Genomic DNA, 128,742 nt, shown 5'->3' with positions numbered 1-128,742 from the left:
GCAGGAGGCAGCTGATCAATGTTTCTCTCTCATCGATGTTTCTGACTCTCTATCCCTCTCCCTTCCTCTCTGTAAAAAATCAATAAAAAAAAGACAATGTATGTAGAACCCCCGTGGAAGTGCCTGGCGCATAGTAGGTGCTCAACCTGAGTACTACCTTCCCTTTCCCCTCCCCCTTACACCAAATGAGGGAGAAATATAAGGGAGCAACTGCAGGAGCCAGCCAGGAGCCCCTCAAAATGAGAGAAACCCACCCAATTCCGGAGACACGGAAATAACATTGATTAAAGCAACACTGTCCTTTCTTATTTTTATGGAACTCAGTGGTTAACATCACTTTTCCCCTGAGCTCCTCCTGGCTCTCTCCTCCCCGCTTCACCCCAACACTCCTGGGGGCTGAGCCACAGGGAAGCTAATTAAGGTTCCCTCCCACACTGAGGCAGGGAAGGAACGAGGAGCTGTTTCTGTCTGTGAATGAAGCTGTGAAACGCATCAGCCCTGTCTCCATCTGCTCACGGCCGCTTCCCAGAGAAGGGAGAACGGAGTTTTTCCCACCACGGCAGAGAGCACAGCAGAGAGAACGCGGGCAACGTCTGTGCTTCCAAACTGCTAAGCAAGAAGGAAGTGCTTTCCGTATCCAAACCTCACAATGTTTGTCCCGGCCGATGTGGCTCAGTGGTCACAGTGTCAGCCCGCGCACGGAAGGGTCGCAGGTTCAGTTCAGGGTAAAGGGCGTGGACCTGGGTTGCAGGTTCATTCCTAGGTCAGGGTGTGTATGGGAGGCAAGTAATCGATTGCCTCTCTCACATCCATGTTTCTCTGTCTCTCTCCCCACCTCCCTCCCTTCCTTCCACTCTTTCTAAAAAGCAATGGGAAAAAGATCTTCGGGTGAGGATTAAAAAACAAACAACAAAAAACCTCACAGGTTTAACCAGCCCTTCCCCCATCCAAGGAGCCTTTTGCTTTGGGGTTTCCCCTTCAAAAGAGAACTGAGCTCTGGTTCCCCGTGCAGTCATGTGGGTTCTGTTCACAGGCGTGCGTGAGAGAAGCCGTAGGCCGAAGGAATACAGACCGCGATTCCATTCTCCTGCAGTTCCAGAAGAGGCAGCGCTAACCCCTGGTGATAAAAGTCTCCGGGGAGGGAGCCTGCCTGGGCGGGCAGTGGGGCCTTCTGGAGAGGTGGGACTGTTCTAAGTCTTGATCCGGGGTGTCGGTAGCACATTGCTGCATGTGATGTAGACACTGCATCTCAATTGAAAAACAAACAAAAAATGGAGCAAAACTCTCCCTGGTCGTCTTGCCACCTGGGATGCTGGGGGTTGGGTGGCTAGGCCTCCTGCTGAGTGGGGTGGGGACGAAGTGGTTTTAAACCTAGAAATGGGGCCAACTCCTCCTGGGTGTCTCCCAGTCTCCACTGTCCAAGCTGGGCCCCAGACACCTGAGGGTGGGCCTCCGGCTGCCACGCTAGGAAACAAGCCGGATTTGCTCCCCGCACGATGGACAGGACAGGGCTGGGCATCTGTCCACGCCCCCCCCCCCCCCACACACTCCTGGGATGTAGCCTGTGCCCCACAGCTCCTTTCCAGCGGGTCGGAGACATGGAACTAGGGAGCCCAGGAGGGCAGTTTGCTGATGTGCTGATGAGGAAAAGGAGAAAGCTGGTTAGCAGAGGGAAGGAAGCACGGAGTGGCCCAAGCATGTCAAACTCACGGCCCGAGCTCTGCATGCGGCCCACAACGAATATTTTTGAGGCCCAGCCAATATAACGGTCTGTAAGAAACGTTTCAATAAAAATTTCGTAACTTAATTTTTACAATATCCTGTTACACATAATTATTAATAACAAACTACAATGTTCGCTAATGACTGATTACTATAATCATGTTGTATTCATTTCCCTTAGAGCCTTACCTGCAGGCACACCATTTCTCTCCACTAATACTAGCAGCAAATATTTTAGCAGCCGATGGCCATGTCATTAATCTTGGACTGACTTGTTTGGTGTGCACAACAGGAAATATTTCGCTTTCAGAGAACAAGAAAAGTAGGTTAATTTGCCTTACACTTATTAATTTGTGCAGTTATTCAGTGTCTGGTAAGTTAATGTTCAAGAAAAAATATTAATTTTTATTAAAATGTTCTATTATTTTATGTTAATGATGATTCACTTATTTCATCCCTTTGTATTCAGCATGTCTCTATCGAAATAAACCCACATTTCTATGAAGAGTGAAGCTTTTGTTTTTTGGCGGCCACATAAGCTTACACCTTGTTCATTTGGCCCGGGTCAGCCTTTGAGTCTGACATGCTTGGCTTAGCCGTTCAGAAAGAGGCAGTGGCAGCCATACCCTGACTTCTTGATGGAGTTCCGGGTCCTGGTTACACACGTGCACACATGTGCACGCACACACACACACACACACACACACACCCTTCCCATGGGGACTGCCTTTCTGCCCCTGTGGGGCCGGAAACTCCCCTGTGTTTGCTGAGGCCACCAGCACAGACATCTCAGTTCTGGGAAAGCGCTCATGATTCTGGGTCAAGGTCGGATGTGTGACAACCGAGGAGTCAGAGCGGGGAGAGACAGGGGTTCCCCTCAAGATTCAGGTTCCCCACCAAGAGACTCAGGTTGGCCCAGCTTGTATCGCCCAAACCCCTCCCCGTGGCAGGCCCTGGGCAGAGCCCTGAGGTGGGGAGGGATTCCGGGCAAACAAATGCCTCCTCCATTCCGCTGTAGGCTGCCCAGTCCGCAGACAACCTTTCTTCCCCACGAAGTAGCTCAGATCACAGTTGGGCTGCACCAGAATGGTAACTTCCCGTTTCCTCTGATTATCGGCCCGTCTTGTTGTGAGGGCGGCAGTGAGGCTCAGCCTGCAGCGCTCTTCTCACCACCTGCTCTCCTGACCAAGCCTGGACGGAGGGGAGGGAGCAGGGAGGGGCCTGGATGGTCTTCGGTGGCTGCTGTGACCATGTCCCTCGTTCTACCTCCCCCTTCTGGGCCCTGAAATTGTGGCTCTGTTCTCTCGTGTGGTCCCTCCCTGCAGCTGGTGAAAAGCCTCAGGGACCCGCTTTCCACGTTCAAAGGCCCACTCCCTGTCAGTGCCCCCCTCACACACACTGCCTGCCCTCTGTGAGACCAGGCCTCCCGGTCACTGCCCGGGCTGCCCAGGCTGTCTTTGTGAGGTCACCCCCTTCTAGTTTGGTCACGACCACATCTCAGTATTCTGTAGCTTGGAGGCTAAATTGTAAAGTTAGCCGCCACCAAGAAACAAGAGTTATAAGATACATAAATACAGGGTGTCCCAAAAAATGTGTGCACACGTTAACAGCTGATAACTCACTCCATTCTCACTCCTTTTCAGATTGAACTGATTTGAAATAATGGGTGAAGCCAGACTAAGCTTTGAACAAAGAACATTTATCCACTGGCCCTTTTATGGGGACACAGAAGTTCACGCTACAAACTGGCAACAGCTGAGGGCTCACAAATACCGAACGAAATGATCCTTGATGTTTGCGATTCCATTGCTTCGTGTTATCAGCAGCGCCAGGAACAGGATGGTCATCAGTTTAAAAACAGAAGTTGACAAAGAAAATTATTCATTTCTGTAGATTCTTTTAAATTTTGAAAGTGAACTGTATGTTAGTAAACACTGACTTTATACTCATTCAAAGTGTGTATACATTTTGGGGGACACCCTATATATGCATGAGACAGCAAGAAGAAAACCAGGTGGATGCTCGAGTCCTTTCTGCAGATGCTACTGCCTGCGGGTAGTTCTTAGACTTTCATCCGCCACCCCCACCCCGGGTGCCTGCTCTCGGCCTGCATCTCTGCCGCCCAGGGGTCCTTATGACCCAGACCTTCTGTTCCTGAGACAGCTGGGCTCTTGATGGGCCTGCCCTGTGTGGGTGACGAAGTCTTCGTTAATGTTTCTGCCGTTAATTTTTACACTGGACTTGGCAGTAACAGGGGCAGGCCAGGCATGATGAGTTCAACACACACTCCTCTCCCTCGGTGTGCAGCACCCTTCCCCTCTGGGCACCCTCCAATGTTAGTTGCTCCCCCTCCCCCCTTTAAAAATTAAAGTATAATTGACTCCGTAAAAGTCACCCTTTGTAGTTTTAACAAGTGCAGACACCATGTAACTACCACCACATCCAATGGACAGAGCATTTCCATACCCCAAAACATTCCCTGGTACTGCCCCTTTGTAGCCACCCTACCACCAGATCCTGGCGCCTACCAACCTGTTTTATTTCCCTACAGGCCTGCCTTTCCCATAATGTGATATGATGAACTCACACATACTGTTGGGGGTCTGACTCCTTTTTTATTTTTTATAATATATTTTTATTTATTTCAGAGAAGAAGGGAGAGAGAGATAGAAATATCAATGATGAGAGAGGATCATTGATCGGCTGCCTCCCGCACACCCCCTAATGGGGATCGAGCCAGCAACCCGGCATGTGTCCTTGACTGGAATCGAACCTGGGACCCTTCAGTCCCCAGGCTGAGACTCTATCCACTGAGCCAAACCAGCGAGGGCGGGGCCTGGCTCCTTTCACTTAGCACAGGTGTCTAAGATCTGCGCACGCTGTCACAGGGTCCGTAGATCCTTAGTTTATGTCTCCGGACCCGTTGTCACAGTGGAACCGCAGCATGCCTATCCATTCCCCTGCTGAAGGACATTTGGGCTAGTTCTGAAAAGTTTGGGACAGTTATGAACCAAGATGCTACACATTCATGCACAGGTCTTGGTGTGAATACACGTTTTCACTTCTCTGGGACGAATACCCACAAATGAGATGGGCCAGTCTCATGCCAAATGTTTGCTTCAATTTCTAAGAGATGTCAAACTGCTTTCCAAAGTGGCTGAACCAGCGTGGGTTCCCATCAGCAGGACTCAGCATCGTCAGGCGATCTGTTTAATTCCGCCTTTCTACTGGGTGTGCAGTGCCATGTCACCGTGGTTCAATGTGCATTTCCCTGCCAACTAATGATGGCTAGCATTTCCTCATGTGCTAACTGCCATCCATATATCTTCCCTGGGGAGGTGTTGGTGAGAGTCTTTTGCCAGCCAGTCTTTAATTGGCTTGTTTGTTTTCTTATTGATGAGTTTTGAGAGTTATAGATGTCGCATCAGGGACTCAAAGTTTGTTGAGATTCTTGGGAGCCATAGCGACAGGGGGCAGATCTGTTCACTGTGTCCATCTGCCCCCGATGGACACCTTGTTAAGAGTCTGAGCGAGTGTGGTGGGGGTGAACTTGAACCAGAAACTGCCAAAACATCCCCAACAGGGGCAATGATTAAACAATTATTACACAAGCATTAAAATAATGTTTTTGAAAAAAATAGTAATATGAGAAAATATTAATGGTGTAATGCAAAGTGAAAAAATTGGATACCAAATTGTACATACATTATCATCCGACTGTGTAATGCAGTATGTGCAGAAGGAGGGAAATACACCGAAATGTTAAGGGAGGTAATGATAATAATATACAAATAATAATAAAAACATTTTTGAGCACTTTGCATGTTAGGCCCTGGGCTAAGCAGTTTACACATATTATTTTACCTGACATTTATATGATAGAAACTATTATCACCCCCATTTTATATATGATGAAACTGAGGCTCATGGATGGTCCCTTAGCCAAGTGCTGATTCAAATCCAGACTGCCTAAAAGCCCAAAGTCCAATTTTAAAAAAAATCTTCATGCGAGAATATGTTTTCATTCATTAAAAAAAATTTTTTTTTATTGATTTGAGAGAAAGAACTCACAATCCAGGTATGTATGTGCCCTAATGGGGAATCGAACCTACCACCCTTTGGGGTACAGGACAAAGCTCCAATCACTGATCACACCAGCAAGGGCCAAAGCCCATCTTTCTTTCTTCCTTTTTTTTTTTTTTTTTGTAAATATATTTTTATTGATTTTAGAGAGGGAGAGAGAGAGAGAAACATCAATGTTGAGAGAATCATTGATCAGCTGCCTCCTGCATAACCCCTACTTGGGACTGAGCCCACAACCTGGGCATGTGCCCTTGACCAGAATCAAACCTGGGACTCTTCAGTCCGCAGGCCGATGCTCTATCCACTGAGCCAAACCGGCTAGGGCTGTCCATTTTTTTTTAATGTTTATTATTTTTTATTATTTTTAAAATATGTTTTTATTGATTTCAGCGAGGGGAAGGAAGAGGGAGAGAGAGAAAAACATCAGTGAGAGCCCAGCCGGTGTGCTCAGTGGTTGAGCACCCATCCATGAACCAAGAGGTCACTGGTTTGATTCCCCGTTGTGGACTCGTGCAGGAGGCAGCCGATAGATGATGTTTCCCTCTCATCGATGTTTTTTATACTTTATATATAATGTATTTATAAATAATTATAAGATATGTTATTTATAAATAATATATTTAAATACCATGCATATATGTAAATATCTCACTGTTTTTGAGGGCAGGGGCCCTGCCCTTTTTATTTCTGTGGTTCTTGCTCAGGGAAGATACCCTCCAGCATAGGGCTTCGTAACTGCAGGTTGCAGGATGGGAACTAGAAGCCAGTGACCAGAAGATGACATCAGAACAGGCTCTGCTGGCCTGGGGGTTGGAGGGCCTAGGAGGGCGACCAGGGAGCCCGGGAGGGTGGGATGGGCTGGGGGCCGCGCTCAGGAAGCGGTTTTGCGGCAGGAACTGAGCGGGAGGAGTGTGACAGCCGCAGTCCCACCCTCCCAGCTCTCGTCCTCGCTCTGAAGAGGAACCAAGGGCCTCGGTTCCCGACCAGGGCGTGTGGGTCGGCGGCTCCGCGCTTACCCTGGGCGGCGCGGCCCCACCCGCCCTCCGGGGCCCCTCCTCCCGGGCCCGGGCGCTGTCCGCGGTGCTGAAGCGGAGCTGTCCGAGGCGGGAGGAGGGCCCGGCCAAGGGGCGGAGCCTCCGGAGCCCCGAGCAGAAAACCGGGAGGGGCAGGGCGGCGCCGGCGGCCCGAGACCCCCGCGGGCGCGAGAGGAGGCCGGAGGCCCGAGGCGGCCGGCTGAAGCGGACACAGGCACCTGGACAAGCTCCTGAGGGCGCCAAGGTCGTCCTCCTCGTCCGAGGAACCCTCTCCTCCACCTTGGAGGAACCCTCACCTCGAGCCCCGACCTCAGCCTGCTCCCCAAACCCGGCTGAGGAGTGGCCCGCTCTGGGCCTCCTTCCGCGGACACCGACGCCCAGCCCAGGCCCGCCCAGGCCCGCGCCCGCGCCCTCGCCATGGTGAAGCTGCTGCCCGCCCAGGAGGCGGCCAAGATCTACCACACCAACTACGTGCGCAACGCCAGGGCGATTGGCGTGATGTGGGGCACGCTGACCATCTGCTTCTCCGTGCTGGTCATGGCCCTCTTCATCCAGCCCTACTGGATCGGGGACAGCGTCAACACCCCGCAGGCCGGCTACTTCGGCCTTTTCTCCTACTGCGTGGGCAACGTGCTGTCCTCCGAGCTCATCTGCAAGGGTGGCCCTCTGGACTTCTCCTCCATCCCCTCCAGGGCCTTCAAGACCGCCATGTTCTTTGTGGCCTTGGCCATGTTCCTCATCATTGGCTCCATCATCTGCTTCAGCCTGTTCTTCGTCTGCAACACGGCCACCGTCTACAAGATCTGCGCGTGGATGCAGCTGGCTGCTGGTGAGCAGGGCTCGCGGGCGGGCGGGGCAGGGGCCCACCCCAGGCCACAGGTGCAGCTGCACATCCCATCCTCTGTGGAGGCTCTGCGTCCCCCACTCAGCTCGCCTCCTTCAGCCCCTCCCTACTCGCTGCTCTATAGAAGCTTCTCAGAAGTAGAGGCTTGGCTGAAATGGAAAGGACCTTGGAGACCAAATTGTTCAACGGCCTTATCTTGCAAATGAGGGACTGAGGCCCAGAGAAGGCAAGTGACTCGCCCAGGAGCACAGAGCTAGTTGGTAGAAGAAATCAGGTGTCCTGACTCCCAGGCCATTACACCAGAGACTGCAGCTGCCTTGGGAGGGAGGAAAAAAAGAAAGCTTCCATTGTCAGCTGTGTGGGAAGGCAACCCAACTGCCAGGCAGAATAGTGATGCCAGTCAAGCCCACTCTAAATGCCCACGTCACCCACTTCTGTGTATTTGTTCCTTCTCCTCCAAGGATCCCCAGATCCCTGCCCTCACTCCTTCCCTCCCACCCAGACTGCTCTCAGGGGAGACTCTACGGCCAGCCCTGGATTTAAAATGTTATGTGCATGTGGCCTTTCCCATAGAAACTTGCATTTAACTTCTCTCTTTCATTGTGGAGTGGAAGTCTCTGTTCCCTCATTATAGGGTTCCGGGCTTGAGGAAGTAAGTGGAAGACATTGTGTGATGTGGAGGGGTGCTGTCTAGGGTCTCTAAGACTATGTAGGGCAGGTGGTTACTATCGGTGCTCAGAGGCAAGACCTTCCAAGCCCCCTTCCCCTGCTCCTAGCTCTGGCAGGACTCAGTGGGCCAGCTGGTCCTACTCTCATCCAGAGCTCAAGAAAAGATGGCCTAAGACATTGTCCAAAGCCCATAGTCCCTCCCCACCCCAAGGACTTCACTCAGCCTGTCCGTACTGGGGAGATGTCCAGGACACTGGGGACTGTGGACAAGAGTGAAGCAGCTTTGACATGGTTGGCTAGAATGAGAAGCAGTGTTATCCTTAACAGAGGGAATGAAACGGGTCAGAATCCCAGACAACTAAACACACAGACTCAAGACTGTCAGGGTTGGAGTGGACCCCAGAGAGCTGCAGCCCTCTGCCCCCCAATAATAGATGAGAAGTTGGGGCTGAGAGAGATGATAAGAGCTGGCCAAACTGTAGCAGGTCAGCTGGCAGCCAAGAGCTTAGGAGAACGAAGGCAGAGTTGCACATTTACGCAGTACAATGATTTGCAGAGTCCCATCACGTGTATCACGTGGAGGACCCTCATCACGATGCAATGGGGAGGGTATTCCTCCCATTTTACAGGCAAGGCTCCTGCGGTAACTTGTCTTTGAGCACACAGGTGGTGAGGGACAGAGCCTTTGGTTTCAGATCTTGTACCCAGGCCTTTCACCAGGCTTCAGAGCTGTCCCCCCCTCCCCACCCTCCCCCATCTCCCCTTCCTCTGTATCTCTCTATAAGATGAGGAAAAGGCCGGTGGGCAGTGGGGAGGAAGAAGGGAGAGTGAAGGTTTAGCAGTTTTGTGACAAAGAGGAGTAGAATGGACCTTGACATGCTTGCCAACTGGCCTTGCATATTAGAGTTATGGGATGCTAGAATCACAGGCACCCCTCTCATTCTCTGCACTGCCCCTCCCCCAGCCTCCCACAACAGGTGTCACTTGCTGAACAGGCCGTGCTGGGAGGGCCTGGGTGCGGGAGGGGCCATCGGGCCATCTGAGCCAGGCGGGTCATGGAACTGGAGACACTGTTGGCAGAGTGGCCGGTGCCGTCCCATGAAACATTTATGCTGGGGGAGAGCAAAGGTGGTGTCCTGTTCCTTTCCTCAGTGCTGGGGAAGGGAAGATGAGCAAAGGGAGGGATGGGGGAGTGGGATCCCACAACCAGCAGCTGGGAGATGCATCTATTTGACGAGGCCTTAGCTGGTTAGCTTGACCTTGCCAAGAAGCCTGGGACCAAGAAAGGGAGCAGGAGAAGGGAAACCGTAACAAGGTTAAATGAGCTCTGGATGCCAGGTGTAGACTGTGTGATCCCAGCTCCTAGCAACGCAGGCAGGGCAAGCTACTTGTCTCTCTGAATCTTGGTAACCTCATCGGTATAATGTAGTTACAGTACCTCTAGCACGGCTCTTGCAAGGGTGGGATGATGTAATGCATGCAAACATGGCTCACGCTCAGTGAGGGTCAGGTGGGGGCTCTGCCCTCACTGTTCTCTCCGGAACCCAGGCTGATCGAGTATCACCTGTCACTGGAGAAGGAGAGGGGCCTCTGGAAGGTCTCTCCAAGCTGTTAAATGCTCTAGCCTAGAAATGCGCACATTTTATTGGCCAAAGCAAATCAGATGGCCTTGTCTAACTAACTTCAGGGGAGGAAGGTGGTCAAGGGTGTATAATTCTACTGTGCACCTGGAATATTGTGAACAGCTTTAATGACATCTACATCCATCAAGGATGCGTCCGTCTGACTTCAATGCCAATAATAAGAGCAACAACTGATATTAGTTGGCCACTGAGCATGTACTAGATACTGCAGTAAAGTTTCTATACATATCACACTTAATCCTCATAACTCTGCTACGAGTCAGACATCACTATCCCTGTTTTACAGATGAGAGAATGGGAGTCAGAAAGGGTAACTAAACTTGCCTACTACCTCGTACCATGCTGGCCACAAATGGGGCTGACCCCGCAGTGCCTAGCACCCCAGGTGGGTGGGTGGGGTGCATACAGAGGGCTATGGTGCCCACAAGACCAACCTGTTTTCAAGTCAGAGCCCTGGGCTCTTTTCTGGAGCCCCACAGGGCGATACTGTGAAGGGGGAGGAGTGATGGGGAGAAGCCCAGGAGGGCAGCGCCTTTCCTCGTTCACCTGCGCATGAACATCTGTGTGAGCCGCACCAGGCACCAAGGGCTGATCTCGTACCAACAGGGGAGCCCACAGGTTTTACCAGAGAGCTCGGGAGGGCCCCCCAACCCTAAATATCTTCCTGAAACACTTCTCAGTTTGTCGCCAAGTGTGAAATGTCACCACTAGACACATTCCGCCCTTTGGAGATGTCACAACTGGGAGTAGAGGGAATGAACGTTGAAGTTGAGAAAGTCAGGAGCCGTGAGTTCAGGTCTTGGCTCTGCCGTAGCTGGATGACCCGGCAAGTCACTTGGCTTCTCTGAGACCTCAGTTTTCTAACCTTAAAAATGGGACATTACTGTATGGCCTTCTTCACAGAACTATTTTCAGGTCAAGAGAAACCTGCAAGATGAAGGATTTTGTGATCTGGAAAAGGACTACATATATGACTTCCTCCTATAAACAAACCAAAGGAAGGTGGATAGACTTGGGTGAGAGGTGGACCACGTTCCTGTGCACTCGTTTGATCTGCTGGCCTTCCCCTCGGAGCTCGCTGAGCCCACGTTAGGTAACGCCGGGTGCTGTGAGGTGCTGTGAGGGGCGCCTGGGTAGGCACAGCCTTGAGCCCAGAGAGCCTCAGGCCTGTGGAGCAGCGCCAGAGTCTGAAAGGGCCCCCTGCTGGCATGGCGGCTGTGCTCGGGGTACCTCAGTCACATCCCAGGACTGTGTCACCTGTCTGTGCCGTGTGGGGAGGCACACAGAAGTGGGGGCAGGTGGGGGAGTGGGCTCTTTGGCTGTGAATGCTGTCACCGATGGGATAATAGTAGAAACACTCAGTGCCAAGTATGTGCCGGCCCTGTTCTGAGCACCTTTCCAGCGCTAACTCACTGGAATCTCACTGCAATCCAAACAGTTGGGTATTGTTATCATCCCTTTTTTACAAATGAGGAAACTGAGGCAAAAAAGCGTAAGTGGCTGGCGGGAGTCACACAGCTGGTTAGCCAAGAGCTGGGCTTGCGGTGAGCTGTTCCTACTGAGACAGCCCCCACCCCGAGGAGCGCTTTCCGAGCAGGGTCCGAGCCCACCTGGCCTGGAACCAGCGCTTTAACCGAATATCCCAGGGGTTCTCAAACTCAGGAAGTGTGGGCAGCTGCGTGGTGCTGCCCCGGAGGGTGAGGAGATCTGATGGCTTGAACAGGAGGTTCATGAAGGAAGCAGGCAGAGCCGGGCTGGACTTCTATATTCAGTGAATCCAAGATCCCTGGGCTGAAGGACACACCACTACCCTTCGTGCTATAAAAGGAAAACACTCCTAATAAGTGATGGCCTGACCTTTCTCACCACGTGTTTCAGAGATGTTGAAATGTGAACAGAGGTGCATCTTAGGAGTGATGAGTTCTCTGGGCCGGGACGGGATTTTGGAGGGCTCTGAGGCTGGGTGAGCCAGCTGAGGGCCTGGGGGGACCCCCTGTCCTGTGCAGAACCTGCCCTGGGCTCGGAGCCTCTCCCTGCCGCTCCCGCGGCTCCTGGGTGAGCTGCCCGGTGTCCCAGGATGGTCGGAGCTGCCCATGTGCCTCTCCAGGCTGTTAGCACAAGAAGGGAGGCGGCAAGATGACAGCAGTGCGCATCTGGTGTGGGCTGAGCACACCCAGCCCACACACCTGCCCTCTGCCCCTTTAGCCACCGGCCTGATGATTGGCTGCCTGGTCTACCCAGACGGCTGGGACTCCAGTGAGGTGCGGCGCATGTGCGGGGAGCAGACGGGCAAGTACACGCTGGGCCACTGCACCATCCGCTGGGCCTTCATGCTGGCCATCCTCAGCATCGGAGATGCCCTCATTCTGTCCTTCTTGGCCTTCGTGCTGGGCTACCGGCAGGACAAGCTGCTCCCTGACGACTACAAGGCCGATGGACAAGGTAATGCGCTCCCCAGGGAGGCGGGGCTTCCTCCCAGCCAGTCACCCAGGCTGGGCCCTGGCCCAGAGTTGGGGGCACAGCCCTGATTTCAGAGGCAAAGGCTAGCGAGGGTTGCAATCAGGTCGGTCATGAGGGGGTGGCAGTGCTGTGGGGCAGAGGCTGTCCGATGTAAAAGGGTGTTCCCCGGCATTCCCAGGGAGTCCTGATCCAGTTGGGAGCCAGGCCTGCCTCCCCTAGAAAGCAGCCCTGAACTGCAGATGGGGGAGCCCGAGCTCCCGAGGTAGCCTGGGGGTTCTCCATATGCCCGTCCTGTTGGTTTCCTCACCCACAGCCTACCCCTCAGTCACAGAAGGCAGTTGAAGCGACCCTGGAGGCCGGGCGGACCGGGAAGCCTCCGGACTGCTTCCCAGTGGCCTCCGTCCTCCTGCGCTCCTGTCTCTCAGGAAGCCCTTCCTCCGTCTTGAGGGGCTAAGGCTGCCCCACACCCTGCGAGTCCTGAAGCGCCTACTCCCAGCAGGTGGCCACGGTCCGGGGCCTGTCCTACTTCAGAGACCTCTCTAGTCTCGTTCCCCATAGCCATCCTCCTATCACCCATTGACCTGAACTAGAGGACGCAAACTCCCTTCCCCTGGGACCAAAGACCTTCCCGGGGGGGGGGGGGAGACTGAAGCCCTCCAGGGAGACCACCTGGAAGTTCACAGAGTGGAGGAAGCAAAGGGGCACAGAGCTCAGGTCTTCTCTGGCTCAGCCCAGGGCCCACTTCTCTGGAGGGAAGTGATTGGGAACATCTCACCCTTCGAGAGACTCACAAACCTAAGTTATGTGGTTAAAGATGGAAACCAAATTCCTAGAAAGGGCTGGACCCAGGGGGAGAGAATGGGTCCTGGGGATGCTTAGGGCCTGGGTCCCTTGCAGACCCCATAAAGGGAAACGGAAGCAGTATTTACTGAGCCGCCTCTGTGTGCAGGAGTGAACAAGGTTCGTAGGGGCCGTTTTATTTAATCTTCACAGCAACCCCGTGAGGCAAGGTTGGAGGAGGGTCCCAGCATCTACAGAGCTCTCTGCACGGAGGGTTCTTCTAGGAAGGCCTCAGCAGGAGCTGCTGGCGGCAGGCTGCCTAGCTCTCAGCTTCGAGACACTGGCACTGAGCATTTTTATATTACTCACTTGTGTTATTTCTTTAAAATGTTTTTTATTGGTTTTTAGAGAGAAAGAAAGGGAGAGGGAGAGAAACACTGATGTGAGAGAGAAGCATTGATCCGTTTCCACCTGTACCCACCCTACCAGGGACGAATCCGAAACCTGGGCATGTGCCCTGACCAGGAATCAAACTGGTGACCCTTCAGTGCATGGGATGATGCTCAGTGAAGGGAGCCACACCAGCTGGGGTTCATTTGTTTGTTTGTTTTTCTCAGAAGAAAGAAATTTTATTCATACAATTCCTCTTTCAAGTGCTTTCTTATAAAGAGATGGTTTTGTCCCTTTGACACTTTAAAAAAAATATTTTGATTGATTTGAGAGAGGAAGGGAGAGGGAGAGATAGAAACATCAGTGATGAGAGAGAATCATTGATTGGCTGTCTTCTGCCCGCCCCTCACTGGGGATTGAGCCCACTGCCCAGGCAGTGCCCTTGACAGAAATTGAACCCAGGACCCTTCAGTCCGAGGTTGATGCTCTGTCCATTGAGCCAAACTGGCTAGGGCCCTCTGACACTTTATTAACTGAAACATCAATTCACTGTTCCCTCCTTCCTTCCCTCTCATTTTGACCCCATGAATCTTGTCTTCCATTTTCTCAGATTTTCTTCTCTGCATACTTCATTCTCCTCACTATCATACAGGATTTATTCCTTTTGCTTATTACCTGCTAGAAAACACCCACATGAACTTCTTGAATTCATCTAACTACTCAATGAAGTCATTATTGTTGCTGACAAAGCACAACATTGGGTCAGGAGAGCAGAGTTTGATTCCCAGTTCTTTTGAGCCACATTACCTCAGTGTCCTTTCCAGTAAAAAGGGGGTCATGAACCCCTGCTCTTGTTACCTCCATTATTGTGTGGCATAAATGAAACAATGAAAGCAGAAATGAAGACTTGCACCAGTTGCTAATCTACTCCTTAGAGGTTAAGGAAGCAAAGTAAATGAGTAAGGGCTTTAGAGTCATAACTGGGTTTAAAGTTTTGGCCACATTGTTAACTAGCTGTGTGACTTTGTAGAGGTTACTTAATTTCTCTGAGTCTCAATTTCCTCATCTGAGCCTCATTTCCATGGAGTTAAGTAACCTACTTCAAAAGATTGTGCTCAGAAACAAGATAAAAATATCTGCTCTTGTGACTTCATTAAAGATTGTACTGGAGTTTACAACCAGTGCAATTAGTCAAGAAAAAGAAATGAGAACTTGAATTTGGAGAGGAAGAAATAAAAATAACTTTTTAAGAGATGATATGACTTTGCATATAGAAAATTCTAAATAATCCACTAAAAAACTATTAAAGCTAATACGCAACTTTAGCAAGGTTGCTGGATATAAGAGAAATGTACAAAATTCTAATGGGTTTGTATAACTCAAAATGAACAATTTGAAAATGAAATTAAAAAAACAATTTCATTTACAATAGCATCAAAAAAGGATAAAATGGAAAAATTTAACAAAAGAAGTGCAAAGTATATACATGAAAAATTTTAAACATTGTTGAAAAAATGGCCTAAATACACTGAGTGGCCAGATTATTATGATCTCTGAACACATAATAATCTGGCCACTCAGTGTATATCCTATATAATAAAAGGCTAATATGCAAATTGTCCCCTCAACCAGGAGTTGGACCAGCAGGCAGGCCGGCCAACAGCCCATGTCCCCTCCCCCTGGCCAGGTTGGCTGGACCCCACCCATACACGAATTCATGCAACAGGCCTCTAATGTATATATACACTGAGTGGCCATATTATTATGCGTTCAGAGATCATAATAATCTGGCCACTCGGTGTAAATGAAAACATCCATGTTCATGGATCAGAAGACTTAATATTGTTAAGCTGGCAATATTACCCAAACTAATCTATAGATTAGATGTGATCATTATACAAATCTCACCTAGCTTTTTGCAGAAATTGACAAGCTGATCTTAAATTCATATGGAAATGCAAGAGACCAAGAATAGCCAAAACCATCTTCAAGAACAAAGTCAGAGGATGGACATATCTTGATTTCACCACTGACTAAAAAAGCTACAGTAATCAATATGGTGTGGTACCTGCCTAAGAATAGACACACAAGTCAATGGAATAATAAAACTGAGAGACCAGAAATAAGCCCAAACATCTAGTGCTGACTGATTTTCAACAAGGATGCCAACACCATTAAATGGGGGAAATAACAGTCTTTCAATAAATGGTGCTGGAACAACCAGATATCTACATGCTAAAAAAATTAAGTTGGATCATCCACCTTACATCATATAAAAAAATTAATTCAAAGTGGACCAAAGACCTAAATGTAAGATATAAAACGCTTAGAGGAAAATGTAGGTGTCAACCTTCATGACCTTGGATTAGGCAATGGTTTCTTAGATATGACATCTAACACACAAGCCACAAAAAAAAACCCCTAAAATAGACAAATTGGATTTTATCAAAATTGAAAACTTTTTGCTTTAAAGGACACCATCAAGATAATGAAGACAACTCACATATTGGGAGAAAATATTTGCAAATCATAATTATAATTCTATTATCCAGAATATGTTAAGAACTCTTACAACTCAACAATAAAAATACAAATAACCCAATTTTAATTTATTATTATTATTTTAAAATATATTTTTATTGATTTCAGAGAGGAAGGGAAAGGGAGTTAGAAACATCAATGATGAGAAAGAATCATTGATTGGCTGCCTCCTGCATGCCCCCTACTGGGAACCAAGCCCGCAACTTGACTGGAATCCAACCCGCGACCTTCAGCCGGCAGGCTGACGCTCTATCCACTGAGCCAAACTAGCTAGGGTCAAAGAACCCAATTTTTAAAATGGGCAAAAGATTTGAATAGACATTTCTCCAATGAAGATATACAAATGGCCATAAGCACATGGAGATACTCAACATCATTAGTCATTAGGAAAATGCAATTCAAAACCACAATGAGATGTCATTTCACACCTACTTGGATGGCTATAATTGAAAAGATGAACAAGTGTTGGTGAGCATGTGAGAACTTGGAACCCTCATACACTACTAGTGAAAATGTAAAATTTTGCAGTTGCTGTGGAAAACAGAATGGCAGTTCCTCAAACAGTTAAACATAGTTACCATGTGACTCAGCAATTCCACTCCTAGGTTTATATGCAAGAAAATTGAAAACATATGTTCACATAAAAACTTGTGCATAATAAAAAAGTGGAAAAATTCAAATGTGTATTAACTGATGAGTGGGTGAACAATATGTATATATCCATCCAATGGGATATTATTCAGTCATAAAAAGGAACTAAGTACTGAAAATGGCTACCATGTGAATCTTGAAAAAGTAACATTAGCCTGACTAGTGTGGCTCAGTGGTTGAGCGTCAACCTAGGAACCAAGAGGTCACGGTTCAATTCCTGGTCAAGGCCCGTGCCAGGGTTGTGGGCTTGATCCCCAGTGTGGGGTGTGCAGGAGGCAGCTGATCAATGGTTCTCATCATTGATGTTTCTCTCTCTCCCTCCCTCTCTGAAATCAATCAATCAATCAATCAATCAATCAAATTATATTGAGAAAGAAGCCAGACACAAAAGACCATATATTATATGACCCCATTTATAAAAAAATGTTCAGAATAGGCAAACCCATAGAGACAGAAAGTAGATTTTAGTAGTTGCCTAAGGTTAGGAAGAGGGGCAAGTTGGGAGTGATGGTTAATGGGCACAGTTTCTTGGATGAGAACATTCTAGAATTAGCAGTGATGGTTGCACAACCTAGTGAATATACTTAAAACCATCAAGCTATACACTTTAAATGAGTAAAAAATTATGTTTAAAAGATTGTGCTGAGGTTTAGATAGTGCATATAAAACACTAACACTGCCTGCACATTATAGCTGATTAATCAATATTAGTTCTCTCCCCCTTCTTTCTGGTAACCCCACATTTCACATCATCCATTTGCCCAACCAGTAAGGGCTCCTGTGCTCAGTTGCACAGACACCTGTGGTGCAGTGGTGAGGGGAGTGCAGTGGTGAGGGGAGAAGTCTAACTTGGACCTAAGGCCTGATGATGGAGACCTATCTAGCAATATGGAATTACAAGCTGATCAATGTTATGAACAGTAATGCAAAGCTTTCTTGAGAATGAATGAGGAATTATCCTGAAAACAAGCCTTGGTTGTAAGCTAGCACCGTTTTCTCTTTCTCCTTGCAGAGGAAGTCTGAAGCAGCTGAAGGCGGTGAGTATTCCACAGGAAGGTGGTCTGCGTGCCTTGGATGGGCTGTGGCTTCTGACCCACTGAATCCTCAGCCGGAATGACTCATGCGTCTGGGCTTTGGGGGCTGCGAGGTGGCCTGGGGACCACCCAGGTAGGACTTGGCTGGTATCTGAGTCCTTCACTGAGGGGTAAACAGCAACCTTTTAGTTTTGCTTTTGTCTTGAGAAGTGGAAAAAGAGCAGAGAATTCAAAATAGGCAGTTTCATAAACTCATCTTTTTGTGGAGCGTGGCAGACAAGAATGCCTTTTCAGAAGTCATGACTGTAATGTGGACTCTGACTTTCAGAAAGAATTGGAAGTGATTTTTAAGAATAGAAAAACCTAATAAAATAGGAAACATAAGAGGAAAACAAATATCGCAGGAAGCTAGGCGAACAGAATTACTGAACTGATATTATATTTACTTCCATGCTTCCCGATAGCTGAGGCAAAAAGGCACGAGTGAACAATTTTAATGTATGCCTGAAAAAAAGCACAGCACATCAATATCTTTATTGTCCTTTAAGTTTCCAAAATGTGATTGAGCAAGAACATTAAGGAACACATTCTAAAGAACGATAACGAAAGAAAAGCCCAGGACAGGGCCAGCTCCCTCACAGCTGCCCTATGGCGGGGCAGGCACTTTGTGTGGGTGGGAGGGAATATCTCCCTTCAAACTACGTTAATTTTTCCAAATTACCTCCCAATCTGTGACCATGTACATATACTTTTTCGAATAATTTAAAATTAGCATTGCACCTCCTTAGATGTTTCTCAGACTGCACCCAAATACCTGGGGATCTTGTTCAAGTGCAAGTTCTGACTCCGGGAGATCAGGCCACGGACACTGCCTTCTAACCAGCTCTCCGGTGGCGGGTGCGGGCATTGGGATCACTCTATTAGAAATAATTTCTCGTTTTCCCAATGTTCATTAAAGACTTTAAAAGTCGCCAATTGCTAAACTGGACCGTGGTTATCAGCCATTTTGGGTTGCCGTCATAGCTTTCCAATAGATTCTGGAGTGGGATTAGTCAAAGGTAGCTGCCTCTCTGTCTCCTCCCCCTTTTTTGCACTACCTTTTATTTACATTTTAACGGACATGTATTTTTTTGAGGGGCATTGAATACTCTCATACACTAATGAGGAGGATGCACGCCTGGGTAGAAATGAATCAAAATGTGAGCATCCATGGAGTTTTTTTTTCTCCCTTGGCTATAAAAGTGTCAAATTTCACAATCTCAAACTCTGTTGTTGTTTTAAAGATCACAGGTCATCTATTTCCATGACACTGGAAACGTAGGGAATAGAATTCTTCAGAGATGAACTTGTTCCTGCCCGCATTCTGTCCGAAGCCCTTTGCTGCAGGATTAGAACCTGGCAGGCTCCTGAGAAGGCCACCCACTCTCTACAGAACTTTCCAGAGAAGCAGAACTGCAGTGACCACACCAACGATATTCAGACTCAGTCCCTCTCTCCTGATGGGGACCCCAAGTTCTCTTCCGATCCCTTCAGACCTGCACATTATTTTCCCTCTTGAGACTCTCTGTGAAAGGAGGGGGTGAAGGAGTCCATGCCTAGGTGCCTCCAGGTTTGAGTGTCCCACAGCCAGTTACCTGAAGGTCTCCAGTGAAGGCACATGGGACACTGCCCCTGGCTCTCAAGGGCATCTGAACAGGAGGCGGCTAAGTGAGCTGGATCACTTCAGGTTGAAGTTTTGAGGGGCCTTTGTGTCTTCTCACATTTTGCTCCTTATTGATGCTCAGGGGTGGGTGAGGAAGAGGCCTCGGGAACCTGAGTCCGTTAGGAAGCCTAATAAAGACTGGGTGAACATAGGATCTAAAAACTTGAGACTGAATTGATTTTTTTCCCCTTTGGGACCCCAGATCACACCTTTTCACAGAACCCACACTGACCCAATCAGAACTGGACCCCAAATTCATAAATCTACTTGTGTTCTAGTAATCTCTCTCTATATAAAAGGCTAACATGCGAAGTGTCCCCTCAGGAATTCGACTGGGAGACCGGGAGTTCAATTGCTTGCTATGATGTGCACTGATCACCAGGGGCTGCGTGGAATGAAGGCAGGCCCCAGCTGGCAGCCAGAAGACTCTGATCAGCCCTGATCGCCGGCCAGGCCTAGGGACCCTACCCGTGCACAAACTTTGTGCACTGGGCCTCTAGTTTGTTATAATCATCAATGACACATCTTGTAAAACACGTTGGGTTTGGCACACTAAATGGTGAATGCTTTGCAGGACCCAGAGGGGCACTCGGTCTGGATAACACCTCACTGGAGCAGTGTCAACACAATGATAGGCCCTTCAGGCCGTTTCCTGCCTGGGGGATGATGCGGAGAAACAGGGTCTTGTTGATTATCCGCACTGAATGATGAGGTGTTTCAAGGAAGAGGTGTTTCCTGCGTGGGCTCTATTCCCTCACAGGCGAGGGTAAATGCTGAGCAGGCTGTCGTGGACCTTGTTCTAGCTCAGTCCAGCAGCAGTCAGGTGTCGTTCTCCTGGGCTGTAGCACATGACATCTGCACCAATGCACTCTGACCACCTGCCCAGGCAGGGCAGTGACCCTCTCCAGTGCAGATGGGCGAGGGGTGAGAGCCTCCCAGTACTGTCCCTATTGTTGCTGATGGAAAATTTTATTAAAAAATATTTTTACTCGTTTCTGAGAGGAAGAGGGAGAGATAGAAACATCAATGATGAGAATCACTGATTGGCTGTCTCCTGCAAGTCCCACACTGGGGATTGAGCCTGCAACCTGGGCATGTGCCCTGACTGGAAATTGAACCTGTGACTTCTGGTTCATAGGTCGACGCTCAACTACTGAGCCATGCCAACTGGGCTGATGGGAACTTTTAGAATGGGATTTAAGAAAGATCATATTCGTATTTTCTTGTGCTGAAAAATTATTTCAGGTAAGTTCTGTAGCTTAGTGAGTTTTTTAGCTGCATTTGTTTATTTCTTTAAAAGTTTTAATATTTTTATTGATTTTAGAGAGGGAAACATCCATTGACTGCCTCCTGCGCCCCTACCGGGGATCGAACCCACGACCTTTGGTGCATAGGACAATGTTCCAACCGAGCCACACTGGCCAGGGCTGTTATTTATTTTATACAAAACAAACCCAAAAAACAAACACAAGCATTTCTACCTTCAGAAGCCTCTCCACCTTCAAAATATTTCTCACTGAAATGGCAACTGTGGTTATTGACAGAAGCTTCTGGGGGCTTAAGGTGCACCTTCAACAGCTGGCACCTCGCACTGCCGGGCACAGCAAGCTTCAATGCTGGGAAGGAACTGCAAATGAGTCACCACCCAGCGTTCCCCTTCAGTTTTATCTTCAGGGAAACTCAGAATTCAGCCTCCCCACTATTAGTAATCAAAAATGATTACTAACTGCTTATCAGCATTCTAAAAGTGGCTTTACCTTTAATAAATTCTTAAAAGGCACCTCCAATCTCCTCTTTGAAAGTATATAGAAAAGCAATAAAACTAGACTCCTCTAACCAAGTTGCCTTACTCCTTGCTTGCCTGTCTTTGGCTAGGGCTAGGGATGGTTGTGATGCCCAAGTCTCACCAACGACTAACAGAAATGGCCAAGAGAGGAAGGACTAGTCATTTATACATGAAGTGTGGACTGGAAAGATACCCCAAATGTTTTCATTTTCTTACATCTCTGTATATTACCTTTGCTGCATAAAAAAATTACCCAGAACTCAGTGGCTTTAAAACACTTGTTTCACCCTGGCTGGTGTGGCTCAGTTGGTTGGGTATCGTCCTGTGCAGCAAAAGGTTGCCAGTTTGATTCTTGGTCAGGGCACATGCCCAGGTTGTAGGCTTGGTCCCAGGTGGGGTGTGTGCAGGAGGCAGCTGATCGATGTTTCTCCAAAAAACCAACCAACCCTTTCAGTTCCTGTGGGTCGGAACCGGCATGTCTCAGCCACGTGTCTCTGCTCAAGGTTTCTCAGTGCGGCAACGAAGGTGTTGGACGTGATTCCGAGCTCAGCGGTTGTCTGCAGGGCCGTTTCCCAGAGGCTGTTGTACTGAGGGCTCTCCACAGCAGTGTTCACATGGCACCTCAGAGCAAGGGTGCTGAGACGAGCAAGGTGCAGACAGAAGTCACAGCCCTTTTGTAACCCAATCTCAGAAATGACATGGTCATGTTTGCCTTAATGTTAGTCACAAAGTCCAGCCCACATTCAAGGCAAGGGGATTACAAGTGTGTGAATAACATGAAGGGGAGTCATTGGGGTTCTTTAAAATTGGTTCTCAGTTACCCTATTTTTTGGTGTCATAATTAAGTACTTTAATTTCCTGCTGGGTTAGGCATTTACCAGAATGCTTTACTGGAACAAAGATTAGATTCTAGTAACCTCATGTGCTGCTGACGGATACATGTTTGTTTTGTAATGAAGTTGCTCAAGATGAAAGAAGATCCTGAAAGCCCTCCCCCACATTGTTATCTAACCTCAAGAGGACTTAGAATAGGGTCCACTAATGCCCAGCATTCCTCTATATTTGGTAAAACCATAGCTACCAATGCAGTATTTTAGGGGCACAACTTATAAGAACATAGCTCCAACCGTCGGCAGCTGATGCACCTTCTGTAATACAATCCAGTTCTGCCAAGTGGAGGACAAGAAGTGTTATTGTGTTAAAATGGACAAAAGCTAGGTCTGCATTAAGGACAAAAGAGATTATGATAAAAAGTGAACTTGGGAGAATGTAAAATCAAATTGATTATCTACATATTAAAAACCCTCCCCCCATTAGAAGGAATGGTGCAGTGGGTAACAGAACTAGGTGCTAATGTAAACTTGCTTAATTACTTAGTTAAAACTTAACATGATCTCAAATTTTCTGGCTTTTAAACTGGGATATATGATTTCACAAGGACTTGGTGTGGATTAATATCTGTGCAAAGACTTAAAGACAAATGCATATCATACACTTAGTTTTTAACCCCTTTTAAAAACAAGACTTCAGTGACATAAAACAAATTCTGCCTTGGGCAGTTTTCTTAGTGGTTAGAGTGTCAGCCCACTCACTAAAGGGTTGTAGTTTGATTCTAGTCCGGGAATGCATGCAGGAGGCAACCAATCAATGTTTCTCTCTCCCCCTACCTTTTTCCTTTCCACTTTCTCTAAAAATCAATGGAAAAAATATCCTCAGGTGAGGATTAACACAAACAAATTCCTCAAGGTCTATATATTACCTTTATAATTTAGTTTATATTTTTATCTTTGAAAACAGAAAGAGCTGTTACCAATGCCTTGGCACGAAATTGGTGGGCAAAGTTCAGCTTCTATTGTCAATAAATCACAATTTTCTGTGATACAGAAGACTAAGAGCAAATCACGTTCCTTAGAAGGCCAAACTGGAAGACTCCACCCGGCTTCAAAAATAAAAGAATAGGCAGTAAGGAAGTCGATTTATAACCTGGCCCTTTCTGAAATAACTATAAACCACTTCTCTGTGGACACCTGGGGCAGATGGAAAGTTAAAGTGGGGTTATACTCCACCCGTTTGCTGGTTCCTTTGAGAGAGTTAGCTATAAGCTCTCCTAGGGCAGTACTTAATTTTCCACACTCCTGAGTTTTAGGTCTATTATTTAACACAAGGCTTAGAGTGAATGCCCAGAGTGGTCTGCTGAACATAATGGTTTGATGAATCCTGATTTAATATTTTTAGGTTGTTTTTAAAACAAGTTCCATTATGGTCAACATTATAATATGAATATACTATGTATGTCTTAATATGGCACAAAACAAATTAATTAGAGCAGTTTATGTAGTTCAGGGATTGGAAAGGACTTCCTATGAATAATACTAAAAATATCACAAATAAAAATGAAAAGCAAATTAAAACCTAGAAAAGAATGTGATGGAAAAAGTAAAACAATGCATTTCTAAGTCCTTACCAAGTCATCAGAAAGGAAGCACGCCAAAAGAAAGCTGAGTACATGGGCAAATAACCTAAAATTACAAATGGGCAATACGATCCATGAAAGAAGTTTCTGACTTCAGACATGCCCTTTTTTGGGCAATCAAACTGGCTACTAGGAACAAAATGAGTGAGATTATAACAGGCTCATTCAAATACATTTGGTCGGAGCAGAACAGCCCAACTGTTCTCCAAAGGAGTTAGGCGACATTTATTAAAACCTTAAAAATGTGCTTCCTCTCTGGCCCAGCCATTCCATTTCTAAGAATTTATCACAAGGAATGAATCAGACAAGTACACAAAACTTGTGTACGCGAGTTCACCATGCCAGTGCTTTAGCCAGAGTCCACAATCTTTAGCATTTCACACACATGGTGATTGCAATCGAAGGAAAAAACACACCACGAATATTCTGGGACAAATGCTGTCAGATGTAGGATTAACAATTTTCTTAGAACTTTCCAAAATGTACTGCTAGTCCATCCCAACCCCAACTTAAAGGCAGAAGCAAAGCTACAAACCTCACAGAATAGCATGTGTTCAGGCTGTAGTTTCGTTGTATATTTAAGTTAAAAAAGCACACAGAGCCAGCCGATCCCTTCCTCCACTCTGAAGCGTGGGTCAGACCAACCTGGGCAGTAAACGAACACGTTTTCTGGAAACATGTGGGTTATTAAACTGTTTATTGTATTGCATTTACAAAGAAAACAGAATGCATCCAGTAGAAAGAGTAAAAATGGATTCAGGGTTTTATTTTAACTGACAGCAAATAGAAATCCTTTCGTGAGATCGTGGTAATCTGACGTATTATGATTAAATTCAATAAGGTACACGGGGTACTTGGAAGATCAAATTCTACAGCTGCCTCTTTCTCCGGCTTCTAATTCATCTGGCTCCTTAAATGATGGGGGAAGCCCTTATTTCACGAGAAAGAGTTCCAAAATGAAGTTATAGGTTCTCCTACTAAGTTCTTTTCATGTCAACTGTTAAAATGGGGCTATTTGTGTTTTGGTTATTTCACCTTAATATCATAACCGGAATTCCTGTAATCCCACAGTTGTGATTTGACAGTGTAGAATTCAGTTCCAGTCTGCTATTGCTTTAGATGTAAATATATATATATAGTGAAAACCCAAAGTGGATTAGAATTGAAGGATTTTCCCTGCCGTTGTTTGATACAATCTATTCTCTTTATTCTTGATAGATGCATAGGCAGCCTTACTTAAAATTCTTTCTATAGGGCCCGGCCAGTGTGGCTCAGTGGTTGAGTGTCGACCTATGAACTAGGAGATCGAGGTTTGATTCCCGGCCAGGGCACATGCCCAGATTGTAGGCTCGGTCCCCAGTAGGAGGCATGCAAAAGGCGGCCAAATAGTGATTCTCTCTCATCATTGATATTTCTATCTCTCCCTCCCCCCTCCTCTCCGAAATCAATAAAAATATATTTTAAAAAATTAAAAAAAGATGCTTTCTATAGGAACATGTCTAATTTCAGGACTACCCAATCAAGGATCTGATGAATGGCTGGCCATAGTTATTCAGGGTAATGTGTTAACTGGATTGCATAATTGCACCACTTTTTCCTTTGCCATTGTTGGTGAATAAATGATAGAATCTATATTCCAATTCCCGTACAGAAAGCTGGCTACCCAAGTCTCCTTGGGAGCTTTGCTAGCAGAGCCTCACGCTGCACCTCCTTGGCTTCTGTGAGTCAGTCCTGTAGCGCTCTGGAGAGTGCTGCGATCCCAAGGCCCTCTTGGTCCATGTTCAACAAGCGGCTGTGGCCTCTGTCATGCCCTTTTTGCTTTTCAATATGAACCGAGAAATATGCAGTCTAGGGCAAGTCTGAAAGAGACCCACTCTAAAATAAAATTCATAAAGCCTTCTCTCATTTGAAAAAGAAAACACCTCAAATACATCCAATCATCTCAAAATTGCAGTTAAAAACTTACATTATACAAGGAAATAGCAGCAGAGAATGGTTAATCCTAAACCAACCACACACACACACAAAAGACCCAAACCCTCAAAATAATGAAACAAATGCCCCCCCCGCACCCCCCCGTGTTCTTTTATCCTGGGATTTTATTTAAGACCTGCAGCCTCTGAGAAAAAGAGAAAGGCAAAGCCACAGAGGGAAACTGCTCCAAAGCCACATTTTGGACAAGACGAAGAAAATGCTGTAAATAACATTTGGGGACCATTTGGAAAAGGATTAAGAACTCTAGGACATTTTCTTCTTAGATGGGAAATCTCTGAAGCCCAGATCTCCTTTCTAGAGTCAGCCTGAATTCTTTAGCCATGGGGAAATAAACTCAAGTGAAGTGAGTCAAGTGCCAGCCAGGGATTAACCTTTTGCACTAGGATGTCGAGTGTGACTCGACACGGTTAGCATTAGAATAAAGGAATCGAGAAAAAAGCAAGCGAGTGCAAAGGGTTAAAAAAAAACCCCAAGACCCTTCAAACAGCCAATCAAAATAACTCTGCTTTTAGGACAACAGAAGATACGTAGGAAAGGACAGTTTGCAGGACACATGTGGTTCTGAAGAAATAACTAGTCAATGGTTCTGTTTTTGTTTCCATCAAAAATCTGACTGAAGTTGCAAGGCTCTTAGAATTATTAAGAGAACATGACATTATTTTGATCAGTGATATAATGGTACCCAAATTTGGTGTTTATACATCGCATTTAAAAAGACAGTAAAGTCGCAGGAAAAATGTGAACATAGAGAACAACAGAAACAATCCAGGAAGATGGTGCAGCCTGGATACAGCAAGTTTAATGTCTCTGCTGTACAGAGAGTAACCCTTCCCCCCTTCTCATCCTTATGCTGGCAAGAGGATATGCACTAGAAAATTTGACTCTTAGAGTCAGTGAATAAAAGGATGAGCTCCTACATATTCATAGCTCTTTTCAAAAAGGCTGCTTATTATTTAAAGGATGTCCTAATGGAAAGACAAGGGCATAGGGCGAGAGGCTGTTCCACATTTTAGTCCATTAGTCTTTGGCAAAGCCAATCAAGGCCAAATTCACCTAGGATGCCCAATGGCTGTGGGGGAATCTCCACAGGGTCAAATAAGCAGACCCAAACGAACATGTTGGAATAATAAAAAAAGCCGCCCCAAATCTAGAAACCCTTGAGGAAGAGCTTCACCTGAAAAGGGAAGAGGGAAATGCTTGGAGGGAAGCGGAGGGGCGGCGTGTGGTCTCTGCTGCGGAGCTGGGCTGGGGCTTAGGAGTTGAGCCAAGGGTGCCGGAGACAGTCAGCGGCAGTGGCTCTCTTCTCGGGGATCAGCTCCAACATGGGCAGTAAGAAATCCGTGAAGCCAGCTGCCTCTTCCTGAGACCACTCATACTTCTCCACTAGAACCTCAAAAAGGCCCCAGGGTTTCAGCTTCGTGATGTGTTTCAGGTCACCTGTGGTAGAAGCAGTACAAAAGAAACTGACCGACACTGACAAATGATAAGATTTCATTGTGGAAACCCAGTAGCAAATCCAGGTAATCTATAAAGAATCAAATTTTACCACCAGAATCTAATTCTCCATCTATAAAGCACCCCCCTTCTCTACTTCAGTCCCTGGAAAGAAGTATCTCTATTTTTTCAAGAGGGCCTAAAAATGTAAGGAAACTTGTTTGTTCCACTGTTCCAGAATTTTAGCCTTGGTCAAATCTTCATTTAAGGAAATGAAGATTAAATGCCTGTATACTCCAGATGTACTCAATATGGTGTTCAAAGGCAGTTTACAACCATATACCAAAAACACTTTGATCGTACTCTCTTTTCTTGGCTTGATAGTCTAGTAAGTGTTGCTTAAAATATGGGCAGTCTTTAAAAAATAAGGAGTTAATAAAACAACAAAATAAATTAAAAATAAGGAGCTGAATGAACCCCATACAGCTTTCAGAGACGCTGTGCCACCCTCAATACTATTCTGGAACCTCAATCTAAGGTAAGTCAATTTGCCAGTGGCTTAAGGTAAATGCTGCTTTAATGTGTTTTCTCATGCAACACTCATCTGAAGCCTCTCATGTGGGCAGCGAGTGCCAATTTAATCACTTGCTTGGCGGAGGCACGTGTTACCCTGGCTTTGCACACAAGGAGGAACTCTTAGGAAGCACTTCACCATTTTCCTGCCCAAAAGAGGAACATTAAGAAACGTTTCTAAGTGTGCTTGCTGTCAGTGTTGGGAAAGTGACTTTTCTATGCACTAGTGTAGAGGTTGTGAGGAAAAAGGAACCATGGCAAAAAGGGAGAAAAAGGCAAAATAGTTTTCTAGTCCCTTCTAAGTCAGATTTTTACATTTTAGCTTTTAAACTTTATTTGAAATGCAGAAGAAATACATATTTAAATATGCCAATATACATTATCAAGTCAAAAATTTGAAGTGAGAGTTTTATCTGTTCCTTCACTAAGAAGTGATAACGAACTTATGAAACTACAAAGTATAAAAGTTAGTTCACATGATTGATGTGTTGAAGTGACTGTGATAGATATCAAAGGGCTACAATATGGGCGAGATGTAGTCCTGCCCTTAAGCTTAAGCTAAAATACTTGCTTGCCCTTTGATAGAGGCAGTTCTTAGGCCAAAGGCTAGCAAAAATTTGCTCATTTCTAGAAGTGCTGTATAGGAGTAACCAACCATGTGCCACGTACTATACACAGAGTAACTAACTTAAACTAATGTAAACACTTAGATCAGAAAACTGAGGCTGTGTCAATGGCCACATAACTAGTGGAGCAGCTGGGATTTGAACCCACATGGTCTGGCTCCAGTTTCTGCTCGTGAGCGCACTAATTTCATTTCTGCCAAGCAACAGCTCGCATTCAAAGTAGGACCATCCTTCTCTAGGTGCTGGGAACATGTACCCAGCTGTACTTACCTCTTAATTTTAAAGCACTTTTGCCCCCTGAATGTCTGGGAACAAACACACTTATTTTACCTTTTTTGGTGAAAAATTCCTTGGAATATTTTCCTGCCACAATGAGCTTGCGAGGCACCTTCCCCAGAAGTTCTATGATCAGTGCAATGTGATCTGTATGTTTCAAACATTTCAAGAAGGGGAAAAAAAAGACATACATAACAGGAGTAACAAATATAGTTCTAGACATTGGCAGAAAGAGTAGCATGCACACCTCTTCGTAAAGCATCTCAGGCTTGCTTTCTGTCCTAAATGGGAAGAGAAGGACTCCATCCATCTAATGGAGGATCCAGAAAACCATAAAAAATCAGGTGTCCACTCCAGTGGGACTTGAGTGGTAAGTTACAACAAGCTTGGTGTGAATGCTCTGCTTCCTGAAGGTGTATCCCTGGGGCCTAGATGAAAACTCATGTTAACAATACTACCTCTGCGATTGAAGAAGTCCTGTGAATATTTCCCACTGAGGGCAAAGCGTCTTGGAATTCTGCCTATCAGCTCTATAATGTGCGCAATGTGGTCTAAAATAGAAGGGTAAGAAGAACAGGATCAAGGACAGGCTGTAAAAGAGGTTTTTCCAAGAATAGCTTTTCAAGGACTAGCTGTTTAAAAGTAACTACAAATAAAACAAAGGCTACTCAAGAGGAGACTGGGAAAGTCAAGAATTATTTCAGGTGGTTGGTCACCTAGATAGTAGTTGGCATGCCCTTTCTGGAGTTTAGTGGCTTATTTACACCTTTATTTCTATTTTGTCTATATATTTAAGTTCAGATAGGGTTTTTAGGAAAGGTAAAACAATGTACCAATATGCTTTTAGACATCATAGAACTGTTATTTATTTATAAGAATGTTCGTGATGATTAAAGCACTAACATGATTACTTGAGTTTTCACAATCACCCTGTACAACAGGCCAAAGACTTACATACCAATTTAAAGACAAGAAATGAAACCTCACAGAGTATAAATGGACTACTTGAAGCTGTAGGGCTAATAAGAGCCAGAATGTGAATGAAAACCCACCTTTTAGTCTAGTACAGAGTTTGTGTGTGTGTTAAGTAAAACTGAGCACAAACATTTTAAAGCACAGCTACCTATTTGTAGGCCACCAAATGTCCAAGTTTTGTGGTGCCCAGTGAGTGTCATAGCATGAATGTGGACTATGGACACTGACAGTGACGTGTGCACTCTGTCATCAGGAAGTGAGCTTGGGACCAGCCCCCATCCACACTTACAGGCAGGGGACAGACAGTATGAAGAGGCTTTAAAGTGAAGGCTCCTGGACACAATAGCTTTATAAATGAATTTAATCCTGTAGTTACAGAATCATCGATGTAAAAAAAATCACTTAAAAAACTTCCAATAATATATCTTCTAGGGGAACAATATGCTAGGTAGCCACATAGCTGGGAACCTGTGAAGGTTTCAGGTCATATCTGTTTCTCATGTAAAGGACTCACTGGTGCTTTTTTAAAGGGGCTTTACATTCATGAATTCACTTTAACCTTTGGGCAGTTAACTGAATTTATGGCTTGGTAACAAGTACTTGGCTGCCAAGAAATTTCTACCAATTTTAGGCAGGACCTGCCAATAAATGTCTTTGTATAAATTAATTGTGAGACTAGTTTGTGAGACTATATATAGTTTATCTTATTATAAACTTCTAAGTGAAATATTTGCTCTTTTACTATTTTTTTCTATACCAAGGAATTATTTTTCTCTTGAAATTGTTATTTTACATTTAATTCCAACAACCTATCAATTAATAATTGGATTAACTGGCTTACCAACTAATCATTCGATTGATATATTTGATAGGCAAAATGATTATCAAGTATTATTCCAAGAGCCAGGGCTAAAAAAAAAAAAAAGAGCCAGGGCTGTGGAACGATAACAATAACAGGACATGCCACTTAGGCCCCAGTCCCAGAGTGACTTGTAACAAATTACATGTATATTCAGGGGTAATGGTTTGCTTTTTCTTGCTCTATGGGCCAAACTGTAGTAGTTTGAGGTTTCATCTAAGGACTGTTAGTACTAACTGGTATAGGAAGGAAAAGTCAGGATCTAAATATCTAGGGTAGACTGTTCTCCCTTGACCCTTACTTGAGACTTTTCTTATACATTTCAATTTTCAGGTTTGGTAGCATAAGGTCCTACACTATATAATTCTAGCCACTATATGTGCACTGTACCACACACTATTTATAGGGAGTCCACGGAAGTAAAGAGAAAAAATTATTTCCCTTCCAAATAGATATAGTAGGGCATTTGAAAAACAATGTAAATCTATAGCATATAGATTTATATGTGTAATTCAGAAAAAAAGCAAGCAGAGAACAGGGAAAAATCAAGTGTGGTGATTATAGCATTTTCTCACAGAGCTTATGTATAGAAAACATATCCAAATTATACCCACTAATATAAGCATTTGGCTGTAACATTTTCCAAATAGTACTTGTTAGGAATATCAGCAAGCCCTAATAACATTGCCCATTAATATCCCAGAGAACCAGTTTGAGAAAGAGAGAGCATTCTTGTTTCTATAGAGCATGAAACCTGACTTCACAAAGACTCCAGGGAAGCACAGAATGTAAAGAACTTATTTTCCACATTGAGAGGGCATATTGCTACTGCTCTCTCAAAGCTCAGTTGGTTGGACTGTTGTCCCATGCACCGGAAGGTTACAGGTTCGATTCCCGATTGGGACACACACCTAGGTCGTGGGGGGTGCATACGGGAGGCAACCCATCAGTGTTTCTCTCTCACATAGAAGCTTCTCTCTTTCTCGCTCTCCCTTTTCTTCTCTGCATTCAATCATAGCATGTTTGTATATTAAAATTATTAACTTCCAGATAAAGCTGAAGGTATAACTGAGCAACAAGTTGATCAACAGGTAGCTTCAAGCTGAGTAAAGAATGAATCACCACTGGTTTATATAGAAAGATAACTAGATGTTTTAGAAGAACGCAAATTTTAGTTTAACCAATTGTGGCCTCCTTTAATCCTCATCTGAGTTATTTAATATTTATTATAAAGTATCTAGTATATCTATTACCTAATATAAAACATATTTCCATATTTTCTGAAATTTATATATTCTTAGCACACTAAAAAGACGAAGCCTCTTCAGTACTAATAAATGATGTTAGCCACACGTGGAAAGTGTAACTACCACACACAAACAACACAGTTACAGGGACTCACCTTCATCTCGAGTGTACTCTTCCCCTGAATGAGGTTCAAACAAATAGTCACCAGTGGCCAGTTCAAAGGCCTAAGAAAAAGAGGACAGCGTATGAAAACATTAAGAAAAAAAAAAAAAAGACCTTTGGGAAGCTTATTTTTATTTGGCACAATATTAAGTAAACTGCAGATAATCATTTAAAAAACATCTAAGAGATTATTCCTCAAGAGCTTTCCTCCCACACCCATATCTTAATAAAATGGAGCAGGAAAATAGTGAAAACTCAGTTAATATCAACATGTAGATTATTCCACGTCCTCCCCACCTCCTGCCAAATCAGTAATTAAGCTCTCAAGTTTCTCTTTTTGCTCAGAGGGGGCACATCTGGACAGTAAGGTGATTTTTTATTATTAAATTTTTGTGAGAAGAGTAAGTCTTGCATTATAATTTTACATGGCTAGAAATTGAGATTCTGTATCCAAAACTGAAACCAAAAAATCCAGACATTTTTCTACCTATGACTCTTTAGTGTTTGGCAAAAAGTACATTTTAAAGTTTTGCTTTGGAAGGCACTCCCTAACCTATCCCAGACAGAGTTCCCAATTCTTAGTCCTATGAAAAAATCAGAAAAAGATTATGTGTAAATGGAATCAGGAGCAACTCATAATCTGTGTCACCAACCAGGAAAAGAAAGGCAGTCTCCTACTATAAGACAACCTCTTATAAATGGTGTTTAAGAGTATCTAAAAGAAAGTGATTTCCTATGGAATAAATGCCAAGCAGTATGAAGACAGCATCTGAGTGATGGGGCTATGTTAAATTTTCATTGATTAAAATGGATTAAAAACAATAGAACAGTTTTAAAAGAACCTTATTGATATAAAAGTGAAGTCAACCCAGCTGGCCTGGCTCAGTGGTTGAGCATTGACCTATGAAGCAGGAGGTCATGTGATTCTGGTCAGAGCACATTCCCGGGTTGTGGGCTTGATCCCCAGTGTGGAGTGTGCAGGAAGCAGCCAATGAATGATACTCTCTTATCATTGATGTTTCTATCACTCTCTCCCTTCCTCTGAAATCAATAAAAATATATATTAAAAATAATAAAAGTGAAGTAAAAAAAGTTAAGTGCTAGTCGTGGGTCAACTTTGATTGAATCAATGGCACTAAGTAGTTCAGACAATCTCAAAGACTGTGGGGTGGATTTAGTTGGGGCACATTCTCAGTTGAGACTCATGTTTAGTTCTTGGTGGTTTGCTAGTGTCAGATTTTGCAGTTTCAGGATAAGACAGTCTTTCTTAAAACAGTATTCTTGGGCTGTACTACTGCCCAGAGAAAGGCCACAAAACCAGAAGGTTTAGGATTTCCTCTAAAATGTCAGGGATGCTATGGCTTCTTGCCAGGTATAGCTTGTTTACCTTCCAGCAGCTCACTATGAAACTGAACCACACTGATAGAGCAGCTACTGGTGCTACCCTCTTATTGCCCTGAGGTGTATAGTCCCAAAGCAGAACAGAAACCAACTGTGATTCTTATTCACCAAAATTTGTCAATCTCATCTGAAACCAGTACTTTAATTTTTCAAATCTCATAGTGGGAGGTCAGTAAAGATACTGAAATTAAAGCTCCCCCCAAAAATATAAAAAATTCTAAAACTTAAATTTTCTTTTTTTTTAATCTAGATACTTTAAGAGTTTTATTTTCTAAATATAAGGTAGTTGTTAGTAGTTATAATTTTACAAAACAGCAAAAAACCTAACCAAATGATTACATTAGAACTGAAAGCTAGCAGGAGCTCTAGATAATAAAATATCTAGTTGAACACATTTCCTTTGTAGATGAGAAAACTGTGACCCAACGGAAAGCCAAAGCTCATCCCCCAATCCAGGGCTCCCAATTCTCACTCATGCCTGTCCCACACTAACCAGAGCCTGTTCAGCATCACTCAGGGTCACAGACACAGGCAAAATCAGTTATAAAATGAATATTACAAAGTGGAAAAAAAACCCAACTAAAAGGCTACGTACTGTAGGATTTCAAGTTGACACTCTGGAAAAGGCAAAACTATAGAGACAATAGAAAGATCAGTGGCCAGGGGTTGAGGGGAGGGAAGAAGGAAGGGGAAAAGGGATGAACAGGCAGAGCACAGAGGATTTTTAGGGCAGTGAAACTATTCTATCTGATACTATAATGGTTGACAGGTGTCACTATAAGGTTGTTAAGATCCACAGACTGTTTGGAGAATTAAAAACATCTATTCTTTATTGATTCTTAATGTTCTTCATGGAACATTAATATAACATTTATGTTACTGCCCATCTAAACTTTGTCATCTCAATCACTAATGGTATAGGCGATTTCATAACTTGTCTCTATCTCTCAGAAAGGGCCCCAATCTTTCTATCAATTAATTACACTGGACGCAAGATCCATCTCTCCAGGAACTTCTGATAATCTAGAATTTATTATTATTCTCTGATTATGGCCAAACTTTAGGCAACATTTCTATACCTACCAGCAAAATGAGAGAAGTTTGGGGCACAAGTTCTCATGATACTGTCTCATGTCAAATAAGTGCTTCCCTCCCCGATCAAGAAAATTCCTGCATGTGAGCTGGTCCAAACAGGAGGCAAGGTTAATTCCTCTTTTATCCTTTTACCCCTCATTTCTTAAGCTTGACATAGTAAATACTATGTTAAATAGCAAGCAGAATCCACTGCCCTCAAATAATTAGCACACTACTAAGAACCATTTATTATCATAATAAACAGATACCATCTAGCTATATTTTGTAGTTGGTGATATTGCTCACTTATTTTGTCTAACAATAAATTTAAAGCTTCAAGGCAGGGGTGGGAACCTTTTTTATGCCAACGGCCATTTGGATATTTATGACATCATTTGTGGGCCATACAAAATTATCAGCTTAAAAATTAGCCTGCTGCTTGTTGAGCATTGACCCATGAACCAAGAGGTCACCAGTTTGATTCCCGGTCAGGGCACATGCATGGGTTGTGGGCTCGATCCCCAGTGGGGGCGTGCAGGAGGCAGCTGCTCAATGATGTTTCTCTCTCATCGATGTTTCTCTCTCTATCCTTCTTTCTTTTCTCTCTAAAAATCAATAAATACATGTTTTAAAAAAGTTAGCCTGCTGTATTTGGTCAAACATTTAACTAATTCACCCCTAATGCCTTGGCAGGGCCAGACCAAATAATTTCACTGGCTTTCTACGGCCTGCAGGCTGGACATTCCCCACCCCTGCTTTAAGGTATGGCAAGAAAGAAGTCAGATTTTATGTGTAAAATCTTGTGTGTAAAATACCAAACCTTACTTTATTTCAGAGTCCTCCACTTCAAAAGTCAATGATATGTCCCAACAAAAGACTTATAAAGTCATGCCATATTAACAACATGGTTTTAACACTGTTACCTTTGGAAGACAGCTTTTCAGGGAGTAGGTGTCAAGAAATCTACGACTAAAACAGGTGGAGATTTATGCCCTGTCCTTTCTCTTTCAAGTTTTCTAGAGTTGACTGTGAATACTAAATGTTAATTAAAATGAGTTTAATGTATTTCTTGCTTAGTTCAACACATCTGAATGTCCACAAATATTTATTAAGTACTGTCGCATAATAAATAATTTGTTTGGTCTTTGTTCCTGTTTCCTGGGAGATAGCCTCTAAACTCTTGGAATTTCCAAGTGATCAGGGTGCTTTTTTGTTATTCATAATGGAACACTGGGCCACACTTAAATTTATACAAATGAGGTGACTTATGATGAGCCTGAGTTCTGTGAGTCATTCTAGTGAACTACCGAATCTGAAATGCTAGTGGAATCCCCCAATGTGTAGCCAGTTGGCCCGAAGTATAGGTAGCCTGTGGGCCTCAGAGGCAGCCTTGAGGGAAACTATGCCCTTAACTTGTGAAATCTGTGACAATTCTAGGTATTTAGCATCAGAAATGCATTGTAAACACACACTCAAAATGTGCCAGGGCCTTAACCAGACACTTGCTATACATAACACACATGACTCCTGCCAGCATGGCTCTTATAACCTAGTGGAAGAGAAACAAGCAAATAAACACACAATTACAAGTAAAGAGTATACTCCATTTCAGAAAACAATATAATACATTCCAATATGAGGCTGTTTGTGGGAAATCATTTAGTAGCAACTAAATCTAACCATTTGAATAGTTGCTTGCCTGGGACAAAGCAGTAACGTATGAATGATTGAGCTTCACATTTTATGAAGTGCAAAGATGTCAGAATAACTGTTGAACTTTACAGAATGAAACAGTTTCCAGGGGTTTCCTTAATCCGAAAATAAGATCAGAGTCAAAAGGGGAAGGGTACCTGTAACAGCCTAAACGAAAGTGACACTACCTCAGAGTAGGTGTTTACAATCCACCTGGACCCACCCCCAACTTTAGTAAGAAACATTTGGTTTCTTCACCTAACAGGAATTTGGTAGGAACCAAATGGAAAGCTAGATGTTTACATCCAGCTTTTGAATTCAGACCTCTCCAGACACAGGATTTAGAGTACTAGTGATAAGTCACACAAAAAAATACCTTTTCACTTTCTTAATTTGCTGGTCTACTGAAATGAGCAAACAGGGCAAGGCATGTTATTACCAAACAACAAGTGAAGGACAAAGGGAAAAAACATTACCATGCATGCCGTGCTCCAAATGTCGGCAGGGGTACTATAGCCCGATCCTATCAGAACTTCCAAGGAGCGATATTGCCTTGTTTGAATATCTTCAGTGAAATGTTTATGCTGAGTAAATGCAGAAGAAAAGAGTATTTTAAAATTCATTTATTCTAAAAAGTAACAAGTCATGATTGCTTAATAATGGAGATTAAAATAAATTGTCTAAATTTTTCCTAAACCAAAGTTTTTATTTAGTTAATGTGTTAAGTATCATTTTGATGCTATTACCTCCAAACAGCACTTTGCTTCACAGTCTACTCCGAATTATTTTGCAAACATATGAATCTAAACTTTATATACACAGATTAGAGAATAACAATTTATTTTTAAGATATAGGTTTCAAATGTCAAGAACCTTAAAACAGCACCTATGAAGAATTCCTGAGAGTGACATCAGCATCATGGCAGAGGGAGACATACCCTTGGTCTTCCCCCTTCCATCTACAATGACTGGAATACTGATCAGCACACTAGGATGTAGGGGAAAGAAAGAATGGCAGCATCAGTGGAGCAGGGGCTCATGACTACACCCACAACCCCCAGAAAAGGAAAAGGGCGGCAGCAACACTGGCACAAGCAACTCTGGCTCCCTCCCCTGGCTACAGCAGTGCCTGCGACCCTGGCTCCCCTGCCATGGTGGCGGCATCCGCGACTCAGACAACCCTGGACACAGTGAGGCACGTATCATCCTGGTGACTCCAGCGAAAACTGGGGCTGCAGCAACACTGGAAGGCACCAGTGACCCTGGAGGCACGAGCAGCTACAAAGAGAGCACCTGTGATATCTCTGGCAGCAGCTGTGGAGGGTAGAAAATACTAACTCTTGGGCTGGCCAGAAGGGGTCAGTGGGGGCTGGGAGGTGGGGAGGAGGCATATGTAATACTTTCAACAATAAAGATTAAAAAAGAAAGAAAGAAAATGGTAGCTGTCAAATATACCCAGAGTCCACTCAGGTAAGAGAAACCAAAAACTTGTGCTATAGTGCCACCTGTTGGAAAACAAAAGAGGCCTCTTAAATACCAACTGGTTGAATTGTTCAAATTAAACAAAGCTGTACCTAAGTAAGGAAAGTGTTCACTACTTCAAATGCGCCAGCAGAGGAATCAAGCACCATGGATAATCACGGTAACATAGTAGAACAAAAATAAAATGACATCTGTCCAGCAACCACTAAGAGTCATGGAAGACTAATCTAAATGACACAAAATTCAAAACAGCGGTCATAAAACAAAATTCAACAAGATACAAGAAAACTCAGAAAGGCAGTCCAATGAGTTCAAGAATAAAATTACTGAACAAAAGGAGTGCTGTACAAAAGATATTGAAACTCTTGATTCAGGGGGAAGAGCAGAGAGAACTAAGATTTTAAAAAGACACGCAACTCTATGAGAACTATCCCACTCCATCAGAAAGGGCAATATAAGAATAATGGGTATCCCAAAAAGGAGAAGTGATGGAGAAGGGGACAGAGAGCCTATTTAAAGAAGTAATAGATGAGAAGTTCCCAAACCTGGATGAGTTGGACATATAGGAAGGTCAAAGATGACCTAATTATCTCAATACAAAGAGACATTCTCTAGGACACATTATCTTAAACTGTCAAAGGAACCCTCATCAGGCTAGGAGTGGAAGGACATATTGAAAATACTAAAAGATTAAAACTGCCAGCCAAGCCCTGGCCAGGTGGCTCAAGTTGATTGTAGTGTTGTCCCAATACACCAAAAAGCTTGCAGGTTCCATACCTGCCTGGGGCCACCGATTGATGTTTCTCTCTCACATTGATGTTTCTGTCTCTTTCTCTCAAATCAATTAAAAACAAAACAAAACAAAACAAAACAAAACAAAACAAAACATATTTTATGGTGAGGATGAAAACAACAACAAACTGCCAGCCAAGAATAATTTATGGAGTAAAGTTATCCTTCAGATATGAAGGAGAAATGCTTTCCAAGACAAAAGCTGAGGGAGTGCATCACCATAAGACTTGTCTGACAATAAATGCTGAAAGGAGCCCTTTTGGAAACAAAATGGCAAAGGCACACAAAACATTAAGAAAGGTGACAGAAGCAAAAAAACTGCAACTCTATTACAGAATACAGTATTACGCACTTAGAGCAGTGGTTCCAACGCTTTTTTGGCCATGCCCCTCCTAAATATCTCTAAAACCTGATGCCCCCTCTGTGACACAGAATTCTTATCATTCAAAAAGTGAGCTCCTATTCACGTGGAGGAAGCCTAAAAGGCCATTAACTTGGTCTAAAAAAGCTTCCAAAGAACATGGCATCCATGAAAGAGAAAAAAGAACGAAAGGACAGCTGAAGTACTGAGGAAGAAATCACTAAGAAATTGTTAAAAAAATAATAATATGAAGTGATATGAGAAAATAGCAAGTAAAGTTTCAAAACATAATAGAGAACTGAAAAATGCATGAATGTCACAATATATATTTATATACTGTATATAAGGCCCCTAGAACCATAAGAAATGCAAAACATTCACTGTTAATAACTCATTCTCGCCTTAGCTGGTTTGGCTCAGTGGATAGAGCATTGGCCTGTGGATTGAAGGGTCTCGAGTTCGATTCCGGTCAAGGGCACATGCTTGGGTTGCGGGCTCGATCCCCAATAGGGGGTGGGGAATGCAGAAGGCAGCCAATCAATGATTCTTTCATCACTGATGTTTCTATCTCTCTCTCCCTTCCCTTCCTCTCTGAAATAAATAATATATATATATATATATATATATATATATATATATATATATATATATATATTAAAAACCCCCAACTTATCCTCTAATTGCCCCTCTGTGCGCCCCACGTTGGGAATACTGACTTAGAGCATAAAGGTTAAAGGGGAAAGAAAGCATTAAAATTAACAATAGCTACTTAAATTTGGTAATGAACACACAGCATAATAAATAATTTGTCAGTAAGTTCTCATATATCATTAATCACCTTAAATGTAAATAGACTGAACTCACCATTCAAAAGGCACACAGTAACTTGATAGATTAAAAATCAAGACCCAACTATAGGCTGCCTTTTCAGAAGACTCATCTCAGTTCCAAAGATAAAACAAAGGCTCAAAGCAAAGGGGTGAAAAGTGACATTACAAGCAAATGGCCACAATTATATCAAATTAGATTTCAAGCCACAAAAAAGTAATGAGATAAAAAATGGACATTACACAATGATAAAGGAGACAATCCAACAAAAAGACAACATTTACTTATATGCACCAAACTCAGGAACACTAAAATATATAAAGCAATTATTAACAGACCTAAAAAAGAGAAACTGACAGACACAATAGAGCAGTGGTCGCCAACCGGTGGTCCGCGAGGTCCGAAAGGTTGGTGACTGCTGCAATAGAGGTAGGAGACTTTAATACCCCACTTCCACCAATGGAGAGAGCATCAAGATAGCAAGTCAGTGAAGAAACATTGACCTTACTAGTAAATGACACATCAAATCAAATGGACATAACATACATACGGAACATTCCAAAACCAACAAAATACATATTCTTCAAGTGCACATAGAACATTCCCAAGGATAGACCATATGTCAGAACACAAACAAGTCTTAATAAATTTAAGACTGACATCAAGTATCTTTTCTGAATACAATGGTATGAAACTAAAATTAACAAGAAGCTAGAAAAATCACCAATATGTGGAGATTAAACAATATGCTATTCAACAACTTTGGGGCAACAAAAGAATCCAAGGAGAAATCACAAAAAAACATGGAGACAAATGAAAATATGATGAACTAAAATCTATGGAATATTCTGCGATAGAAATATGTTAAGAGGGAAGTTTACAGCAATACAGGCATACTGTGGATACAGTGTGGGTTTCATTCCAGACCACAATAAAGCAAGTTGTAACCTTTTTGCAGGTTGACATGTCTTGCCTTCAATTTGTAAAACACGCTAACATTTGTGAAGCTCAATAAAATGAAGTATACCTATACATACATGCCTAGCTTAAGAAATAAAAATCTCAAATAAATATTCTAACCTTAAACCTAAAGAAATAAAGTCAGTAGAAGAAAATAATGAAAATTATAGCAGAAATAAATCAAACAGAAACTAAAAAGACAATAGAAAATATAAATGAAATTAAGAGCTGGTTCTCTTAGCTAGACTCATTTTTAAAAAGATTCAAATAAAATAAAAAAATAAAAGAGAAGTTACAATGAATATGAGAGTAATACAAAGGATCATGAAAAACTATATTCCACTAAACTGAACAACCTAGAAGAAATGGATAAATTCTTAGATCATAAAAACTTCCTAGACTGAATTATGAATAGAAAATCTGAAAGACCAATCACTAATAAGGAATTTAAATAGCAATAAAAAAAATCTCCCAAAAAACTTAAGACAAGGACAACATGGCATATGGTGAATTCCACCAACATTCATAGGTTTAATATCTATCCTTCTCAAACTCTTCCACAAAACTGAAGGGGAGAGAAGGCTTCCTACCTCATGTTACAAGGCCAATACTACTTGATACCAAAACATGACAAGGGCAACACAAAAAAAGAAATTACAAGCCAATATCTCTGATGAACATAGATCCTCAACAAAATACAAGCAAATTGCATACATTAAGAGGATCTCTGGACGTATGGATGAAGGTGGGATTCAATACAGGAATACTCCTTTAAAACACCTTTTAAAGAAACAGAGCTCCAGAACACAGGGCTTGATAAAGTCTAACAGCCCTTAAGGCACATAGACCATCTGGAGGTTTTCTCTGGAATGGGTACAACAGGGTCTCCGGAGACACTACGTACAGTTGAGGAGAGAATACCATTTTGAAGACAGGGAAATTAAGTGACTGTAATTGTATGGCGAGCTCCAGTTTTTTTGCTTAACTCGGCATTTACTCTCTGGGTAGATCTAAGGAAGACTGTAAGTTTCTGTGGGAAATACGACCAATTTAAGAGGAAAGATCCAGAGATCCTGACATCTGAGGATGAAATGAAATGGGCTGACAGATGTACAAACTGCCAGTTATAAAAACACTCACAGGATGTAAAGTTCAGCATAGGGAATACAGTCAATAATATTGTAATAACTATGTATGGTGCCAGGTGGGTACTAGACTTATCAGAGTGACCACTTCGTAAGTTATATAAATGCCCAATCACTATGTTGTACACCTGAAACTAATATAATCTTGTATGTCAACTGTAATTGAAAATGAAAAAAAAAAAAAAAGATAGCCCAGACCAGTGGTCGGCAAACTGCGGCTCGCGAGCCACATGTGGCTCTTTGGCCCCTTGAGTTTTTAGCAAAGGCCAGCTTAGGAGTACCCTAATTAAGTTAATAACAATGTATCTACCTATATAGTTAAAAATTTAAAAAATTTGGCTCTCAAAAGAAATTTCAATCGTTGTACTGTTGATATTTGGCTCTGTTGACTAATGAGTTTGCCGACCACTGGCCCAGACAGATCATTCTATAGTGAATAACAGTCAACAAGATCCACCCAGGCAGAGCTTCCAAATGGCTTTCTAGTTACTCCATTCATATGGTCCATGCAGTACTTTGTTTAGTGATCCTGAACACAAAGAAGGTAACATTTTATAGGAAGAAAATGTTAAAATTGGGAAAATTATCAATATCCTCTGTAAGTTAATCAGAGAACCAAAAAACTTAGAGAGTAGAAATAAGGCTTCTTGAGAACAAGTTAAAAAATCTTCCAGAAGAGCTGCCGGCTCCTCCACGCTCCCCGAAGCCTTCTGGGTGCCGAGGGCCGCACTGGAACGGGCGGAGATTGCATCTGGGCACTAGGAATTCACTGACAGCCACTCCTGGAAGCCAAGCCTGGGCAGCTAACCCTGAATCAGCCCCTCGGGATCTCCAGCCTCGGCCCCACTGAGCCATCCCTGGCCTAGGCCGGGGTCTGGGCTAACACTGCTCTCCCCTGGGACCTGAAAAAAATGGCGTCCGGGCAAGGACCTGGCCCTCCCAGGCATGGGTGTGAAGGGCCTGCCCTGTCCTCCACTTCGGAGGAGCAGGTAGCCTGGGACACAGAGGAGGTTTTCCGCAGCTACGTTTTTTACCGCCATCAGCAGGAGCAGAGATGGTTACCTTGCCCCCAGAGCCTGCCAGCTCCTTGGGGCAGGTGGGTTAGCAGCTCACCATCATCGGAGATGACATCAACCAGTGCTATGACTCGGAGTTCCACACCATGCTGCAGCACCTGCAGCTGACACCAAGATTGCCTCCAGCCTATTTGAGAGCGGCATCAACTGGGGATGGGTGGTGGCTCTCCTGGGCTTTGGCTACTGCCTGGCCCTCTACATCTACCAGCGAGGCCTGACCAATTTCCTGGGCCAGGTGACCTGCTTCATGGCCGACTTCATTCTGCATCACTGCATTGCCCGGTGGATCGCGCAGCGGGGCGGCTGGGTGGCAGCCCTTGACCTGGGCAACGGCCCCATCCAGAATGTGCTGATAGTTCTGGCTGTGGTTCTGTTGGGCCAGTTTGTGGTACGAAGATTCTTCCAGTCATGACCTCAGGAGGGTCCTTTGGGGTCCCAGCTGAGACTCCCGCCTGGACTTTGGCCAAGCCTTCTTCCCTCATCCATCCCCTGCAGGGGTCCTCACTCAGGGGTACAGAAGCTTTAGCAAGTGGCACTCCAGCTTTGAAGGGCCCCTGCCCGGGGTTGGTCAGGCTGCAGGGGCACCCCAACATTGCATGTTGCTAATGGGCCCCCTCTCTGGGCTCAACTCTCTCTGCCGGGCTTTGGGGAGGTTGATAACTTGGGGAAGCAAGAAGCTAGGAGGCACTTTTCCCCAAGAAGTTTTTAATGGTTTTAGCTTTTTATAACGCCCTTAGGACACCCAACCCTCGTCCCCACCCCTCTGCCACAAGCCAGGACCTGGGATATGGGGGTTAGTAGGCCTCTCCCATATCCGATTCAGCTGTTCCGGAAGATCAGAGCTCGAGAGCTGGCCTGGAGCCCAGTCCTGGCCCTTCCAAAGCATCGTGTCCCCAACAGGGCTGGCCGGGGTTGGGGGACAAGGACCTACTTAACTTCCCCCACCCCAACTATATTGCCTTGGCCGGTGGACTCTCAGGGATTAGGGGCCCGGGGTGTGGGGTGAGGACGCAGACTGAGCTGTCTGACTTTATCCACCAGGTCCCTCCCACCCTGCCTCCTGAGGTCCTCAGTCCTCTCCCTTCCCCTTGCCACTTGCTCGAGGCGTCACTGCTTGAGAAGGCTGCCTGCCCCCATCACTCCATACCAGGGGTCAGAGGCCTCCTCGCAGACTTTAGGGTTGAGGACTGTGGTTTGTGATGGTCAGGGAAAGGGGGCAGGAGCTCATCTTGAGGTTTCTGAGAGAAGGGCTATTAACATCACCAGAAACCCCAAGGCTGGGACCCGCTCTCATGGCCTGGGCGCAGTGTAATCTGGGAGGGAGAACTGAATACTTGAACTTTACCCCAAGCCCATCCATCTGCCTAAGCCCCTCCTGGGGTGGAGGAGGGGCCTTGTCTATCTTATACAGCCTGGGGATTTGGGAAGAGAAGCTGTTGATTTAACCAAATGCAGGGAGGAGATGTAGACGGAGCGCCCCCTGGCCACCCCCCCTCTGAGAGTGTTGGACAATAAACTGCCACCCCACTCCCACTGGGAAAAAAAAATCTTCCAGAAAAGAAAATAATAGAAAATAGGAGAGAAACGTCCAAAATGAGAGCACCTGCATAGGAGGTCTAACATTTGAAAAATGCGACTTCAGAGATAGAGAACAGAGACCAAGGAGAAGAAAATTAAAAAAAAAAAAAAAATTAAGAAAATAAAACCAAGGAATTTGAATTTCACTATTGAGTCCACAGCATAATGGATGAAAACAGAGCTAGTGAGGCACACTGCTGCGAAGTGATATTCCACAGACTTCCCTGCGGAAAGGCTTCATACAAAGGGTCAGGAATAAGAATGGCATTGATCTTAGCAGCAACAAGACAGAAAACCAAAAGACAAGAATGCAGCAATTATAACCACACTGAGGGAAATGATTTTCAACCTAGAACTTGATGCCCAGCCAACTGACTGTAAAAGCAGAATAAAAACATTATCAGACACACAAGGCTCCCCTCTGCCTGCTCAATCTCACACATCCTTTCTTAGGAAGCTACTGAAGTTATATGGACTCCAAAAAACGAAACAGGAACAAAACCAAGAAAGATCAGAGACAGAAACAGGGGATATAAAGAGAGAGTAAACTATAATTCCCAGGATGACAGTAAAGGATCCCAAATGGCAGAAATGCAGCAGGCAGACAGGGCAAGCCAAAGGATGAACACAGACAGAAGACTCCAGGTTCCAGGATAGAGATTTTTAGGGGAAAAGGTGAAAGAATACCAAGGTATCTTTTTGTGTCAAAGTGTAAGTATTCACACCACTGGGCGAAAATGTGGGGCTGAATTAAGCGATAAGTGTACAAAGACGTCTACGCATGAAACAGTGCTAGGCAGGAAAGGAACCCTAACACAATACATGTTCAGTTCAGCTAAAGATAACAATAGTCCTAATAATGTAAAAACAGATTAATACCTAGCCAAAATCATATTAAATTAAGAAGACTGGGGATGGGTGCAGTGGTGGTAAATTAGTCCTACTTTTCAGGAGGAAGAAATAAAATTGAAAAAAAAAAATTGGGAGCAATATAGTCAAGTTACTTATTAGTGACATGAAGATAAGTACTGATGTGTGGAGATTAAAAAATTGGCAAAGGGCCGAGACCGGTTTGGCTCAATGGATAGAGCGTCAGCCTGCGGACTGAAAGGTCCCAGGTTCGATTCCGGTCAGGGCATGTACCTTGGTTGCGGGCACATCCCCAGTGGGGGGTGTGCAGGGGGCAGCTGGTTGATGTTTCTCTCTCATCGATGTTTCTAACTCTCTATCCCTCTCTCTTCCTCACTGTGATAAATCAATAAAATATATATTTTTTTAAAAAAATTGGCAAAGGGAGTAGAGAGACTCCTCCCTTAAAAATCAAGCTATTTGAAAACCTCATAAAGTGGATAAAAAGGGATTCCATACTAAACCTGACAAGTCCAGTGACTGAAAATAACCTCACATGGTGATCTGTTAATAAATGCCTAACTGGGCAGGATTGTTTCATTATATCATTCTCTCTACTTTAATAAATATATTTGCACTTTCCTATAAGAAGTGAAAAAATAGTCACTAAAATGTTAACTGGCAGTCTGGGTATAGAATTGAAGATGTTTTCTTCTGTTAGCAGAACTACGTTCAAATCTCATTCATTACTCGTTGCTTTGAAACAAAGCACTGAGACTAGTTTAACTTACCACCCAACAGGCATTTCCAAGATCAGCAATCTTCACTTGGAGCTTCTCTGCATTCTTTGGCTCGAGGGGATTAACAAGAAAATTTCCAGCAGTAGATTTTCCTATAGACAACAGGCATCATCAATAAGACTGTTCAATGAACAGAACTACCCAAAGTTAGTAAAACTCTGAGGTAATACACCCAGGCCCCCAATTGGCAACTTACAATAACCTTTATAAGACAAAAGGAGGATAGCAACACCTTGAGTTTCCAGACTTAAAACCTTTACCTTCTTGGCTGTGCACCCATTACACAACCAATGAAATTCAGTTACCTACAGACTTACACATTTAAGGTCACTTGGACACCTGCTGTAAAGCTTTATTAACAAAAACCATGGTACTTTTAGTTTAGAAATTCATGACTATGTATTGGGGAAATATGTCTGCATAGGTACCTTTGCTGTCCAGTGGTCCATTATGTTCTTGGTCTTGTTCATCTTCACAAGGTATCTCTGCCCGAATACTTTCTTGAAGTTGACTGATGTCCTGTTCACTGAGTGACTGGTCTACATTTGATAAAGACTGACACACCACAGTATCTGATACCTCAGAGGTTACAGGTGTACCAGAGTCTGTTTCTTGAGATGTGCTGCTATCTCCATTTTGGGAGCTTAGGAAACTAGTTTCCTGCTTCAAATTTTGAACATCAGAGTCATTAGCATTATGTAGGTCGTCTTTAAGCCTCAGTGTTTCTTTATTACTGTCCTCAGTATAATTAACGATTTCAATTACTCCATTGCAATTAATTTCTGCTGTACCACTCTCTACACCACGTTCCACAAGTGTTTGATCCTGGTCAACGGTACTTGACTCTTCTAAGGAACAAACAGACAAAAAGGATGTATGTGTATGCGTAGGAGTGAAAGAACAGAAAAAATTCTCCATGAGATTAAAATATTTACACATAGTTATGTAAAAACACAATTGAACAACTAAAACCTAATTATAGAAGGACAAAGATCTTCTTATCCTTACCCAACTGCTAAATGAAGTCTATGTTGCATTTTCTGAGAAAAGTTAGAAATTACATTCGAATATCACCTGCCTGACATTTATGACAAATTCTGTATTCTTATTCTGTCCTTACTGTATAAGGACACCCCCAAAGATGTGCTGTATGCATAAAACCATTACATATAACAATGATAATGTTAAACTTTGCTATAAAGTAATTTTTGTGATGCTCTATTTATACCAAGTTTTTCTTGGGTCATTTTATTAGGTGGGTTCTCTTTCAAGGGTCTTTCAACAGGACTCTCTGATTCTTCTTGCTTGTTTGGTCTTTTTTGCCCAGGGCCCGACTCTTTCTCCATTTCCTCAATTTCCTGCATTCGCTTCTCTAGTAATTCTGCCTGGCGCTTCTGCTTCTTCTTCAATTTCTTCTTCTTATTCTTTGACATTTTGTCAGCCTGGGCGGAGATTACAAACAGATAAAGCCTTCAGGTGGCTAATCCATTACCTCTAGTTGGAGATAACTGTTAACTTTAATTACTTCCTAATCAAATGTCACTCTTTCCCTGACATTTTTCATTAACTTCAAAAAAGTGTATACTCTTATCAAATCAAATAAAAACAAAATTAACAACAAATCTTGGTCCTCTGAGCAGTCTATGGGGCTGGTGTATTTTCAGACACACTCCAATTTATAGATACCACACTAGTATCAACTTGCCAAAGATGCATGGAATTTATTGGAGAAAATTATAGAAGCGCAGGAATATTTCTTCCTTTGTTTTTCAAATTCTAAACAAACTGTCATTGTCCACAACAGAAGAATCCCTGCCCCATAGATCAGAATTAAATATAGAAACACCTTATACTTACTGGTTTAGGCTGGGGCGCAGTACTGACTGAAAAGAAAAGAAAACCAAGTAAGAATCCTGGCATTCAGCAAAAATAAACTAATGCTCATATATGATACCATACCAGAATGAAAAATCTCTCTTGTACAGTTTGTACTGTAGAGACAACTACTTAAGCAACTTTGGTAGAAACTTAAAAAAAAAAAAAAAAAAAGAAATAATGCATATAAAAGTTGACTAACTTAAAATAAGTTTAAATAAATTCTTCAGATAGCATAAATGCAGAGCCAAGACCCCATTTCTGGTTTCCACGATTAAAGCTGCTAAAATCCCATTCACACATACTGATTAAAATAGAATATGATAGAAAACAACCCCCTCATCCCTAGCCAGGATTCACATCTAATTTTTCCCCTTATCACTTGTCAGTTTTAAATGAAGAGCCATACTAATTTGCTACATAGCATATCATGGATATTAGTTTAGCTTAGGTGAGAGGAAGAATCTTCCGTCTCCCTTTAAAATTTTTAAAAATTGTGGTAAAAATACAGAAAATTTCCCTTTTAATCAGTAGTATTAACTGTATTCACATTGTTGGGTAAAATTTCTATAACCTTTTCATTTTGGAAAAACACACACGTAACAAATGCTATGCTCATCAAACACTATCCACTTCCCCCTTCTTGAGTTTTCATTTTTAAAGGAAGCCTATGATACTTCCTTTCAAAGGAAGCCTAATAACTGATACTTTCAATTTGAAGATCAAGGAAGTTCCTCAGCTCTGGCCAGTGTGACTCAGTTGGCTGGGCATCATCCTGTGCAAGGAAAGGTTGCTGGTTCAGTTCACATGCCCAGGTTGAGGGCTCAATCCACAGTAGGGGGTGCACAGAAGGCAGCTGATCAATGTTTCACTCTTGCATTGATGTTTCTCTCTCTCTCTATCCCTTCTTCTTTATCTAAAACTCAATGAAAAAATCTTTTTAAAAAAGATCCTCAAATATAATTAAACAGGAGTGGTGAGAGTGGGCATCCCTGTCTTGTTCCTGTTCTTAGGGGAAATGTTTTTAGTTTTTGTCCATTGAGTATGATGTTTGCTGTGGGTTTATCATATATAGCTTTTATTATGTTGAGGTATGAGCCATCTATTCCCACCTTGTTGAGAGTTTTTATCAAGAAAGGGTGTTGGATTTTGTCAAATGCTTTTTCTGCATCAATTGATATGACTATGTGATTTTTATATAGAAAGAGGTGGGGGAGATAAGAGATCAATCAAAGGACTTGTATGCATGCATATAAGCATAACCAATGGATGCAAAACTCTGGGGGGTGGGGGCATATATGGGAGTGGGGTGTGTGTGTGGGGGCAATGGTAAGATATGTACACATATAATACCTTAATAAAAAAATTGAAAAAAATATATAATTAAACTATTAAAATTACAATCTGAACCTCAAATGGAAATAATTATTGTAATCACAATAGCCAATATTTTTTAGCACATAATGCTATATGGCACAATGCCAACTGCTTTAACATGAAATTTAATCCCAATAACTCCTGCATGAGAAAATAACAAAATCAAATGACTCGCCCAAGGTAACCCAGCTAATGATGAAGCCAGGATTCAAAGCCTGTTCGCACCAGTGCTTAAACTCAAGGTCTTAACCTTTTGTACTCGGATGTCGAGTGTGACTCGACACGGTTAGCATTAGAATAAAGGAATTGAGAAAAAAGCAAGTGAGTGCAAAGGGTTAATAGGTATTATCGTGATCCTGCACAAATCACTGATCCATAAATGAGCATGGTAAGAGGTAAACACATAAAAAATAGCCATCAAATCATAAGAGAAAATATTTTACCTGAACCAGCTTTTACATATACAGTTGCCATAGGTTTTAACTGTGTGGCTCCACTTACTTGAGGATTTTTTTCTCTTCCTAATGATTTTCTTAATAACATTTTCTTTTCTCTAGCTTACTTTTCTGTAAGAATATAGTACATAAAATATAACATACAAGATATGTGTTAATCAACTGTATGTTATTGGTAAGGCTTCTGGTCAACAGTAGACTATTAGTAGTTAAGTTTTGGGGGAGTCAAAAGTGGTAAGCTGACAAGAAAAAATTAAAAAAATATATTTTTATTGATTTCAGAGAGGAAGAGAGAGGGAGAGAGAGGTAGAAACATCCAAGTTGAGAGAGAATCATGGATCAGCTGCCTCTTGCACGCCTCCTACTGGGGATCGAGCCTGAAACCCAGGCATGTGGCCTGACCAGGAATCGAACCAGTGACCTCCTGGTTCATAGGTTGATGCTCAACCACCCAGCCACACCAGCTGGGCAAGAAAAAATTTTTTTGAGGTGTCCTAAATTAAATAGCAGGCTGGAGGGTGAAAAGAAGAGAGGTTAATCTCTTTAATGACTGCAGGACAAAACCAACAAAGTCTGATAACATTCCTGAATGTATGCTGAAACTTTCAATTAACCTCCAGGTGACTATTTCGGTGAGAACAGCCTAATAGCCGACCACCAAGTGTCACTGCATCCTGCTTATGCATGATCTTTCCAGACTGTTGCACACAACCAATCTTAAAGAATAAACACTTCTTCCTTTGCACCTATCCCAGAACTAGCCCTTTACCTATAACTAAATTCTTTCAAAACAAGTTACATCTTTCTTCCCCCTAAACTGTTTGCCTAAAAGAGCCACTGATCCCAAAAGGGTGGACATGTTGTCTTCTCCATGTAGCCCTGCTGCTGATGGTTTAGATAGCATGGTCCAGGACCCAGGCCTACTTCTGGCCAGCATGTGGCTCAATAAACCTTTCCTTTTAGAAAAGCTTTTGGCTATGATTTAACAAAGCAAACTTTTTAATGCATGGGGGTCCATGTGCTTAACTCCCTGTTGTTCAAGGGTCAACTGTACAACATATATATACTTAAAATATAGTCTCTAGTATTCTTCTTCTAATTATGGAAGCAACACCGAGAGTGAAAAAAGTCTTTGGAAAACTGGGACTATTTTGTACACATAAGCACTTATTGTACCTTATTGTTAAACTAGAGGCCCGGTGCATGAAATACGCAGTGTGTGTGTGTGTGTGTGTGTGTGTGTGTGTGCCTCTCCCCCAGCCCGGCCTGTGCCCTCTTGCAGTCCCGGAGCTCCGCAATCGATAGCCCCGCAGAGGGAGGCCCCGCCCACCCGCCACAGCGCCCTGGCCGGTGGCCTGGGCCTCCCTCTGCAGAATGATCGATCATGGAGCCCCCTAATCCATTGCCCTGCAGAGGGTGGCCTGGGCCTCCCTCTTTGGGGCGATCGTGGAGGCCTCCCCCCCTCCCCCCATGGATTGCCCGACTTGCTTGGGCCTCCCTTTGCAGGGCAATTGTGGGGCGATGCCCCCCCCCCCCCCAATAACTGCACCCGCCTTGGCTCGCCAATGCCTGTCATAGCGTGGTCATCCTGTTCAGCCAATAGGTCGATTTGCATATTATGCTTTTATTACTATAGATGAATGTGATTTACTTGACTGCCTAGTAATAAAATAAAAATAGAAACTTGACTTAACTGCTAATGAGAGCAAAGTCCCCAAAACAAATATACCTGCAGATCCGGAAGGTGGAGGAGCTCCAGACCGCTGCCATTCTGTGGCTTCTGCAGCCAGCCTCCGGATGTACTGTTCATTCACCGACAACAAGATGTTTTCTGGTTTAATGTCAGTGTGGATGATCCGGCACTTGCTGTGTAAGTAATCCAGACCCTGTAACACCTGCATGGGAACAGAGCAGGAGACTTGCAAACACAAAAGACAAGTCTTTCTGGAGAAGGAAGAAATCACAATAACTTAAAAAAAATAAAATAAAACTATAAAAATGATGTGGTAGCTTTCCACAGAGAATAAGGTATTTTTTTAAAGCACAAAGATTAACTGTGAATTATGAATGAAGGCAAGAGCTGAACTTATTTATAATAAAAAGTTCTTCCAAGTTTTACAAAGTGAATTCTACTTGGAGATATTTTTAAGTACATTATAGAAACTGAGAAAAAAACAGTACACATGCCCTTAAAATATTGAAATGTACTAGTAGGTGGTGAAAGGGATTTAGATATCTTGTAATTCAAATTTCATTGTTGATGAAGAACTTTTGCTTCCCAGTGTGGAGCTCTTTCCACCAAAACACAATGTCGAAACAAATTATTTGCCCTTTGATGTATTAATACTTTCCTGACAGGAAACTTCTTTACTGAACACTGAAAGGTATTTATAATACTAGGAAATGCCCATAGACCTGGTCAGTGTGGCTCAGTTGGTTGAGTGTCATCCCATGCACCAAAAGGTTACCAGTTTGATTTGCTGTCAGAACACATGCCCAAGGTTGTCGGGTCAATTCCTAGCAGGGGGTGTGCAGGAGGCAGCTGATACATGTTTCTCCCATGGATGTTTCTCTCTAAGAAAAACCACAAAAAATCAATAAAAACATTTTTTAAAAAAAGTGCCCACGAACAATGTTATATAAAGAGATTGTAATGATTTGACCTGGCAACTCCTTTTTTGTTAATACTCACCTAAGGATATTTTCCCATTGATTTTTAGAAAGAGTAGAAAGAAGGGAGAGACAGAGAGAGAGAAACATCAATGTGGAGAGACACATCGATCAGTTGCCTCCTGCACATGTCTGGACCAAGGCTGGAGATCAAACAGAGGTATGTGCCCTGAAATGGAATCGAACCCGGGACCTTTCAGTCTGTGGGCTGACATTCTGTCCACTGAGCCAAACTGGCTAGGGCAACATAGCAATTCTTTATTACCATAGAATTAGTATTTGTAACCAAAACTTCTGAATAAGGACTCCAAATTTCCAAAAACCAGGAACTGCACACAGATTCCCTTCTAATAATTATCATAGAAATTTTTTTTGTTGTTGTTAATCCTCACCCAAGGATATTTTTCCATTGATTTTAGAGAATGGAAGGGGATGGGAGAGACAGGGAGAGAAAAACATCGATTGGTTGTCTCCTGCAGGCACACCAACCAGGACTGGGGATTGAGCCTGCAACCAAGGTGCATGCCCTTGACTTGACTAGAACCCAGGACCCCTCAGTTTGTGGGCTGACGCTCTATCCACTGAGCCAAACTGGCCAGGGCTATAGAAAATGAACTGGGGGGAAATGGTTTTGATAAAATGTTTAACAACAGAATAAATACAGTGAACCCTATGGACTGAATAAAACAATGTTAGAAATTAAAAAAAACCTACTTTTTAAAATAAAACCTCTATTGGAAATAGGAAACTCCTGAGTATTTAAGAACATAAAAAAATAAAAATAAAAAAATCGCCACATAGAAAATACTAAGATACATACTTGCTGAATGATTTTTTTGACACAAGGCAGTGGAAGCCCTTGATAATTGGACTTGATGATCCACTTCAGCAGATGATGCCCCAAAACTTCAAACACCATGCAGATATCTAGAAGTTTATTAAGGAGGAAAAAGGGAGGCAAAAATGCGTTCCAAGCCAATGAAATGTTACTGTATCATTCTTGCAGTATAAAAGGTAATAGAGCTTGACAAAAAAAAGAAATATATATATATACCTAACCATCAATATTCTGAAACTCCAAAGGTTAATTAATGCTTTAGTTACTGAAAACATCCAAGAAATGGAAAATTCCGGTAGGTCCATTTATCAATAAAACAAAAATTTGTTTTTTGCTTAAGAAAAAAAAAAAAAAAGGAAATTTTGCTTTAACTAGAAGATAAAGTACCAAGACTTAACCCCCAAAATGCAAATGTCAATATTTTAAATAACATAGGAAACTGATTTGCTTTATGCTCTGTAGTTCACAAACCTAGTCTCGGTTCCAGTGCATCCTCATCACTGACACACAGAAGGAATACTGTCAGCCTGGTTGTATGCAGAGCACTGCAGGGATTTTAGTAGCAAGATGTTGTTATCTTTTATCTCTAGAAGTTTCTACATAAATTGGAAAATCAAAAACACACATATGGAATAATGACCTAGTTCCCAAACTTCGTTTTAAATTTTCCACTAAAGAAAACATTGGGAGAGAAACCAAGATGGTGGCATAGGTAAACACCTAAACTGCTGCCTCGTACAACAATTTCAAAACTACAACTAAAAGACAAAACGTCTATCACCCAGAACCACGGGAAAGCTGGGTGAGTGGAAGTTCTACAACTAGAAGGAAAGAGAAAAGAGCATCGAGAGTGCACAAGCGCTGAAAAGCTGAGGTACCAGGTGCGCAAATCAGGCTAGCGGCGGGTGACTGGGTGCGCTGCTTTTTTCAACTCGAAGGGAGACAAGCTCCCGATTACTCTGAACTCGTTTCTGGGGAGACGCTGGGGACCCAAACTCCTACGGGGAGAAGCTGGACTGTCTGCCATCGGGTCGGAAAGTGAGGGTGACTTTCTTGCAGAAGTGCGCCCAGCAATCATTGTTTACTGCGCTGGGGCAAGGGACGCGGGGACTTGGAAACGCGGAAACGCAGAGACAGCTGACAGGCAGCCATCGCTGTTTGCCACGCCCTAGCCTAGTGACTCCCTGAGACCCCACCCCACACAATCTACAAACCCAATCAAGCTCCACGCAGCGGTTTTTGCATATAAATGGCCTGCCCTATCGCAGCTTAACCTATCAAACTGCAGCTCTGGTCAGACAGCTCCAAAACCTCCAAACCCCAAGCAAAAAAGGAGAAAACTGTAGTTCTCGCTGTAGCTCCTGCTGAGTGGCCTTAGACAGTAGCTGACCTGCACCCCATTGGAGATCCAGAAGATAGTGTATATAGTGGTCAGTGTGAGACGACACCAGATTTCAATACTCACATCCATAAGTGACACATTCAAAAGGCAGACTCAGTGAGCACCAAAGCCCCACTGAAACAAGTCCTGCCCCATAAGTGTGTCTCCAGCACAGCAGTTCTTCCATTATAGACACAGCGGGTCCTCACAGCCAATTGGCCTAGAAGTCAATTCCTCCCAGTGACACCAACAACAATCAAGACTTAACTACAACAAGGCTGTACACACAGTCCACAAAGGGGTGCACCAAGAGTATCCACCTCAGGTAACTGGGAGGCCAACCCACTGGGCCATATAGGACACCTAGCACACAAAGCCACCGTACCAACTCAGGGAAGCAGCGAAAATGTGGAGACAAAGAAACAGATCACAAACGAAAGAAATGGAGGAATACAAACGACTGGATATAGAGTTCAAAACCACAGTTATAAGGTTTTTCAAGAATTTCCTAGAAAAGGCCGATAAATTTAATGAGACCCTCGAGGATATGAAAAAGGACCAACTAGAAATTAAGCATACACTGACTGAAATAAAAAATATTATACAGAGATCCAGCAGCAGACTAGAGGAACGCAAGAATCAAGTCGAAAATTTGAAATACAAAGAAGCAAAAAACACTCAACCAGGAAAGCAAAAAGAAAAAAGAATCCAAAAATTTGAAGACAGTGTAAGAAGCCACTGGGACAACTTCAAATGTACCAACATCAGAATTATGGGGTGCCAGAAGAAGAGAGAAAGCAAGATACTGAAAACCTATTTGAAGAAATAATGACTGAAAACTTCCCCCACCTGGTGAAAGAAATAGACTTACAAGTTCAGGAAGCGCACAGAACCCCAAACAAAAGGAATCCAAAGAGGACCACACCAAAACACATCATAATTAAAATGCCAAGGGCAAAAGACAAAGAGAGAATCTTACAAGCAGCAAGAGAAAAACAGTTAATTACTACAAGGGAGCACCCATACGATTGTCAGCTGATTTCTCAACAGAAACTATGCAGGCCAGACGGGAGTGGCAAGAAATATTCAAAGTGATGAACAGCAAGAACCTACAACCAAGATTACTCTACCCAGCAAAGCTATCATTCAGAATTGAAGGTCAGATAAAGAGCTTCACAGATAAGAAAAAGCTAAAGGAGTTCATCACCACCAAACCAGTATTATATGAAATGCTGAAAGGTATTCTTTAAGAATAGGAAGAAGAAAAAAGTAAAGATAAGAATTATGAACAACCAATACATATCTATCAACAAGTGAATCTAAAAATCAAGTGAATAAAAAATCTGATGAACAGAATAAACTGGTGAATATAATAGAATCAGGGGCATAGAAAGAGAGTGGACTTGCAATTCTCGGGGGGAAAGGGATGTTGGGGGGTACGGGAAGGGACTGGACAAAAATCATACACCTATGGATGAGGACAGTGGGAGGGGGGTAAGGGCAGAGGGTGGGGTGGGAACCAGGTGGAGAGGAGCTATGGGGGGAAAAAAGAGGAACTGTAATAATGTGAACAATAAAGATTAAAAAAAAACACCTTAAAAATAAAAGAATAAACAAATCAGCTTGAAGAAGATATCATTAATCAAAGTTGAGAACATTTTAAAGAGTGAAGTTATGAATTAACTTATAAAAATAGAATGAGTCCAAATGGATACTATAATAAGTGTGTATTGTGAGACAGGAAATACCTCTTTTTAGAGAAAAAGTCAAGTAATAAATATACAAAGTATGACAGAAATAGAAAGCCACCATTTTACAATGACTATAATAACTGATTCAGGTAATAATCAATGAATACTAAAACTACTGAATGAAAAACTGTTGGGAAAACTGAAACAATATCATCCCAAAGATTGCTTATTAATTATAAAAAGAAAAAGGTACTTTTAACGAGGGAAATCTGGAAAACACTGCCATAACCTACTGAGCAAACTTATCACTGCCAATGATGAAGCACAAATTCACATCATGTGCCCTCTGAGAAGAACAAAACATCATCCATCTAGTATGCCTGACAAAAATGATTTAACCTCAATTTAACTATGAGGAAACAATTAGACAAATCCAAATTAAGGGACAAAACAACTGGCCTGGATTCTTTGGAAAAATGAATAAAAAAATTAATGCTGTGAGAAGTATTCTAAATTAAAGATTAAAGGGACATGACTACCTCAGAGAAACAGAATTCAAAATTACAGTAAGATACCATTCAAACTCATTAGAATGACTAAAATAAAAAGACTAACATAACCAAATGTAGGTGAGAATGTAGAGCAATTAAAACTCTCATATTAAGTTAGTAGAAATGCAAAATAGTACTATTACTTTGGAAAACTGGTTGGAGTTAAACGTACAACTAGAAACTTCTGTATCAGCCAAGATGGAGTAACAGGAACTGGATTTACCCTCTTGCTTGAAATGACAACAACAAAAGCAGACAAAATACATAAAATAACAGATTTTAAGACCCTGGACATCAAGCAATGAAGTCAATGATGTCAATGGTCTCTGAGAGAAGGTAAGTAATGAGCTGAAGCCTACGGTTGTTCCATCTTACTGCCTCGAGATTTTTCCAGGCAGACCCCTTAAGGTAAACATATGGAGCTGAGTCTTGAGAGACTAAGGCAGCTATAATCCACAGAACAAGATACCAGAGAGGAGAGAGTTAGAGAAAAAGAGAAGCCTGGAGATTATAGAGGGATCCCCTCAAGTATTTAGCAGTGTATTAATCAGAATAGGTATATAAGGAAACTACTAGAGGCAGACAGAAAACACCTGGAAGGATTAGAGGAAATAGTGCCCAGCATTCCCTGGGGTACCAACAGTGAGCGCTCTCATTAAAAAGACTAGAAATATTCAGTCATACTCATGGACCAGAAAGAAACCTCACATATATGGTCAATTAATTTACGACAGAATAGCCAAGATTATACAATGGGGAAAGGAAAGTCTCTTCAATACATGGTGTTGGGAAAACTGGACAGCTACATGCAAAGACCACTGAACCCAAAATCAACTTAAAATAATTGAAACCTTAACCGTAAGACCTAAAACCATAAAACTCCTAGAAGAAAATAAAGGGGATAGCTCTTTGACATTGGTCTCGGCAAAGATTTTTTTTGGATTTGACATCAAAAGCAAAGGCAACAAAAGCAAAAGTAAACACGTGGGACTATATCTAACAAAAAATCTGCACAGCAAAGGAAACCATCAACTAAATGCAAAAGCGACCAATGAAAGGGGAGAAATTATTTGCAAACCAGTATCATATTAAGAGGACAATATCTAAAATATATAAATAAGTTGTCCTGGCTGGGTAGCTCAGTTGGTTTGAGTATCGTCCCGATATGCCAAGGTTGCAGGTTCAATCACTGGTCAGGGCACATACAAGAATCAACCAATTTGAATGCATAAATAAGTGGAAAAACAAATGGAAACATGTTTCTCTCACTCTCTCTCAACAAAATATATAAATAAGTTACATAACTCAATAGAAAAAAAAAACCCAATCCAATTAAAAAGTGAGCAGAAAGTCTGAACAGAAAAATTTTCAGATGACAAAATGATGGCCAACAGGTACAAAAATAAGGGAAATGTAAATCCAAACTACAATGAGACATTACCACACACCTGTTATTATGAAATAGAGAAGAGATAAGTGTTGGTAAGGATGTGAAGCAAAGAGAACTCTTGTGCGCTGTTGATGCAGCCACTATGGAAAACAACATGGAATTTCTTCAAAAAATTAAAAACAGAATTACCATATGATCTAGAAATTCCATTTCTGAGCTTTATCTGAAGGAAAGGAAAACACCATACCAAAGAGGTATCTGGAAGCCCATGTCATTGCAGCATTATTTACAACAGCCAAGACACGGTAACAACCTAAATGTTCATTGAGGGATGAACTGGATGAGTGGATAAAGAAGAGGTGGTACATATACACAATGGAATATTATTCAGCCATAAAAAAGAAGGAAATCCTGCCATTTGTGACAACATGAACAGGCCTTGAGGGCATTATGCTAAGTGAAAAGTGTCAGACAGAGAGACAAATACTAGATATCAATCATATGTGGAATCTAAAAAAACAAAAACTCCCCAAACTTATAGATAAGGAGAACAGATTGATTGTTGCCAGAGGTGAGGGTAGAGGAAATAAGTGAAGGTGGTCAAAAGGTACAAACTTCTAGTTATAAGATGATACTGTTCTGCATATTATCATTATATTGTATATCCAAAACTAATATAGTATTATATGTCATAGCCCAAGACTGAACACTGCTCTGGATCCATCTAACAAGTCATAAAAGTAAAATCTGAAAAGGATCAAACTATTTCCAAGTAAAATAATTGCTCCACAGAACAAAGCTCCAGATTTATAACAATAAAAAATATTCGACAGACCTAGCCAGTTTGGCTCAATGGATAGTGTGTTGGCTTGCAGACTGAAGGGTAATGGGTTCGATTCCAGCCAAGGGAACATGTCCAGGTTGTGGGCTCGATCCCTAGTAGGGGGCGTGCAGGAGGCAGCCGATGGTTCTCTCTCATCATTGATGTTTCTATCACTCCCTCTCCCTTCCTCTCTGAAATAAAAATATATTAAAAAAGAAAGAAAAAGAAAGAGGCTCTTAAAAAAAAATAAAATTCAGCAGCCAAGATGGTAAAAAATAAATAAATAAATCACAATGTCTCAAAGATTACCAGGCAGCAAACTGACCCAGAACTGTAACAGAAATCAGGATTAACAGACAAGAACATTAAAAATGATAACTGTATTCTACATATTGAAAAGCATAGACATAGAAGATATAAAAGGAGAGACCCAAATAGAACTTCTGAGATGAAAACATGCTGGATGGAATCAATGGCAGATAAGGCACTGCAGAATAAGATTAGTGAACTTGAAGGCATAGCAAAAGAAACTATGCAAAGTGAAAAACAGAAAAAAATACAAACCAACTGATACCCACATGTGTAAGCTGCAGGGGCAACTTGAAGTGACCCCCCCAAAAAGGGAAGGACAATAAATGAAGGTTTTGCTCTTTACAATAGATAAAAAATTATAAAAGTAACAGCAGTGATCAACCCAGTATCAAAGTACACTCCTAGTGCTTAGATTCTATTTGCCATTTCCCACTATAAAAGGAGTTAGGGCTTAGAAAAATGGGTGGTTCCAGATTTGGACAAGAAATGTACAAAATGAATCTGAAACATCTTGATGTGACAAATTATAAAAAACTGTCAAGATATTATGTGAATTCTGACTCAAATAAGAAAAAGAAAAAATATGAGACATTTAGAGAGACTGAAACATTGACTGATACCAGATTACAAAGAAACTGGCCCTAATTTTTAAAATAATACTTTTTATTGATTTCAGATATGAAGGGAGAGAGAGAGATAGAAACATCAATGAGAGAATGATTGATTAGCTGCCTCCTGCATGCCCCCCTACTGGGGATTGAGCCCACAACCCGTGCACATGCCCTGACTGGGAATCAAATTGTGACCTGGTTCATAGGTCAATGCCCAATTATTTTTAGATATAATAATTGTGTTAAAGTTGTATTTTAAGAGTCCTTGTCTTTTGGACATATATTCTAAAAACAATTATGGATGAAAGAATATATCTAATATTGGTCACAAAATTATCAGGAGGTAAAGATAAAACAATTTGGCTCTCAGTTGATAATGCCTGAAATGGGTAATAGATCTGTGGGGATTCATTAAACTATTCTATTTTTGTATATGTAAAATACATCAAAACAGAATTTTTAAAAGTGTAGATGGCTTGCCCAGCCCTGTGGGGTTCAGTGGTTGAGCGTCGACCCCAAGACATTCAATTCCTGGTCAGGGCATATGCCTGGGTTGTGGGCTTAATCCCCAGTAGTGGGGGGGGGGGGGGGGGCAGGGGGGATGTAGGCGGTAGCCAACTGATGATTCTCTCCCATCATAGATGTTTCTATCTCTCTCTCCCTCTCCCTTCCTCTGTGAAATCAATTAAAAAAAATTTTTTTAAAGTGCAAATTGCTTAAAAACAAATACATACGCAAAGATGGCTACCAAATATGCAGACCTTTCTTGGATCTCCTACCAGGGCCAGGCTGGAAATACATTGGAGAACATTCACCTGGAATTACCAATTGAGGCCCAGCTGAGGAGGAGACAGATCAAGAAAGGACACAAAACACCTGGAAACTGATAGGAAGGGCAAAGCTGAGAGAGGGACTGACCCAGCCTCCATAGGCAGTAGGTTGAGGGTGAAGAGAGAGCCCTCCACTATGGGATGGTATTTTCAGGAGATTCAAGATACTGCACCACTGGGTCCCACAAAACACTTACTACATAAGGCCACCCCATGAAGACTGGAGGCATAGCAGTTTGACCTAATACCTAGAAAAAAATACAAAGGGACAGGAAATCGGGGAGAAACAACCCACAAATGAAAATAAAGACGGAATCACCAGAAAAGGAACTAAATGAAATGGAGGCAAGCAATTTGTCAGATAAGAATCCAAAGTAATGGTTATAAGGGTGCTCAAAGAGCTTAGTAAGAACTACAAGCAACTTAAGGAGAATGGTATGGAACTTATTGAGAACTATACCAACATTAAAAAAAAAAAAAGGTAGAAACCATAAATAAAAATCAATCGGAAATAAAGAATGACATAGCTAAAAGAAAGAATACCCTGTAAGGAATCAACAGTAGGCTAGAAGAAGTGGAGGACTGAATCAGTAAATTAGAAGACAAGATAGGAAAAAATACCCATTCAGAGCAGCAACTGAAAAGAAAAATTAAAAAGCAGGAGTTTAAGGGAGCTTTGGGACAATATGAAATGTAACAACATTCACATCAGAGGAGTACCACAAGGAGAAGAATCTGAGTAAGGAATAGAGAATCTGTCTGAAGAAGTAATGACAGACAACTTCCCTGACCTGGTGAAGGAAAAGTCACACAGGGCCAAGGAACAAAGAAAGTCCCAATAAAGATGAATCTAAAAAGACCCACACCAAGACACATCATAAATGGCAAATAAAGACAAAGAATCTTAAAGCTGCAAGATGAGAGACACAAAATTACCTATAAGAAAATTACCATTAGACTGTCAGCTGATTTCTCAATAGAAACACTTTAGGCCAGAAGGGAATCGTGGCAGGTTGTATACAAAATAATGAAAAGCAACCGACTGTATCCAAGACTACTTTATCAAGCAAGGCTATCATTCATATTGAAGGTGAAATAAGAGAGCTTTGCAGACACTCACACAAAAAGGCTAAATAAACTTATCATCACCAAACCAGCACTGTAAGAAATGCTAAAGGGACTGTTGTAAGAAGAAATAGAGAAAGAAGAACAAAGGCATAAAGAATTAAAATGGGGAGGAAACCAAGATGGCGGCATAAGGTAAACACCTAACTGTTGCCTACCACAACAATTTTGAAACTACAACTGGAAAACAGAGCGCACACCGTCCAGAACCACCGGAAAGCTGGCAGAGTGGAAAACCTACAACTAGAGAAAAAAAGAGAGGGCGACGCTGAGCCTCAGGAGCTGTGGAGGTGCGGAGATCCGTGAGCGCGGAAAGGGCGGGCGGCTGAATACACGGCAGGCTTGCTCGCAGCGCGGAGAGGGAGGGCAGCAGACACTGTGTGGCTAGCTTTCTCGTTTGGGAGAAAAACAAAACCTCCCGACTGCACTGAAATCCAGCTGCGGTCGGGGAGAAACTGGTCTGTTTGGCAGCGGACAAGGCTCGAAAGCTGCCTTCTCTCAGAGGCGTGCAGCCATTGATTAGGGCACGGAGAAACCGACCCTCTTAGGGCGGCGCGGACGGAAACCAAGTTTGTCTGCACCATTCTGAGACTCCGCCCCATCCAAGCTGAGCACAGAAGCTCTCCCAGCGGAGACACTGCTGATTCTCACAGCCAACTGGCTTGGAGATCAATTCCCGCCAGTGATACCAGTATGGAAAGAGACTGGACAAAAATCATACACCTATGGATAAGGACAACGGGGGGGGCGGGAGGGAACTGGGTAATGGGGAGATACGGGGGGGGGGGGGAAAGGAGAAACAATTGTAATAATCTGAACAATAAAGATTTATTAAAAAAAAAAAAAGAATTAAAATGGCACCCGGCCGGTATGGCTCAGTGGTTGAGCATGGACCTATGAACCAGGAGGTCATGGTTCAATTCTTGGTCAGGGCACATGCTAAAATTGCAGGCTCCCCAGCAGAAGTAGTGCAGAGAGGGAGAGAGTGTCTCCCTCCTACTCTCTTCCTCTCTGAAATCAATAAAAATATATTTAAAAAATTTTAAAATGTCAACAAATAAGCACCTATCAATAATGTTTAAATAATTTAAATGCATTAAATGCTTCAATCAAAAGAAAGACGTAGGGTAGCTGAATGGATAAGAAAACATGACCCATATATATGCTATCTATACCTCAGAACAAAAGACACAGGATAAAAGTGAAGGGATGGAAAAAAACATTTTCATACAAATGGGAAAAATAAGCTGTGGTAGCAATACTCATATCTGACAAATAGGACTTCAAAATGAAGTCCGTAACAAAAGACAATTAAGGCTACTTCATAATACTAAAAGGATCTATAGAACAAGAGGATACATCTGTGATAAACATATATGCGCCTAATAAAAAATACCCAATAAACAACTTCTGGAATACTTGAAGGGAGAGATCAACAGTGATACAATCATAGTAGGGGACTTTCTAACACCCCACTGACATCATTGGATAGACCTTCTAGACCAGTGGTCGGCAAACTACGGCTCACGAGCCACATCGAGCCACAGCTTGCCGCTCTGTTGACTAATGAGTTTGCCGACCACTGACTAGATTAAATGTACCGTGTAGTTGGAAGCTGTGAGGATTAGGCAATTGTGGCATATTGTGTGCAAAGAGGTAAAGGGTAGTATATGACAGTGGTCGGCAAACTCATTAGTCAACAGAGCGGAAACCGCGGCTCGCAACTTGCGAGCCGCGGTTTGCCGACCACTGTTCTAGACAAAAAAATCAACAAGGAAACAGTGGCCCTAAATGACAAACTCTGGTAAAACTCTGCTATGAAGCTATCCGGGCCTGGGCTTTTGTTTGGTGGGAGATCACATGGATTTATTGACATTTACTGAACATTTCACCACAAAGCTGCAGAATACACACTCTTCTCAAGTGCACAAGGGACATTTTTAAAGATAAACCAAATGTTAGGACACAAACTAAATCTATCCAAGTTTACGAAGACTGAAATCATATCAAGCATCTTCTTGGATCACAATGGCATGATAATAGACATCAACTACAATAAAAACACCCCAAAACATTCAAACACATGGAGGCTAAAAAGCATGTTATTAAACAACTAGAGGCCCATTGCAGGAAGATTCCTGCAAAAATAGGGCTTCCTCAGGCCTATTCCTGCAAGAATAGGGCTTCCTGCGGCCAGAGTGAAGCAGGAAACCCTATCTCCGCTGCCTCGCTCCCCTCCCATCTCCATTGCCTCACTCCCTTCTGCAGTGCTTGGCTTCCTTCTACACTGTCTTCAGTCTTCTGTGCCTGTGCAAGCAAATGAACTGCCATCCTTGTTGGGTTTATTTGCAATACTCACTCTGATTGGCTGGTGGGCGTAGTGGAGGGATGGTCAATTTGCATGTTTCTCTTTTATTAGTGTAGATGACTGGGTTACCAATGAGATCAAGTAAGAAATAAAAAAAAATTCCTGGAAACAAATGAAAATGAATACCAAACAACCCATTATCTATGGGACACACCAAAGCAGTATTGAGAGGGAAGTTACAAGCCTATCTCAAGAAACAAAAAAAATTTCTAAAAAACTATTTAACCTTACAACTTAAAGAGTTAGAAAGAAAACAATAAAAAAAACCCCAGAGTAAGTAGAAGGGAGGAAATAATAAAGTTCAGAATGGAAATAAATGACAGACTATAGAAACAATATAAAAGATCAATGAATCCAAGAGCTGGTTTTTTGAAAAGATAAACAAGATTAATGAACCCTTAGCAAAACTCATCAAAAAACAGAGAGGACCCAAATAAATAAAACGCAAGAGGTGAAGTAACAACAGAAATACAGAGGTTCGTAAATAAAAAAAAAATACTGTAAAACTATATGCAAACAAGTTGGACAACCTGGATGAAATGGACAAATTTCTATAAAAATACGATCTAAAACTGAGTCAGGAAGAATCAGAAAACCTTAATAGGCTGATAACAACTAATGACACTGAAGCAGTTTAATAAAAAACAACTCCCAACCCATCCAGTGTGGCTCATCCCATGCACTAAGAGACTGCCACTTTGATTTCTGGTCAAGGCACATGCCTGGGTTGCAGGCTCAGTCCCCAGTGGGGAGCATGCATGAGGCAGCCAATCCGTAATTCTCGCACATCGATGTTTCTATCTCTTTTTCTCCCTTCCTCTCTCTATGAAAAAGAAAAAATATCAATAAAATCCCACAAAAAAACTCTCCATAATTAAAAAACCCCACAAAAACTCCCACCAAACAAAAGTCCAGGCCCAGTTGGCTTCACAGCAGAGTTTTACCAAATATTCAAAGAACACCTGTCCTCATCAAACTATTCCAAAAAATCCAAGAGGAAGGAACACATTGAATCTTTTTATAAGGCAAGCATTACCCTAATTCCAAAACCAGATAAAGAAGACACTATAAAGAGAATTACAGGCCAATATCCCTAATATCCCTGATGAACAAACATAGATGCTAAAATCCTCAACAAAATATTAGCAAATCGGATCCAGCAATATATGAAAAAGATCATACACCATGACCAAGTGGGATTTACTCCAGGGATACAAGACTGATACAATATTCACAAATCAATAAGTGTGATACATCACATAAGCAACTGAAAGACAAACATCACATGATCATATCAATAGACACAGAAAAATCATTCCACAAAATCAAACATACATTAAAAAGATAAATTTTTATTGATTTCAGAGAGAGGAAGGGAAAGGGAAAGAGAGATAGAAACATCAATGATGAAAGAGAATCATTGATCGGCTGCCTCCTGCATGCCCCTCACTGGGGATTGAGCCTGCAATCTGGGCATGTGCCCTGACCAGGAATGAAACCGTGACCTCTTGCTTCATAGTTTGAAGTTCAACTACTGAGCCATACCAGCTTGGCCCAACACACATTTTTGATAAAAACTCTCTACAAAGTGGGAATAGAGGGATCATACCTCAACACAATAAAGGCCCTATATGACAAACCTATAGTCAACATCATACTCAATGGGCAAAAACTAAACGCATTTCCCCTAAGAACAGGAACAAGACAGGGTTGCTTGCTTTCACCACTCTTCTTCACACTAGTGTCCTGCCCGGATTCATGCACATTGAAAGGAAATTAGAAGAAATATTTTAGTATCACTATTCGCCCTTTCTCTATAATAGAAGTGTCAACCAAATTCACAATCGACAATGACAGATTGAAATACACGTGTGCAAGAGGCGCCAGCGAGAGCTTTATATATATAGATAAACTTGCTTACTTAGACCTGCTTTCTGATTTAGCTAAATTTTTTCCAGCCCAGTGAAGCACCCCAACTTCTCTTTCAGGTAATTGTCAGCAACAGAGCAGTAAATATCATCATGAAGCAGATTATTATTGTAGATCAACCAGAGAGAAATAAGTGTAAAATATATAACTGTAGCAGTGTTGAACTATATTCTGTGCAGTGAGAAAACCTGAAGTCATTTTCAAGGTCCACCATTTCTTACTTCTTTTCGGTTATGTCAAGTTTCTAAACTTTCTAAATCTCCGTTTTCTGGCTAATGTAAAGAAAATAGGATTCTACCGAGTCTCCTATCTACCTACACCCAGAAATCAATGGCATTTTTATACACCAATAATGAACTCTGAGAAACTAAGAAAACAATTCCATTTACCATTTCAACAAAAATAATAAGATACTTAGGAATAAATGTTACAACGAGGTAAAAGACCTGTACTTGAAAAACTACAGAATGTTGATAAAAGAGATAGAAGTAGATATAAACAAGGGGAAGAATATACCATAGTCAGGGATTGGTAGAATTAACATAATTAAAATGTCCATACTACCCAAAGCAATCTATAGATTAAATGAAATCCCTATTAAAACACCAATGGCATATTTCATAGATCTAGAACAAATACTCCAAAAATTTATATGGAATCAAAAAAGAACCCGAATAAGCTGCAGCAATTTTGAGAAAGAATAACAAAGTTAGAGGGATCACAGTACAGGTTTCAAACTATACCACAAAGCTACTGTAATCTAAACAGCCTGGTATTGGCACAAGAACAGGCATATAAATCAATGGACCAGAACAGAAAATCCAAAAATCAACTCAAGCCATTACACTCAATTAATATTTGACAAAGAGCATACAATGGAGTAAAGACAGTCTCTTTTTGCATTGGACAGGTACATGCCAAAAAATGAAACTAGATCACTAACTTACAACATACATAAGAACTCAAAATGGATAACAGACTTAAATGTAAGTTGTAAAACCACAGGCAGCACAATATCAGACATCTCACATAGCATTTTCTACGGCGAGGGCAAAAGAAAGGAAAAAATAAATAGGACTACCTCAAACTAAAAAGCTTCTGTAACCAGCATCAAAATAAAAAGGGAATTCACTGTATGGGAGAGTATATTTGCCAATGAAACATCTGATAAGGAGTTAATTTCCAAAATTCATAAAGTACTCATACAACTCAACAAAAGACAAATAATTCAATTTAAAAATGGACAAGCCCAGTAATCCCACTCCTGGGAATATATCCGAAGAAACTAGAAACACCAATCAGAAAGGATATATGCACCCCTATGTTCATAGCAGCACAATTTACAATAGCTAAGATTTGGAAACAGCCTAGGTGTCCGTGAGCAGATGACTGAATCAGAAAACTGTGGTACATCTACACAATGGAATACTATGCTGCCATAAAAAGAAGGAATTCTCATCATTTGCAGCAACCTGGATGGAATTGGAGAACATTATGCTAAGTGAAATAAGCCAGTCAATGAAAGAAAAATACCACATGATCTCACTCATTTATGGATAATAAAGAACATTATAAACTGATGAACAAAAAGATAGATACAGAGACAGTAAAGCATCAAATAGACTGTCAAATTACAGGGGGAAACTTAGGGAGAGGTGGGGGAGATAAGAGATCAACCGAAGGACTTGTACACATGCATATAAGCATAACCAATGGACGCAAAACTCGGGGGAGGGGGGGGAGGGCATATATGGGAATGGGGTGGGGGGGACAATGGTAAGATATGTACACATATAATACCTTAATAAAAAAATAAAAAAATAAATGGACAAGGGACCTAAATAGACATTTCTCTCCATACAGATGGCCAAGAGACATGACAAAATGCTCAATGTTACTAATCATCAGAGATGCAAATTACTAGTAAAATGACAATGAGGTACTACCTCACACATTCCAGAATGGCTATTACCAATAAATCAACAGCCCTAACCGGTTTGGCTCAGTGGATAGAGTGCTGGCCTGTGGACTGGAAGGTCCCAAGTTCGATTCCGGTCAAGGGCATGTACCTTGGTTGCGGGCACACCCCCAGTGGGAGGTGTGAAGGAGGCAGCTGACTGATGTTTCTAACTCTCTCTCCCTCTCCCTTCCTCTCTGTAAAAAATCAATAAAATATATTAAAAAAATAAAAATAAAATAAATAAGTCAACAAGTGCTGGTGAGGATGTGGAGAAAAAGGAACCCTAGTACGCTGTTGGAGGGAATGCAGACTGGTACAACCACTGTGGAAAACAGTATGGAGTTTCTTTAAAAAAATTAAAAATGGAACTGCCATTTGACCCCGTGATCCCACTTCTAGGAAGAGATTTGAAGAATCCCGAAACATCAACCAGAAAGAATATATGAACCTCTATGTTCATAGCAGTGTTAAATACAACTAGAGGCCTGGTGCACTAATTCATGCACCAGTGAGGTCCCTTGACCTGGCCTGCAGGATCGGGCAGAAACCAGCTCTCTGACATCCCCCAAGGGGTCCCAGATTGCAAGAGGGCGCAGGCCAGGCTGAGGGACCCCACTGGTGCACGATAGGAGCCGGGGAGGGATGTAGGAGGGCTCCAGGACGTGTCTGGCCCACCTCGCTCAGTCCCCGATCAGCTGGACCCCAGCAGCAAGGTAACCTACCGGTTGAGTATCTGCCCCCTTGTGGTCAGTGCACATCACAGCGAGCGGTTGAGCAGCCTTAGCATATCATTAGCATATTACGTTTTGATTGAACGGACTGGACACTTAGCATATTAGGCTTTTATTATATAGGATAGCTAAGATCTGAAAACAGCCCCAAGTGTCCATCAGTAGCTGAGTGGATAAAGAAGTTGTGATACATTTACACAATGGAATACTATGCAGTTGTAAAAAAGAAGAACCTCTTACCCTTTGAGACAACATGGAGGGACCTGGAGAGTATTATGCTAAGAGATATAAGCCAGTCAGAGAAAGACAAATATCACATGATCTCACTTACATGTGGAATCTAACGAACAACATAAACTAACCAACAAAATAGGCCCAGAGCATGCAACAGACTGACAATTCTCAGAGGGGAGCCTGGAAAAAATTAACCAAAGAATTTATATGCATATATACATAACCCATGGACACAGACAATAGTACGGTAAAGGCCTGGTGAGGGTGCTGGAGTGGGGAGGTAGGGGGTTAATGGGGTAAAGAGGAGGACACTGGTAATACTTTCAACAATAAAGATACATACACAGATACAGAAAAACGCAGGAAACAGAATTTTTAATTTATTTGCTTATATTCTTAGTTTTCAATCTTAAATTTTATTTATTGAGAGAAGCACTGCAATTTGGCAACAATGTTGTTTTAATTTGTAAGGAGTGATATAAAATTGACCAAATATTTGGTAGCTTAGAAAACAAAAATAATTGGATAAAATATCAAAAAGATATATGAAAAAACATTTTTGGGCAAGATGGTGTAAAGAAAAACAAAAGGCTATTAAATGAAGTAAGAGCCACATTTAGTGTGCATTCTGAACAAGAGGAGCTAGCAAAATACATATTAGGAAAAAAAAAAGTATCCTAAAGATATAGATCACATAGATGGCCAAAAATGACACTCACTGGCTAGTGTCCATATTATGTACAGACCAGCTGTTCCTTCTTAGTCATTCCTCTCACTACCCATAGAAGTAGAATGAACCAATTGATATTGAAGTCTACATAACTAACTTTCTAGCTCAGGGTTCTTTATATTTCAACTAGAGGCCTGGTGCACAAATTCGTGCATGGTTGGGGTCCCTCTGCCTGCCTGGCGATCAGGGCTGATGGGGGCAAGGGTCCGGCTGGCCAGGGGGCAGGAACCGCGGGAGGTTGGCTGGCCACAGGAGGTTGGCTGTGGGAGTGCATTGACCACCGGGTGGCAGCTCCTGCATTAAGTGTCTTCCCCCTGATGGTCAGCGTGCATCATAGCAACCGGTTGACCAGTTGCTTAGGCTTTTATATATATAGAATATATAGATATGAGAAAGGCTACTACTCCAGGGAAAAAGAAGGCAGATGTATAATTTCATGAAGTATGTCTGCGCAGTGAAAAGAGATGAGGGGCAGGAGACTAACCCATTAACCCTTAACGCAGTGCTCTGAGTTTTATCCTTTTCAATCTCTAGCAGCAGATAATCAGTAGCCAAGAGAGCCAAATAGGAGGAAAGGCAGAGGGAAATGGCTAAGGACAAAGAAAGGAATTAATAAAATAGGGACTAAATGAATAGAAGCTACAGAGAAACCACCTGGTAAGTTTTGAAAATATCTTGGAATTTGAAATTCAAATCTACTATGATATTTCAATAATTTTCAAAAAGTCTTCTAGCTTTGGGTCAAATAAAGTCAATCAGCATTACTGAGGAGAGGATATTATTAGAATATGTCTATAGTTTTATTTGTAACATTCCCAAATTAGTAGAGAAATCTGGTACAAGACAAGATCAAATAATAAGGAAACAATTAATGGCCATCATGAGATCCTGTGTATGTTTTTATTTCTTTGTTAGCCTTCCTACTAATTTGAACACACACATACACAGTAAGCCAACTAAAAAGTGACCACAATGGACCCAAGATACTGTTTTAAAATGGGATGATTCTTACAAGTTTTCCTTAGAGAGCAGGGTTATAATTTTCACTTCAAGGAAATAACTCAAAACTAACTACAGAATGACAGATAAAATATTTTCATATCACCTGTTCTCTCTGCTTTCTCATCTTTTCTTTTTGCTTCTCTGTTCAAACCTCTTACCATAGTCCACATGATACTACAGAGCCATACGTAGTCTGTCTCCTTAAAAAAAGATCATCGCTTGCAATTAAGAATGTTAAGAGAAATTGTTTGAGTTGTCTTGTACCCATGGTGTGGATAAGTGGGTTTATGATATCTAAATCCAGCCTACCACCAGGAATGCTCAGGACCTACTCAAGAAGGCAAATAATCCTTTCCACTAATATTTACAGGGTAAAATAAGATTGTTGTTAGAGTGTAATAAATTTGACAGTAAAATAGTAGTCAAGTTTTCAGGCAAATTTAAATTGGCTAGTTGAAACAAGTGAATATGCTAGAAAAATTAATTGTACTGGACAAAAAGGTGTTCTTAAAGTGTTAACTAAAATTTTTATTGGTAGTTCATCTCGTGATAAAATTGCGCACTATGTAATGAACCTAAAACAGTAATATTATAGTGCAAAAAATTAAAATTTAAAAGCCATCAAGACTACATTATAAAATTTTCAAAAGCCTCCTAATATTTAAATCAAGAAAGGAGGGGATAGTAGAAGAATATCATGTAAGGAAAAATAACCTGTAAGTAAATTACATCTAGAAAATTAATACTTTAGAAAATGAATTGTAAGGCTAAAAGCAAGACACCCATGAAAAACACACAAGGTGTCAAAACAAGCCAGATTAAAATCATTTGGGCAAAAAATGAAATAGGATCCCAAGTCAAATTTATAGAAAATATTCCTTTATTAACTTTTGGTCGAGAACATGATTGTATATTTTCAGAAAATAACTCCGAGACCATGTGGATTCCAGCAACAGAGAGGAATCGACAGGACTACTCCAGCCATGAAGACAGAAGAGAAACAGTCCAGAGCCTTGCCATACTAGCAGTTAGCAGCTGTGCATCACTGCAGGTTGCCCAGGACCAAACCAGACAGAGTCGGACCTGCATTACCACCATTTGTCCACCATCCAGAACTGAAATGTCATTGCTGACATGTACACATAAGGAGCTGTTTGACATTGAAATTGGGTCTCAAAGAACTGTTGGCCCAGAAAGAAACTCACTATAGACTGATTCATTTGCCTGTCAGCATAACCATTATTGCTTGTCTCATTTTCGGTTCTTATAAGTGTATTTCTAATAGCACATGATCTCACTCATCTAGGGGAAATAATGAACAACATAGACTGATGAACAAGAACAGACCCAGAAACAAGGAGGCATGGATCAGACTGTCGGGCCTCAGAGGGAGGGTAGGGGAGGGTGGGGGTAAAGGGGAGAGATCAACCAAAGGACTTGTGTGCATACGAGCCTAACCAGTGGTTAAGGACAACAGGGGGGTGGGGGCATGCGTGGGGAGGGGTGTGGGATGGGAATGGGGGATGAGGACAAATATGTGATACCTTAATCAATAAAGAAATTAAAAATAAATAAATAAATAAAAATAAATAAATAAATAAGTGAAAAAATAAAAAAATAAATAACAACAACAAAAAAAAGAATGTTAAGAGAAGCTAAACATATAGGGAAATAGAATGATATATGAAATGTCTTTTCTTTACATTTTTAAATAGGTTATGAATAGGCAGTTTTAGACTCTCCAATCGGAGTGAGACACTATCATATATTCTGAAAAAATCTGATAGGCCTTTATTAATATAGCTGTTACAACAACCTTTCAATTAGTTCACTGCTTGTCACTCTGAAATTAACTCATAAAGAAAATCAGCTGAGCTTCCCTCCAACTATAAAATTCTTAAGAATCCAGATAAAATCATAAAACAAATCAGTTTTTTTCATTGATAGTATGTGAACAATCACACCAGTTTAGATTCTAAACTTTAAACTACAAGCACAACCTCTTCATTGTTTACCCAGAATTTATCATGAAAAATTACTTTCATCAAAATTTCTGAACTGATAAAAATCATAGAACCTCCTCTTAATAATACAAGGCTATTTTCTAAAAAAGTTATTTTCACTTTGGCTTAATTGGGCTGAAAAGGGGGAAAAGCCTAAAATAATAATCTGAAATATCACAATATATAAAGCCAGATATGATTCACATCTGTAGTCAGAAATTTATAATAAAAGAAAGTAATTTTATTTTAGTTTGCCTTCAGAAAAGAGACCAATGCTGTTTATACAAATCTGGTTCCTTTTTTGGGATAAAGTTAATTCATGATTTATTTTTCAATAGGTTTTAAAAAGGATACGTGTTCCGTTAACTCCTGATATTTTAAAGTCATCTAGCAGTTGAACAACCATTTCTTTATTTGGATCATTAGGGTCTGAATTTCTCACCTATAATGGGGAAGACAGTATTTAGTAAAACAGGAAAGCACTGAAATAAGCCAAATGCCTACCTGCAGCAAATATAACAAAAGATTAATCACTCCAAGAAACAGCAAATTTATAAGAAAAACGTATTAAAATTTTAATAGCTAAAATAAAGAACTTAATTCACAAAAGGAAATGCATCTAAAAAAGGTTATTATACTAAATCAACCATTTTTCGACTCAAAGTACAATTCCCAAATTAACTGTTGGTAACCAGGCTACAAGCAATTAAGCTTTGGCAGGATGCAAATCAACCACAGCACAACCACATGGTTTATTCAAGCTGATATTTTTGTTCAAAGAAAAACTTTCTCAATGAAGGAAGCAATACAGTAAATTACTTTTGGGCACAAACCTCCTTCTTTTGTCACAGACTGGTACTTTGAAAAGTACTTCCTGGTCTAACATCGTCATCTTAGAAATGAAACATTTAAAGTTCAGAAGAAAGAAAATGACTTGGAGGATATATTGGGATACAGCTGATCCTAAAACCTAGGTTTTCTAACTCTGACTTTAAGCTCCTTCTACTACATTGGAATTTTCTAATAAAACTGAAAGCAAGTTTTCGCTAAATGTACTTAAGTTTCCAAGTGTAAAGGAATTAATACAATGTTTATTTTTATAACATCTAAAAACCTAAAATAGGTATTTAATTATTAGCACAACTTTCCTTTTAACCATTAGTAGGAAAGAAAAACATTCTTTGTGCTGACACATAAAACGTGTTCAATAAACATTTTTATTCGACGTGTATGAGGGCATGAGAGCATATTCTATCAGTTCTCTACCACATGCACAGAATGTATAAATATTGTTGTCTTCCTCTACTTCTTTAAAGATACTGAAACTTTATAGTAAATATTAGCCATGCTAAAGAATTTACACTTTGTATGTCTTAATTCAATAAAACTTTATTTAATACTTTGCAGTTCACATATGATCTAATAATACTCACTGATTTCAGCAACCGGATTTCATCTAGTGCTGTTTCAGTATAATGTTCAGCACTTTTAACTACTTTCATGGCTACAAACTTCTTTCCCCTAAGAAACAAACATAGACAGTTAGGACTAAATGTCCTCCTTTACTTTAGGAAGCTAAGATTTCAATATAATGGGAGGCAGTGACAAAAATACAAATATTGATTTCATTGTTTCCTTGTACTCAAATACAGAGATCACTTGTACCCAGCAATTAACTGGCCAGATTTAATTTATAGAAAGAAAATCTGTTCTTGGGTAATGGCAGTAACTAAACATTTTTTCTAAATTAAAATCTATCTTCTTAATGTCTTCCTGAACCCAAGGAAAACCATAAAAAGAGGATGGATAAGGGGAGGAACCCCACCAAATCTGAAGTATCTTGTCTACCTGTCAAAAGCTAAAGGTTAAAAGCTATAATACTTTCCTATAAGAAGCCAGAAGAAAAAATAGGGTGAAAACAAACTAAAAAAAAAGTATATAGATAGCAATTACTGTTCTCATCAAAGATAGGTGGTACACTTTTAGGTAAACACCCCATGATAATTGATTTTTATGTAGAGAATAGTTTTAGACTGTATGACTGAGCAAATCTGTTACCAAAAGAAAATTTCACATAGGTATGTTTAGGGCAAGGGTAAAGAATGTCCAACTTGTGGGCCATTATTTGGTGTGGCCCAGCCAAAGCATTAGGGGTGATTTAATGAAATGTTTGACAAAAATAGCAGGCTAATTTTTAAGCTGATAATTTCGTATGGCCGGAGAATGATGTGATAAATATCCAAATGGCTCTCGGCAGAAAAAAAGGGCATCGATTTTCAACTGGTATGCTGCAAGAACTTTTAAAACATAAAATACTTAACTATTTAGTCAGGGGCACTGACCTCTTTCCTCTTAAGATGATAACATTAAAAAAATGGACAATAGCTGTCCAATGTAAATGCCCTGTCTTGAACAAGTATATAGGTCATATAACAGAGTTGCATCTTATTGGTCATGTCGCATAAGAAGGTTGCATCTGATTGGTTACTTCTTGGTACCAGAAATTCTTATATACAAGTACTAGAGGCCCGGTGCACAAAATTCATGCACAGGGGGGAGGGTGTGTGTGTGTGTGTGTGTGTGTGTGTGTGTGTGTGTCCCTCAGCCCAGCCTACACCCTCTCCAATCTGGGATCCCTCTCACAATCCAGGACTACTAGCTCTTAACTGCTTCTGCCTGCCAGCCTGATCACCCCCTAACTACTCCCCTGCCAGGCTGATAGATGCCTAACTGCTCCCCTGCCAGTCCAATTGCCCCTAACTGCCCTCCCCTGCAGGCCCAGTCACCCCTAACTGCCCTCACTTGCCAGCCTGGTCACCCCTAACTGCCTTCCCCTGTTGGCCTGGTTGCCCCCAACTGCCCTCCCCTGCAGGCCTGGTTGCCCCTAACTGCCCTCCCCTGCAGGCCTGGTCACCCCCAACTGCCCTCCCCTGCTGGCCCGGTCACCCCTAACTTCCCTCCCTTGCCAGCCTGGTCCCCCCAACTGCCCTCCCCTGCAGGCCTGGGTTCACCTCTCCCCCCCCGCCCCCCGCCAACTGTCCTTCCCTGCAGGCCTGGCCACCCCCAACTACCCTCCTCTGCTGGCCCGGTCACCCCTAACTGCCCTCCCCTGCAGGCCTGATCGCTCCCAACTGCCCTCCCCTGCTGGCCATCTTGTGGTGGCCATTTTGTGTGTTGGAGTGATGGCCAATTTGCATATTATCTCTTTATTATATAGGATTATATAGGATTATATAGGATAGGCACCTGGTTTTTATCTTTTTTATTAACACATTTTATGATTTTATTTTTTTGTTAATCCTCACCCAAGGATATTTTTCCATTAATTTTTTAGAGAGAAGTAGAAAGGAGTGGGAAAGAAGAGAGAGAAAATATCTATGTGAGAGAGATACATCAGCCAGTTGCCTCACACAAGTGCCCTGACCAGGTTTGGGGATCAAGCTTGCAACCAAGGTATGTGCCCTTAATTGGAATTGAACCTGGGACCCTTCAGTCCATGGGCCGACACTATCCACTGAGCAAAACTGGCCAGGAGTAGGCACTTGATTTTTAAAAAGTCATTTTGGAGCAAAAGGGTAGGTAATTACTACTATTATATGTCTTTTTGTAAATCAATTTAACTTTACTCTGGTGAGAAAAACTATAAATTTACATACCATACTTTTAGTAATAGTTGAAATGCTTTGAATTTGGGAGTTCTAAGTGCCTTTTGACACTAATTTAATTAATCTTTTGTCTCTAAGGCCTTTGGCCAAGAACACAAAGATTATCAACAACAAAATTCTGATCAAGAAATCAGTCAGAGTTAAACTGAAGGTGGAACAGCTCTGGAAAATCAGGAACACTTAGCTATCACCTTACTAATTCTTTTGCAGGACCACTAAAACTTACTGAATATCCCATGATAACCACACTGTTGAAAAGTGTCCCCAGCCCAACTTTCGGATCACATGATATCTCCCATTGAATAGATCTCCGATTTTCACAAGATGGTAACCTCCTGGAAGAAATAACAGGAGGGAAACATTCACTTAAATATATGAAAAGGTATCTTATATATCCCATTTTCAACATCTATATACCTTTTATCAAATAAAAATGGTTTCTTCTATGCTATCAATTCAACAAGAAAAATTTAAGTCAAGTCAGCCATACAGTATCATTGAGCTCATGTTACAAAAAGAGATCTTAGAGAATAAAATTAATGATTTAGAGGGAGCAAGTGATGCTTTGTAGACCATTTGCTATTTAAAATAAGTCATCCTCAAACAAAAATTAGGTTATGTATCACAATAGATTTATCTAAACATCTAAATCTATTTATAGTTGCAGTCTCAGGATTATATATTTTTTTTAAAAGAGGGAGATCAATGGATTCCATTTACTTAACTTAAAAACACACAGGATTTGATTTTCTAAAACACAAGACAACAAAACCCAGGAAGGCCTGAAAAGGCTTCCAACAGTGGCAGGAATCAAGTTATTTTAACACCGATCTTTGCCTGCTGAAAATAAAAAGACCCAGGTTCTCCGAGATGGTAAGATACATTCTAAGTCCCTACCAAAGAATACTGGAAAGTCTCAAAAAGAAATAGAAAAGCTATCAGGCGATCTTAGGACATAGTTTAAGTACACATAATTCCAGTTTAACTTACCTTAGCAATCATCATGAGAAAAAAGTAATAAAAAGGTGTTTTGCAAAAGTCTACATATAAAATCTTATCACTGGTTATTTCTGGTGATAGCATTAAAGATGTCTGTATTTTCTTTTTGTTTAATATATGTCTGAAGTTTTCTAAGGTAAGTATGCACTATAATTTTTAAGGAGAATAAAAGATAAAAACAGATTTAATATAAAAATAATAAATTGAGTCCTTTCCATTCTTTTAGGTGCAAACCCAGAAGTAAAATTGCTGGATTATATGGTCACTAGCGTTCCCGTTGCAGGAAAAATCCTGCAATAGGGTTTCCTGCTGCACTCTACCCCTCCCTGCCTGCTCTCCTCCCTTGTCCCCCGGCCTGCCTTCTCCACCAGCCCGCCTGCTTTTTCCTTCTCCCCCGGCCCCGCCTCCGCTCCTCCCTTGTCCCCCGGCCCCGCCCCTCCGTTATAACTAAGAGGAAATACTCTTTCCTATATTTAAAGAAAGAAAAATGCAGACACCTGTAATACTTTCAACAATAAAGAGAAATTTTTTAAAGATATAGTAAGCAAAAAAAAAAAAGCATCAAAACTTTACACTGATTGAGCAAACATTCAAATGAGAAACTGAATATACGTGGATCATGTCTTACTTATAGAAAGTCTTACCTTTACAATAATCATTGGGGTCTTCCTGCTCATCATCATCAGACCCCAGAATCTCCTCTTCCTGTTCTGGTGGATCACTCTCAGAGTGGGGAGCAGAGCCTCGGTGCTGAGTTTCAGATCTAAGAAATAATACAAACATGTTCAATCTAAATGGACAGAAGAAAATGGGACTTTAACAAAATATCATTATCAAAATGTCCTCCCCCTACTTAATAGATAATATAAACAGAATATTATCTAATGGCAGCTTAGGAAAACATTAGCTATCACTTTACCTCACGTTAGTAAAGTACCACTTTTTAAAAAGTCAGTACATGATTAAATAAATCTGGAAAATATTCGGAGTGGGGCAAGAGTAAGTTTACAGTCATGAGAACATGAAACACAAGAGTTTATTCTTGTATTATTATTTATAAATTACTGTATTTTCCATACAAACAACTATAAACCTACTTTTGCCACACCCTGTATATAAAGGAAAAAAAGTACTTGAATCATAATATCCAAACATAATTGCTGATAAAAACTATTAGATTTTCTTCCAGGTACTTGGCTGTATTTTTAATAACTGTTTTGTTTTGTTTTAATCCTCACCCAAGGATATGTTTGAGAGAGAGAAAGGGAAAGAGGTTGGGAGGGAGGGAGGGAAGGCAGGGAAAAGGGAAGGGGGAGGGGGAGGGGGAGAGAGAGAAAAAAAAGAGAAAGAGAAATATTGACTGGTTGGTTGCCTCCCATATGCACCCCAACTGGAGATCAACCCACAGGCACCAGAAATCAAACATTACACCTTTTGGTGCAGGAGATGACACTCCAATCAACTGAGCCACCTGGCCAGGGATATTTTGCTGTATTTTTAGAGGAAAAATGTGCCCCACACATTGAGCGGCAACCCATGAACCAAGAAGTTACAGGCTGATTCTGGTCAGGACACATGCCCAAGTTGTTTACAGGAGGTAATCAATATTTCTCTGTCATCGATGTTTCTCTCTCTCTATTCCTCTCCCTTCCTCTCTCTCTAAAAGGAATAAAAACATATTTTAAAAGTATATATACTTGTCATTATATACTATCTAAAAATTTTGTATTCTGCTTTTCCTACTACATTGTAAACTTTTTTCTTCAATTCTATGCAATCTCTTTAATCTTACTATTTCCCTTAGAAGTATCACCACTTAATTTGCACATTCTGTTCGACTGCACATTTAACTTGTTTCTAGTTTTTTACTACTAAAAATAAAGCTGTGGAATATTTTTGGATAACCTTTATTCTGTATTTAGAATTATTTCCCTAATGTCAAACTATCAGATAAGGAAAAAAATATTCTCCCTAGTTATAAAAATAATGTTAAATGTAGAAAAATTGGAAAGAAATTATTTTGTTTTATAACAAATCTGCTCTGAACAAATGAACATTCTGGATGATTTCCTTTCAATCTGTGGCCATGAATGATTTATAGGATTATATAGTATGACTTTTCTAAAAGGGCTGAGTTATATCTACAGCCACATATGGGCTTTTGGTATTTAAGTATTACCAAGTTCAGAAAACTTAGCTTATTTGATAGGCAAAAATAATATCTCATTTTGTAGTGCATTAAAAATTTTTATTGATTCCTTTTTCCACATGCCATCAATTACTTATATTGAAATTTTTGTGTGCTGAGAAGTTTAGGAGACAGAAAGATTTGCATTTACATTCAGGCTTTAACACATACTGGCTCCCTGCTTTATAAAAAGGTTTACGCAAAAGAAGCAGAGTAGATATTTCTTTTAGTAGTTGTAGTTCCCGTTCCTCAGTATTTTATTTACGTTTTCATCAACCTGTTTGATCAGACTGTTTTTCCAAAAGATTTAATAAAACAGAAAACAAAGAGCAATAATCAAAGCAAAACCACTTATATGGGTTATTGAAACTTAAGAAATACCTCAGAGCAAGCATGACTAATGATTCAGATTTAGATATTTGGTGGTCATTCCAATCTACCTCAATTTTTGTTACTTTTTTTTCTTTGTCTCCCAGGAATTAGAAAAGTAGCTATAAAACCGCATGATTCAGCTCTACCAGGCATTGTTCAGTGATTAGAACATGGGCTACACACTGGAGGATCTTTGGTTCAATTCCTGGTCAAGGGCATGTATGGGAGGCAACCAATCCATGTGTCTCTCTGACAAAAAAATCAATAGAAAAAATATCCTGGGCCCGGCTAAGTGATATGAACCAGGAGGTCACGGTTCCATTCCCTGTCAGGGCACATGCCTGGATTGTGGGCTCCATCCCCAGAGTGGGGCATGCAGAAGGCAGCCAACCAATGATTCTCTCTCATCATTGATGTTTCTATCTATCTCCCTCTCTGAAATTAAAAAAATATATATTTAAAAACAAAACAAAACATATTCTGGGGTAAGGCTTAAAACAAACAAGTAAACAAACAAACAAGTAAACAGACAAAAAAAGCCCCCCCACACACCCTGCTTGATTCAAGTGTTGTTCACTCCTAGTGAAAACATGTCTTTGGGAAACTTATTTAGTAAGGAACTACTACCACTTTCCTAAATAAAAGTAATGAGTCTGAATGAACACCCCTAAATTTAAGACTAAGATAGATTTCTAAAACAGATCCTCTTATTTCAAACTCGTTGCCTTTAGAATTAAAATTAAAATTTGATAGAAAAAAGAATTACAATTTTGAAAATTTTGAAAATCAGTAAAATATAGTGAAAACCAGATATGAAAATGTTGGAATATGAGAATTTTACAAGTATGATGAGAGTAGTAATGTTAAAAAATTATTTTTTTAAAGATTTGAAATATTTTTTGAAGCAAAAATAATTTGATTCTTTTATTGACCTGTTCTGTTGGTTTTTAGCTATAAAAGTGAACACTTAAATATCAGACTCAGTTAAATGGTTTAAAACTGAATTATAAATTCCAAGTTGCAGTGTGAAATACTATTAAGTCTCCACCCTGCCATGCATTAGTAGTACAAAAGAAACTCTTTATTCTAAACAGATAAAACAGATTACCTAAGGGGGAGGGGGAGCATCTTACTTTTAAAATTTCATTAAAAACATACTTAATATATATTTAAGTATTAATTTTTAGTCTTTCATTTGCGCAGCCCATATTTACCAGTAATTTCTGAAGACTGAGTGCAGGGGAGGTAAATTTATTAAGATCTCTTATTTTACCCATTCCTTACTGCCAGTCTGGGTATAAATTGCTGTTGTCTTCTAGCTTTCTCTGGTACTGTTGACAAATCCAATCACAAATGCCTTCTGATTTCCCAGCCTCGAAAAAAGGTGAGTTTTTTTTTTTGTTGTTTTTTTTAAGGATATTCTCTTTAATCCCTATTTTCTGAAATTTCCTGAATGGCCTTTTTATTAAAAATCCATCATGTTAAGTATGTCTATTTACTTGCAAACTAAAGATTCATTCAATTCTGATAGAAATTGCTTGTATTTCACTAAAAATTTAATTTTCTTCATTTCATCTACTCTCTCTGGAATTATTCTCTCAGGTACTGGACCTGAACCCTCTGTCCTACTTCATTGATTTCTTATGTTTTCTCTTATTTTCTATCTCTTTAGGATTTTTATTTTTGGTTTACTTTCTAAACTGATCTTCGTAACTTGTGTAGCCTTAAATTGCTACCAATTTTTAATTTCCCACAATTATTTTTGATCTTGAATATTACTTTTTGTGAGATTCCTGCAGTGTTCCAGTGATGTACCATCTTCTTTTATCTTAAGGATACAATTTAGTTTTAAGTTTCTTTCTCTGCTTTGCTTTGTTTTAGCTTTCTCAAACTGCTCATGTTTAACTAATGCTACATTAAGGACATCAAACAACTGAAAAAGGCCTTTGTCAAAAAAAGACCAAAACCAAAAATTTAGAGGAGACAGTTATCATTAGACAATGAGAGTGATAAGATGATATCATCATTAAAGCACTAAAAAGAATCACTGCAACTTTGATGGGTGTTAAAAGTAGCATAAAAGAAAAATCAATGCTACCGAAAGAAATTTCAACTTATTAACATTAGGCACTAAAAACTTCCTCCTTGAACCAAAACAGGAATTCTAAAATATTTTCAGTCTGTTCCTTTAAACTCTTCATAGTTATTTCATGTCTAAAGTATATATGCTCTCCATATTCAGAAGAAAAAATTGCCAGCACTTTAAAGCTCTCAACGTGTATAAAATTTAACTCAGTACTATCTACAAAATCTATCTATCTATCTCTATATATAAAAGGCTAATATGCTAATTGTCCATTCAACTGGTTGCTATGATGCACACTGACCATCAGGAGGCAGACGCTCAATTCAGGTGCTGCCTTGATGCACACTGGCCATTGACAAAGAAACGGCACCATGGACCTGGTGTTGACAAAGCAACACTTGGCTTCCCCCAAGTGGGACACAGGACCCACCACCACCCTGGATCAACAGCCCATCAAATCACAGCCAACGCTGCCAAGACCCCATAGTGCAAAATCCGGCCCACAGCTCAGCCCAGCAACGGTTAGCTGTGGGCGCCAGATAATGACATCACGTAGCAACGCCCAGCTTACTCTCCCTAGTGACTAAGCCTCCTTGGAGTTTCTTCAGCCCAGGAACACAACTTGCTTTATAGCCTGGTACAAACATTTTACACTTTAACCAAATGTCTGTGAAGCGTTTTCCCATGCCTTATCTCATTTGATCCTCACAGAAATCCTGGAGTAGGTAGATAGGAGATTCGGTAGAATCCTATTTTCTTTTCATTAACCAGAAAATGGAGATTTAGAAAGTTTAGAAACCTGACCCGACTGAAAAGAAGTAAGAAATGGTGGACCTTGAAAATGACTTCAGGTTTTCTCACTGTGCAGAATATAGTCTGTTATAGTTAAATATTTTACCCTTTGTTCTCCCTACATGATCTACAATAACAATCTGCTTCGTGTTGGTATTTACTGCTGTGTTGCTGACAATCACCTGAAAGAGAAGTTGGGGTGCTTCACTGGGCTGGAAAAAGTTTAGCTAAATCAGAAAGCAGGTGTAATTAAGCAAGTTTATTCTATACATATAAAAGGCTAAGTTGACTCACACATGCACAATACATATAAAGCTCTTGCTGGCGCCAATTGCACACGTGTGTTTCAATCTGTCATTGTCAATTGTGAATTTGGTTGACATTTCTATTATAGAGAAAGGATGAATAGTGATATTAAAATATTTCTTCTAATTAATTTCCTTTCAATGTGCACGAATCCGTGCACCGGGCCACTAGTCTAATATAAAACAAAATGGACAACATATCAAATTTTAATAGCAGCATGCTTTCAAAGGAGTCAAATAATTAATCTAACCAAAATACCAGCAATGTTAGAAATAGGAATATACTTGGCTAGGGTACAGAATGAAACCAAAGCAAAAGTCTGGGAGGAAGGCAGAAAGCAGTATAAAAGCTATGTCAAACTACGCTTGACATAGAAACTCTATAAAGTGATGAACAGGGAGATGATAAAAGCCAAACTGGAGCATTTCCTCTTATTTCTAAGAATCCTTTCACTCAGATTCCATTTCTGGTATAACCCTCACTCCTAACCATCCTTCACCGCAATCACTAGTTAGCCAAATAAACAGTAAAACCAAAATACCAAATAAAAATTTACTCAGTCTTCTGTGGACAAATCTATGTATATAAAAGCCTAAGCGACCGAATGACCGGAACGACTGGAATGACCAAGACAACCAGTCAACCAGTTGCTATGATGCACACTGACCACCAAAGGGCAGACACTCAATGCAGGAGCTGCCCCCTGGTGGTCAGTGCACTCCACAGCCAACCTCCCGTGGCTGGCCAACCTCCTGCAACCCCTCCTCCCAGCTGGCCAGCCCCAGACTGGCCCCAATCGGGTGGGCTCGGTCAGCCCACCTCCCATGGCCCTTCCCCCAGGCCGGCCAACCTCCTGTGGCCCCTCTGGTAGCCCATAGGCCAACCTCCTGTGGCCCCTCCCCCTGGCTGGCCTGGTCCAATGGATCCCGATTGCTGGCCAGGCTGAGGGACCCCACCCATGCACGAATTTGTGCACTGGGCCTCTAGTATATTCATAATCGCCATGAAGAATATGCTATGTATGAATTTTCACTTGCACATTTCATAAATTTATCTATTCAAACTAGAGGCCTGGCCTGCGGAGATAGGGCTGAAACCGGCTCTCCGACATCCCCTGAAGGGTCCCAAATTGCGAGAGGGCAGTTCTCTCTTGGGTGATGCACCCGGGAATCGGGACCCCTCCTCTCTGGTTCCGGGTGTGTCACCCAAGAACCGCAGCTGCCAAGTCACTGCAGCTTGGCAGCTCCTGCATTGAGCATCTGCCCTGTAGTGGTCAGTGCGTGTCATAACTACCGTCACATACATATATGTATGTATGTATGTATATATACATACATATAAATATATAGATTAGTTACATGAGCATCCTCATTTAAAAAGAAAAGACTATTACTGACCCAATATATTGCTTTATAACCTAGTAGTGGACTAGGTCTGAAGAAATTAGTAAGATATAATTCACATGATAAATGCACCAATCTGAAGTTTATAATTCAGTGGTTTTAGTATATATGCAGAGTTGTGTAGTCACAGCACAATCTAAACTTAGAACATTTTCATCACCCCCAAGAAAGGCCCAAACCCATTAGCTTTAATCACCCTTATACCCTTCCCCCAGATTCTGGAAACCACTAGTCTACTTCCTGTTTATATGACTTTACCTATTCTGGACAATTCATGTAAATGGCACTTTGTAGTCTTTTGAAATGGACTTCTTTCAATTAACACAATGTTTTTGAGGTTCATCCATTTTGTAGGATGTATGCAGTAGTTTGTTCCTTTTTATGGCTGAATAATATTCCATTATATAAATATATTACATTTTATTTATTCATTAATCAGTTCTGATGGACATTTGGGTTGATTACACTTTTTGGCTTTTACAAATGCCCTAGAAGAAATATGTACAATCATGTTTGTAAAAATACACACACACAAAACCCCACAAAAACACACCAGGAAATAAATGTCCATCAAGAGGAGAATGCATAAGGTACAGTATTCTGACACAATGAAATACTATACCCAACAGTGAAAATTAATGAGCAACATGCATCAGCATGAATGAATTGCACAAACATAAAATGAAGTAAAAATAGCAAGTTGCAGAATATATACAATATATCATTTCAACCAAATCATAAAAAAATACAAAATGGCCAATATAGTTAAAATACTAAGAAATACAGAATTGCAAGTAGATAAATAATTGCTGGAGACCTAATACACAATACAGTGATTGCAAATAACAAAATTGTATTAAAAACATTAAATTTTCTAAGAGGCTAGACTTAATTGTTCCCACACTAGAAGAAATACTAATTATGTGCCCCAACAGAGATGTTAACTATTGGCTACAATGGCAAATATAAATGTATCAAAAAAGTATGTCGCACACTTTAAACTTATAATTATTATATGTTATATCTCAAAAAAGTAAGCTGAGAAAAAAAAATTCACAATAACTTTTAATTCTACAAGGACACTATAATATAGGGATATAATCAAGGAGGAATATACATGATGTCCCTTACCTATGGTAATGAGATTTTCTTTCTTTCTATTTGTTGTTAATCCTCCATAGAGGATATTTTTTCCATTGATTTTTTTTAGAGCGTAGAAGGAAGGGAGAGAGAGAGAGAAACATTGATTGGTTGACTCCCACCCACCCCAACTGGGGCCTGGGAATGACTGAGAATTGAACCAGTGACCCTTCTGAGCCAACACTCTACCACTGAGCAACACTGGCCAGGGCAAGATTTTATTTCTTAAGCTGAGTAGAGGCTATCATTTTGTCATTTACTTATTTTATTACTCAACATTTTATTAGTCTTTTCTGTATATATAAAATCTTTCATTTAAAAAATATTGGCTACGATTACTTTCAGGTTCAAGTATGAATTCAATGCATGGCTTGTATTGAAATTTTGGCTTGTAGAGATTTTGTTAAGACATATCCCACAGTTAGGAATCTTATTGACCTTATCCATGAAGTTATCAGAGTTAATCATGACATTATCATAAAATGCAAATGGAGGGGTGCAGAAGATTCAACTGCATGCTTTAATTCATGTAAAAAATCTGTACCTTCACAATAATTTTCTGTAAGTTACATGTCTGTTTTATGGAGAATAAACAGTTCTAATAAATAAAAGTTGTAGAGAATTTAAATAACAAGCTTGATCTAAATTGGTATATTTGTATGTATAACTTTATATCTATTCTTTCCAAACACAACAGAGAGGGGGGGAAAGTCCCCAAATTGGGTATATTATAGAATAAAATAAAAATATCTTAGCAGATCTTGTTTTAAAGAGGAAATGAAATTTTAAATTTCAAAGTACTTAGAAATAAGTGCATTACAGGTTAAAATCTGTGATCTACTCAGTTTTACTCAAGAGAAAATTTGTAACTGTATATGCCAATTAGAAAACAAGAAAAGGTGCTATTTATTACATGAACAAATAATGAACTAGAAATAAAAGTAAAAGGAATAAAATTTTTAAAACTCCAAATGAAAAGTTAAATTATTTGAGAAAGATTAATAAAATAGACCAGCCTCTTCCAAAACAAATTTTCTTTTTTTAAAAACAACACAGGATACAAGGATATAAGTCATAGAGATTAAAATAAATTAAAGACTTATTCCCAACAAAGGAAACAAATCCAGACAGTTACAAAGTAATAATATTTTTAAAGTGAAATGCTGCTACATTTTCAAAGAAGGTTTAATTTGGTAGTTCTTTTTTTAAAATATATTTTTTATTGATTTCTTCCAGAGAGGAAGGGAGAGAGATAGAGAGCTAGAAACATCGATGAGAGAGAAACATCGATCAGCTGCCTCCTGCACACCCCCTACTGGGGATGTACCCTTGACCAGAATCGAACCTGGGACCTTTCAGTCCATAGGCTGACGTTCTATCCACTGAGCCAAACCAGTTTCGGCTGGTAGTTCTCTTTTTATGAACTGTTCCAGTGCATCCGAAGAGTAGAACAAGCCTGCCCTGCCAGTGTGGCTCAGTGATTGAGCATCAACCCATGAATGAAGAGGTTATTAGTTGATTCCAGTCTGGGTGCATGCCTGGGGTTGTGGGCTTGGTCCCCAGCCGATCACTGATTCTCTGTCATTACTAATGTTTCTCTCTCTCCTCATTCTCTCTCTTCTCCCTTCCTCTCTGAAATCAATAAAAAGATTTAAAAAATAAGAGAACAATTCAAGCTCAGAATTATCTAGTAAAGTTATTCACTATTTAATATTCATACAAAGACCATAAAGATATTTGACAAAATTGAAGATGTATTTGAGATTGAAACCCTTGATAAATAGGAATAAGCTTAATTAAGTTGAGAGACTTACTACTCAATTCAATTAAAGATATCTATTAGAAATCCACTGAAACATTACACAAGCATTCCCATAAGACAAGATGATCTTCACTACAATAACACAGTTTTATGGCTACTTTTCCAAGTTATACTAGCAGTCTTAGTAATTTAAGGGAAGAAAAAGAACCAGAACTGCTACCATTATAAAATGGTTATTCACCTAGAAAATCTGAGAAAAATAACCAAAAAATCAGTAGCAACCAATGCAAGGTTTTAGGTAATAAGGAGGTAACAAATTACTATACAAATTTAAAAAGCAACCGTTTCAACATACCAGCAATAACCAATAAAAAAATGTAATGGATAAAAAGCAATAAACTTATAAAAGCAATCATAGTAAAAATCTAAGACTATAAGAAACACACACGTCTGAAGGATATAACAAACAAACAAACAAACAAGAAAGCTACTGAATATTCCTAGATAGGAAGAATCAACTAAACATGTCAATTTTCCAGAAAGTAACCTATAAATTCAAAGCAATCTCAACTGAAATCAACAAGGTATTTTTGTAGAACTTTCCTTAGAAAAGAAAATTAGCAAAAATAGCCAAAAATTTTTCAAAATAGAGAAATGATTGGGAACTTGAACTCCAGATAGCAAGATAGAATAAACAGCTATAATAATTAAAACACTGTAGCACTGGTACTGGATTAGAATGAAATCTAGCCATACACTTAATAAGGTAATTTAGTATTGGATAAATATGGCATTTCAAAACAAAAAGAAAAACATCAACTGTTTATTATAATCACTGGGAAAACCAGCTATTTGAGAAAAGGGAAGATCAGAGTGAAATATGCTAACAATGTGAGGAAGGGACCATGAGCCAAGGAATGCAAACGACTTCTAGAAGCTGGAAAAGACCAGGAACCGATTCTCCCCTAGAGCCTCTAATAATTTTATGGTTGGGGGTCACCACAACATGAGGAACTGTATTAAAGGGCCGTGGCATTAAAAAGGTTGAGAACCACTGCCCTAGAACCGTGGTCAGCAAACTGCAGCTCGCGAGCCACACGCGGCTCTTTGGCCCCATGAGTGTGGCTCTTCCACAAAATACCACGGCCTGGGTGAGTCTATTTTGAAGAAGTGGCGTTAGAAGAAGTTTAAGTTTAAAAAATTTGGCTCTCAAAAGAAATTTCAATCGTTGTACTGTTGATATTTGGCTCTGTTAACTAATGATTTGCCGATCACTGCTCTAGAAGAAAGATAACTGTCTCCTTTTAAGCTACTAAATTTGTAGCAATTTGTTATAGTAGAAATAGGAAACTAATAAAGCAGTTTAGATTACTCTAACTTGTCAACCAATTCAAGAAAATATTCAAGTGGTCTGTAAACACATGAAACAATATCAAATCAATAGAAATGGGGAAAAATATATTAAAACAGGGATTTTTTAAAAAATGTACAGTGACTTGGCAGAAATAAAAAAGGAGTAATTTTGTATGTTGACAAAGATTTGGAGGGGTTGGGTGGGCATTCTTTTATGCTATAGATGAAATTAAAATTGGTGAAGCATTTTATTCTTATGTATCTTTAAAATATATTTTTATTGATTTCAGAGAGGAAGGGAGAGGGAGAGATAGAAACATCAATGATGAGAGATAATCATTGACCGGCTGCCTCCTGCACGCCCCACACTGGGGACTGAGCCTGCAATCCGGGCATGTGCCCTGACTGGAATCAACCAGTGACCTTCTGGTTTATAGATCAATGCTCAACCACTGAGCCATGCCAGTGGGCCGGTGAAGACTTTTTAGAGGTAATTTGGCAGTTTAAAAATATTCATATGGGGATAATGATGTGAAAATTTTACATTTAATGTAATTAGCATAATGCTATTAATGTATTTGAAAATACATTCACATGATTGAAATAACTATGTTGGTGAGGAGGCAGAGAAACAGAAACCTTTGTATGCTACTTTGGTGAGACTACTAAAGATGGCACGGCCAATATGGAAAACAGTGTGGTGTTTTAAATAGAATCCTACCTAATAATAGAGAAATATGCAAATTGACCGCACCTTCACTACACCCAAGCCACACCCACCAACCAATCAGGACAAGTATGCAAATCACCCCAACAAAGATGGCGGCTAATTTGCATATAAAGACAGTGTAGAAAGAAGCCAAGAACTGCAGAAGGGAGCAAAGCTGTGGAGAAGCAAGCAAGCCGGCGGGGGGAGGAGAAGGAAGGAGCGGAGGCGGGGCCGGGGGAGAAGGGAAAAGCAGGCGGGCTGGCGGAGAAGGCAGGCCGGGGGACAACGGAGGGGCGGGGCCGGGGGACAAGGGAGGAGCGGAGGCGGGGCCGGGGGAGAAGGAAAAAGCAGGCGGGCTGGTGGAGAAGGCGGGCCGGGGGACAAGGGAGGAGAGCAGGCAGGGAGGGGTAGAGTGCAGCAGGAAACCCTATTGCAGGATTTTTCCTGCAACGGGAACGCTAGTGACCATATAATCCAGCAATTTTACTTCTGGGTTTGCACCTAAAAGAATGGAAAGGACTCAAAATGTTTAATGGGTTTCAGTCCTACAAAATGAAGAGTTTTGGGGATGGATGGTGGTGATGGTTACACAACAATGTGAATGTATTTAATACCAATGAACTGTATATAGACTTAAATATGGTTAAGATGGTAAAATTTATGTATATTATACCACAATTTGAAAAAGTGCCGGAAGAAAAAAATTCCAACCAAAAATACTCTACCCAGAAAAGTTAGCATTCAGAATTGAAGATAAGGTTTTCCAGATAAGCAAATACTAAAGGAGTTCATCACTACTTAACCAGCATGGACTTATTTAAGCTAAAAAAAAAAAAAAGAGGGGGGGGTGCTGATTGATTACAAGAAAACATATAAAAGAATAAATCCCACTAGAGGGGTAAATATAGAGTAAAGGTAGTGGATTAATCACTTATAAAGCTAGTGTGGATTAATAGACAAAAAAATAGTAAAACTACCTATGATTATAATAAACTAGAGGCCTGGTGCACAAAATTCAGGGGGGGGGGTGTTTTCCTCAGCCCGGCCTGCACCCTCTCTCCAATCCAGGACCCCTCGGGGGATGCCCAACTGCCGGTTTAGGCCTGATCCCTGCAGCAGCTGGACATCCCTCTCGCAATCCAGGACCACTGGCTCCTAACTGCTCACCTGCCTGCCTGCCTGATTGTCCCTAATTGCTCTCCCCTGCCGGCCTGATCGCACCTAACTGCTCTCCCCTGCTGGCCTGATCATCCCAACTGCTCCCCTGCCCCTGATCACCCCTAACCGCCTCTACCTCGGCCCCTGCCACCGTGGCTTTGTCTGGAAGGATGACTGGAAGAAGTCCAGTCGACCCTGTCTAATTAACATATTACCCTTTTATTAGTATAGAAGAAGATGGGTAAGGGATACACAAGAAAAAAGTGACATCAAAAACAAAATGTGTGTGGGGATGGGGAATAAAAATGTTGAGCTTTAGAATGGGATCAAATTTAAGTTATCAATTTAAAGTATACCACAGATATATGTTTATGTGTAAGCCTTACGATAACCACAAGTAAAAACCTATAGTAAACAGCAAATATTAAGAGAAAGGAATATAAGTATACCACTATAGAAAGTCATCAAAACAAAAGAGAGCAAGAGAAGAAAAAAGGAACAAAGAGAAACTATAAAAGCAGGTAAGTTGTTACAGAATTTACAGGTGACTGAAAAATACACAGGAGTACAGGAAAAAAACATTTATTTTCCGATGTTTCTCTTGTACTAGAGTACAGAACTCAGGGGAGGCTGTTTCTCTCCAAATCCTGAGCAAGTCAATATGGAGGAAGCTTTCCCTTTATACCCTTTGGTTTCTTTGTCCCCCAAATATGGGATAGGACTTTCGGACCTTTCGCGGGCTTTGCAAATAGCCCCATGTGTTGGGGGTGGGGTGGGCGTGAGACCACATCTAAAGGCCTGGCCTGGTGCCAGTGCTGATAATTCCGTCTGGGGGTTGTGTATTGTTTATGGTTTATGACCTCTCTAAAATGGGAGTAGTACTTAGGTAAACAGGTCTTGCAGGACCAGATAATTAAAGAAGGGGCAGTTACTAGACTATAGGCTAACAAGAATGTGCATTAGGTTACTGGCACAGACTCAGATCGCTATATCCCCAAAAATGTCTCATTTTCCCCATCAAGTAAACAATAAGTACATACCTACAGACAATTACTTTAAATGTAAATGAACTAAATTCCCCAATCAAAAGATGGATAAAAAAACTAAGACCTATCTATATGCCATTCATAAGAGACTTACTTTACATCCTAGAACACAGTCAGAGTGAAGGGATAGAAAAAGTATTCCATGTAAAGGGAAACCAAAAGAAAGCTAAAGTAGCTACAGTTATATCAGACAAGTAGACTTTAAAAGAAAGACTGTAATAAGAGACAAAGATGGATGTTACATAATGATAAAGGTGCCAACCTAATAAGAGGATATAATGTTTGTAAATATTTAGGCACTCAACATGGGAACACCTAAATATATAAAGTAAATATTAACAGAACTAAAGGGGAAAATAGACAGTAATACAATAGTAGGGGTTTTTTATATACTACTTAGATCAAAAGATAGATTGTCCAGATAGAAAAACAACAAGGAAATATCAGCTTTAACACATTGGACCACATGGACATAACATATTGTAAGGACAGGAAAAAGGCATTTTCATTTTCTTTGCTGTGGCCTTCTACAATTTATAAGCACCTGATAATTAAACTCCAAGACTATTAGCTCCTCTGATTCAAACAGCCCCCCGGTTCAAAATGCAAGACAAGATAAGCTACTCTCAAGGCAACATTCTTACATTCCCCCTCCTTCTTGCTGTTTTCAGAACTCTGATAATGCACACCAAGGAGTCTCTAATTAGAAAGTTCTCTTCCTCCCTCCCTTTCAAGCCAGCTTCTTTTGAACTCTTCATACCTTTTGTTCTAAGCATGTTTTACAGCAAGCATGTGCCTCCTATGTGCCGGCAGAGTTTGACATGCTTGTTTTACAGGCTTGGGAAAAACACTGATAAGACACCTCCGTAGGACATCTGCCAGACTGTCTCCTGGAAAGCAAACTAACTTTTCAAGACAGCCCCTGATACCTGCTCAACTTCAGCCCAAAATCCTCCTCCCTTCCTTGCTACCTACAACAGCAGCCATCACTCTTTAAAAGTAGGAACTTTTTGTTCCCTGCCCTGTACTGATTACCAGTACTTGGCCCTTTCCGTTCCTGGAAAGTAAAATTAATTTCCTCTCTGCATCTCTTCTTTTAGCTGTGAATTCTTTCACAGCCCATATCACCAGCCAAACCCTAACAATAATCCACTGGAACAAACCGGGAACCTAAACATCCAACAGGAGAGGGCTGAGTAAATTTATTGATTATATAAATCATCCCCACTTGTTTATGTAAAAACTGATTACCAATCTGTTCATTTAAGGTAAAAATAGTAATTATTGCTAAAAGGATCACCTACTTATACCTTTATCAATACACTCCATTTTGAATGTTTATTATATTTGAAAAGGTTTCTATGCAATTAATTTCTAAAGTATCCATTATTATCTTCTTTTAAAAGTTAATTTATTGGTGCTCTCCCTCCCAGGTGAACGCCCACGCCTTTCCTGTGCCTTTATTCTTCCGCCCAAGGTGTGTTACCTTTGCCTTTCCCTCTCCTAAGCTCCAAGGGCCTTTCTTCTGCCTCTGTAACTTGTTTCTTGAGCCTACACAGCCCAGCTGGCTGACTTCTACTACATTTGTAATTTTCTAAATAAACTTTCTCTTATAATTTGGAAAAAAATAACTTATCCCATTGCCAGGTTCTTCCATGCCTTCTTGTTTATGTGTTTTCCCAAAGATCTCCCTTTGACCTGTGGCTCCAGTTCAAATTTTCCAAATCAAAAAAATAACAAATACATTGTACACCAAACACTTGCAGAGGGAAATGGATTAGCATTATTCCTGCATCTTCATAGTCTCAATATCAGGGAATTCATGGCATTCAGATTAAGTAGGAAAATAAAATTGATTTTTCTCTATATAAAATGACCATAAGCCCTTAAATTCAACAGAGATATATGTGCTTTTCTATCTCCCTTCTTCTAGAACCTCTCAATGCCAATCATATATCACCTATCGTGAAAGACATAACACAGAGCAGCGATTTTCAAACAATGTTCCACAAGAATTTTTAAAACGTGGAATACCTATTTGCTCAGGGGCACTGAACTCTTTTCCCTTAGATTGTCAAATAAAAAAATGACAACAGCCCTAACCCGTTTGGCTCAGTGGATAGAGCGTCGGCCTGCGGACTCAAAGGTCCCAGGTTCGATTCCAGTCAAGGGCATGTACCGTGGTTGCGGGCACATACCCAGTAGGAAGTGTGCAGGAGGCAGCTGATCGATGTTTCTAACTCTCTATCCCTCTCCCTTCCTCTCTGTAAAAAAAAAAAAAATCAATAAAAAATATTTTTAAAAAATGACAACAGCCAACACAATAGATATCTCATGTGAATGAATCAAAATTCTACCCATTTTTTTGGTCAGCTTGGCAAAAAATATATTTTTGTGTGTGCTGCAGAATTTTAGTAATTAATTTATGCATGCCAAGTGATGAAAAAGGTTGAAAATTGCTGACATAGTGGGTAAGAGCATGGACTCTGGTGCAACTTGCCTGTATGGTCAAATCCTGGATTTGCTACTTACTTCCTGTGTGATCTGAGGCAGGTAAATTAACCTCTCCAAGTCTATTTCCTTATCTATAAGTCATAAAAATAAAAGCACCAAGTTTACAAGGTTGCTTTGAACATTAAATGAATTAGTATTTACGAAAGCTTAGAACAGTATCTGGCAACCAGTGCTATTATTATTGCACACAGAAATTTAGATAGTCTCTTTGGGCTGGAGCTTTTCTCTATGATAGGCTGATATTGATGAATATTGGCAGCTAGTCCGGAGTAATGCTATTTTTAAATTTTGGAAGAAGGTACCAATAATATACCTGCCTGTAGAATCCACTCATATTTCACGAAACATCACTTACTAGACTATTAAAAGCCACGAAACACTAGTTTTATCCCTATTCCGATCAATAAATAAGGGATCTTATTTTGTTGTTTGCCTTTCTAAAAAAATTACTTAGTGATTTCCATAAAGCCTGTGTAATAAAGTAGATGAGAGCATTATGACACTGAGAGAGATGGGGATTTTTCTTGTTAATATAATGTAGTTTAGTTGTGCTCATCTATTTGTCCCTGATGCTTCTCAGACACCAGCAATGCCAGTAAGCACAATTCTGCTGCTTCTCTCAGCAAGGGTAGTTGTTCACTAAACACAGGAAGAAAAAAAAGAAAGAAAAATAAAACCTGAACTTGATTGTTATGTAATGCCCCCCTTTATTCTTTCATTTGGAAAGATTCAACTCATTCATGCACTTATTTAAGGGTACAATAACCTTAAAATACCCCTTGACTTCAAATTATTACATTTTAAACATTTTACTTAAAACTTTATAGAAAAGGCAGTGACAACTCCGATCTAGGACAGTTACTGCATTCCCAAGGAAAATAGTTTAGAAATTCCTATTCATAAACATATTACATCTACACCTACCCTCCCCAAAGACATAGGAAATAAAAGAAGCAATGTTTTAAACGACAAAAACATCAATTATAAAAACTGCATACAACATCTAAATACTTTTCAAATTAGTGATCCCAAAAGACCAAACTTCTTTGTTTTAGTCCAATTCAAAACCACAAAAATATTAAAGTCCATCACTGCTTTATGCAATGAGTATATAACTTAGGAAGACTTACTTTGAATATTTACGTAAGTACATGGGAATAAGAACAAGGTTCATTGCTTATTAATAAAGCCATTACTTCCTGTCTCATTCTCTATGTGGTCCAGAGAATAGCAGTCTAAGAGGAAACAGTATACAACAAACACAAAACTCGTTCTCCCATCTGGGGGACAAAAAAGCCTTCAGGTTCAATATATCCACAGTGCTAATGTTTTCTAATTTAATCAAAGGAGGTATGTACTGTAATGGAATAACTAAGTTTTACCTTAAAAAACTATTCAAAAACTAGATTCCAGACCAGCTGACATGGTTTAGTGTCAACCCATGAACCAGGAGGCCATGGTTCAATTCCCAGTCAGGGCACATGCTCAGGTTGCGGGCTCGATCTCCAGTGTGGGGGTGCAGGAGGCAGCCAATCAATGATTCTCTCTCATTACTGATGTTTCTATCTCTCTTCTTCTCCCTTTCTCTCTGAAATCAATAAAAATATATTTAAAAAAAGCAAACTAGAGTCCAATAACCATGTGATCAAACTTCCCATTACAAACATGATACAATATGAAGTACACAGCATCACCTTGAATACTCATCAAAATGTTTAACTGAAATCCAATCAATCTTTTAGTCCTAGTGAGATAGGCCAGTAAGCCAGAACAAGTGGAATAGGGAAACTGAAACAAACAGCTGAACAAATTGGCAAAGCAATTTACAGCAGATAAAGAATGTCACCTCCCTAGAGATATAACATCTAGGCCTCAGTTGTATTTCAGCTCCAGGCCCAGAAAAGCAGCAAAATTAGGTGGGAGACACCAGGAGCAGCTGCAATGACTAACAACCCCTGGCCTTGACACTGACCAATCAGTGGAGACAACTCTGATGGTTTCACATGTGAATTTTACCAAACATTCAAAGAAGAAATAACACCTATCCCAAACTATTCCAAAAAATTCAAGAGGAGGGAAGATTCCCAAGCTCATTTTACAAGGCCAGCATTATCCTAAGTTCAAAACCAGATAAAGACACTACAAAGAAACAAAATTAGCAGCTAATATCCCTGATGCACATAGATACTAAAATCCTCAACACGATATTAGCAAACTGAATCCAGCAGTACATTGAAAAAATCATATACTATGATCAAGTGGGATTCATTCCAGGGATATAAGGTTGGTACAATATCCGCAAATCAATAAACATGATATATCACAGAAACAAAATTAAGGATAAAAACCACATGATCACATCAACAGATGCAGAAAATGCATTTGATAAAACCCAGCACATGATAAAATATTCTCAGCAAAGTGAGAATAAAGGAAACATACCTCAACATAATAAGGGCCTTATATGACAAACCCACAGCCAACACCATTCTCAATGGGCAAAAATTATAAGCATTTTCTTTAAGACTGGGAACAAGACAGAGATGTTGCTCTTATTCAACACAGGGACGTGTTGAATAAGACGTGGGGCAGGCGGACATGAGGCTTCTGAGGCTGGCTGCAGCCTGGGATCACTGGGCAGGCAGCTTCTTGGTCTCCGTGGCTGCAGCCAGCCTCAGGCGCTGACGCCTGACTTCTCCAACTTCCACAGGCTGGGGGGCGGGGCTGCCGCCATGTTTTTTGTTTAATTTGCATACTCACTCTGATTGGCTGGTGGGCGTGGCCTGTGAGTGTAGCGGAGTGATGATTTGCATATTACTCTTTTATTAGATAGGATAGCCAAGATTTGGAAGGATCCCAGGTGCCCATCAGTAGTTGAGTGGATAAAAAAAGCCGTGGTACAATTACACCTTGGAATACTACTCGGCTATAAAAAGGAAAGAAATATTATCTTTTGGGACAGCATGGATGGACCTGGAGAACATTATGCTACGTGAAATAAGCGAGTCAGAGAAAGACAAGTACCATATGATTTCACTCATATGTGAAAACTAATAAAATGAACTAATTAGCAAAATAGTGACAGACTCATAAATAGTAGGCTGACAGCTGTCAGAAGAAAGGAGGCTAGGTGGAGGGTAGTAGAGGGATTGAGCAAAAAAAAAAAAAAAAGAGCAAAAACTCATGAACACAGATAACAGTGTGGTAACTGCCAGGGGGAGGGGTATAGAGGAAAGTGGAGGATAGGAAGGATAAATGGTGATGAACGGAGACATGACTTGGGATGGTAAAAACACAATACAGTGTACAGATGATGAAACCTGTATAATTTTGTTAACCAGTGTCACCCCAACAAATTCAATTAAAAAATGTGAAAAAACTGAAATTTTCATACACTGTTGGTGATAATGTTAAAAGGTACAGTCATTTTGGAAAAATTTGGTATTTTATATAAAACTAGAGGCCCAGCACACAAAATCGTGTGCAGGTAGGGTCTCTAGGCCTAGCCTGTGATCAGGGCCATCTTCCACCTGCTCGCCAGTCCCCAGTCCCACCCCATCACCCACCCGGTTCACCTTGCCAGTCCCCAGTCCCACCATGCCACTGCCACACATGCCGGTTCTCCTCGCCAGTCTCCCGTCCCGCCCCGCTGCTGCCGCCACCCACCACGGTTCCCCATGGTTCCCCGTTTGCCATCCAGTGATCAGAGCCTGTGGGTTGGGGGGAGGGACCAAGAGATCGGCGGTTCCATCCACTCGCCAGTCCCCAGTCCCGCCCTGCCAGCACCAATCCCAGTTCCCTGTTCACCATCCCGTGGGCCAGGGGAGGTGTGGGAGGGACCGAGAGGTGGTTAATGCACCTCACCGCGACTGGTCGAGCGGTCGTTCTGGTCGTTATGCCTTTATGGTCGCTAGGCTTTTATTATATAGGATTAAACAGACCTCAACCATATTCTAGCAATTCTAATCCTAGAGAAATAAAAGATATGTCCACTCATAGATTTGTGTAAGAATTCATAGAACTTTACTCATAATGGCCCCAAAGAGAAAAAAAATTGACGTCCACCAATGGAGAAGACATTAACAAACTTAGGTATAATTTTGAAACAGATTCATATTCAACAATAAAAAGGAATAAAATACTAATACATGTGACCAACACAAACAAATCTTAACCCTTTGCACTCGCTTTCTTTTTTCTCGATTCCTTTATTCTACTCGGGATTTAATTTTTTAAATACCCCAGATTTTACAAAGCACGGCAGTAGAATAAAAAACTGGAGTTTCTTTTCATACAAACTTATTTATTTGGATTTTTTTATATTTCAAATTATTGATACATCCAAAGAGTATAAAAAGAGCTGCTACTGATGCTAACCGTGTTGAGTCACACTCGACATCTGAGTGCTAAAGACTGCATACAGTACAATTCCATTTATATGAAACTAGAGGCCCAGTGCACGGAATTTGTGCACGGGGGGTGGGGTGTGGTTCCCTCAGCCCAGCCTGTACCCTCTCCAATCCGGGACCCCTCGGGGATGTCCAACTGCTGGTTGGACATCGGCAGTCGGACATCCCTCTCACAATCCTGGGCCGCTGGCTCCTAATCGCTCACCTGCCTGCCTGCCTGGTCGCTCCTCACTGCCCAACCCCTGCCGGCCTAGTTGCTCCTAACTGCCCTCCCTGTCAGCCTGTTCACCCCTTACTGCCCCCCAAAACGGCCTGGTCGCCCTCATTGCCCCCCTGACAGCCTAATTGCCCCCACTGCCCCACATGCCTGCCTGGTCGCCCCCAACTGCAACACCCCCCTGTAGGCCTGGTCACCCCTAACTGCCACCCGCCGCCGGCCTGGTCGCCTCTTACTGCCTCCCCTGCTGGCGTGGTCGCCCCCAACTGGCCCTCTCTGCCGGCTTGGTCACCCCTAACTGCCCCCCCCCCCCACACCGGCCTGGTCGTCCCACGCAGCCTGCTGTTCAGTCGTCCCTCACTAACCCCCCTGCCGGCCTGGTCGCCCCTCACTAACCCCCCTGCCAGCCTGGTCGCCCCATGCAGCCTGCTTGTTCAGTCATTTGGTGGTCTCTCACTAACCTCCCTGCCGGCCTGGTCATAGGCAGCCATCTTGTGAGGGTTAATTTGCATATTACCTCTTTATTATATAGGATTGCTGACCAGCCACACTAATCACTGACAGAAAGAAGACTGGTGGTTGCCTAGGGTCAGGATGGGGAGGGTGAGACCTTGGAAGTTCCTGCAGTGATGTAAATGTTCCAGCCTTAACTGGAGCGCTGGTTACCTGGATGCATCCATTTGCCAAAATATACTAAACTGCACTCTTAAAAATGAATTCATTATATTGTTTGTAAATTATAACTCAGTAAAAATAAGGTAGTCCCAGCCAGTTTGGCTCAGTGGATAGAGTGTCAGCCTGCAGACTGAAGTGTCCCGGGTTTGATTCCGGTCAAGGGTATTATGCCTGGATTGTGGGCTCCATCCCCAGTAGGGGGCATGCAGGAGGCAGCCAATCAATGATTCTCTTTTATCATTGATGTTTCTATCTCTCTCCCCCTCTCCTTTCCTCTCTGAAATCAATAAAAATGTGTTGAAAAAGTAATAATAATAATAAATAAAAATAAGGTATAGTAGTCTCCCTTTTATCGACGGGGATGTGTCCCAAGAACCCCAGTAGATGCCCGAAACCATGGATAGTACTGAACCCTATATGCTATGTTTTCTCTCTATACGTAAATACCTATGATAAAGTTTAATTTATAAACTAGGCATTGTAAAATTAGCAACAATAACTAATAATGAAATAGAACAAGTATAACAATATACTATAATAGAAGTTATGTGAATGGCATTGGAGCCATTATTAAGTAAAACAAGGGTAACTTGAACACAAGCACTGTGATACCACATAGTCACTCTCAAAACCATGATGGCTACTAAGTGGACAGGTAGCATATATGGTGTGGATCAGGAGTCCTCAAACTACAGCCGTGGGCCACATGCGGGTGTGTTTGCCGTTTTGTTTCTTTACTTCAAAATAAGATATGTGCAGTGTGCATAGGAATTTGTTCATAGTTTTTTTTAAACTATAGTCCGGCCCTCCAACGGTCTGAGGGACAGTGAACTGGCCCCGTTTAAAAAGTTTGAGGACCCCTGGTGTGGATAAACTGGACAAAGGGATGATTCATGTCCTGGGTTGGGTGGAGAGGGGTGGTGTGAGATTTCACTCGAAATAGCACCCAATTTAAAACTTATGCATTGTTTATTTCTGGAAGTTCCATTTAATATTTTCAGACCCTGGTTTATCGCAGGTGACTGAAATTGCAGAAAACAAAACTGCAAATAAGAGGGGACTACTATATCCCCTTTCTTCTGTTTTTAATAATTAAAACTATCCCTGGATTAATCCAAAACCAAGGTATTAAGATTTTCCTTGCTTATTGAGAGTTCTTGAAATCTGGCCTGCAGCAAACTAATAGCTCTTCATAATGAAAGGTCTTGGAATGGAACCATACAGCAGAACAGATCTGGAGAAAATCCATTTCCAATTTTGATAATTATATTTGATCTATATATATAAAAGCCTAAGTGACTGGCCGACCAGCCAGTAGTTATGACCATCAGGGGGCAGACACTCAATGCAGGAGCTGCTGAGTGACAGCAACTTTGCAGAGTGCCCTCTCGCACTCTAGGACCCCTCGGGGGATGTTGGACTGCTGATTTCGACCCGATCCCCAGGCCTCTAGTAATTATATAAACGAATGTCCTTGTTCTAAGGGAATATGCAAAGTATTTAGAGGTAAAGAGGCACAATGTCTATAACTTACTTTCAAATAGTTCATAAATGAAGGTTTTTTCCAGGCATCCACATTTTCCATTTATATGACTAAGCTGGCAACACAAACTTCTGTAAAGCCTGCTTATTTTTTGGAAGGCTCACCCACATCCTATCTAATAATCCTATCTAATAAAAGAGAAACATGCAAATTGACCATACCTCTGCTACGTCCACCAGCCAATCAGGAGCAAGTATGCAAATTAACCCAACCAAGATGGTGGTTAATTTGCATATCCAGGCGCAGAGCGAAGACTGAAGACAGCGTAGAAGGAAGCCAAGCGCTGCAGAAGGGAGCGAAGCTGCGGAGAAGCAAGCTGGGCAGCGGAGAAGGGAGGGAAGCAGGCGGGGCGACAGATGGCTGCAGGAAGCCCTATTCTTGCAGGAATCTTCCTGCAATGGGCCTCTAGTTTATGATAAATAGCCACTAGATGGCAGTCCGTGACCCCCTAATCTCAGCAGCTTAGGTTTCCACAGGAAGCATTTTAGACTCAATTATTCTTAAAAAACAAACAAACAAAAACTGATGATCTTTAATAAAGCACCCATATTACGCAACCACTACATTCAAAATAAATGTTTTCACAATGGCCTACAAGGCCTTACATGATCTGACTTTTCATTGCCACCCAAACCCATCTCTGACCTTCTCTCTTTAGGTCTGTGCTAGTGTTAACTTTCCAGAGAACTTCCCTGACCCTGCTATATAAAAGAGCTGTTCGCTGCATGCCATACCTAACCCCCTTCCATCTTGCTTTATATGTCTTCAGCACTTGACATTTTATTGTCTTCCTCCCCACATTCCCAGACTTTATTTTGCTCAAGAAGGATACATACAGGGCATGTATCTTCTCTTTCATCTTTCACTATTACATGTCATTCTTCAATTGAAGTCCATTACATCCCCACCCCCGACCAGTAACCCTATGGAACTAGACTGAAGAGTTCTAGATGTCAAGCATTGAAGTGTTCATAAATGAAGGTTTATGTGGAAGGAAGTCTTCAAGAGATTTAAGCAGCAGAGTGACCCTACAAAAGCAGTGCTTTAGAAAAATTCCTTTGGCAAGGAGGTGGTAAAATGTAGCAGAACTAGAACGCAAAGATCCAGAAGACACTTTAGCCAAGGTCTCTGGTGTCAGGAGACTTAGGTTTGATTGATAGCTTACCAGGGCCCCATGATTTTAAATAAACTGCTAATTCAAGAAGCTCTTTGTGCCTCAGTTGCCCAGTGTGTAAAATGAGGGAAGGAAAAGTATCTACCTCATAGGGACTATACAGGTTATGCTTATCCTATGCTTAGCAAAGTGCCCGATATATAAATTTTAGCATTGTGTGTCAGAAATAAGGGAAAAGGAACAAGCAAATATTTGTTCATTTATTCAACTTATTTTTAGAAATCAGTTTATTTACATGTAAAGTTAGTTTTCCATTTCTTTCTGTCTTGAGGAATGAAGAATTATAGCATCTCCTAATGCAGACAACTATCTTCTAGGGACGGACTGTGTAATGCACTAAATTGTGCCCCCCCCCCCCCCCCCCCGCTGCCCCAATAAAGATATATTGGAGTCCTAATCTCCAGTAACTCAGAAGGTGATTTGAAGATAGGATCTTTATAGAGGTAATCAAGTTAAGATGAGTTCATTAGGATGAACCCTAATCCATATGACTAGTGTCTCAATGAAAAGGGGAAACTTGGACACAGATTAAGACACGCACAGGAGCATGCAGGAGGTAGCAGATTGATGTTTCTCTCTACATCAATGTTTCTCTCTAAAAAATCAATAAAGCTCTAGGCTGGTTTAGCTCAGTGGATAGAGCATTGGCCTACAGACTCTTGAAGGGTCCTGCGTTCCATTCGTTAAGGGCACATGCCTGGGTTGTGGGCTTGATCCCCAGTAGGGGGTGTACAGGAGGTAACCAATCAATGATTCTCTCATCATTGATGTTTCTATCTCTCCCTCTCACTTCTCTCTGAAATAAAAAAATATTTAAAAAAATAAAAAATCAATAAAAACATTAAAATGAGTACTAGAATATCAAGAGAGCAAGCTCATGTGTAGACAGAACCTGACATCTTTGATCAAACTGCTTTGTTGAAAAGATATTCAAGAACATGCACAGGCTGAAGAGCAGCAAGTGATTAAGAGCAAAGTGAATGAGAAGATACGAGTGCCCATAAATTACATTTTTAATCAGTTACAAAACAAGCCTACCCTAGTATTTCAGGAAACAAAAGTTCACAAGGAGTAGGAGCCTTTTTTAAAATGCCTGTGTCACTCAAAACAAAGAATTTAGAATTTGAGTAAAGTAAATAATATAAAAGATAATCAACATGACTCTGTACCAACTCCAAACTTTATGTCATTGATGTTTTTACCACTATTGGTGACAGTTCTTATATAGTAGTTAAAATATATATTAAATGTCCTCAAATTCCTTAATAAGCTATCCTAGAATACCTATCAATATTGTCCAATGCACTATGCCACCCGAAATGTTAGTACTCAATAGCAGTCTTGGTCAGGTTGCTCAATTTGGTTTGAGCATTGGTTCCCAAAACGCCAAGGTTGCAGATTTACTCTCCAGTCAGGGCACATAAAAGAAGCAGCAAACGAATGTGTACATAAGTGCATTCAACAAAACGATGTCTGTCTGCCTGTCTGCCCTAAATAAATAAATAACCCAATAGCACCTGGCCTTATATCTTCATCTTTACAACTAAAGGCATGCATTGGTACAAATCAACATGATTTATCATAAGCTCCTGCCAACTGACTTTGGTGTCCAGTGCTACTAGTATGCTTCTCTGAAAATGAACAAAGTATATTTAACTTATTTTGTGCTTTCTGATAACTTTCTGAAATTACTTCGTGTCAAAGTAGTTGAAAAACTTGATACCCTGGTCTTCATGACTGATCTTGTGGTCCTTTTCAAATTCCCAAAGTTAATCGTTTTTAGGCACACAGAATCACAGGGCTCTTCTACATCTGTGCTTACTATCATTTTAAGAGAGGGTGCTTGAGACAGTATTAAGACCGTTAATGCTTATGAAGACTGGCAGAAATTACAGAGTGCAGACTGTAAGCCAAATCTTGCTCCTAAGCTCTTGTTTATAATGGATAAAAAAAAAAGTTAAAATAGTTGTGAACACTAAACAATCTGGAAACACTCTCAAAAAATCCGATTACCTGGTAACACTGGGCTCATCTTCCCACTGGACAACCAGTAAGAGCTAAGAAGTCTGTTCTTTAGATACAAAGGAGGAGTGCCAGAAGCCAAATCCAGCATGTCAGCAGGGCTGAATCATCTGGGATGGCTAAAAAGCGTCTCCCCCAAACCTGAATAGGATAATCGTTTACTGCCAGACAGCTCAGGGCATTTTATTGCCTCCTGTTGGCCAAACACCTGAACGGCTGTAGGCTATTCCCCAAACTGACAATGCTTCTGTAAACCTACCCTCTGAAACCGTACCCTTTGAAGTATATGTCTCTACCTTGCCTTAGGATAAACTGTATTAATAAATAGCACGGGGTCCTTAGGCAAGGGGTAGTCTTCAGGTCTTCAGTTCCTTTAGCTGAAGATCATCTGACCCCCAATGTCTTTCAAAATTATCTTTCGTCCTTGGACACCTTCTTAATCATCTATGCATCAGCTTCTTTCTCCAGATTGCTGAACCCTTTGTAAGGCTGGGACAAGAACCCCAGCAGAGGAGTCTCACTGAACACATTCTAATAATCACCATTCCCTTTTGGCTTACTCATAGTATGCTTCATAAGCCACATTCTAAAAATAAACCAACACTATCACAAATTATATACATTACTAGTAGCCCATTTGCAGGATTCAATCCTGCAAGCGGCCGCTTCGGCCGCGTGCACTGCCGCTGCCGCAGCCGTTGTGGCCACCACACCTGTACCCGCGCGCCGCTGCCGCCCGCCGCGCTCCGCGGCGCTCCGCCCCGCCGCACTCCGCCCCGCCCGTGCTTTCCCTCTGGCAGCCACCTTGCTTTCCGCTTTTCCTCCCTCTTCCTCCTAAGTTGTCTTCAGTCTTCACTCCTCCCTCCCTCAGCGTATGCAAATTAACCGCCATCTTTGTTGGGTAATTTGCATACTCGCCCTGATTGGCTGGTGGGCGTGGCTTTGGCTGGTGGGCGTGGTTTGGTGTAGCGAAGGTGCGGTCAATTTGCATATTACTATTTTATTAGGTAAGATTAATTTTAAACACAGATGACCAAAAATTCTGCAAGGTTAGGAATCTTTTGGAACGCCAAAAATATAAAACGAAACAAAAGATCTGTGTAACTAGATGGTAACATAAACACACAGCAAGGGACTAGCCTATGTAATTTTAAAACTCAGTCATTTTACTCTACAGCCATAGTGAAATATACCCTAACAACAAAAGTCATTAACTTTCTTCAGTAATCTATTGTTGGTGGTAGTGTTGGCATTATCATTCTGAGACTTTTGGTAATAGTTAATAATGCTGATGCTGTTGAGAACTAGGGTTTCTAGTCTAGGCAAAAGGAGAGAGAAGTAAAATCAAAGTTAAGAAAAGTCCCCAGGTCACTTGATTTTCAAGCATAACATGAATTCATGATTTTTTAAAAAAAGAGAAAAACACAACTTATTTTCTACCTCTAATAACAGGAAAAGGCCTGGAAACACTGACTAACTCAATAAGAATAAGCATTGTAAATGCCTAGATTGTGATCTCCAAATGCTATTTCCCATTAAAAGGCTTCTAAGAGAAAAGGCTATTTCCTGGTACAAAATAAAGTCTGGATGAACTATCATACCAGATACAAAAAGCTATCAAAGATGCCTTAAATTAAGTCAAATGAACTCAGGGGAGCATCATGTAAGGACTCATTGGTCAAAGATGGGACAATCAATAATTTTTAACTACACATGCTACAAAATGCATGAATATTGAAAATACTAGTAGCCCTGTGCATGAATCTGTGTGCCAGTAGCTTGCTGCTGCCCTCCAGTAGCTCTCTGCCCCCGCCCTCCTGTAGCTTCCCCCCACCGCCCCATCCCCCATAGCTTGCTTCCCTGCCCCCTCCTGCTGACCTGTGATCCGGTGGTTATGCTTCACAGCGAAATGACCATTTGCATATTACATCTTTATTACATAGGATTATGCAAAGTAAAAGAAGCCAGTCACAAAAGAGTACATATTATATGATTCCAGTTATATGAAATACCCAGACTAGGAAAATCCATTGGGACAAAACGTAGATTAATGGTTGCCTAGGGTTAGAGGTGGGATAGCACTGGAAGTAATAATGAGTGACTAACTAAAGGGCACAGGGTTCCTGTTGGGGTGATAAAAATGGTTGAAATTTATTAAATCTTGGTGATGGTTCACAACTCTGTGAACACACACAAAAATAACTGAATTGTACATTTTTAAACAGGTGAGTTTTATGTATGTTAAGTTATAGCTCCATAAAGCTATACACAAAATACCAAGTATAATTTTTTTAAATCTTCACCCGAGGATATTTTTTCATTGATTTTTAGAAAGTGGAAGAGAGAGGGAAAAACAGAGAAATAGCAATGTGAGAGGAGCCTGCAACCGAGGTACATGTCCCTTGACTGAATTGAACCTGGAACCCTGAGGTCCACAGGCTGACGCTCTATCCACTGAGCCAAACCGGCTAGGGCTACCAACTATAATTGATTGAACCACATACACCAGTTTATACTCAAATAAAGCTTTATTGGTCATTTTGGAGGATACTATGAATCCAATTTATTTTGAAAACTGGAAAGTACCAAGTATTTCTCCTGTCTCTCAAAAATATGAAGCATTTTTCTAGGTAACCAAAGAGATGAGGTGAAGTTTCTCTTTAGAGAAATATTAGTTAATAAAGTCAAGAATAATAGATGATCATTTTGCAACCCTAAATAAAATAAATGGATCCAGGAAATGATCAATGGCCACTAACATCACGAAGAGTCAATCAGACAGTAGGTGCTGCCTGGTAAAAGCATATACCATCACCTATGAAGCAGTCTAGCAAAAATAAAAACCATAGAGAGTCTATAGATTAAAAGACTAGAGAGACTTGTCCAATAATAGCAATATAAAGACCTTAGGAATCCTCATTCAAACAAACTTAAAATTAGCAGGAAAATCTGAACAGTTTGGATATTTGCTATTAAGGACTTGTCTTAAATTTTTTTTTTTAAATATGTTTTTATTGATTTTTAGAGAGAGGAAGGAGAGGAATAGAGATAGAAACATCATCGATTGGCTGCCTCCTGCATGTCCCCTTCTGGGGATTGATCCTGCAACTGGGGCATGTGCCCTGAACAGGAATCGAACCAATGACCCTCTAGGTTCATGGGTCAACGCTCAACCACTGAACCAGACCAGCAGGGCTTAAATTATTTTACGTGTGAAAATAATACTGTATTTATACTTTAAAAAATTAAGAGTCCATAACTTACAAAATAAGATGTCTGAGGTTGTTTTAAAATAAGATGGAGGGGAGCAGAGATTTACTGTAGATGAAATTACATTAGCCATAGTTGATAACTGCTAAAGTTGAGATGAATACACAAAGTTTATTTTGCCATTTTTCTCTCATTTTGTATATATTTGAAATTTTCCACATTAAGTTTTAAAAAAGACAATAATTTGCCCTAGCTGGTTTGGCTCAGTGGATAGAGTGTCGGTCTGCAGACTGAAAGGTCCCAGGTTTGATTCCGGTCAATGGCACATGCCCCAGTTGCGGGCTCGATCCCAATGACATATATATAATTGATGTTTCTATCTCTCCCTCTTCCTCTCTGAAATCAATACAAATATATTTTTAAAATAAAAATAAAATGAAAAAGACAATAATTCTATCAATTCTACACATCTTTGGAATTATTGCATTTCACAAAATCAGATATGGATATGTCTCCACCATTACATATCTGAAATCAAGACATTTTAAAAATATTTTTATTGATTTCAGAGAGGAAGGGAAAGGGAGAAAGAACACCAATGATAAGGAAGAATCATTGATTGGCTGCCTCTTGCACACCCCTTACTAGGGGTCAAGACAACAACCTGGGCATGTGCCATGCCTGGGAATCGAACCATGACCTCCTGGTTCATAGGTCGTTGCCCAACCACTGAGCCATGCCAGCTGGGCTCGAGACACATTGTATAGCAAATGGTATATCAGTTTAATTGGTAGTGTTTTTTCTTAGTGGTACATAAAATGGTGTATTTTAAAACTGATTGCACCTTAATTCAATAAAAAACTGTAAGGCTATAAATATATAGGGTGGGGCAAAAGTAGGTTTACAGTTGTGACTACATGAAAGTTTCTTCTTCTATTATTTACTAGAGGCCCGGTGCACAAAATTCATGCATGGGTAGGGTCCCTAGGCCTGGCAGGTGATCAGGGCCTTTCGGGGCCTTCCTTCATTCCGCGCTACCACCTGGTCATCAGCACACGTCATAGTGAGCAATAGAACTCCAGAGGGGACACTTTGCATATTAGGCTTTTATATACATAAGAAGATTATTATATTTTTCATATAGACAACTGTAAATCTACTTTTGTCCCATCCTGTATTTAGATACTGATTTCCCCTTAGTTAAATAATTGCTTGCACTGTACTTAGAAAGAAGAGTTAAAAAAAAAACCAACCTCTTAGCTATTGGAATTTCCTTACTTGCTTGGGATTAATTCAGTTAGAGTGAGAGAAGCATTAAAATAATACTTCAGCCAATATAAAAATGAAGCTAGTCCCCAAACTAGCATTAATGGTAGAGAGGACCTGGGGAGCAGGGGCAAGTCTACCTATGGGTGGGGGTGGGGTGGGAGGGGGCAGAATTGTTGTAGTTATTCCACCCAGTCTAAAAAAAATAGTAAAAACTGATTTTACTTGACCAACCTGTTTTTTCTTCATTTTAAAAAATATATTTTTTTATTGATTTCAGAGAGAGGGAGGGAGAGCGAAAGAGAGAGAAACATCAATGATGGGAGAGAATCATTGATCGGCTGCCTTCTACTGGGGATTGAGCCTGCAACCTGGGCATGTGCCCTGACAGGGCTGAACCCTGACCTCCTTGTTCATGGATCGATGCTCAACCATTGAGCCACACTGGCTGGGCTTTTCTTAATTTTTAATAAAGGAGTTCCTAAGCATGAAACAAGTTGCTCATTTCAAGAAATCTAAAGGAACATGATAATATGGCAGCCTTCGGGCCTCACTGTAGTAGAAACACTAATGTAAACAAAATTTACTAACATATAAACTTACTGAGGAACAAAAGAGGACAGGAAAGTATTTCTGACAAGGGCAAATCTAGAAATACAATTTTGCCAAGTACCATTCTAATGTAATCACACAATTAAATATGCAAGTTTTAAAAGATATGATGGTTATTGTTGAAAACTTCAAAGGTAAAGGGAAAGACAGATTAGCTACATTTACAAAAAAACAATTTATGTCAAAAACACACTATAAATGAAATATGAAAGGCTAACAAGCTGAAATACAAATCTGCCACATGACAAAAGATATATTCTAAATAAACAGATCTTAATACCAAGAAAACAGCCAACAATCTATTATAAAAAATGGGCAAAAGATAGGAGCAGGTCAATAAATATATCTCCAAATGGTCACTTTGCTGGTAACAAATTTAAATAAAATTAATTTATAGATTACCAGATCTGAGAGGCTTTTTCAATGAATAGTGCCCAATTCTGGTGGCTAAGCAGGAGATACAAGAATAGTCCCACCCCCAATACTCTGCTTGGCACAGTCCTCCTTAATTACCTACTTCAAGTGCTTCCTTTTCAATGTGGACTCACCCTATTTAAAAGTGCATCCTATCCCCACTTGTCAATCCCCCCATTTTCCATCTTATCACCTAACATACTATGTAATTAACTTATGTCCATGGCTTATTCTATCTCCCCCATTTAAGTATAGTTCCCCAGGATTCGATGTTTTTCTTTCATTAATGTATCACATGATAGGTGTTCAAAACTGTTTAACAAATAGGAGGTAAGCTAGTTAACTCTTCTAAAGAAAACTCTTGACAATATGAACTATTGTCATTATGACTAAGAATTTATCCTAAGAAAATAATCACTAATGTGAGTGACTAATGTTTATCTAAAAGATTATTCATCTTGGCTGTGTAAAACTGGAAACAGCCTATAGTATAGCATTTAAAATGTAGAATATACTAAATGCTATGAAAAATGTTCATGGTAATGTTAACTCGGAAAAGTATACTGAATGATTTAATTTTTGTCTTCAATAGTGCACGTTCATGAATAGGAACTAAATAAATTATCCATTTAATGGAATACCAGATGAGGCTACTCTCTATCTTAGTATGGAACCAATTCTAAGACTTATTGAAATTAACAACAAAAAACAGACCTTAAAAAAAGTTGTAAGACTGCACTATATGGAACTGATACAGAACCAATTTCCAAGGGACACTGTTCAGTGTAAAAAGTACCCAATACCGTTTAATTAAAAACAGATTTTTTAAATTGATTTAGAAAGGAAGGAGAGGGAGAGAGAAACATTGATTGGTTGCCTCCAGCATGTACCCCAATCCGAGAATTGAACCTGCAACCCGGGTATGTGCCCTGATTGGGAATCCAACCTGTGACCTTTTGGTGCATAGGATAATGCTTATTCAACTGAGCCACACGAGCCAGGGCAATACCATTTCATTTTTATAAATTGGTTTATGTACTCTACTCACTGCTGGATAAAAATTATGGAAATTTAAAAGTATTTTTCTCTTCTAAATTTTTAATGTAACAATTACATTTTTGGAAAATTAAATAAAACCACCTCTGCTCTGCCTCCATAGGAAGTACTAGAACAAGAAAAAGCACTTCTCCACCTACCAAATTTATCCTAAACCCACAAAGTTCTTTAACTGCAAATAAAGTAAAAATTGCTGTCCAGATTAAATTCTTAAGTAATAAAATTATTACATATAAAATCCATTCAGGAATTATGTTTCATGAAATAATGTGACAAGCAGTTTAACTGTTAAATTATAAAACCTCAGGACAAACAGATACAGGCCGATATTGGTATACACATTGAAAACCAAATGCTCAAAGGGAGATAGAGCATTCTGCCCTTTCAGAGACATCATCAGTGGGCCATGAAAGGGTGCCTAAGGCATCCAGAGGTCCCTTATTCAGAAACCTCTGTTCTGTTCACTCAGCCTCTACCTTATTTGTCCTTTGCCACACTGAAAGAAACTGTCACTTGGTGACAGCAGTATACTTTGGGGTATGTCAACTCCGGCTGGAATCCTAACTTTACAATTTTATAGGGGAGTAATTTACAAATCTCAATTTCCTTATCTGCAAAGTAAAATACAGATTATCACAAACAAGTTAATGTTAGTAAGAGTAGAGTCTGAAAAAGTGAAATGAAGGAGGATTTCTTCAAATAAGACAACTAAAAATCCTCAAAGTAATATCTTTCAACACAGTATGTGAACCCAAAGGAAACACCCTAAGAAGCTCAAGGCAGGAGCCCTGGATTCCAGTATTGACCCTGCTACAACCAGCTCCAGCTCCACGGGTGTACTGTTTCATGTACTAACTAGTTTGCAGGTTCTAGTTTTAAGATCTACAAAACCAGGGGACCGAAAAGCACTTCCACCTGTCTAATACCATGACTAAATTACCAGGATGCCATTACTGTTGTACTTTCAAAAGTTTCTAAATTTTTTCATTTAAATGCTTGGTCCCTATCAATTTTCATTATGACTGAGCTACCAGACATAAGAGCATGTAAGACTATTTCTTAACTTAGTTACAAAGGTCAAATTGCTAAAAAGTGGCCAAAATCAAAATTCAAACCAGATCTAACTCTGACCAAACTCTATGGCATGCTTCTTCCTCAGACCTTCTCCCTGATTAATCTCCTGGTAACTAACAGCTTGCCTTGGCGAAATGACTGGAATAAAGAGTCATGGAACAGAGTCAAGTTACCTGAGTCAGGTGGGGCTTGTATTCTAACCAACTTAATTAATTAGACATTTCAGCTACTTAAGAGGTTAGAGAAAAAAAGGTAAAATTATCAAGAAAGGGTATTAATTGAAGACAAAAAAAAATAAAGCATCTTTGACACTACAAGTAAACAGTATCAGTTCATTCACATACATTTCAGGAGTCAAAGTTGCACAGGATTAAATATCAGCAAAATAACTGTAGATTATCTGTACTATTAACTTGCTTTTAGACAAGTACGGAAATAATTAAGAACAGAAATAAGTAGGTTATAGTAGTAAATGGAGGGGTAACCGATATCAAAGTACATATAACTCAGCTTTAGAATAAGGCATATAGTCTAACTAGATAATCCAAGGTAATAAATAACATGTATTAAAGTATATGATCATCTATATCTATATACCTCCCAAATTATAGATTCAGGCTAATATAAAAATTAATTTCCATGTTCGAAGACCAGGACAGAGAACTTCTAATACGGAAAATAACAAAATCATCACCTCCTTACATCAGCAAAAAACGTTTTATAACATATTCATATCAGCTCCACAGAGAATAACAAAACTAAGATACAAAAAGAAAATGAATAACATTTAAATTCCCACTGCATATTAGAACCAGGTTAGCTCCTTGCTGTTTCCATTAAACCAATGTGGGAATTAAAAACTGGTTTTTCAATAATCCATACATGGATAACTCACATTTAAATGCGTTGGTTACCAAGCACTTTACAAAATAAGAAATTTCATAAGACAGCTGATAGAAATGGAGCAAGAGGTGAGGTCACCTACCACTTTAGCGCTATTGATAGCAGTCATTATGTGCTCTTAAACATTAGGTAGCCACCAATAACATACACCCCTATCTAGTACCTACCCCTATCAGTAGGGCAACCTAGGAAAAGCCTGGAAATGCGTTTTATCAGCTCAGAAAGAACTAGACGGTATACAACTCCACATAACATCAAGTAAATGGAAAAGTGCCAAGAAAATAGTGCACTTTTTTTTTTCTTAACACAAACTGTCTAACAATTTCCAAGACCCTTTGCAGTTAAATGTTAGTACAAGAGAAAACTTCTTTAGACCGAGCCTCACTTGCAGAAGCCCTCTACCGGGCGTTTCTCCTAAGCTGTGTCCAACTTTTGTGTTTCCCACAATAGCGCTAAGGTTATGCATCCTGCTGATAAAGCCAGACATGTGGCACTCAGCACGGCAAACCAGCATCACCAACAGCCTTGGCTAAAGACCTTTCCTGTCGCTATTGTGATGCCCACTCCCGAAGGCGTCTGCATTCAGAGCGAGGGCTGGGGGTTAGGGGGAAGCGAAGCAGCAAGAGAAGCCGGCTGTGTACACAGTGGTCCGTCTGCACACCGCAAGCGAAGGCTCAGGAAGTTGACTAACGCAGGGGAAAGCTCCTCGCCCTCCTCTAGAAATGGGACCAAAACACGGCGGACTCATTCGAGAATCCCCTGACGGCCTACTGTACAGACTCAGGAGGCAAGGTAAGACGCTCGGAAGCAGGCATGGAAGAGAGACCAGAGTTCAGGGACCGACTGATAGGACTGAGAGTGATCCACCAGCTCCGTCGGGAGGCCCAAACTAGGGGAGCCTGCGGTGCCTCCTCGGGAGTTGGGGAGCCAATGACGGGCGGGCTCTGGTCCTCCTCCAGCAGCCCTCTCCAGCCGGCATGGGGCTGCTGAGACCCAGGCCGGGCCTCCGGCCACAGACGCTCCCCTCCTTCCACAGGTTCGCGGAGGGCGACGCTACCAGGCCGCCGGAGGCCATGTGGCTGGGCCGCAGGGTGCCCGAGCCCGGCGCCCGCTCCAGACGTGAAACGGGGGAGATGCGGGAGGAAATCCAGAGAATGGGACGTGGGGGTTCAAGACTCACTTCCTTTGGGCTTTGTCCTTCTTGGCCTTGGTCCTTTTCTTTCGGGCCTGGAGCGCAAGCACTGCAGGAGAGAGGGATGGATGAAGGGCGAATGTGGAAGAAAGGAGGTGACCCAGGTGAGGGTGGAAACCTAGCAGCGGCGCGAGGCCCGGCTGCGGGGTCCGCCTGAGGGGCGGCTCCGGGGCGAGCGCCGCGGCTCCGGCGAAGCGGGCGGCCAGGAGGCGGGCGGCCCACGGGGCGCAGAGCGGCGCCGAGGCGGGGTGCACCGGAGGGGGCTCGGGCCGGGGCGGGGGCCCGGCGGGCGGGGATCTGCCTCGCCCGCGGAGAGCGAGGTTGTGTAGTGGCCCCAAGACGCGGGTCGGCCCGGCGGGGAACAAGGGGCGATGACGGCCGGCGTGGAAGGACGCCCGGGCGGAGGGGCGCGGACCCGCAGCCCTGAGGCGGGGGTTGAGGGGCGGCGCCACCTCAGTGGAGGGGCGCCGCACTGCCGGGTACCCGACTGCGGCGGTTCAGCGAAGCTCCCGGCGCTGACCGGGCCTCGCCCCGGCGGCCGTTGCCCCTCGTGGCGAAGGCCGCTTCGCCGCTCACCTTTCCGCTCCATGGCGAGACCGGTAACCGCCAGGCGCCTGCGCACTCGAGAGGCGGCGACTCCGGCTCCCGCCGCGGCCCAAAAGCAAGCCCGCGCCCGCCCCGCCCCCCGTTCCCGCCCCGCCCCACGGCGGCGCGCGCCTGCGCGGTGAGTGCGAAGCCTACCACCTGCTCCGGAGCAGGGGGGGCAGTAAAGAATGGGGGCGAGGGGGGTGGGGAGGAGAGGAAAGAATGTGGAGCGTCCTTGAGAAGGAGGCTCCGAAGCCTGACGGGGAGGTTTGTTCTGTTTGTTGGACTCTGTGAGGGCTCCCTGCGCGTGGAGTCCAGGTCCGCCCCCAATTGGAATTGGCCTCAGTTTCCTGGTCAGTAAAATGGATTAAGCGTGTCAGTTGCCTTCACCAATTGAGGGCTAATTGAGATACTATATAAGGAAAATGAGGGAAGAAGTAAAGAAAAGGGCGAGCAACACAAAAGAAAGACTGGAAGGAACCGGTAAACCTATTGTCACTTAAGTAGGGAATATAGTCAATAGTGTTGTAATGACGTATGATGCCAGGTGGGTACTGGAAATACCGGGGAACACTTTGTAAAGTATATGATTGTCCAACCACTATTCTGTAACTAATATAAAACCTGCAACTAAAACAAAATAATATTGAATGTAAAAAAAATGAAAATAGTGAAATTTTTATAAATTTCAAAGTTCAAATAAAGGCTTTAAAGGAAGGAAGGGGGGAGTAAAAATAGTGTTTTTCATTTTACCACTTTATTGTCTTTTCAGTACATGAAAAACACAGTTATCTTTATACGGTGCTTTTATACTTTTCTAAGTCATTATCTTATTTGATGTCCAGGGCAACTTAAAGACAAGATAGTTATTCCCTCTACTAGTCAAAGAAAGGAAATCTTGGTGTCTGGCCCCAATGATTCGGTCGTCAAGCCCTTGTTGTAAAGCAAGGTGAGTGAAATTTTCTGTGAAGGATCATATGGTAAGTATTAAGACCTGTGGGCCATAAGGTTTCTTTTTCAACTACTCAGCTCTGCCACTGGAACTCAAAAGCAGTCATAGAAAGTAGAGGCTACGTGTTACAATAAAGCTTTATTTACAGTCCCCGACATTTGAATTTCATGTAATTTTAACAATACATTATTCTTCTGTTGAACTTTTTTCAATTATTTCAACCATTTTCGGCTCAGGCCTTAGTTTACCAACTCCGGTTGTGAAGTGCTGGACAGGATGGGAGTTCTGAAGACCCTTGCTCTCAAATAAGTTAGACTCTAGTGGGAAAGACAGAGTAATTAATTGACAGTAATTAATTGACAGTACAGTCGTGCTGCATAAGTCAAGCGTGGGGGCTTGGGCAGGATTTTATTGAGCAAAGTAAGTCCAGTCGGGGAGGAGGCAGCTTTGGACCTGGGTCTTGAGAAATGGGTAGGATTTCCATAGGTGGAGAAGGATATGCCCAACATTCCAGAATGAGAAAATCAATTGAGCAAAAAGGCACAGACTTGGAAATTTATGGCCAAGGGCTGGGGCTGGTAGTGACTAAAGGGATGACTTGGAATGTGAGGCTGGAAATGTAGGTTAGCCAAATAGGAAAATTAGCCAATTAATATCTGTTGCATGGAACCTGAATGGTAGCATTTCTGGGCATATTGCAAAAGAGGACACCACCTGTTGGCCACGGAAAACTGCAACCCAGTTTCCTCCCCGCTCTATACGTGAGAACAAAAGGAGAGTAGGAACAGACACCGAAGCCCTGGAGTCTGAGGATTCTGCTAGCTCAGGAAAACCACATGTGGTTTAGGAAAGACAGGAGAGCTGGCAGCTGAGAAAAATCCCAGAATCGGGACTGTATCCCCTCCAGGAAGCAAACTCTGAGGGTAGGGACCCTGTTTGGGTTTTACTTTACGTAACCTTGGTGGCTAGCACAGTGTCCAACAAGTACAATAAATGATGTGCAGTTTATGACAAATGTATAGACAAGAGAGACAGCACTCAGAGGGACACCATGAGAGCTGTGCTAAAACCCAGATGAGTTAGTGCAGAGCCATCAAAAAGGAAGTAATTTTAGCTTGGCGTGAATCGGACATACCTACTCCAACTCTGACGGACTATTGTTTCTCTCCCTAAGAACTTACTAGCCCTCTGTTTAAGGACTCCATTTGAGATTTTTTTCCAGAGTCAATGTCAAGTTCCCAGACTAAGTTCCCAAAATTGACAGCTCTCCTTTTTCACCCCCACCCATTTTTTTCTTCATTCTCCCAGCATGCTTCAGTTCTTCACACCTGTTCTCTAATTGTTTATATTAGTTTGTATTTCCCCCCTATTCTAAAGCCTATATCTTGTTTTACCCTTCCAGAAGTTATTCTTTTTTTTTAAGTGAACATATCAAGATTTTATTGTCTATATACTAGTAATAAAACAAAATATGAAGCTTAGAACTGGATCACTTGACCCTTTCTCTTCTTAGCTCCTCCCAGTTCAAAATGCTTGCATCTCTTAATAGCCAGCATCCTCTTAGTTCTGCAGTTGGGCTCAACACATTCAAGTCTCAGCACAATCTTCTTTGTAGTTTTAGCCTTTTTTTTTTTTTTTGGAAAACCAGCTTAGTCTGCCCATGGCCACTCTGCTGCCTGTCATCACGCTGCTCTCCGTGTGCACACAGAGAAGCCTTGCCCTTCTTGTACGGTGTTACTCTGTGGGTTTGAGGCTGGCCACGCTTCCTACAGAAAGTTCGGCGGGGTTTAGGAACGTTCACCATGTTTGTGAGCTATCGGCAGGGAAAGCCAGAAGTTATTCTTAAAAGTAGTGGCCGTTTTTTGGTATTCATTCTCAGTTACATGCATACCCCTCCCCCACAGCTGTTTTTCTGCAAGTCCTTTTAAAAGTAGAATTATTCAGAGAACATGAGCCATCACACTGTGTGCTGCTCATGGGCAATGTCAGAATTTAATTCCTGAAAAGATCCATTCCCCTTGAGCTAACTTACTTTTTAAGACTGCCATGGGGTCTTCCCTAATGCTTCTTTGAAATTTTTGAAATCTGAGCTCCTAAAGTGTAGGACATACATTTCATTATACCCCAACATTCCCTGCCTTGGTTACCACGAACTCTTACACTTGGTCCAAAGTTTTTATCCAAATTAAATCCAAACTATCACTTCCCCTAATGGCTTCCCAGTGTCCTATGAGATGAAATGGACTACAGAAGAAAGTGAAAATATATCAGATACTCTATTATGAATGATGTAAGATTCCCAGTAGATGTCTACATAATTGGAGAACTCAAACAGAACTTTATCTTGCCCTTGTGATAGTTTTGTGAAGTATATTGGAAAATAATTGTAATCTAAACTTGAGTATCTGTAAACACATGGCACATTCAACAGAATAATTGAAGATAATTGAATGAACAGGTTGGGGTGTGGGTATGTTTAAGGGACACCCACAGAGGTGATGAGGCATCCAGGGAGTAACAGCAGGAGTCCTTACCACCTCTAGGCTTGAAGGGGCAGGGCTGGAGGTGTTACCAGAACCCAGCCACAGCTTGTATGACTGCTGGGGTTGCCATCTCAAAGTACCCCAAACAGAAATGCACCGTCTCACAGTTCTGGAGGCTTGAAAGCGTCTGAAATCAAAATGTCAGCAGGGTTGGTTCCTTCTGAGGACTGTGAGGGAAGGATCTGTTCTCTTCTCCTTGGTTTGTAGATGTCTGTCTTCCCCGTGTCTCTTCATATGTCTTCCCTCTATGTGTGTCTGAATCTGTGTCCTAATTTCTCCTTTTCATAACGACATCAGTCACATTGGATTAGGACTCATCCCAGCGACCTCATTTTAACGTGGTCACCGCTGTAAACCGTATCTCCAAATAAGGTCCCTTTCTAAGGTGCTGTCTGTTGGACTGCAATGCATCTTTTTGGGGGGACACAATTCAACCCATAAGAGCTGTCATGGTAAGAAAGGGCTGTCTGACAGCAGCTGAGTCCTTTGATAAAGGGTAGTAATCGTGGTCCAGCAGGGAAATAAACACCCAACTTCTTTCTCCTCTCATCCTCTCAGGCTAATGCCTCCCATTGACAAAACTCAACTGGAGGTCAGAAGGGTGCCTGGGTGATGCAGTCTCCCAGCAGGACTCTGTCACCCTACACCAGCCTCTTAGGGCACAGAGCAGGGTGGAGAAGGGTGGAGGGTGATTATGGAGGACAAACAGATTATCCAGCATAGCCTGTCTGGGCAGTCTATAGGAAACACCCAAGGCAGCTAGCACTTTCCAAGCAAGTAAGCCACCTTCCTGGGCTCCCTGATCCTTGGGGAGGCTAGAGACCAGAAACTACGCAGAGATAACCCCCTTTCTGGCTTTGTTCTATGAAGGCTTAAACTTCACAAGGAAACTGCTGGAGTGAAGGGGCGAGGGCAGTAGATGGAGGAGATGAAAGAGTAAAAGCTTTGGTGGGGCAGGAAAGCATGTAAGTTCTCTGAGGTCTTGGCGTTGGCGGTTTGGATGCTCTGGCTGTGCGTGAAGGTTGGAGAAGGGAAGGGCATTCTCCAGCAGTGAGGATGTTAGAGAGATCCGTGGTTTCCATGGTTCCCGAGGCTGGTAGGGCCCTTGCTCCGCTCCCTGGGAGTGCTCTGGGGAGGCAGCAAGGATTGCAAACTGACCTAAGCTGATCATGCCCAGTGCTTAGTTCTTTTTCACTGTAACAACACCTGCCAGAGAAGTTTGAAGTGATGAGGATTTGCCCTGCCCACATGATCACTCTTGGTATATCAAGAAAACAAGTTAGCTCTGATCGCTGGTCTCCGTGATTAGAGCATCGGCCTGCACACTGAAGGGTCACAGGTTTGATTCCCAGTCAAGGGCACATACCTGGGTTGCAAGATTGATCCCCAGCCCCCGGGGCCCATACAAGAGGCAACCAATCGATGTTTCTCTCTCTTCCCTCCCTCTCTCCCTCCTTCCCTTCCACTTCTCTAAAGATCAATGGAAAAAATGTCCTTGGGTGAGGATTAACAACAAAAAGAAAACAAGCTAATATGTTAAACATTCATTAGTAGGAAGACACCAAAGAGTGTTCTGGGTTTCTCTGTCTTTTTGGATGCTCTGGCCACAGCATGAATGAAAGGTTTACTCAAGGCAGGCACAACAGTATCCCAGCAAGACTCTTGTCTCCCGAATAGTTATCATCAGGCAACCAGAGAGGTAGACTCCCGTATATGTCGTTATGCTGTTCCAATCCTGATCAATGCCAGAGGTGTTATTGAAACAGGTTTTCACTGCTGAAATGAGTTGCTTGTTAATTTGTGTGATGGCTGTTATAAAAGAGCTATGCTTGGCAAAGCTTGTGGTGTTCAGTTACTCTGAACCGTTTTGTCAAAGCCACCTTCTGATTAGCATGGTCGCTAACCTCTCCTGGCAAAGGAATTGCTGATTAGAGCTCAAGCTGCACCTGGGTGTAACTTCCAGTAACTGGCAGCTACAAATGTCCTGCCTTTGCCAAACGTTTTAATATGCCCAAGTATTGTGTTTTGAAAAAGTAGATTTTTTTTTTTAAAAAAAAAAAGCCAATTTAAAAGAAGCAGCAGTCTGGGAGTCTGACACTGGGGGGATGGCTAAGAAAGTTTTACGGCATGTCTATGTGAGTTGCCAAAACAGGGACGTGTTGGAGCCCATCTAAGGTCTGGAAGTAGCAGAAGGCCTTTCTTAAACATCTTCAGCAGAATATGCTTCTCTTGCCTTGATTCCAAGGATAAATGCCAATGTAATTTAAGGTAAACTACAAACATCATGAGATGTGCTGCCCTAGGAGGCTGCCAGGCCAGGAGAGATGCTCTGCTAACATGTTCAATTAAAGTATCGGACTGGCCCTAGCCGGTTTGGCTCAGTGGCTAGAGCGTCGGCCTTCGGACTGAAGGGTTCCAGGTTCAATTCCGGTCAAGGGCATGTACGGGTTGCGGGCACATCCCCAGTAGGGGATGTGCAGGAGGCAGCTGATCGATGTTTCTCTCTCATCAATGTTTCTAACTTCTATCCCTCTCCTTTCCTCTCTGTAACAAAATCAATAAAATATATATATATTTTTAAAAAGAAATACATTGAAATGGGAAGCATTTTTTTTTCCAGATACTTTGCACCATGTTCACCCTCATGACAAACATTTATTGAGTACCCACTGCAGGCCAGGCATTAGACTAAGGGCTTTGAAAAGCAGAGAAGAAAAAACAAACATGGGCCATGACCTGTAGGACTTAATAGCCAGCTCTTACATAATTACTGTTTGCTAGACATTGTTGTCTCTCCACCCCTAACAACCCTATGAGATAGGTACTATTATCATCTGTTTGACAGATTAGGAAACTGAGGCACAAACAAAGTCACACAAACTAGTAAGAGGCCGGGTTTTGCATGTGGGCAGCCGGGCTCTTACCCACACACAATATCACCATTCTCTTTCCCACACACAACACATCACCATACTATTACCCACACACCATGTCACCATACTCCTACCCATACATCATATCACCATTCTCTTACCATATCACCATTCTCTTTCCCACACACAACATATCACCATACTCTTACCCACACACCATGTCACCATACTCTTACCCATACATCATATCACCATTCTCTTACCATATCACCATTCTCTTTCCCACACACAACATATCACCATTCTCTTTCCCACACACAGCATATCACCTGTTATATTAGTGGGGGGATGGATGCATAAGTAAATAATTGCATTGCACAATGGCAGATGCACAAAGTACCACAGGAGCTCAAATAAAGAGGCCCACTAAGCTCAGGATTTGAGGAGGAGTGAGGAGAGAGGGGTTGCCTGAATGAGATGACAGCTGGGCAGCATTTGAGCATGGTGTGTGGGGACCCAGAAGCAGCTCAGTATCACTGGGGTATAAAAATTAAGGGGGTGGGGGTGGAGACAGTTTGCTCCACTAATGCTTATTGGATTCCTTCTATGTGCAGGCACGGTGCTTAGTGCTGGGGTATTGCAGGGCATCTAAGGAACTTGAACTCGAGCTATCAAACATTTTGCTTCTTTGGTGGGTGAGTTACTCACCAAAGTAGCTTTTTGAAACTACTCCCATGCAAAATACTCAACAAACTAGAAGGGAACTTCCTCAGCCTCATGAAGGGTGTCTGTGAAAAACCCACAGCTCACATTGTGCCCAATGGTGAAAGGCTGACTGTCTTCTCTCCTAAGAGCAGGACCACGACAAGGATGTCTGCTCTCACACTTCTTTTCAGTATTGTACTGAAGGTCCTAGCCAGGGTCATTAGCCAAGAAAATTATATACAATGCATACAAATTGGAAAGAAGATAGACATTTTAAAATAAAAGTGTGACCTCACAGTTTTGAATGCCATCCAATGGAATTTAAATATAATAGCAATTCTATACCATCATCCACTTATATATGTAAAACAAGTAATATCACTTTTTAAGTATAAGGAATTTTATATTACTCCTCTTTCTCCTTGAACTTGTATTTCTATTCCATTTTCCTCCCACAGAAGTTTATCCTCAGGTAATAAAATTTTATGCTTGCAAGTCTATCATACTTCTACATTGAAATTTAATTTGTAAGAACATTTCCTGAGATCATTATCCTTTAAAAACCTTTTTAAACCTAACATTGCAAGTATTATTATTGCATGATTAATCAAAATAACATATAGTATCACTTTTTGATAAAGGGAAATCTATTGCAGATATATCTCAGTGCAAGTTCTGCATCCTTCTATTCCTATATATATATATATTTTTTTGGCAATGGCTAAGAAAACTTATTCACATAAAATAAATGGGAATAGGAAGGGTTTTGCTGTAACAATATCATTCCATTTTTTTTGGAACTCCTCCAAACTAATGTGCCAAAAATCTCATAGTAATCATCATCATAACTTATTTTAAGCTGACAACTCCAGGAGGTCCTTATTCAATTTTGTTGAAAGCAAATGATCGGAAACCATCTGACTTTCAAAAAGATGTGTTACCCGGTCATTAAAGTTGTTTACTTTCTCGGTCCAGATACCCGTGTTTCAATATGTCCTTGGTTTGGACCCTGAAGAGGTTTCTATACTCCCTGGCAGAGCATCTGAGAATGATTCTTTGGGGAGGGAGAGAGGCCTTGGTTTTTGTCTGTCTGTCTTGTGTGCCCACTACTCCTTGGAATGAGAGTGACTTTTGTTCACGACTTTATCTTCAGGGCCTAGAAAAGTGTCAGATACATAGTAGGTGCTCAGTGAACATCTGTAGGATGTTATGAAAGGATGTCAGGGTGTGTTCATAGGGAGCAGGGAGAGGATTTGGGTTTGTCAGTTCAGAGGCACCAAAAGGCCACCTTTCCCCAAGTCAAAGCAGCACTGAGTAGAGGAAAGGCCAAATCTTTGGCATCCAACCTGGGTTTGAATTCTGACATTGACATTAAACGGCTGTGACTTTGGGCAAACTCTGGGGCTTAGACTCAGCCTGGGTAAAAAGGGTAATTTGAGGATAGAAAGAAGCATTGGAGGAAATGACAAGGAAATGTGATAGTGCGGTACAGGAGCTGCACCTGGCACACACGCAGAACTGTCAATTGTCCTTCATTCCAACCCTGCTTCTTTTCTTTTGGGGGCACCACCCTTCCCTCTTACTAGGCCCGAAATCGGACTTGCCCTGAAAACCCACTGCTGCAAGATGTAGGCAAGATGGTAGTGCGGGCCTTAGGTGGAATCTAGGATAGAGGGACTTCCTGTACCTGTTTCCTCATCTAGAAAACAGGAGGAGTAACAGCTCTCCCTCATAGGGCTGTTGTGCAGAAAATGTGTTAACTTTCATGAAATGTGTAGAAGAGAGGCTGGCACACGGGAAAGGGTTAATAAATGAGTGTTACTATTTTGGCCTGCCTGTAGGCCACTGATAAAATACATGTGCAATCTGAAAAGGGGGCACCCAAGGTAAACATGGAGGGGGAAAGTGGATCTTCTCAGTTGCTCTGTCTCCCACACACCATTTATAAGCTGTATTGAGATGTCACCGAGAGTCAGTGTCAACCGGAGGAATAAAAACCGGTGGGCAAGTTTCGGTGGGTGTAGCAGGTTAAGGACACCCTGGGTATCTGGGGTTAGAGGAACCACACATTTCCTTCAAGTCTCTGTCCCTCCAAAGCCCTGCCTGCTGTTGGTCCCAACCGTATAATCAATGGATAAAGCAGGGAAAATATGGACTAACTTCAGATACAGGGGTCAGAATGTCTTCAGCCATGGTGAAAATGTGGATATTAACTCCAACAGATGTTTGTCCAAGATAACATCAGTATAGGAGACTCCACTCCTCAGCAACAAAGCAGTCCCGTTACAGAAAATGTTGCTTTCCTACTGGGATTAAACCCTTCAGAGAATTCTTCAAGGAGAAACCAAAATTATGCCACTGAAATTCCTTAGATTGGTGAAATAAGCATTGAAACGGATAATGATTCGCGTGTCAACCCAGAGCAAGACTTACAAGAAGGGATTGCTACCCTTGACATGCTCCATGGGGTGGGAAGAAAAACATTCCTGTTCTACAAAGACTCACAGTTCTCTGGATGCTGATAAAGAGTTTGGTAGAAAAAAGTGACGTCAAAGGAGAGAGGCCACGTGGCATAAGCTCCCACAGGTGTGGACGATGTTCCCAGCACACCCGTAGGAGGTCTCTGAGACAGAGGGGGCAGGATAGTGTGGGCTTGTGTTTCCCCTCGAGAATTTACAAGCCATCAAAGCCCTTTTCTTCTAATACAAGAAAAACACACCTTTCTGAATGAATGCTTGAGAAATGTCTTTTTCCTGCGGGCTCAGATTTAGCCCCCAAATGGCATTTGATTAAACAGCACTCAGCTCCTGTGAGCCCACATTCAACATTTCTTGACACATTTGATCCATCCTTGGCTTCTACAGAAGATGAAGATAAGCTGAGAGAGAGAAGGCGACGTATAGAATAAGGGGTCTCAATGCAGAAACACATACATTTGAAGCCACTGCACAGGGTCATCTGTTATATAAACTGGAACCCAGGTTGGCTCCTGGAGTGACTGTAATACATGGGGACAGTTCCGCAATTCCACAAGCTGATTGTGACTCAGAAGAGGACCCCACCACGCTGTGTGGGCAGTCACGTAGGCAGCAGCACCTCCAGGTATCTGCAGAGGCCATGCCTGCGCCCACACACGGGACACTTGCAAAGTCGCACACAGACTAATCACATACACTTCTTGTGCCCGATTTGCTTCAGATCACAGGCCATTTCTGTAGCTGGATACTGATGGGCCGGTACAGAGTAAAGCCCTTCTTGGAGAGAAACTTGAGGTACACATTTGCTCGGGGACGCTCAAAAGTCCTCTTCTCTGAGCTCCCGCACTACAGCAGATCCCCGCCAGCCCGAATTGGACCGTGGAATCACAACTTTAGTTTTGATGTTCATCGTCCTGTGCATTTCACTCCTCCACTGTAACTTTTGGAACATTATAAAGATCCCAGCTTTTGCATGTTTCTGAACCATTGCTGTGTCACTAAATAGGACTTTCTCTTTTAGCCCACAGTATGCCTGTGGTATAGTAATCTTGCAGAGGTACTACGGGTGATGGACGGAGGACTTCCTTTGCCATCAATGTTATAGGTCTTTTTAAAAGAGTATCATTATAAACAATAAGTTAGTGTTCACAGGTTAGAATGAGAACCAGTCAAGGCAAGGTAAACTCCCCTATCCCCAAAGGGCATTTCGTATATCTGCTCTTCTGTGCATTAGCCAGCATGCCTGTGGCAAGCGCACACACCCGTGTTAGGTTTTCAGTGCAGTGTGTAGGCTTAGTGTTAGTATTGCCAGATGCGATGTGCTGTTAAATAAATGTGGTGCTTGTGGGGACAACAGACAGAGACGACATTTTGCTGACTTAGCTGTTTGGTTTTAATGGCTGTAGTAATTGAGTGAGGCAACTCTGGGGCGTTTGCTATGAAGAATTCTATTTCCTCCTCAAGAACAAATGATCCAATGATGTTGAATGAGTATTTCAACAGTGTGACTTGTGTTTGAAATTATTATGTTTTTAGAAATTTTCTATCAACTTCCAAAAGTAGCAATGTTTATAGATACTATAAATCAAGCTTTAAGCTTTGGAAGTCCAAGAAATAAAGGCTGTCTTCCTTTTAGAAAAAAATATTCAATTTTCTGGCCACTTAGTGCAGTGCGCTTAAGAATTAGTATAGTTTATACTCAGCCTTCTTGTCTCTTCTGCTAAAGGTACTGTTAAGTAAACCAGGTTTTCTAAATAGTATTAGTTCTTACAAATTCAGATTTATATAACTGGTAATAGAATCTTATTTAAAGGCCTTACGTATGATTTTTTTAAAATGAGTGCTTTAACTTAAAACAAACATTGGGAATAGCTGCTGCAATCTAGCCTGTGTGTGATTTTAACATCGACAGGTGCAGTCTCATTGTTGATTCATTAAAGTTGGATCTTTTTCTCTGTCCGTGATGAATTTGGGAACCATGAAGAAACTGAGACTAGAAGATGTCCAGACCAGTACAGATAATAGTAACTACGTGGGCTGCTGATGTTGACATTATTGTTAGACTGTAACTAGTAATTTGGATGGCAGTATTTACCTCTTTGTTAGTAAATGCATAACTGGATTGCTTAAGCACAATTAAAGAATTTCAGTGCAATTAATATTTAGTAGAAAATCTGAAACCTAAATTTCAGATTTAAAAGGTACTGTATAGCCCTGGCCAGGTGGCCCAGTTGGTTGGAGTGTTGTCCCATACACCAAAAGGTTGTGTTTCCAATTCCTAATCAGGGCATGTGAGAGAGGCAACTGATAGATGTTTCTCTTACATTGATATTTCTCTCTCTCTCTCTCTTTCCCTTCCTTTATCTCTAAAAAAAATAAATGAAAACATATCCTCGGTGAGGATTAAAAAAATTAAAAAAAGGTAGTACAACCACTGTGTCTGTAAATAACTTTACTTAGCACCTTTTGGTCAATTAGAATAGTATGTAATACTATTTGAGTGAGCTGTTTGGGAAGTAATAACAAGTTCTAGTGTTTGCTTATTAGTATTGAATGAATTCCCAATTCTGTCCTAACATTTTGTACTAAAGTAGTTGAGTTCATTCTTGTGTCTGTGTTAAAGTGCTCTGAACCACTGGTGAGTGCTCCTTAGTTTCTGCTGCTACAGAATGTTATTGCACATCCCTAGGGTCATTGCCAAGGCTACAACAAAGAAAAGCGATATTTGCATGCAACACTAGCCCTTTGACTGCTAATGTATGTTTCAGCTTGCTATATCTTGTTATGGCTGCTTGTTAGTGCTAATAAATATATTTGGTATTCTTGTAAAAACCAAAAACCAAAAACAAACCCCGAGGTAGGGAGCGGTTATAGGGTTAAGCCTCGGACTGACCTGCTGGCAAAGCCACAAACAAGTCCCAGCTTAGAGGGCACAGCCCTCTTAGCATAATTAAGCTTGATATTGTGACTGCTCTCTAGATCTTTCCTGGGTAGCTAATGGGCTGTGGGAGGTGCAGCAAATGCTGCCAAAACGAGTGAAACTTACAAGAACATTGTAAATTACCTTGTTTACCTCTGACTATAAAATAAAGGCTCAGCTTGCAGTCTGGATCTGTTCTGTGGCCTCAGCCAGGCACAGAAGATCCACCTAGACCCAGCTTATTCTCTTTGTCTGTCTTTTCTTCATCCTTCGCCAGCCCTCCCTCAGGCTCACCGAACCCTTGGCTGTGCTGGCAGGGCACACCCCAAACCTTTCCAGATGCTCCCAGCAGAGGGCAAGGTAGAGCTCTGCCTCCTACCTCTCTCTTAAAAGTCCAGCAAGGTCTTGAAACGACACAGGGGATCAGTGTACTCAGCGTTACAGTCCCTGGGTTATATGCTTTCTCCCCCTCCAGCCTAGGATTTCCTTCAGAGCCGGGAGTCATTCCGTAAAACCCCACACAAACATAAGGCTCAGCACAGGGCAAGCACTTGTTCCTTAAGTGAAAACATCTGGAGGTAAACTGCTGCTATCACAGCGTGGTCAAAGACAGTGCGCCCTGAGACCGGAAGTACAGCTGTGAACCGTGGCTTCCTAAGAAACTGGAGCAGGTGAGGGAATCCTTGGCAGTTCCTTCAGTTTATTAAACCTGAAGAAAGGATGCTAGAAACAAACGTGTAGGCCTGGGAGCTCACTACAGGGCTGGGCTGGCTGTGGGCAGCTGACAGGGCTCCCAGGTTGTTTATTTTAATCTTGAGAACAAGAAATGCATGTTAAGATGGGTTATTTTCTCTTAGATTGAATCAAAGCATCCCCTAATTTGCTGAAGTTTAAAAAAGTTCGATAACTTTGGGAGGAGAGAATCCCTCCATTACGACAAAGATCTTGCTTACTAGGAAAGTAAGGGAAGCACCCAGAATGTTAACAGGATTTATTGCTAGGGAGTGAAAATACAGGAGATTCTTTCCCCCCTGATTTTTTTTTTTTTTGGTATTTTATAGATTTTTATTAAGGAACAAGTATTCTTATAATGAAAAGCTTTATTTTTTTAAAAAAATCCATATTATGACCTCAAAATGTCTCCATTTGCTGATCTATAAAATAATAGAAAATTAATTGAAGGATGAGGCTCCTTTGACTATGTTAAGTCCAATTTTCAGAGTACTTAGTATAGTATTTAGAAATACTTTGTTTCAGTTTTGGGGAGGGATTAGCCCTGGATTAAATGCTGCTCTGTCCTCACTTAACAAAGCATAAAAGTTATACCTAAAGTGATCAAACTCTTTCCTGTTAATTTAGCCACATCCCAGAACAAAGCTCAAGAATATTTATAGAAGCCCAGATGGCATGGCTCAGTGGTTGAGCATCGACCTATGAACCAAGAGGTCACAGTTTGATTCCCGATCAGGGCACATGCCTAAGTTGTGGGCTCGATCCCAAGTTGGGGGCATGCAGGAGGCTTCATTGATGTTTCTATTTCTCT

At 41.4% G+C, this 128,742-nt stretch overlaps 2 protein-coding genes and 3 pseudogenes across 6 annotated transcripts; 3 read left to right on the top strand and 2 right to left on the bottom strand.

The window, feature by feature from the left end:
* Positions 1 to 7,256: 7,256 nt before the first annotated feature.
* On the top strand, positions 7,257 to 12,523 carry LHFPL5 (LHFPL tetraspan subfamily member 5; the record flags this gene model as incomplete). The annotated part of the gene is made up of 2 exons (XM_079781651.1): positions 7,257 to 7,668; positions 12,201 to 12,523. The coding sequence occupies 2 exons, from the start codon at positions 7,257 to 7,259 to the stop codon at positions 12,521 to 12,523; spliced, it is 735 nt and encodes a 244-aa protein (XP_079637777.1).
* An 11,744-nt stretch (positions 12,524 to 24,267) lies between these two features.
* On the bottom strand, positions 24,268 to 114,805 carry SRPK1 (SRSF protein kinase 1). 2 transcript variants are annotated; one of them, XM_079781224.1, is made up of 16 exons: positions 114,721 to 114,805; positions 114,133 to 114,193; positions 78,193 to 78,311; positions 76,776 to 76,884; positions 74,318 to 74,405; positions 73,239 to 73,326; positions 53,196 to 53,302; positions 51,435 to 51,600; positions 47,856 to 47,881; positions 47,227 to 47,440; positions 46,427 to 46,846; positions 45,990 to 46,090; positions 36,604 to 36,711; positions 31,953 to 32,022; positions 28,771 to 28,863; positions 24,268 to 27,244 (listed from the first exon to the last, which is right to left on the bottom strand). In XM_079781224.1, the coding sequence occupies exons 1-16, from the start codon at positions 114,731 to 114,733 to the stop codon at positions 27,060 to 27,062; spliced, it is 1,968 nt and encodes a 655-aa protein (XP_079637350.1). In that variant the 5' UTR covers positions 114,734 to 114,805; the 3' UTR covers positions 24,268 to 27,059. The 2 variants fall into 2 exon arrangements, with proteins under 2 accessions (XP_079637350.1, XP_079637351.1); XM_079781225.1 differs by lacking the exons at positions 24,268 to 27,244; positions 28,771 to 28,863 and adding an exon at positions 28,950 to 29,267.
* Positions 39,507 to 45,979, top strand: LOC307105469 (bcl-2 homologous antagonist/killer-like; annotated as a pseudogene). Its single transcript, XR_013815266.1, has 2 exons — positions 39,507 to 45,419; positions 45,654 to 45,979. The product of XR_013815266.1 is annotated as a bcl-2 homologous antagonist/killer-like (transcript).
* A 2,354-nt stretch (positions 114,806 to 117,159) lies between the features above and the next one.
* On the bottom strand, positions 117,160 to 117,485 carry LOC307104895 (large ribosomal subunit protein eL42-like; annotated as a pseudogene). The gene has a single exon. The product of its transcript is annotated as a large ribosomal subunit protein eL42-like (transcript).
* Positions 117,486 to 123,932: 6,447 nt separating this feature from the next.
* LOC307105761 (suppressor of cytokine signaling 5-like) lies at positions 123,933 to 124,967 on the top strand (annotated as a pseudogene). Its single transcript has one exon. The product of its transcript is annotated as a suppressor of cytokine signaling 5-like (transcript).
* The last annotated feature ends 3,775 nt before the right edge of the window (positions 124,968 to 128,742 follow it).

Source organism: Cnephaeus nilssonii (assembly GCF_951640355.1).
Source record: "Cnephaeus nilssonii genome assembly, chromosome: 9".
Lineage (NCBI taxonomy): Eukaryota > Metazoa > Chordata > Mammalia > Chiroptera > Vespertilionidae > Cnephaeus > Cnephaeus nilssonii.
This window is presented reverse-complemented; position numbering and strand designations above follow the sequence as displayed.

Bases quoted from the DNA above. Each gene is read 5' to 3' on its own strand.
- SRPK1 (XM_079781224.1), bottom strand. The intron at 47,441-47,855 runs GTAAGTATAAGG...ATCTCCGCCCAG, and splicing joins CTGCGCCCCAGCCTAAACCA to GCTGACAAAATGTCAAAGAA. The intron at 32,023-36,603 runs GTAATGTTTTTT...TCTTTTTCTTAG, and splicing joins TTTGGAGCACGGCATGCATG to GCCTTTGAACTGGCCACTGG.